This window comes from Arvicola amphibius, chromosome 3 (genome assembly GCF_903992535.2).
Source record: "Arvicola amphibius chromosome 3, mArvAmp1.2, whole genome shotgun sequence".
NCBI classification, from domain to species: Eukaryota; Metazoa; Chordata; class Mammalia; order Rodentia; family Cricetidae; genus Arvicola; species Arvicola amphibius.
In genome coordinates this window covers 120,206,376-120,328,271 of record NC_052049.1, presented here as the reverse complement: position 1 = coordinate 120,328,271, position 121,896 = coordinate 120,206,376, and the positions used below count along the sequence as shown (strand labels likewise).

Genomic DNA, 121,896 nt, shown 5'->3' with positions numbered 1-121,896 from the left:
GACAGCGGGCACCTGATGTGCTGTCTCCGCACAGGGGCTGGATGGACAGTGGGCGCCTGATGCGTCCTGTCTCCGCACAGGGGCTGGAGCGCCTGATGCGTCCTGTCTCCGCACAGGGGCCGGATGGACAGCGGGCGCCTGATGTGCTGTCTCCGCTCAGGGGCCGGATGGACAGCGGGCACCTGATGTGCTGTCTCCGCTCAGGGGCCGGATGGACAGCGGGCACCTGATGTGCTGTCTCCGCACAGGGGCCGGATGGACAGCGGGCGCCTGATGTGCTGTCTCCGCTCAGGGGCTGTACTTGATAAGCCCCAGCTTGTTTTAGCATCTGAACATAAACACTCTAAACCCTCCTCTCTGTGGCCCATCTGTGCCATCCAGTCTCCTTCTGTTTAGTATTAAAAGTAGGTGACTTCTTTCCCTTTTCCAAGACACATTACAAACAGAAAGTAAAAGTGGAAACGAGAGTGTGTAAGACTCATTCCTTTCTTTCAGTCACCCCATTTTACAACAGAGGAGTGAGAGGTCCCTGGACGGAGCAATTGGTCCAAGGTCCAGTCACTAATTCCCACTGACTGATAGCAGAGCACATGCTGCAGTCTCCGGTCTTACCACCCCGAGGAAACCCTGAGGCCGGCTCAGCGTCTGCTTCCAGGCAGTCTCTCGATGAGACTATCCCCATCCCACCACAGCCGTCTCTTTTCTAACGGCTTCTGCCTGAGCAAGTCACTAGTCCCAGCCCGAAGGGATCTGTTCAGAAGAGCGGAGAGCATCACAGCCTGACGATTCCCAGATGCTTCCAGTCTCCCCTTCCCCTTCTTAATACACAAAAAGTAGTAGCCTTTCAGGTGCTCCAACCCTCCCTGGCCCCAGTATGTTCCAGTCTGGGGCTCCATCATATCTATGTCTTCTGACTGGATGGTTGTATGTCAAGTTCTATTTATGACTAAGGAGAGGCCCACTGAGAAAATCAGCAAAGCAATTTGAAAAGATACCACAGCAAAGCACATGATTATCTTTTAAATTATTAAAAAATGCTGATAACGGAAGACCTTAAGTACACGAGAGGGCAGTATTAATAAACATGGCTTGGGAGTAGATAAACAGAGCTGTGTTTGATAGATAAAGGGCTGTCTGTTTATGGGCTCTCTGTATTGCCTTGGAACCTCTGCAAACCCACTAACCAATGAAAAACTTCTATTGTGGCATATTTTGTGTGGTTTTTATGAAAATCCTTAAAGTCTACCTTTGTGCCTGGCAAGTACCTGCCACGTTCACCACATCGTTGCGGCACAATATATTGTTAAGGTGACAGTTTGCAATGTGACTCAGTCTGTGAACAGTCACCTTAATGTCAGATGAGTGAGTCACACTGCAAACTGTCACCCAGTGCTTCAGTCCTTGCACATTCAAACCTCCCTCAGCCAGGACCGGCATGAATTACTGATGATGCACCACATCCCGGCTCTGCTACTGAACCCCGCTCATCCTTTCTCCGACGCTGGCTGGCTTCTTAGTAACACTCCCTTGCTGAAACTGGAGATGAAGAGCTCAGATGGATCAGGTGGTCAGCAGGTCACCGGTGGTCAGTAGGGCCTGGCAGTGAAAGTGTGACTGCCACTCCCTGCCACCGAGGTACGAAATGAGGTGGGGGATTCAGGCTCCAGATGTTGTTAGAATATATTTATTGCTACATTTATACACAATTATACAAACAGCCCAGACAGGAGGGGGTATGTCACATCGATTTCTGCAGATTCGACAGGAGTACACACAGGAGAGGTACGTCACCAAATTTGCTCTCAGATAAAAGCCAAAGATAAGTCACATACATTTTTTAAAAAGTGGAAAAGTCCTGATAATTCTCCCCTTAGATTCCATCTTATGAGCTAGTCATGCAGAAAAAAAAAAAAAGCGCGGGGGTGGAGTGTGCTGGGGAATTTCCAGAAGTTGGTGCCTTCCAGCATCTGTCTGAGAAAATGGTATCTTAAAGCCAAGCTCAGCAGGTGCTGGCTGGCTGAGGACCGCAGGGTCTGCCAACATCCCAAGTCCTGGTCCATCTCCTGAGGTCTGCTCCCAGGAAGACAGTGAAAGGTACAGGAAAGAGAAAACCAGCAAGAGGAAACCAAGAGCAAACAAGACCGGGGATTGGGGGAAAATGAGCAAGCGCTCTGGTTGATGAGAACTAGTCCATCCAGTTGTCCTGGAGATACCAGAGTTTGGGGGTGTATGCGTTCAAGACACGGGGCTGTCTTAGTACATCCTCAGTCTAAAGCTCATCATGGGTCAGCCGTCAGGGACCTGTACAGACAGATGATGGGAAAGTCAGGAGATGGAAGAAATTTCGACATATACATCACTAGGATGGGCTGCAAAGGGCCTGGCCCTGAAAACTCATGCTGAGCACTCTGGGAATGCTCCGGGGGCTGTTCAGGGGATGGAACGCTGTGGAGGAAATACCAAGAGGTGCAGGCTGCCCTCTGACCTCAGAGCAGCCAGAATTGTTTGGGGCCTCAAAAGAAATCAGAACGGCAGGTTTGGGAACATTCTGAGCCCTGAATCATGTTGTGAATGTAGAGTTGTTCTCAACACTGCTCATCATGTCAGTCGCTGATGTGGAGTTCTGGTGTGGAGAAGGAGGGGGTGGGGAGACGAGCCTGAGGAGTGAGCTCACCTCACTGACACTAGCTCCATGTGGCACAAGCCTCTGGGCACTTCATATTTCAGGGATCCCACACAGAGAAGCTTGAGGTCAAATCTGACCCCGGCCTTCTAAGCAAAAATTAGCCCAGAGCCTTGAAGAGAACCCAAGGCCTGAGTTTTGAGACCAGGAAGCCCGCAATCCACAGTGTGCCAGTTAATTAGTCATTTGGCTATATTCTGGTCCCAAGGCTGTAGGGGGCGCCACCACTCACCAAACCAGCCACCTAGTTCCTGTCTGTGGCTTTGGATGTCACCTCTAAATTTCTGACCAACAGAATCCCCCAGGTAGGCAGGATGACAGTTCTGGGGAGAAGCCCCAGACATGGAAGAACTAAGGCCTAAAGGACAGCTGAGTCCTTTTCCTGTGACAACTGGCTGTGGAAGCCGCGGTCCTTCCAAGGCTGACAGCTATATGACATTTCAGGCTGAAGGAGGCCGAGACTACCAGCTCCCCTGTTCCCTTCAGGAATTCGTCTCTGGATAATTTGAAATCTGTCATTTGAGCTTGGCTGCTCTGGTGAGTCACACAGGCACTTTCTTTTTCTGCTTCTGCCAACAATAGCTTGGAGTCAGCCTCTGTCAAAGGAGTCACTCTGAAGAGCACAGGTATTAGCAGGTGAAAATCACTGAGAAGCGGGTAGAACAGGCAGCCTACTTCAATCTGGGCTTTCTGCTAATCAAACAAAACAGGATAAATGAATTTGTGCTCTGGAAGTCAGGGTTTTGAGATGAAAAGCCATGGAGAATATTGTTTGCAGCAATCTGTGAATGTTTAGGATGTGTTTCCAGCAGAGAATTTTGTTTAAATACCAGGAATAGAAATCGTCGAATTCTATGGATTTACAGTTGGCCATGTCCCTTTCAAAATGAGTGCAGGCAGACACAGACGGGCGCAGGGCAGCCTTCAGGTTCACTTTCGAACTGTGACAGTTTCAGCGGTGTCAAGAGGTAGTATCCCACAGTCTGGCGTGACCTCCGCCTCACTTCAGAGAACCTCAAATCCAAGGCGAAAGGCCTTTTACACTGCCTCACCTTGCGAGCACACGCCGTCTGCTCCCTTCCACGGAAAGACATCTAAATGACAGATCGCTGGGACGCAGCCTGTGTCACTTCTCAAGCCTCACGGCATCACTGCCACTAACAGGCTAAAGCTTGGGAAACTCTCCCAGAAGGTTTGGGGGAACCTCACCCTGGATCCATTACAGTCTCTAAGATAAACCGCAGTGCTATGGCTTCATCTAGTCTTGGCCAAAGACATTAATTTTCTAACCTTCTGTCATCGTGATAAAATAATCTTTAAATATAGCCAGACCGAGGGAGGTGCACAATGCTTTATTAATAAGGCTGACGAACCAGTTCCTTGATCTTCTGACTCAACATGTGTGCATAATACTTCATTGTTACTTCCAGCTGAGGCCTTTGATACCCCAGCACATCCCAAGTGGTGGCAGACTCCAAGAGTCCTTTCTCCCTCACCCAGGGAGTTTCCACAACTGCAAGAGAATGCCCTACCTAAAGTAGCACTTACAATACAGTCAGTTGACCACAGTCACCGATAAAAAATGCATTTTCATAAACTTGAGCAAAGTGATTACAGTGGGGGCGGTGTCCTTGACTGGGGAGGAGCCTGGAAGATGTGGGCAGGACGGGGTGCCGCAGTGCACTCTGGAGAAGGCCTTGGCCAGCAGGTGAGCAGACATAGGAGGGTCCCCCAGGATCTGAGCAGGTCCTCTAGGAGCATGGGCTCACCCCAGCAGCTGCTGCCAGCTGTGCTTACCTCATGAGCAGGAAGGCCTTCATCCTGTTACATGTGCTTTATGCTGCTTTGGCACGAGCGCATCTGGAACAGGGCATACAGTTTGGGTCCCCACCTTTTGGAAGAGACATCAAGAGGTTAGAAACCGCGAATGGGGAGGAATGCAGGAGGTGGCAGGGGGAGGGGGCTCAGACAGCATGCTCAGCAGTTTAGAAGCCAGGAATATCTCTCTTAGCCTGCGCTGTCAGAGGGCCAACTGGGGCGCTCAACTGCTAGCCTGAACTCCTTTTTAACGATTCTTAAAATTCACCTTTCAAACTCTACTAGTTGACCATGGAGAGAAGAATACCTTGGGATCTCTTGGAGGCGGATGCCAGAGGGTTCTCTAAGAACCGAGGAATTCTCCACAGACTAATTAGTCTCACAATGGCCACGGCTCTAAAGCCATACATGCCAGATCTTCATCAGTGGGTATTCGTGGCTTACTGGGTAACTAAGGATAACCTTGAACTCCTGGTCTTCCTGCCTCTGCCTCTTAAGTGCTGGGGAAGATGCACACCACCCCCTGGTCTCATGTGGTGCTGGGGATGGAACCCAGGCTTTTTGGGAGCTAGTCAAGCACTCTTAACAACTGAGCTACGCCCCAGCCTGGATGTTCTATATAATGCTGCAGTCTCTCCTGTGTCCCTAGCGGGCCTAGAAGGTTTTGTGGTGCCTGCTTTGAAATGGAGAATTCTCACTGCTCTGTCCCCACAGCAGCCCTCTCCTTAGCTAGAGATCAGTTTGGAACATGATGTCTTCCATATTACACTCAACTGTCGCTCTCAGATACAGACCAAAAGCAAGGTGAAGCTAAACTCAAAAAGACACGACTGCATTGGCCGTGTCTACTCATCAGTCAGCCCCAAAGTGGTGCTCGTGGTATGTTCGGCACTAGGAAGCTAAGCAATTAGATACGGAAGTCTCTGTATCCTAAGTGAGCTGTGTACCAAAAGGGGGGCTGTCTCCCTATAAACTGCAGTACCAAAAGTCCCCTGGGGGGGGGGCTTCTCTTTATAAACTGCAGCACCAAAAGGCACCCCTAGGGGGGCGCTGTCTCTCTACCAATAAACTGCAATACCAAAAGGCACCCGTGGGTGGCTGTCTCTCTATAAGCTGCAGTGGATGGTCGTTCTGCAGCCAGGTTGTTGAACCTATAATAAAAAACTTTATAGTAAAATATAGAAGCAGCTATAAATTTGTCAAATCTGTTAATAAAAGGATAGAAATAATGAGAGTTACTAAGAGTTTAATAATTTTGATTGATTCTTGAGCTTGTTAAACTGGGCAGAATTAACTAAAAGTTATTAAAAATTGAAACTTGAGGACCTTTTAAGGAGAACTGAAGTATCTGGAGGATGTTACTGGGTAGCCAAGCGGAGCTAGCACCCCGTGGTACTGAATAGTCTTTCAAATGTATGCTTGGTTGTGCTCTTGTTCCCTTTGGTTGATATCATTACACACTGTTGAAGGAGGTTTAGACTGGTGAAGGCTGAGCCAAGAGGGAAGGAAAGCAAAGGAAGGAGAATGGCTTAATGTCTATGTTAATGTTTAGAAAAAGAAGAATGGGAGTGAAGAGAAAGGCAAGAGAAGACAAGAGCCAAGAAAGGAAGCCCAGTGCGAGAAAGCAGAAATTCCCAAGCTTGCCAGCAGGTGGCACTGGTAGATTACACTACTTTGAAGAACGCGTCCTCTGAAGGGGAGGAGAGGGTGGTACATACTGACCAGATGGGCAGGACAGTCACAGTGCAGGTGGCTCAGGACTTGTGGAGCACCGGCTATAGCTAGGACATATGTTATATCGAGTTATTTCAAACACATACATTTGCTTTAATGATATATATCTGTTCATCTAGTTTGGAAGATTAATCAAAAATTCTTGAACACAGTTATCTCAATATACAACAAATTACATGGAATAAGTTTGAAACCCTCTTTTGTATTTTGTAAACAAACCTCTTAGCAAAATATGAACAGCCTATAAAATGAATTTCCATTAATCTGGTAAAGGTCATGTCCCCAAACCCAGGACACTGAATGGTATCATATTAGACACATGGATCCGAGAGGAATGAGATGCCACCAGCGTTCTGCACTGGGCTGGAAGCTCCATTCAATGAGCAGAAGAGTAAAAGTTATAAAGCTGGGAGGATTAGAACTGTCAACACAAACCTAGAATGTCCCAAAGAATCTGCTAATTATTAAAAACACTAGGGATTCAGCGATGCTCTTAAGACCAGCAGGCAAAAACTAATTTCATTTCTCTGCCCTAGCCCTGAATATTTTCAGTCATAACCCTTAAAAGATTGTGAGATAAGACTGTTAATAAACCTAGCAAAGGACACATGATCTTGTTGTAACCGTTTAAACAGCTTTACCTACACACATGATGGAAGATTCCAATAAACTGAGATGAAGTCACCGTTATCAGGAGTCTCTAATATCATACAGATATAAACATTTCCTATCGAAAACTTTTTCATCATGAAAGTTAAACTACCTCTGAAATGTATACAGAAAAAGTGGGGTCCAATATAGGAACGCCTCATCAGGATAAAGAAACTGCAGAAGTAACCTCCATCGGGAATGAAGACTTAAATTAAGACAGGCTGGTACTGACCAGAGATAGACATGGTGCTTACTGGAGCAACACAGCGAGATGGGAAAGGAGCAGCAATGGCAACCAGCAGGGAGAGCATGAGGAGCCCAGACCGCACAGTCTCCTGCAGCAAGGATAGGGCCTGCTACCCTCTGCACAGGCTCATCCACCCTGCCTGGGAACCATGCACCAGGTGCCAGTCATGGCCTCCTCGACCAAGCTCACCTACAGCTCCCAGGAAGTTTGCCCCTGAAGCCCAGCGTGCACTGAGCAAGTAGGTGACTCTACTTCCCCTCCTCAGAGGCTGCCTAAACCACTCCAGGACTTCCCACACCAGTCCCAAGGGCAGGGCTGGGCCTCTCAACCCTCCTGTGTCTTATTCCTCTCCTGGGCATTGCAAACCACCTCCCCTGAAAGAAACAAGAGGGGAAACAGCCAACAAACTACTCCAGATGTGTAGAACAGGAGCAAATATGGACATCCAAGACTGTCTGCCTCCCAGTAAGTCCCTAATCCCATAATGACACCTAACAAGAGTGACCCGGAAGAACCACCACATGAAGAATTGAGAAGAATGACTCTAACGATACTCAGTTACTCAAGACATAAATATACAGGAGAGGAAAAAAGAAAGAGGGAAAAAGAGAGAAAGATAAATGAGTGCATCAATCTGAGATGTGAAAACAGGAGATACGAAGAGAATCACTGAAGAAAGCCCAACTGATTTAATGCTGGAAATACAAAATTCAGTAAGTCGAATAAAAACCTCAGCGGAAAGCCTCCATAAGAGAACAGGATCGTGCTGGAAACAGAATCCGGCAGGAAGATGAGGTGGATGAGTCAGATCAGCCAGGAAGGTCAGTGTCCTTCGGGTGACTCTGAAGGCATGTTGGTTTAAGTTGATGCTAAAAGGTTTTCAAAGGGCAGGACATGCCCTTTACTACAACAAAGTAAACCTCCACTGCGACCACATCCAAATTCCTGACAGCTGAGAACCCCACACCACTGGCCATTTGTGGCTCTGCCGTCTTCAGATGTGGGGTCTCACTGGGCAGCTTGGCCAGCCAGAGATTTATTATGTAAAACAGACGAGCCTCAAACACAAAGCGCTCAACGCGCTCTTACACCCTCCAACCTCCATCTCCCAAGTATGGGATAGGAGGTTTGTGTAATCTGCCTGTTATGATTCTGAAATCCAGCAAACAGCCTGGGGACTGAGTAAATCTATCTAGTCTGTCTTCCTACCAGTTTGGGGTTCTAACGGTGATTTAAGCTTTTTTTTTTTTCCCCTGTTGCTTATAAATCTAAAGTCTCCCTACCGATGAAAAGCACATGAAGTCTGGATGTAAATATAAATGCAGCCACGCTGGAACTCAGGCTTGCTTACACCACCCACGCTAGCTGGAGAGTCACAAGTGTGACTAATTGGTTCATGAAAGCAAATGCCTGATCTTCATATAAATAATCTGCCGACCCAGATACAGTTGCTCACCCCTGTAATCCCAGCACTCAGGAAAGCAAGGTAAGAGTGCCAAGAGTTCAAGGCCAACCACCCTAGCTATACAGAGAGCCCTTGTCTCAAACCAAAGACCATTTGCCAATCCTTGCTCTGATTTGATGGCTAATATCTACAAATCTAAACACATCTCTAGCAATTTTCTCTTAATAATGTAATTGTATTCATTTCAATTCCACAAGTAAAAATGTACTGTTTAATAGAAACATAAAGATAAATTAGATCTGTGTTCATCTGCAGACACAGGACATCTGTAAAATTTTGTGCTACTTTTTCTTTTCAAATATCCTAATAAGGTCGAAACTACTGACTCACCGAAATAATCACACTGAATCTGAATTCTGAGAGCGAAGTCATTGTTTTCCCCTTCCCCACTGACCTTTACTCCATAGCCACAGGGAACTACAGCCCTGCTTCAAGTCATCATTGGCCTCACTTCTCCCCACCCACTGGGCTGCCTTCCTCTTGATCTCTTCCCTCTTGCCCCAACCTCTTGATTTTCTCCAGCCTGCATTCAGTGGCCCCAGTTCCCCATTGAGTCCTGGAACGTGTTACTCAACGCCTTTGAGTAACATTGACTCAGCACACGCTTGCTGCTCTTCATGTCTCCAATTTTTTTCTATAGTTTTTTTTAACTTGATAAAGAACTTCATACAAAAGTGCTGTATTTCCGGCATTTCTACCGTCCCCCTGCCGGCTTCTTCTGGATCCTGTTCACTTCCTCTCACATTCATGACCTCTTCTTTAATTATTGCATATGTGTATATATGTGAACACACATGACCGGCTGAGTACAGTCAGTGTCACTTCCGTGCATGTGTGTTTAGGCCTGATCATCTACGATGATCACCAACCTATCGTGAGCTCGTCCTGGGAGCAGACTGATTCTCCCTCTCAACAGTCACTAATGGCCTATAGCTCTGCACCTAGACAAAAGGCACATCTTGGGGGCATGTGTTTCTTCTGATCTGAGGAGCTTTAACAGACAAGAAAACAATGGATTCTCTTCCCCACAAGGGCCAAGCACCTATCTCTTTTTGCATTGAAGCCAAGTTCACCTCATCTTGAAGATGAGGCGGCTGAATGGAACCCAGTCTTCCCTGATGGGTTTACTTTCCAATCCCCGCCACCCTACGCCATTTAACCTGAGAATTTAATGAGTTCAGCTTGGTTTCTATATTAATGGACATACTCACTCGGGGTGTGCAGACAAGGAAGGCCTACAATAGCATTCAAGCATATCTTGTCACTTTAGTATACAATGGTCCTGACAGGTAGATTTATATAGATGTGCACATATACAGTCTCCACTTCAATGCAAACCTAAGTCCAAATACAGACTGTCATGATGGTTGTCTTTGGACAAACTACTGCACTACTAAGTAGGATAGTTTACCATCTTCAAGGCCACTGTAGCCTTTCTGAGGTAATGCTATGGATTAGGGAGAGGTGTCCCTTCCTCCAGGCAGGTGTACCCCTGTGCATGGCCCATTAAGTACGGGACTAACACCCAGTGCATCTTCACCTTCTGTCCCTCAAACTTCTACTGAAACATTCGGGCCTACCTCTGGAAATAATGTGGTCTCCAAGGCCAAACTCCTCAGTGGACATGCGGCCTAAACCCCATGAACTAGGGGAGATGTGGCCTGGCCCCTTTCCAACTTCGGATAGCATTGGCCTGACTTGGTTCAGAATCAGGCATAACCCTTTCCTTCTTTTCCTGAAGCCAGTCCAGCCCTTTCTGCCCTAAAGGTCTGCCGTGTACTGTTCTCCCTTCCTGGAACACTTTCAGCAAAGACTGTAGACTGTGGTCCACTGGGCTCCTTCGGGCAGGCAGGTCTATCTTATTAGGCTTGATAAGCTTTTTCAAATACTTGTGAAATAAGGGGCAGATTTCAACAAAATCACATTTTACCTTCTACCTACTAATTATTTTGTTGAAATAATCACACCCCGTTCTGCAAATTTAGAATTCTTCTCCAGTCATGGTTAATTATCTGAAATGATTAGCCTGCCTTGAGTTATGTGTGACCTCATTTCTCGAGGGCCTCCCTCCCTCTGATCCTAGCCTCTCAAATGCTGTGTCTGGAAGCCTTTCTAACTTATTGGAAGATCAAAAGGTACAGCCATGCTGGGGCTCCTGTGTCTGAGGAACCATGTGTGCCTTAGAGACAGCACGAGAGCCCTGGACAGACAAGAGTCTGGCTAGGACCAGTGCACACACCTTCCTGATACAAGTGAAGGCAAGGAAGCGGGGTTTCTCTTCCTTACAGTGGCAATTTACACACTACCTCTTCGTGGGGATGCTTGTGACCTCTGAACCCTGATAATCACCCCTGAAGTTTTTCCTAACTCGGCCCTGTGCTTTCATAGGTCAAGTAGAAATGGAATTGCTTTCATGGGTCAAGGACGGCTAAATAGTGGCTAGTTCACAAACCTGACCTAGCACTGAAATGTGCAGCGTTTTAGTGCCGCTTACTCATGCCGAAAGCTTTTCCTACAGAAGTCAGCTCAGGGCAAGAGCGTATGTCACTGTGATGTCCTCAAGGGCGAGGACAGTGTCTGGAAGTTCTCAGCTGCCATTCTTTCCCCATCAAAGACCCTTAGGAGTTCCACAAAAGACCTATCTGGAGGCCTTTTGCAAACAGGCCACAGCTGACTTTACTAGCCATGACCCCAGACAGCCCTTCTACTACTCAGCACTGCCCTTTACCCGGTTCTGTCCCCAAACTCAATCCCTACTGACATGGCGGATCCCTGGGTTCCGGCAATGGGGAGTGTCACACTCTGAGGCCTCTGTACAAACCACCCTGGAGACCAGCTCTCCACATTCACCAGTGTCGCTTGGCCTCAGAACAGGGGGAGCATCCGTGGCCTAGCCCACAGCAGCAAGATACGGTCTCTATCTGCTGGATGCTCATCGTGACTCTCCCACTTCCTCCTCTGACTACGCTGTTTTAACTCATCAGTGAATCGCTAGGGCCTTGTTATTAGTGTTACCACACCAGATGGTGTGAAGCAACTCAATTAAGTGCCGCAAGGAACACATTTGCCCCAGAGGGTAATTATTTGCCACTTTACTAGAGGGAAGCCTGTGGACTTGGGCAGAAGTGCCCAGTGGGGTTCATGCCAGAGTGTCAGCTTTAGGCCCTTGGGGATGGTAGGACTCTGTTGAGGCTTGAGGATCACAAGCAGCAGTGGTTCCCAACCTTCCTACTACCGCAACCCTTTAATACAGCTCATGTTGTGATGACCCCAACTATAAATTATTGTTGCTACTACATAGCTAATTTTACAACTGTTATGAATCATAATGTAAATAGCTGATACACAGGATATCTGACACGCAACCCCTGTGAGAAGAACATTCAACCCCCAAAGGGTCGCAGCCACGTTGAGAACGGCTGACATGGAGGTTTGTGAGAAACACCTTCCAGAAGACACTGTACACTTCATCTAATCTAATGCTTTCTTCAGTGACTGTATCCCAAGCCAGTGTGTTCACAAGTGTCATGACAGCACCCCCTTTCTTATGGCTCTGGAGTTTCAGGGGAGTCAGCCCACTGTGCAAGGTCTGTGCTCTTCCTCCCCAACTGTCCCCAGCTTGGAAGCACTGTTGGCGCTCTCCACGGTTCTGGCTTAAGCCCACTTTCTCTTCTTAACATTTCCCCGGCCCCAATTCCATCAGGACCCAAACTGTACATCCACCCTACATCCCCTCCTGACTTTCCCGTGTCGTGGGCTGCCTTCTGAATCTCAGCCTTACATGCTTCCTTATGAATGGGCAGTTGCAGCACTTCAAGTCTTTCTGTGCCTTGATATAGTTGCATGTAAGTTATAACTATCTCTTGTGCTTATAGAAATTTCCGGAATAGACTGCCCAAAGATGCTGTACACAGTAAATAACTATAGCTGTGTGCTCTGAAATAATCACCATTGGGTCACATCTTGATGATTATGACCCTTCGCAATGACCTAAGAAGCTGGCTTCCTAGTCCCTAGAAACCTGTTTGCTAGACATCTTCTAGTCATGACATCATTAGGGTTGTCTGAAGGCACAAAATTACTGTTGTATGCACCATACTGAGGTAAGAGCTTTGCAACTACAAGAACTGAAAAGTACATGGCTATTAGCCAACATAAGACAGTAGTTTTTAAGGATACATCTGAAGTCCAAGTTATCCATATCTGATTCAGGAAAAATACTCTGACACAGGCAATCTGATTCAAGCCTATAAACTCAGAAATCAGAGTTGCAATACAACACTGTTAGACTTGGAATTAGAACCCAGGATCTTCAATCCTAGTTCCCCAGAAACCTTCCCACAAAAGGTCACCAACAAGGTCCCGAAAAATCCCCAAACAGGTCATTTAGAAAACAAGCAGAAGAAAAAGAGTATTGCTACTCTCAGCAAAGCTGAGAACAGACTACATCTGGGTATGCCTCTCCTCCATAGGGCAACAGCCTTCCTGCAGGCTAGCTACAGAATGCAACGCTGGACTTTCTTTAACCTCTGCACTTTTTAGTTATGTGTTACATTGCAGCATGAATTATCAAAGCCACAAGTTGTCCTTGAATCAGTGTACCCTGGCACACTGTCTCCCAGCTTGCACAGCATCCTTAAACTCTGCCTCCTATAGTTAGTGCAGTGACTCACACTTTCCATGTACTTTTTCCTGTCTGCAGACTAATCACTGAAAATGGTATTCTTCCATCCGGCCTTTCTTTTTAGCAATGTGTTCAGCAAAGCCTACTTTCGCTAAGTCGGACATAATGGCCTGTAACCCCAGCACTTGGGATTACAGCACTGAAGCAGGACTAATACAAGTTCAAGAGATTGAGAGCTGTTTTAAATAAAAATTCTAAAACTTTGTTCCAGAAAAACCAAAACCAAACAAACAAAAACCCAACCATCTTGCCAGGCAGTGGTGGTGCACACCTTTAATCCCAGCACTCAGGAGGCAGAGGTAGGCGGATCTCTGTGAGTTCGAGGCCAGCCTGATCTACAAGAGCTAGTTCCAGGACAGGCTCCAAAGCTACAGAGTAACCCTGTCTCAAAAAAAAAAAAAAAAAAAAAAAAAACCAACCACCTGGCATGGTGACAGCACACATGTATAGTACAAACCACCTAGGAGATTACAATCAAGGCAGGCTAGTTAATGCATTGGGGTCGGAAGCCAGCTTGGGTAACACATCAAGATCTTAAAATTAACAAAAGCATGGGTTGTTTTGGTTTTAAAAAAGGAAAAACCAAAAGCCCTAGGTTAATGGCACCAACAAATATACCAAACTTCACCAAAATCTTGTACACAGCCAAGGACATCAACAAAAGTGAGAGAGAAATTCACAGGATGGCAGAAAAATATTTGCTGCTCATATTTGCTACAGAATTAAAATCCTCTTACTGAATGTGGTGGCACACACCATTAATCCTAGCACTTGGGAAGTAGAAGCAGACAGACCTTTGGGAGTTTAAGACCAACCGGTCTGCACAGTGAGTTCCAGGACAGCCAGGGCTATGTAGAGAGACCCTGTCTAAGAAAAACCAAACTAAAATCCTGAGATAAAGGATAGCTTGAATTCTGAATATAAAGATCTCTTTTAAAAACATAATTCGACCAAAAATAAATTTAAAATGGACAAACTCAAATGAATAGTCCTCAAGGAAGACACACAAGTATCATAAGCAAAGAAAGAGGTTAAGTACTCAATATGCTTTTTCATTTAAAATTCAAAGAAATGTAAAACAGAACCACAGGGAGTTACTACTCCATTGTCAGAACAAATAAAAGGAGCTCTCCAGAAAATATCAATTGTCAGGGAGGGTATAGAGACCTGGGAGCCATGTGCATTTCGGTGGAAACACATAGTACAACTGTCACAGAAGATAATATGACAACTTTTCAAAATATTAACCATAGGATTAGCATGGGATCCAAGGAATCAATTTAGGGAGTCTGACATATATTCATACCAATGTTCACAGCATCATTAGTAAATGTGGAAATGGTAGAACAGTACAATGGTAAAAAATGTGCAAACAACCCTAATTCCAACTCATTAATAAATGGATAAAATGTGATATAAGCAATGGAGCACTTATTCAACCTCAACAAGAAATAAAACTTGTTGCTAAAACGAGATGACATTATGTGAAATGTATTAAGTATGCCAGACAGAAAAGGATGGATACTGTATGGTGTACTCTGATAAGGTGCCTAGAAATCCCACAGTTCAGAGACAGGAAGTACCAGGACCAGGACCAGGACCATGGACCAGGAAGAGAGCTGTCCTTCAATGGGTACAGCTTCCCCCATGGACAGGAAGAGAGCTGTCCTTCAATGGGTACAGCTTCAGTGTGGATGAATATGCTCTGGAGATGGATGCACAGCAATGACAATGTGGCGCTACCATGTTGTACCCTTGAAATGATTAACAAGCTCATCTTACACGTTTGTCACAAAACAAACCCATAAATATTCAGCCGAAAATGCCATCAAACTCCCACTTAACATACTGCTGCTGATGCTATTTGGGTAAAAAGTCAATCTTCTTACAGTTATAGACTAAAACCAGGAGCTTCCTCTCTTTGGGCATCTTTATTAATCAACATTAAAAGCTTGACCCATGAAATGGATACTGCTATGTACCAGAGAACCAGCTTCCCTGGGAACCACATCCAACACCCATTCTCTTGGCTGCTCTCTTTCCTGCTACTGCCCTTCCTTATATCTTGTTCTCATCATTGTACAACTGTCATCTTTTAGCCAATGCATTTAAAACTTAAACTATAAATGGAGTGATAGTATAAAAGACTCAAATGCTACACTTGAGTTTCATAGGTTTTTAGTATGAATAAAAGGAATCGGAAGAGGGAGATACTGTCTTAGGATTCTAGTAAGCGCATGTTTGTAGGTCTAATATGCAAACTAAGAAAATGAAAAGGTTATACACATTGTGAGTGTGAGAAGAATGTCACTAATCCCCATCTCATCAGAAAAGCTCCCAAGTCGCATGAGAATGTCCCCAGATTCTAAAAGCCTGCTTGCTATGCTTGATACTATGCATAAAACAGAAAGCTAAGGTCAGTACCACTAGCTTTTGGGAATAAATGATACAATGACAAGTGTAAAACCCCACATTTTAAAGTGATGAAATAAAAATGAACAATTAGGACAAGGAAATAAACTTCAAAGATGGGAATAACCAGTTAGCTACACATGGAGGAATCTAAGTAACAACATGGCACTGACGTTTTCAAAGTAAACTGATACCGTAACTGAGAAATGCAAATTGATGTAATAACTAGGATAAATTAGCATTTGAAGTCTCATATTCGAAGGGCCATGGTTCTTATCTTGCTTCAAGTCCTCGAATATAGCAGGCAATTCACAACAAACGTTTTTGACTGAAAGAAGGTTACTAAAGAAGAATGTGGAACCACTGAGTGTACAGGAGCTCCATGCAAAGACAAAGGTGACCCAGAAGTTCTACATGAGATAAAGTTAACTCTTCAGTGCTCAAGGCAGTGTGTATACAAGCACGAAGGAAACACGTCAACCCTTGGGTATGTGCGTAAGGAAAATGTCATGCTTACAGCAGTGTGGACAAGTTTGAGTCAAAACATTTGATTCGCAGAGCTAAAGGAGTCAAAGAGGAGACAGGACAGGAGTCACACAGCCTTTTCCATCAGGAAATGGCAGCTCTTAAATTCCTAAGAGATGGGCTCATTACTAAAAGAAAAGTCTAAGGAAAAACAGGAGTTAAAAGTATGGAACTGGAAAGCCAATGTTGAGAAAAAAAAAGCATACCCATGTTTGACTTATCTATGGTGCAGAGGCAGGGGTGCAACTAATGGTCTGTTTATTTATTTGGCATGGGGAGTAGACAGGGTGAAATTTAGCCTAGGCTGACTTTGAACTCACTGTGTACCCAAGGATGACAATGAACTCTTGATTCTCCTGCCTCCACCTTCTGAATTCTGAGATCACAGGTGTGGGCCAGCACACCTGGCTTTTGGACATTTTTATGATGTAATCAAAACACACAGAATCCACTCAACTCCCAAAATGTTTGAGCACATTAGTCACATCTGCCTCACCGGTTAGTAAATTAATGCAAACTTAATAATCACATATTTTAGTTAAAGTTTTAACTTTTAAAACAAGCTGAGTTTTCACTGGTCACATATACTTGCGAATTTATTGTTTATCCTTCTATTTCTTAAAACATCCCAAAATTTAAAGAAAAAAAAAGGAGGGTGGGAATTATTCCAGCCAACAGTAATGTCAAACCATTTTTCAATACATAATAAAGAAAAATTCCAATAATTTGTTAAGTTTAAAAGTAGTAATTCTAGTTCAAAAAAATAAAGCCTCTCTATATAAAATGTAAAACATTCTATAAAAAAAAATGTCTTTGCTTTTCAAGATCAGAGAAATGGCTGCCTGCTCTTACAGACAGGAAAAGTAACAACTCTTGGCTTTTAGAGTGTTCTGAAAGCTGTCACTCTTCTATTTAAGAATATTTGCTAAGGATTAGTGAGAGACTGAAGGCAATTCTACACTCACAGTTGACTGCTGTGACAGCTTTGGTAAGACTAAAGGTACTTAGCATAGAATATAAAGAACACCAGAATTGTAATAGTGAGAAGAATCATCAAGAGGAAGCCCTGTCTTCCTCGAGAAAGAGAAAAAGCAATGCCTGAACTCCCAAATCATCTTCAGATGTCAAGAATCTAAGAGTCACTGTGACCTCTACAGGATAAAAGGGTGATGAGAAAGGAAGTCTATATAAGGATCCTAAGGTATCATATAGTTCATGGCTCAAACTATAATTTCAAGAAATATATGAGAAAACCATGTTAAATAACAACAGTGGAACTCAAAGGCATGAGTTTTTGTCTCTTTATTGTTAACCAATGAATATTATCCAAAATTAGAGATGTATATGTAATTTACTTGTACAACATGAAATTATGCTAATGGGAAATTACCAAATACTCATTAGTGTGTTTTTACATTGCTATATGAACATGTGCTCTCAACTGCTAATGATAAACGTTATAATTGGTTTAATCTCTATGAAAACCCATATTGCAAATGGCTGTTCCTGTTTAGAAAAATCCATACAACTTTAAAAATGGATTAAACCCATTTAATCCTAATCTACAAATAGACTATTAACAGCAAATATAACTGGTAACCTCTCAACACTGTAACAACTGGTGTAGCAATGATCATGTACACAATGCAAAGAGAGGAAAATCAGTGAAAATTCACGAGAAGTCAACTCTTCTAGCAATAAGGACTATGGCTCTAGAGCTTTGAGAAAGAGAATGCTCATGTTTCCAGGTAGGCCAGTAAGTCCTACCATCTCTCCCTCATGTATGGAAAGCAGAAACATTCCCTCACAGATGATTCTGAAGCGTGTGCACAACCACTGTACAACCGTCACTTCAAGGTTAACCAGTCGTCTTTTGTCCTACAGAATCCAAAAAATATATTAAGCAAGGCCTTTCCTTTTCATAATGTCTGCCCAAATTACTCCTTTTAAAGTCAGCAAAATAAAAAAAAAGCATGAGATATTTTCAGACATAAGTGGAATCTACTGTGCATGAAAACTGCTTAATAAAATGGCAATTATAATAGATAAAGGTAAGTGTGAGTGCATAACACCGAATGGAACGTAGCTGAACCACACAGAGAAAACAAGGCTTTCTGTGTCTTCAAACTCGGGTGCTTCATGGTCAAAGAATGTCAGAGTATCTTTCTAGCCAGAAACTTCTTCAATAAGACATAATTGAAATGAGATTTGATTTTAGAGACTGCAAATAAAATAAGCAGTGATTTAGAAACCAAATATGCTAAAATGATGTACCTTTCCCACCACGAAAAAAGGACGAGAATCCTTCGCTGCAAAGGCAATGTCTTACTTCCTCAGACACAGACCACCCCTCAGCAAACAGCATACCAGTGAGAACAAACAATATCTGAGCACACATCAGAGCCCCACAGTTCAACAAAAAGGCAGTTAAAGCATCAGCACTGGAATCTCAAAAGTATATTCAATGAAGGGCACGACTGAGACTGTCTATGGATAGCAGACATGCAGCGCACACACACTGTGTGGGGACAGTGGCCACAGGTGTACAGTGAGGTAGTATTACTTCCTTGGAACTGATGCTTTCATCTGCTGCCCTTGAAGGGAAAGTCCAGGTTTGTTCTTTTTGACAATTAAATCAGTTATCATCAACACTATCTTCTATTAGACATCTGTTTCTACAGCAACCTAAGAACAAACCTTGAATTTTTTTTTCAGAGACCACTTATTCGCAGGCAGAGTTTTATCAATAAATTCTCCTAGGACTGATGTCTGCTGGCTCCATCTCTGACGCAGCAGGCAAGAAAAGCCATCAAAGGATTATAGGACATGTTACACCAATCACTTGAGCTGGCAATGATGACTGTGCTTAAGGAAATGAAACCACCCAATAATGTAATTAAGGGATTTCTGTAATAACTAACCACCTCTGCACACTGTACTGTTCAATGTTCTACTCGTCTCTGATGCAGTCTCCTACACAGTGGCTGCTGACTCATCGACCCTGTGTCTGTTTACCTCATCTTCAACACCTCCAGTAAGTGACGTGTATGACACCAACATTACGGCTCTGCCATGACAGGGCATGAGAAGGCCGCATTGAAAACACATGAGTGAACATGGAAATGTATGTAGGTCAAACATGGAAAGGGCAAAGAAAATTGAGTTCATTAACTAAGCATGCACTGAAATGTTCACCGTCATCCTAAGATATACACCGTGCTCAAAGCACACACATTTATCAGACATGGTCATTAGTGTCAATATTCAACTGAAAAAAAATCAAACAAAAAAATGAAAAATGTACAAAGAGATGACAGGGTAGCATTATCAATTCCCTGGCCAAAAGAAAAATGACCAAACATGACATCACACTGCCTTAATGCTGAAGCGCGCCCTTCAGACGTCTGCTAGTGAACACAGTCGCTGCTGTGAGTGCTTTGGCAAGGTGGATGCATGCCATCCATCTGCAAGGCCTGCTTCTCTCTGGTGGTGGTTCAGCTGAGGAAGGACATGGATCACAAGAACAGCTCTCACATTGCTTCAAACTCATCGATACGCTGCTTCGTATTGCCTTGTCGAATCTGTCGCAGAGTCTTGTACTTATCGCGACCTGCTTTGACATTCTCGGCATGAAGAACATCATTCTGTGTTTTCTTGGTTTCATCTCTGGCTTGAGCTAATTCTGAACTTAATGCCTGCATTAAAGAAAGCATTACTATTACATAGAGTTTAACAAATTATGAAAAAAGTTTAAAGATGCAAAAATACATGCACACCAAATCTGACTCTTTAATATATTCTTAATCTTTCCACTGTGGAGTGGGTTTTTTTGGTGTTTACCTGCATGTCTGTGTGTGGGAACTTAAAATTATGAATTGTCATAAGGGTGCTGGGAATTAAACCCGGGTCCTCTGATGGCCCAGCCAGACTGTTCTCTTAACTGCGGAGTCGCATCCAGTCCCACAAGCTTCTTTTGTTAGTAACTGTGATGGGGAGGAATGCCCATGGCCTTTCTTTTCTTTCGTCATCAGCCATAGTATTTTATCTATTCTGAACTGTTTTAACTTTCTTAATCCAACACATGAAAAAACTGATCAAGTTCAAGGTAGTCATTTTAAAGAAAAATTAGTGTAAGATAAAAATAAACATTTTCTCTAGAAATCAATACAATTATTAAATTTTCACTTTTTAAAATTAAGATTTCACCAACAAAAAAATTAAGTTACTTTTTAAACCGTTGAATTACGCTGAAATTTCCTATTCTGACCTAATATACATTTAATAAACTGATCTTTTAGTTTTAAAATATGAATAATTCTGATAAAACATTTTAGATGAAGGATGAAGGATCAAGCGTTGCACCACTGGTTTAAAGACTGACTTAATTTTACACAGAACCAGATACTTTCTCCCTTTGAAAATGAATCCATCTATAACTGAAAACTCAGAGTTAGCAAAGCCCTTGCTAATGGGTGTGTAATGGAAGCAACAAGAGACTTGCCACTTCAGGACAAATAAGAAGAGCCAATCACAAGGCTGGCCCGGACTGCACACACAGCTGCATCAGTACCTGGAGCTGCTTCTTCACACGCTCATTCTTCTGTGTCTCCGTCACCCGCTCCTCCTCGCTCCTGTGGTTCATCACGCCCTCGCTGGACAGCTCGGCACTGGCCTCGGCACTGCTCTCGTCCTGCTCGTCGTGCTCGTTTTCCGTGGGAGGAACAACTGGCGGAGGGGGAGGGGGAGGGGGCGCAGACATCACGGTTTTTAACTCTTCTTTGGTCTTTTCCAAGTCTTCTTGAGCTGCAAAAGCCTGAACATTGAAAATAAGTTTGTTAAACTGGGAATAAAAATACTTTATTCTGTCTTCATAACAAAAAATATATTTCAAGGTAATGATGATAAATCCTTTTAATAAAACCTCCATTTTATAGGATTCTAGCAGATAGGAGGCATAAACATTTTAAAAATATTTCATACTTAAAAATATTAATACAGGTTTATTCTTTGTTGCTGTAACTGTTTTGCAAATGCTTGGTGGGAAAAAACTTTTATCTGTACAATGCTGAGAAATGTCACATTTAACAGATTAAATATGAGGCACAGCAGAAAAATAAGTCAATGCAATAACCAGACTGTCATTACTCTGATACAGTGGTCAGTTAAAATCACTCACCTAACAACGGGTTAACAAGATAAGTCATCTCATATGATACAACATGAAATATCCAAATTACTGATGATCGGGGATCAGTACTTCCTGGGTTGCTTAGCAAAGTCTCACTTTCCAGTCTCGTCCTATGTCCTATTAGGAGTACTCTATTTTACTCTCAAAGGGCTCCTAAACTATGGAGGGCTTGAAGAGCTTAATGGTTAAATTTTAGAATCTAAATATAATCTAACATTACATGAGATAAAAATTCAATAAAATGGAATTATATAAACAAAGATTTCATTTCAAGTATATATAACTGTATACAAAAATATAAGAAATAGGAGAGAATATACACTGTTCTAAAATAATGTCCTAGCTTGTAGGACTGTAATTTTTTAAATTAATTTTTGTTGATTTCTATGCATTTTTCAATTGCTCATAGGACTTGTAGCTGTAATATATTTTAAAAGTTTGTGTGACTCTAAAGTTCATAAATCCATCTCTAAATAGGGTCTATAAAATTCTCCTGACAAAAGCAGTATAACAGGGAGACTAACCATTTTACCCCTTTCTACATGTATTTTGTATTTTTGCATATATACACATATAATATGTCAAAAATGTCCCAATTAAAAATTGAACTGAGTCGGGCGGTGGTGGCGCACGCCTTTAATCCCAGCACTCGGGAGGCAGAGGCAGGCGGATCTCTGTGAGTTCGAGACCAGCCTGGTCTACAAGAGCTAACTCCAGGACAGGCTCTAAAGCTGCAGAGAAACCCTGTCTCGAAAAAACAAAACTATTACATATTTCATGTACCTTCCTTGAATATAAACATCATAAGTTTATATTCCTTGAATATAAACATCATAAGTTGATGTTATTGAATTAGACTCACTGTCTTCTCTGTGCCATCCCTCCAATTCCAAGCTTGACTTCTGCACTTGTGAATTCTCATCAAAAACCTTAGCAGCATCCACTGTACCTTTAAGATTTACAAGCAGTTAAAAGGCTGCTGGGGAAGGAGCTTAGGAGACTACCTCTCCCTAAGGAGCAGGGAGTTAGTGGTTGCTGAGAGAGACATTTTCCTCAGTGGTGCAGCCACTGGCAAGCTCATCATGTTTCTGTAAATAAGATTTTACCCAAGCTCTGTAACCTTAACAGACTCACTGGTCCATTAAAAAGAAAGCAACCCAGGAAAGTAGAAGGGAGATGCTGCGTGGGAAGAACAAGCACTCAGTGGGAGCAGCAGTTGAACGAGAGGGAGTAATTGGGTGAATATGGCAGACTATATTATATGCACACATGGGAAAGTCATAGTGCCCATGTTTAATTAAAGCATGCTTGAAAAAAAAAAGAAATCCTAAAAGAAAACAAGAAGTCCGACTGGTAAACCACAGCCTAACTCAAGCTCGCCTGTGATTGGCTGCTGTGCTTCCGTCCACCACCGAGTGTCTAACTCCTCAACCTTTCCATCTCACCACGGCACCCTGCAGGCACTTATGAGCATCCAATATCCCAATCCATACTTCACACTGATTAGGTCTGGGGTTCGTTTTTGTTCTGTGTGTTTGTCTTTATAAAATCTTGCTCACTGTGTTAACTGTGCTCTGAAATCTTCTAAGCCTGGTATCGCATATCCCACCAATGTGCATCAGCAAATATTTGTTTCTATTATCCAACTGCCACCTAAATCTTCTAACTTTTTTGAGGTCACACTTGAATGTTGGTTATTCTTACTCTACTAACTCAATTCTTTTCTATATGGAAGTCAACAATGTGCTTCATCCCTTAATCATTTCCAATCTTAAAACTATTTCTCAAGACCCAACTTAAATGCTTATGACTTTCCTAGATATCTGTCTGGTTCCCCTAGATGATCACCTCTTATGTATCCCCCAGGGACTGAGCATGTACCAACCTCACATCACCTGTACAGAGCAAGCAAGCACATTCCTGGCTCACTAACAGAGCAGCTATTCAGTAGATGCTACCACACAACAAAACAGTGATTACTTTGTGTTGCCACTCAGTAGCTTCCTCTTCCTTTTTCTTCTTAGCTTCCTCTAAAAGTGCAATCTTGGCAGTGAATTCGGCAAGTTCTGCTGCCTAAAATTAAAATATTTATATATTATAAATACTGGAGACAATATTTTTTTAATGTTCTGTTATAATTCAGTCAAAAAATTTTCAGGTACATGCTTGGGCTGTTTTAAGTTTCTCTTGGTCTTCCGTTTTGGTTTTTTTTTTTAAAAAGGCAGATTTCCTGAAGATTTTAACTAACTTATTTGAATAGGTACTTAATATAATGAGACAGATAATACAAGGCAAAGTTAAAATACTTTTTTCTACAGATGAGCAGTTACTTATGTTTCATTAGTAAAAGCTTAAAATGTAAGAACGTGTTTAAAGTTTATCATTAAACAAATAAAAATCATAACGTTCTGTTATTGCAAAGGTACTCTGTAAACAGTCTCATCTGATTCCTCACCAGTTCCATTTTCAAAGAGAAAATTAGAAGTTCAGAAAGCAAAGGACAGGTGTGACATCAAAACACCTGAAATCCATGTTCTCTTGGTACTTAGGAAGTGGGAACAGATAATCAAGATCAAGAGTTCAAAGGTCGCCTGAGTTAGTAGCAAGACTGTCTACAAACAAACAAGATTCAAAGACATTCAGTAAATAAACACCTGAATTAATAAGATTTGGAATCTTCTGTGTCGTGCATATTCTCATTATTTGGAAGTACATCAAATAAACAAAACTTCAACCAGTCATGGCTTATAGATGCCACCCAGAAACCAAACATGCTATCTTGATTTATCAAAGTGCAAGGGGCCACATGTCTTACTGCAGAGCCAGTTCAAAGTCAAAGTCAGTGGTTGTCAACCTGTAGGTTACGGCCCGTTTTGGGGAAGTCTAACATCCCTTTCACAAGGGTCGCCCAAGACCATCAGAAAACAGTAATTACATTATGATTCCTAACATTAGCAAAATTACACTTACAGAAACAAAAATAATTTTTTGGCTGTAGGTCACCACAGCATGTGGAACTGTATTAAAGGTCACAGCATTAAAAAGGTTGAGTGAGAACCAGTGGTCTAAGTGAATGAAAATCCTTTTGTTGGCCACTAGCTCCACTTAAAAGGAAACTGTAAACAGAATATACTTTATGAAAGAAAATGTATTTTCAATCTTAAAAAAGGAAATATATGACTCAAAACACATGGACCCCATCATGCTGTTTGGGTTCCGGTTTGGTTTTTTAATTTTTTTAGACAGAAATAATGTTCAGTTCTGTCACTTGTTGCTATCCCTTCGGCATGCTTTCTAGAAAGTGTCATATACTTGGTTTGCCATCACACCATGTATTTGGTGAAGTTTATTTTTTTTTAAATATTTATTTATTTATTATGTATACAATATTCTGTCAGTGTGTGTGCCTGCAGGCCAGAAGAGGGCATCAGAACTCATTACAGATGGTTGTGAGCCACCATGTGGTTGCCGGGAATTGAACTCAGGACCTCTGGAAGAGCAGGCAGTGCTCTTAACCGCTGAGCCATTTCTCCAGCCCTATTTGGTGAAGTTTAGCTTTTTCCAAGAACAAGCAGGGCCTTACCAGCTGCTCCTGGTTCTTCATCTGGTCCGCAGCTTGCTTGGCTATGGCAGATTTGGCCTCCTCCGCAGCCCGGCGCTCCTTGTCTAGCCGCTCCGCCTCTTCTTTAGCTCTTTGGCGCTCCTGCTCCAGTTCCAGAGCCTTCCGCGTCTGTTCTTCTAGTTCTGTCAAAGGTTTCACCCAGCCCACAGACATGGGTTAATTTCAGTCATCCTCATTACAGCAAGATGCCAAAAACCTGCAGTTTCTAAAAATCAGTATGTGTCTAAATGCATAAACACTTCAAATTTAACCTTGTAAAGAGTAATTTTACAAATATGTGATTCAAAACTGTAAAGACATTGAAAGTCCCTTATAGTTCAAGTTGTATAGAAGCACATACTTAATTTTTTTAAAAAAAAATCTCTAATTTTAAGTTTTGATCTGGGGGAATTAGAAAAGCTGGGGCCTGGGTAGAATAACTCAGTAGGAGAGTGTCTGCTCAGATGTACAAGGCCCAAGGTGCAATTCCCAGTACTGTCCAAAAGTAAAGACTGAGTTTTCTTTTTTCCTTTTCTTTTTTTTTTTTTAATCTCAGTAGGCACCATATTTAGAGATCTATAAATTAATGCATTTAAGACCTATGGGGCTAGGGCTCAGTGGTACAATTCTTTTCTAACAATATTTATTTATTTATTTGTTTATTTATTATGCATACAATATTCTGTCTGTGTGTATGCCTGCAGGCCAGAAGAGGGCACCAGACCTCATTACAGATGGTTGTGAGCCACCATGTGGTTGCTGGGAATTGAACTCAGGACCCTTAGAAGAGCGGGCAGTGCTCTTAACCTCTGAGCCATCTCTCCAGCCCTCAGTGGTACAATTCTTGTCTAGCACACAAGATGTCCTAGGCTCAAACATCTTATAGGTGATTTTTCATATCCTTAAACCATATACTTCAAAACTGGTAGTTTTGTAGTATGCTAAATTTTTATGTCTGTCATAGAAAAAAAAATTACCTCATAACAAAATTCTTAGATGTTTGGAATACAAATTAAATTTGACATAAATAGAAAATGTTATTTTCTATCAGTTTTCTGCAGTATCAATTAAAAAAACAAAACAGGTACATTCAATAGCTTTTTGTAATAAAAATTTTAGAAGAATTTTTTAAAAAATTATACAAAAATCTATCTTTTAAAATGTTAAAATGAACATTATTCTAATCTCACCTACAAAGAAGTATTTGGGTAGTCATATGACCTTATGTAGAAATGCTCAGCTTTCACCAGCGCTCTGAAACAAGGGTTAACAAACAATGGCCCACGGACCAAACCCAATGTTATTTTACTAACATTTGTTGAATCATCACCCACACCCTCACTCAGAAGTTACATATGACTGCTTTCACACGACAGTCAAACCAGTAATTGAGACTGTGTAAATGCCTAAAATATTTAGTGAATTACCATATGAGTCAAATCTGGTGAAGGATTTGATAAGAATAATAAAGAATACAAACTGTCCCCTAGCTGGTTCATAAAAAAATCTAGAACTTTCCATCTTGGGGTATGCATGAAGGCAAAGGATACGGCTGGATTATTTAAAATATCAACTCTTTCAAGGCAAAGGTTGAAAAAACACAGTCAAACAGCTTATGCCCCTATTCATGCCCGAATGGAGTGCTTAGTCATAAAGTTTATTGGAGGCAACAGGCAAAGTTAATGTAAATTCAAACCAATAAAATTCCAGGAAGCTTCTCTTTCTCACTCATATTTGAACATCAGCATTAAACAATTTTGCAAGTCAAATAATTTCTCACCCCAAGAACCAAGTTTAGAAGCTACTACTAACATTGTAGTAACAACAACAACAACAAAAACCCTTATATGCTTTAATGATAACACAACCCAAAACTTTTAAGTTTTTTCTTTCTCTTTTCTAGGATAATGATTTATCAATAACACTACTGATTTCCTGGGGAAAACACATAATCTTAGAAGAAAAAAAAATAAGTGACAGTTCAATAATCACAATTTTTAGAAATCACAGAACACTGGGATTGTGCATTACTGGCAAAAAAAAAAAAAAAAAAAAAAAAAAAAAACATAGTATACCTAAGCAATGACAGAGTTATTATATGTCATTGCAAAAAAAAGTGAAAATTTCGATGAATAACATAATTATTAGGATACAGTAACTGAAAACAATAAGGCATAAACTCCCCCTCCCCATACAATGGTGTGCAGCTACAGTCCTGGGTTATTTTGGGAGGCTGAGGCAGAATGATCAGTTTACTCTAGTAGTTCAATGTCAGTCTGGTGAATAAACAAGATCTCTTAAAACACTCCAGAATATATGTCACACATGCCTTTTGTGTGACAAATGAGAACACATTTTCACATGTGCTGTGTATTTACTCTGTAAACAAAAAGGTATCTGGTTCCCCAAAAGTGGACAACAGCAAAGCCAAACAGTAGCCTGGGACTAGCATTCTACTGGGCCAGGAAGACCAAGGTGAAGATGTAGAGCTTGAGACTGAAAAAGTACTAGGAGGACAAGTGCCTGAAAAGGGGCAATCAAGGAGAAAAGTCTCATCAAATATGAATGCTATTTTCCTTCAATATATGTCCCCAAATATACACATAAATGAGACACTAGAAAACACACAGAAAGCATGTAGGAGACAACAGAAGCAGGGAGAGAAATCACACTCTTGTCAAATGACAGCATTTGAGGCTAACACAGACAAGTCTACCATCTCCTTTGGAGAAAATATTTGCAAATCATGTATTTGATAAAGATCTGTATCGCAGACATATAAGAACCCTCAGAACAACAAGAAATCCCACTGGCCAGTGGGGAGAAAATTTGAACACTTTCCCCCCAAAATAAAGCAATGGCACACGGAAAGACACTCAGCTTCATTAGGCACTGAGGTATCTAAGGAAAATCCTAACAGTTCTGAAAATCATTTAGGAAGATGATAACCCAAAAGATAAGCATTAACATATCCTAGAGAGGATACAAAGAAATCGCACATGGCTATAGAAACATAAAGCCATTTTCAAACCAATTAATTAGGCAGTTCCTCAAAAACTGTAAGTCAATATGGCCAGTAATACAAAAACATACAAACATGAAAATACTAAAATAAATCTGCACATGTACATGCATAAGTTAAACACAACACAGTGAACTATTAGAAACAATGCAAGTGCCCAAGAACGATGAATAAAAAATAAAATATAAAATATCAAAAAATATCATTCAGCAATTTAAAAAGAACGAAATATGGTTCAACACAGATGTTCAACACAGGCTAAGTAAGAAACCAGTTATGTGTACAGAAAACGTAAATCTGTAGATGAGGTGAATGGATTAATAGTTGCCCATGGCTGGCGGGGAGGATTACTGGAAGAAATTAGTTGACTGCTTAATGGGTATGGGATTTCTTCTTAGAGACAACAGATTTTCAAAATTGATTGAGGTAATAGCTGTATACCACTCTGAACATATTAAACATTAATGTAAACTGTGTAGTTTAAATGGGTAATTTTATGGCATATTAACTGTATTGTAACAAAGCTATCAGGGTAAAAAAGATAAGACTAAATCTAAGATCTCAAAAAAAATGACAAAATTTACATAGGGAATGGCAAAGGATTAAGAAAGAAGTAACAAAAGCATGCCATAATGATCATTGTCTTCTTATAGCTTGCCAGAACAAGAGTGTACAGTTCACATGAACTTAACAAATGACTGAGGTTACTCCTAACAGGTGTATTCAGACCTCTCTATCAGTACTTCACTAAGATAGTGGTTAAGTTTTCAGAAAATAAAACTAAAAACAATCTCAAATCCTAAGAAAATGAAGATGTTAAAATAACTCACTCATGGTCATATTCTAACTTAAAGCTTTGCTCTGTTACAAGCGGCACTAATACCACACCATCATGCTGACGGCCCTTCCACAGCACTACAAACTACATAAAATGATTTCTTTAGGTTATTGCTCCATCTTTCATCAATAAAGTGTATACTGCGTCAAAGCAGGGACCGCATCTATATAGTTTCGTGCCCCCAGTGCTTATTAAGTGCCAAGAATTAATGAAATCACTACGCCACAACTCCTTTCTACAGCTTGTCTTACGAAAGTCAAACTCACTTTGATTATTTGTTAGACCAGCAAATAAATGGCAGGTATGGTGACATTATCTTTTAGGTATCCCAATATATCTTCAAAATGTTCTAGGACAACTGCTCTACTCTTTTTGTTCTATTTAATGAGTTATTTGGAATTATAGCATAAATAAAAATTAAAACAAAATGACAATGAAATATAATTAATCTAAGCATCATGACATATGGTCATCTACTGATTTAAATTGAGAATTCAGCACAAATTACAAGACAATCATGTAGGTTTTAGGATCGCCTGGGAAAGCTTTATTTAAACAACAAATACAGTGGATGTCCTCTGTCTTAAGATGACTGATTTGCAACTGTCTTGACAAAGGTGCTCTACATTCTTTCTGGTCTATCTCCCTTATACTCTTCAGTGCTTCTTTGAGTAGTTTTGTAAATCATTAATACTTTTATTATACATCCTAAATGAATGAGATTAAAAGATTTAGTAATTATTCTCTCAAAGAGTTATATAAATTTAAAAATGTTATGAATCATTATTCCTTTACTATTAAATTTTTATTCTTTAGTATAATCACTCCTTCGGTATAATCCAGGAGGTCATGTGTGTGGTACTAAGAAAACTAACAGCTTCACATATGTAATCAAGTATCCCATCAATGTGCCCTAATGCCCCTTAATCCAAGTTTCTTTCCAGCATTCGTGAAAGGTTCAACTTATACTAGTCACGTGGTCCTTAGCACACATATACCACGTCACTCTATCAACGTTTTATATTTATATTTCTTTCATCTCCACAGTTTTACTGCCACGTAGGTTGTATGTCTGTACTCCTAGAAGATAAAAATGTACCTAAAGCAGAATGCACAGCATCAAATTTGGAATTCAAGAATAACATTCCAGCTCCACTTGTGGTCTATAAACAGATGCTTTACAACCTTAAATTATTCTAGGTATGAGAGATGAGGTTTAGCTATTAAGTCAGAATAAACTTATTTTAAAATCTGTGTTTGTTTAGTTTGTGATAATGGCTACACATGAAGGCCAGAAATCAACCAGAAGCTAGCTGTTCCTCTCTTTTTGAGACACAGTCTCTTGGGACCTGGGTGTCACTGATTTGGTAAGGCTGCCTAGCCAGTCAATCCCAGGCATCTGCTTATCTCAGCTTCCCCCAATGCTGGATCACAAGCTGGCGCCAGCATGCCCAACCTTTTCTATCAGTTCAGGAGATCAAACCCAGATCCTCATGCTTCCATAGCTAGTGTTTCACCAAATGAGCCGTATCTCCAGCTCAAAGCACACATCTGGTAGGATGGCATGTGCCAGTTGTCCTAGCATTTATGAGGAGGGAGCCTGAAAGATCAAAAGTTTGAGGCCAGCCTGCATTATAAATGTGAGTAAAAACATGCTCCTCCCCACTCAAAAGTCACAACAGTCTGCACTAAAAATTATTCCCAATAGTCCAGGAATTATGAACAGTCATTTATTTGACTACCTCCTCTGGACACACCTACTGGAAAATGATTCTGTTTCTAAAAAACATTGCCACATGGTAACATCGTATACAGAATCAAATTAAGCTTTAAATAACACTGTCATTACTAATAAAAATAAATGGCTAGTTCTACTAACTGTTAGGGAAAGGTGGTATAAAAAGAGTAAATTCACAATGCCTGCTGAATTTTTTTGGCTTGGGAAGAACAATTTAATTAATTAACTTTTTTCCTTCTGTTCTTTCCACTAATGCTTTGTTAAAGTAGTGTACCCCAGGTATTCAATGTAAACACTGTTCTTTCTATATACATCAATACTTTGACTACAAGCTGAATACAAAGTTCATCTAAACATGTCAAAAGCAAACAAGCAGAATGACATGTCTGTGCATGTTTTTGGAGCTGAAAATCAAGCCTTATATATATTAGTCAAGGGTTGTACACAAGAGAGCACACCCCACCTTCAGTGTTCTCTAACACACTGAAATCAAGTATTTCTTGGGGGCTTAGTTTTTACAGGAAGAACTGAAAAATGCTTTTAGTACTAAAATGTCCCAAAGCACTCCATTAATGTGTTGGCTTAGATGCCAGAAGACAGTAAATGTATGTTTTTAGTTACGGAATCCTGAAAAGGAAAAGCCATAAATTTACATATGAATTATAGAGATGAACACACACATCTGTATGGTTGAAAATGAAAGGGAACAAGAGTACAACAGAACTGTGTCTTAAACAGACTTCAATGTGATTCCACTAAACACGTCTGTGAATTAAACACACCTATCCTATACAACACAAACCAACAGTCCATATGGGCATAGAACACTGCTATCTATCATCACAGCAATCATCTTGAGTTCACTGTTCGAAACACTTTTACCTTTCTGGGCTTTCATTGTCTGCTCTTCAATTTGCCTTAGACGCTCCATTAGCTCTTCCTTCTCACGCTCTATTCTTTCCTTTTCCTTTTCTGCTATTTCTCTTTTCTTCTTTTCATTCTCTAATTGTGCCCTTAAAGAAATTACAAGTTACACGTTACACATAAACAGATAGAAACAAATTAACAAGTTATTTGTATTCATCCCAAATTAAATAAAAAAAAGAACTATTTAAAATTTTTTCAATATATTCACCACATACAGTTCAGTATGTACTACATTCTAGCCATACATGGCAGCATGTGTTACAACCCAGAGCTGGAGATGGTAGAAGCAGGCAGGACCCTGGAACCTTGTCTATCAAGTATCTTCCCCAGTTGATCTCAACTTTTGACCTCCAGGCTCACTTATGCATGTGTGTTTATATATACATATTACACACATTAACACACACACTATTTTGAAACTTAAAACAAGTGTTTAAAGCATGGTCTCAAAGCCAATTTAAATGGGAAAACTCAGTAGGTCTAGCATCTGCATACATAACAGATTATATGTAACATCTCAATATAGCTTGCTGCACCATTGCCATAACCCAAGGAAATTCATTTTTTGATTTAGTAGGAAGGAGCCCTCCAACTGGGAAAAAAAAACTAAAGGTTTAAAGAGAACACACAGGTACCTTTAACAGCTTATTATCTTGGAAGATCAATGATTTTCAATCATTAAAAATAACACAATATGCCAGGTGGTGGTGATGCACGCCGTTACTCCCAGCACTCAGGAGGCAGAGACAAGTGGATCTCTGTGATTGCAAGACCAGCCTGATCAACAGCCCAAGTTCCAGGACAGGCTCCAAAACTACAGAGAAGCCCCCCTTCAAAAAGTCAAAAAAATACAACAACAAAAAAACCCCAAACAAACAATACACACTTAACTTCTGGTAATAGCATTTATGCCTAAATATAAGATGACAAGTTACCACCTCTCACAACCCCATTAGGACGGCAGAAGATATTTAATGCCGGTAAAAGGGGAAACAATGCCATGAAGATTTAGTTGTGTCTATCAGCCCTGATAAAATCACTGGGAATATAAGAGTTAGGGAATTAATATAGTCAAAACCTGTCATCAGACAGCTAGCAAGAGCCTATCTTGAACAAACTCCATGTTGGTGACCAAAACCAAAAGGATGAAGACATTAAACCGTTTTACTTCGTATGTTTAATATTCAAATCACTACCTTCAATCACAGTATTTTTTCACTGAAGTGACTCCTCTAACATTCCCTTAATATTCACAAAACAGTACTGACTGCCACCTAGTGTCAATTCTGGAACTTAGATACATCACTCAGACACATCACAAACTACTCTACCAAAGCAATTTTTCTTACTACAAAGGCCTGAATTTGGAAATTCCTGCAGATCGTGTGCATCAGTCTGTTCCCAAGAAAGAAAGTGTGGAACCCTGAAGGAGAAATGTCATAAGTCAGGACAGGTTCCTGGCAGTGACTTTCTGATACACCAACACTGACACAGGAGGTTGAAGGGTCACTAAGCCTCCTGCTGATTAATGAACTTCATCCCAGTTAAGAATCAAAGACCTGGGGCTAGAGAGTTGGCCCAGTGGTTAAGAGCACTTGTTCTTGCAGAGGAATCAAGTTCAATTCCCAGCATCCACAGGGTAGGTCACAACCATCTGTAACTCCTACTCCAGGGCACATGACACCATCTTATGACCTCTGCAGTCACAAGCCACATATGTTGTGTGCGCATACACACATGCAGACAAAACAGTCAATACATATAAAAAAATCAAATCCTAGAAAAGTTATTTTTAAAGAACAAGGAATAAACAAACAAATCAAAGGTGAGGGTTGCTCCACTCTGGTTCTAGGTTCTCTATGATGTACTTCCTCAACACTCAGAACAAAGAGCCAACACCTATCTGCCCTTGGTCTCTGCAGCATTTGCCTCCTCATTTCAATTTATAAAGTATATTCAGGCAGAGACTTCAGAAGGTGGGAATTTCAACACCTCTAGAAAACCTAGATGAAGAGGCTTATTAAATGAAGAGGCTTATGGGCAAATGGGCATATCCCAGACTTTTTGGACAAAAGGGTCTAAGACGTGCCTTAACTTAAAAAGCCTGCTGTCCCCTCAGGCTGTTCATTGAAGCAGATGTACCAGTTTTCAAATAACTACTTTTCTACAGTATGTTGTCTCAACCCGGGGTGTTTGTTAGGCAACTCCATCGCTCACAGCCTCTATATAGTCATGTACAGTACTACCACAGGTCCACAAGACACGTCCTTCTCCTGCCAAGCCACAAGATCCTTAATTCTTGAGGACTCCGTACAAAACAAGTCTCAAGACTGCAGGCTATAATAATCTATCCAAATGCTCAAAACTTTTTGGGTTGCACTCTGGTACCAATGTCCCTTCTAGGAAAGGGTATTGGCTTCATTTAGCTTTTCCCTATCGGTATCTCACTCGCTCTTCTACAGGGATGGAGGTAAAGGAGACAGGTACACAAAAAAAGAAAGATTCAAAGGAATATGGCTATAAGCAAGCTGGGAACAAACACTATTTACTATTGAAAAGTGGAATGTATCTATAGGAGACAATTAACCCGGTTATGTGAAAACCCTCTGCAGCTGATACTGCAGCACTGCTGAGATACACGGCTCACATCTCCACAGGCTACACCCAACCACGCCGCACCCAGCTCTGCTCACCACACCTGACACCTGGGGTTGCTAGGTCTTTCTTATCTCCCACATAAAACTGGGAGATATTCTTTGCACAGTGCTCAAAAGAATTAACCTGGTCCACTTACCGGTTGGTCCCTAAGCAAACCCTGCATACTCTTATCTCTACACATTTGCTTATGCTAGCTAGCTTCCTCTTCTGAATATGTCTCCCACACCCTAACCAAATCAACCACATTTCCCCCAGGAAGCTTCTTGAGATTACTCATATTTCATATGTATGTATTTTCACTTAAGAGTTTGGGTTTCTTTTTTTAGTTTTTTTTTTGGGGGGGGGGTTGATTTTTGGTTTATTGAGACAGGATTTCTCTGTGTAGCTTTGGTGCCTGTCCTGAAACTAGCTCTTGTTGACCAGGCTAGCCTTGAACTCACAGAGATCTGCCTGACTCTGTCTCTCAAATGCTGGGATTAAAGGCATATGCCACCACTACCCAGCAAGAGTCTGAGTTTCTAAATACTCATTTTGACCTAGTTCTATTTTGAGGACATAAATAAAGGACAACAATAAAGTCTCTATACTGGCATGTAAAATTAAATTAAATTAAAATAATTAAATTAAATTATTTTAGAAATACCTTTCAGGCCCATCACCTAAACTGTACACAAAGTCTGACATTAAAGTACACCAATAAAACTGAGCAGCCTGTAACTTTTAGGTAGCCCGCCACAACAAGCAATTAAAAATAAAACAGGTACTCCAAAGCTACACAGTGAAAAAGAACAAAAAACAAAACAAAATTGACAGGTACACATACATACCTTTCCAACTGCTTCTGATGCTTTTCCTCCCGGGCCTGAGCCTTCATCTGTTGTACTTCAATAGTGTCAGGCTTTCTCCTTCGCATGTACAGTTCATGGTTTCCCATACATAAGGCCAAAATCCGCTTATTGATTCTCAGACGAGGAGCATAGAAAACAAAATCCTGAATAGAAAATATTCTTAATTTTAAAATCTTTTTGAATGATAGTGTCTTTCACAACTACTCAATGTCAACAAGAGTGGACTATGGTGTCCCTGCTCATGAACACAAGTTTAGGAACTCTGAAATTTCTTCCACCTTCCTCCCTCACATCTTTAACTCCGAAGAAACTACGAGCAGCTATCCTACACTCCAGACAAGAGTGTGTTCTGCCATTATTGTCAAAACTGGCCTTCCTCCATGGCTATGTTTTAGCCTAGAAAAGTTCTTCAGATATTTATCTTCCAGATAACAAAGAGAATACTCAAATATATGTGACACTAATTATTAAGAATCCATTTCAATAAAAGTCTCAAATATTAAAAACAAAGTTCAGAATACAAGAATACAGAATTAATTTTCAAAGGCCTTTTTTTTTTTTTTTTTTTTTTTTTGGTTTTTTTCGAGACAGGGTTTCTCTGCAGCTTTAGAGCCTGTCCTGGAACTAGCTCTTGTAGATAGACCAGGCTGGTCTCGAACTCACAGAGGTCCGCCTGCCTCTGCCTCCCGAGTGCTGGGATTAAAGGCGTGCGCCACCACCGCCCGGCACTCTATTACATTCTTGAAGTCAATAAATGCGGTTTAAACTATTTCTTACGAGTGATTGTTAATACCCTTCTAATACTATTACCAATTACGTCATTAAATCACAGTTAAAATTCTTATAGTTTATTAAGAAAAATGGAAAATTTTTTTGTTTTTTTAAGACAAAGTTTCTCTGGGTAGCCCTTTCTGTCCTGGAACTAGCTCTGTAGACCAGGCTGCCCTCGAACTCTGTAGACCACGCCGGTTTCGAACTGACGGAGATCGGCCCACCTCTGCCTACTGAGTGCTGAGATTAAAAGTGTGTGCCACCACAGCCCAGCCATAAACTTTGTATTTTTAATAGCATTTCATCACTGAGTAAAACTTCTCTATGGGAAGAGAATCCCCTCAAAAATAACACAGGGTTATCAGAGTCCTTGTCTCAGTTACTTCACAGAAAGCAGCAGCAGGAAATGTTAATAAACAAAGAATACTTACAGGTGCCTTTTTGTCAATTGGCTTTATAACAAATTTTTTGTCATTAAATGAAATATTTCGGATTTCACTCCAGGGAAAACCAATTTTAGGTGTTAACCTTAAAAAAAAAAAAAAGAATATTGCTTTAAATTTAAGTCAGGAAACTTAATAATGGAAAATACACAGCCCTCTGGGACAGGTTAAGGGAATGACCAGTCTTAAGAGCTTCTGGTGCTCAGAACATATAATCTTCCTCACACTACAAAGCTGATGCTAACTTTGAAAGAGAAATTAACTCACATAAATTAACAACCATTCAGGCTTTCATACATGTGTCATTTTCTTAAAATTACTCAGAAAAATCCAGTAAACAAGAGTATTGGACTGAGCCTCTTCAGCTTGAATTTCTTCATTTACCTTTTACTATGTCGAGTCTTAAGCTACAAGTATCAGCTTGGTAGGAAAAGTAATTTAAAAATGTCATGTGGAATACAGACATAAAGTACTGAATTTCAGTAAAGCTTGAAGACTTTATGATATGTGAACAAAAATATTTGTAAAAACAAGGAAAACTCCCATTTTCTTTCTGTTCCTTTCCCTGTCCCCCACCTCTGCCTGCTGTTTTCGTCATTATGTAGACCCGGCAGGTCCAGGATGTACACTCCTCCTGCCTCAGCACCCAAGTACTAGAATTTCGGGATGTGACCACTATGCCTACCAATGTCACTCCATCTGCCACCCTATCTATAAACATACTGGGAATCAGACTGGAATCATTTTTGTTCTTATAACAACAAAAGTAACCAACACATACACAGGTCATTTTAGTCAGGTTCCTGATAAGAGAACAAGATTTTCTACTGTTTATGCAACTTTTAAAGTCTAATAAGCACTAATCATAGCTACTTATTTAGATAACCACTCATAATCAATATGCATGTTATTCTGCTCACTAATGTCCAATGAGATAATCAGCATGACCTACTTTAATAAGGAGTTGTAAAATCATGCCTGGGGTGGGAAAGATTACTAACACAGACTTATTCTTTTAAAAAAAAATTATTATTATTAGTTATGTATGTACCTGTGCACATGACTACAAATAACCCTCAGAGACCAAATGAATCCATTCTCCCTAGACCTGGAGTTAAAAGTTGTGAGCCTTGAGACACGGGTATTAGCAATCAAGCTCACGTTCTCTTTAAGAGTGGCGTATGCTCTCAATTGCTGAGTTATCTCTCCAGCCCTTAGTTTTTATACCTGAGAAAGGATTGAGAGTGATATATTTAAACTGTATTACATATTTATATCATTCATTTATAGTATACATATATTTAGTATTAAAATACATTAATTATATATTTATATATTAATACTATAAGGTCATGATGTATCATATAATACAAACTGTGTATATATATATAAATTAATTTGATCATATTCAAAATAATATTATACAAGTTACTATGAACATAGGGATAATATATTAAATTGTTATTTAAAAGTATACAAAACAATTCCTATAAGAAAATGTTTAAACACATCTATCAATTTATTTGCTCTTGACTTATATGTATGTTATCTTATTTCAAGCTACTATCAACTACAGCAACATTTAGGGACTCTCTTAACTTACTAGGCAATAGATTTTACTTGTTACTACATTTCACTCAAGAGACAAAAGTGGTACATTTAAATACAGGTGACCCCTCTAATTTAATAAACTGACTCAGAAGTAAATTCAGAAACTACAAGGTACTAGGAAGTAGAGAGATGATACCTAAAACTCAATGTAGAATTAGCTAACCCTTCCTGTCAGGAAAGAAAGCAATAAGGACAATCAAGACAGCTTTTCCCAGCAGAGATGTTTGAAAGCCATTGGATCACAGTACGACCAGCTCACTAGACACCCATTTAACTTACTTGTCATCATGCTCATAAATATTCAGACCCAAAGCATCAACACCCAGCCACAACTCAGTGCCCTTCTTATTCTTGATTTCAAAGTAGTTGACACCATACATCTCTAGATCTTGCGCAATCTTCAAGTATTCCATCATCGAATCTTCCCTATTAAAATACAGCTGAATTTTAATACACTGAAGTAGACACATTGAAACATCAAACTAAAACTAATGGAGCTAATATTCAGTGCTTTTTATTTATTTATGTACACCTAGAGATGGGAAGCATAACCTGGGGTGGAGGTGGCAGGTGGGGTGTGTGTGTGTGTGTGTGTGTGTGTGTGTGTGTGTGTATGTGTGTGTGTGTGTGTGTGCAGGGCCCATGAACAACAGCATGTGTGCAGGCAGTGTCAGAGTCAGTATTCTGTTGAATATTGAAGTTGTAGATGTTACTAGGGAAGCTAAAACAGTTTTAGATAGCTTAAATTACTTTAAATAATTCATGCTCTAAAGTGAGTATTATAGTTTACAGGAGCCCAAGTGTTTCCAAAGAATCATACTTTGGACTGAAAAAAACAGCTATCTCATTAACAGAAAATTAAGGAATAGACAAGTAAATAGAATTCTTGAGTTCCGACTATCCCTTAATTCTCCTTAATTACTATTTTTTGACTAAATTTAACATTGTCATTTTATGTAGATAATACTATTCATTTACACAGACAGGGGAGGGGGGAAGAAACCCTCAGAAGATGGTTCTTTCCCATCATGTGGGTTCGAGATTCAACTCAGGTCATCAGGTGTGGCAGAGCCTTTAGGCATCTTGCCAGACCAAGAAGATTTTGAATGAGATAAAAATGCTTTAACTTGGAAAAAAATGTATAGAAAACCGTTACCCAGATACCTTAGCATTCCTCTGTGCTCCTCATGCCAGTTTTGTATTCTCTCCTCCCACTGTTCTTTTGTCAGTTTGTGTTGTTCCAAAACACTAAAAAGAAAAACAATGTAGTTAATGCCTTCGTGATTCAACAATCAAAGTCTTCTCAACGTCTACAGTCCTTTCGTAACTGCACTGTGACGACACTGTCACACGAGCCAATGCACAGGTTCAAACTGCAGAGAACCAAACAACTGAGGATATAAACATGGACCAGACAAGGATGGACTGCAGAGTCCGCATCCTGGCTCAATACTGGAGCCACAGAAGAGGTTACTAGGGAAAGCTAAGACAAAGTTTCAGACATGCTTTAGAATGGGTATTATATAGTTTACAACAACTCAAATGTTAAACAAATCATATCATAGACTGCAAAAAATGACTACCTCATTACTCACAGAAAATTAAGGACAGACAGTAAAACAGAATTCTTGGGTCCTGATTATCCTTTAAATCTCCATATCTACTATTTTTTTTTTTTTTGGTTTTTTTTGAGACAGGGTTTCCCTGTAGTTTCTAGAGCCTGTCCTGGAGCTAGCTCTTGTAGACCAGGCTGGCCTCGAACTCAGAGATCCGCCTGCCTCTGCCTCCCGAGTGCTGGGATTAAATGCGTGCGCTACCACCGCCCAGCTCATATCTACTATTTCTGTGACTAAATTTAACACTGTCATTTCATGCAGATAATACCTTTTTATTAAAAAAGAAAGAAAACATACATTAAGCTGAGCATGGTGGTAAACACCTACAATCCCAGTACTTAAGGAACTGAGGCAGGCCAATTCTGAATTTGAAGTCAGTGTGGGCTACACAATGTGCTCGAGACCATTTGTCCTCCACACTAAACCTTATGCCAGCACAAGAAAGAAGGCATACTTCACAGCACACGACCATGCCATCCACTTCTCTAGTGACTTTGTGTTTCATCTGTAGTCTGTCAATGTTCTTACTCACTGAAAACCAAAAGTTTTCAACAAAAAAATATACTAGAGACACCATAGACTCTGACTAGAATTCTCTTTAGACCACAGAATAATTAACAACTTTTGTTTATGATGGATTCTAAGAGATTACAAATCTAAAGTAGTATAACAAGCAAACACCAGATTAGATTCGGTTCCCAACCATCATTCTGCAATCATTTGTTTCCCACGCAGTGTTGCTTTGAATGTTGGACTACACCGCACACCAAACCAAAACTTCATTCTGTAGAAGAAACGGTTCTTGCCACTTACTATTCTCACAGTGTTTATTATGCATCTACCTATGTGTGTTTCAATGTAGAAACAACAACAAAAAAATTCATACCCTGTCATCAAGACCAAATAGTAGCCTCCTTTAGCTGCACATCCTACAGAAGAACAGTAGACAGTAGAACAGATAATACATCTGTGTGATGACTAAGTCAAGATCTTTAAAACCTATCTACGATCTTCTGGCAACTTAAAAGTTTTTTTAAGAAGCTGAGTGGTGGTGGTGCACTCCTTTAATCCCAACACTCGGGAGGCAGAGGCTGATTTTTTTAAGAAATTTCGCAAATGCTTCTGGAAAGTAACTTTAGAAAATATTTTTTAAAAGATATGGCTTACTTACCGCTGTGGTAGGAGTCTGTCATTAGCCAGGTATCCTGGTTTGTGAATCTCTTTATTATAATCTCCATATTTGGCTTGGACAGCATACGAAGCCAAAAGAACTGCGGTTTCTGGTGGGCAATAGATCTCATCATTTAAGATGGCTTCTTTAACTTGCAAGAAGAAAAGTCTCTGTGTTATTTCTTGAATCAATTCCTCAGAAACATCTTCAGGAAAGAATTTAGCTCTAAACTTGAACTGTAAAGGATTTTCTTTTTTAACATCTTGCTGTGTCACCTAAAATAGTAATTTCAAGTATAATCAACAAAACTTTTAAGTCACTGTAAATGAATATATTTACATCATATTCTTTTTTGACGAAGTAGATAGTAATGTTATATATAAGTCTGTAAACAAACACATGTGCTAAAGAGGCTTTTATGTGCAGTCCTGAGGCTGCCAGCAGCTCTGGAAGCTCAGTCAACAATCAGAACGAAAACTTTTGTGTGCCGGACCTTACCCTGAAGACGTTTTCAGCCGCCATGTTTGATTTTAAAGCATATTAACACCCGTCTCAAGGTTCTATTTCTCACAAGCTCAGTTCTCACAGAGTATGTTTAGTAATATTGATGGTGCTTCAATCAACTAAAAGGCGTAAGTAATAATCGATTAAGAGACAACTGCAAAAGGAGGCCTGGACTTAGTGAGACCCTGCTAATGCCTTTTCAGTACAGATTAATAAACACATCAAATTAATCAGTATACACAGCTTACCTTTTTATTCAGTTTAAGCCATGTAGAATATCCTTTGCTGTCTACATACTGCAGCCCAAAAAACCAGACCTCACGTAAACCAACTGTTTTTACAACCTGTAAAACAGATAAATTCAGTTCAACATTCACACTGTGATCAGATGACCCTCAACACTACAGATCACAAGGACAAAACTAAGTAGAAGTGCCACAGAAAAGGGCACTTTTCTTGTTCAAAGAACATTTCTGAAAACATCAATTCAAGTTCTTTATTCTCAATCCTGTTATGTCACTTCTATCTTCATCCTTGACTACGCATTTTCTATCTTCACTCTCTCAGCTCACATCACAGCCTCAATAACAAAAGAACAGTCTAAAGGCGAGAAGCACAGACGTGGTAAGCCTATAATCCTATCTGATTCCCTCCAAGTGTCCCACCAGTACCTAGGGCAAAAGCACATCACTCTGGTGACAGAGGCTGGTGTCTTCAATGTTCTACCTTCACTGAAACAATTCTTGGACCATTCTACATCATTGCTCATGCTTTCCCTTCTGCCTAGAATACTTCTGCATCTTTATCATCCACTGAATATTCTTTAAGTCCCAGATCAACTAGCAATTTTTTCTGTGAATCTCTTCCATCATAGAAATGAAATTAATCACCTGCTCCCTAATCAACTGGTGTATAGTGTGTCTTATGTGTCTTAACGCTTTGTCTTAGCACTCAAAGACAGAGTGATATCATTATTTTATTCATCTTGAAATCTATGTCTTCTGCTAGAATGACAAGTGTGAAGTTCCCAGGAAAAAGCCACACTATATTGAAGATTCCACAAGACAAAGCACGGAAATTCTACAAGACTAGCAGAGAGTTGAATGTTACAGGTGCATAAATTATCCTGTTCTCTTTAGTCTTTGTGACTGTCATTCATTGTGCACTTTATTTGACTTAACATCCTTTCAACTATCTAGTTTAAAAAACAAAAACAAAATAAACAAACACCTTTAGACTCCAGTGTAGCAGATCCCCAGCTTCCACTAACCCTAAGCTAAGACTGTCATCACATAACATCTGAAACATACAGCAGCCTTTCTCCCCATCTCTCTGCTGTCCCCACTAGTATGGTGAATGCCCTATGCTTCTTCCTGGTTCCGTGACTATTAACAGTCCATGGAACCACTTACACAGGGTCCAGTCACAGCAACCTGTTTCTAAAGGGCTCAAAATAAACTTATACCCTTTGAGGTGAGAGCTGTGTTGCATATGAACACTGATCTGTGATAAGCATTCAAGGACTGGAATAAAGTGGCAGAACTAGAATGCACACCAGAATACATTACAGTATTCTTTAAAAAAAAAAAAAGTCACCAGTATTTAAAATAAAATGAAGAGAGTTAGGAGGTGACATGAGATTTAAAACCCTTATAAAAGAATTAATTTCATTTAAGTGGTAAGCACTTTTGGCTAAACAATTAAATTAAAAAATTAAACAATTTTTTGATTTATTAATTTCATTTTACATGTGGGTGTTTTGCCTGCATCTGTCTTTACAACACAAGTGTGCTGATGCTACAGAGGTCAGAAGAAACCCTCCAACCCCCCGGAACTGGAATACAGATAGTTGTAAATGACCATGTGGGTGCTGGGAGTCAAACTTGGGTCCTCTGTTAGAGCAACAAGCTCTCTTAACCACTCTTCTTAAGCCATCTTTCCAGTTTGGCTAATTTTTTAAAGAAGACTTGTTTTCAAGACAGCAAACCAAACTCTTCAGCTTACTTCCCCTTACTTGAAAATTTTAACTTAAATAATACAAATAAAAAAATAAGAAAAAAATCACTAAGAAATATTTAAAAAGCAGAAACTTCTGGGGGCAGGGTGGGTAGAATACAAAATACAAAGACTCATACTAATAATGCAAAAACAAACCAGTACCAAGCAATGAAATGTTAACTGAACTCTGACAGAGAGAAGGTGATGGTAATACTGTCAATATGAGCGTCTACGATCGCCTTGGAGACAAACTTTGCCTGTGCCTACAAGAGATTATCTGGATTAGTTAACTTTAGTGCAAAGACCCACCCTGAATGTGAGCTCAAGGGCAATACCATGCCACAACCAGAGACATGAACTCAACAACAATGAAAAGATCTGAAACCAGGCATTCATCACTCCCTGCTTCCTAACTGGGGGTGCGATGTGACCTGCTGCCTCCAGTTCCAGCTGCCTTGCTTTCCTCGCTGGGATGGACTGGATCTAAACACTGAGCAACACTAAATCTTCTCCCTTAAGCTGCATTTGTAAAGTTATTTTCTCACAGCAACAAGACAAGTAACTGACTCAAAGTACAGAAAACATTCAATGCTGACTTAACAAAAAGGGCATGAGGTACCACCCAGAAGGTGCTACAGTGGACACAGGTAGGTAATTGTCACAACAAACACAATCATCCAGAGAGCTCAGCTGGGAAATTCTAAAATAGGCCTAAGCTCCCCAGTGGCTCCTCTATCAAGGCATGCTATCAGAAAGTTCTCATCTTCCTTTACAAATAAAAACTGACAAGAAACATAACTGCAGTACAAGTCTATTCACAAATATGCTAGTAAACAGAAAAACAAAAACATAAATATTTCACTATTTCTTGTACCCTAAGAAATCTTCTTGCATACTCATGAAGTACATGAATTCTATTCTTTGGTCCAACATGGAGAAGCTAGGAGAAACGGTTATTCAACAGTCAACCAAAAGGACTGCTATGCCTGACAGTAGTTGGCCTCAATCTAACATTACAATGAAAAGTAAGACACTGCCACCTTTTAAGGACCAAGGTCAGGGTAAAGACTGTAGGGAAGGGAAGTGACAAGGAAAATAGTAATGACACACTTTTACACTGTGGGGATACATGTTAATATCAGCTAAGATCCTAACCCATCCACACACTGTAGACACTGGAAAACCATAAAAGGATTATGCAGGTACTATGTACTTCGATGTAAAGACTCAATGTTCTACAAAAGTGACACTAATTCTAAACTGCCTATAATGGGATTTATTTTAAGATTCTTATTTAAATCAGCAAATTCTGGTTTTAAAAGAATGAGGCTCTGTTACATGCACACATATGAAGTTATGAGAGGGCCATATCTGCTCCTAGCCTTACCTGAACCTTTCCACTGGCCATCCTAGATACTCACTACAGTCAAGGTATTGCTTTCAGTTTGTGGTATTCGGGCTCAAGGACATTGTTAAGAAACAGAACAGTAACTTAAGGATTGCTGAAAGAACAACAGGTAGCAATTTCAATAACCTAGACCAACAAACAGAACATGGATGCATAGATGCAATCACCAACACCCATGATCCAAGTCATTTGTGGAATCTTATAAAAAGAAGTAGAAGCTGAGTATCAAAGCCAGGGAGAGCTGAGGCAACAATGTCTCACTATAAGTATACACTGCATGAAGTTTAAACTATATTAATGGTATCTATCTATTCATTTATCATGCCTTTATGGTAAAACCTTCTCTTGAGTCCAAATATAACATGCCTGTTGACAACAAAGAACAATGCTCAGGCACTAGTTCTCTCTTTCCACTACATGAGTTATGGGGGTTCAACTCAGGCTATTGGGCTTGACAGCATATCTGAGCATCTTGCCAGCCCCTTTTATGCTTTTGTGTGTTTTTGAAAACACACTAAAAGCCGGGCAGTGGTGGCGCACGCCTTTAATCCCAGCACTCAGGAGGCAGAGGCAGGCGGATCTCTGAGTTCGAGGCCAGCCTGGTCTACAAGAGCTAGTTCCAGGACAGGCTCTAGAAACTACAGGGAAACCCTGTCTCGGAAAAAAAAAAAAAAAAAGAAAAGAAAACACACTAAAGACTTATCCCATGAAAGTAGAAATGAAAATACATAGATATCCCTACAGTTATTCAAACAACCTGAATATATATGGTTAAAACTTCCAAGCACTACATTGTTGAATTACCAAGGATATTGGAAATATAAGATACATGCAATAGCAATACATGCACACAATAATTATCTAAGTTGCATCTTTTGGGATCAGAGAGATAGCTCACTGGTTAACAGTGCTTGCTGCTGAAGTATCAGAACCTGATAAGTTCAGGTTCTAGTCTCCATGTTAACAAGCTGGACTTGGCCATTCACACCTGTAACACCAGTACTGTGATGGGTAGAAACAGGACTGCTGTGGCTTATTGACCCACTAACCTGAGTCCGGATTCAGTGACAGATGTCTCAATAAAAATAGAGCAGAGGATAATTTGATCTTATCTGACCTCAGCATGTACACACCACCAAGGACATACATATATAAACCACACACAGAGAAGCACACAGAACTGCATGCTTTGTGGGATTAATGATACCTGGTCAAAAAGCTGTTTGCCAGTTGTATTGGGCTGAATAGCAAATTCTAGCTCAGCATCCATTGTAGTTACTCGTACATTGATCTGTAATAAAACCAAAAGATAGTGGTTAGTAAAGAGAATATATTCACAATGTAGTATGAGAAAATTCTTGGAGTTAATAGTATTTGTGTGGCTGGGAATCAAATCCAAGGCTTTGTGCATGCTATGCAAATCTCTACCACTAAGCAACATCCCTGGCCCTTGGGTTTTTGAGATTAAGTCTTGCTATAACTCAGACTTGGCCTACTTGCAGTGTTCATGCCTGCCCTGTCAGCCTCCTCGTTGATGGGATTAGAGGGATATGTGTGTATGATCAAAAAACCTGGGGTAGGAGGTACTGAAAAATGAAGCCTTCATGCATGATAGGCAAGTGCTCTGCAACTGATCTACATACATCCCATTATTAATATTTTACTAAAAGTGACACAGCTTGATTCTTACTACAGGAAATCCTAAAAACAGAAAGGAAGGAAGGGAAGGAAGGGAAGGAAGGGAAGGAAGGAAGGAAGGAAGGAAGGAAGGAAGGAAGGAAGGAAGGAAGAAAGAAAGATTGATTTACAAATACCTCATTCAAAGTAACTATAGAGTTACCAAGATGACCCTGTTGCCAGGCTTGATGACTTGATTAATCCCTGGAACCCACAGCACAGACAAAGAGAACGAAGGACACATGGGTATTAAACAGCAGAGCAAACTGAATGCAACTCTTGATTCTTTTAATGTCATCCACTATCCTATATTTCTTCATTTTAAAGTGTATGTATGAAAATGCCATAAAAACCTGTTTCTTTGCATAACACACGGTAAAATGAACAACCTGCTCCGAGAGTCCAGTGAAGACAGCAATCTTGAAGAAAATGACAAATGGGGAAAGAGGAACGAACCTCTTTCACTGCTGGTGAGGCCACAGTGGAAACCAGTATGGACATTCCTCAAAAAGCCAAAAATAGACTGTATGGTCCAGCTCTACCACTCTTGGGCCTACACAACTAAGATCCAAACTGACACATCAGAGACACTTGCACATCCATGTCGGTTGCTATACAACAGGCAGGAAATGGAATCCATTTCGGTATCTTTTAACAGATAAATGGAGACTCTCCAAAAATGTGGGAGCTATATACAATGGCATTTTATGCAGCCGTGAAGAAAAACGAAATAAGACAACTATAGGAAAATAGATATAATTGGAAATTATCATCACACTGAACAGTCAGTCTCAGAAATTCGCTAAAAGGAAAACAATGTAGTCAATGCCTTCGTGATTCAAAAATCAAAGTCTTCTCAACGTCTACAGTCCTTTCGTAACTGCACTGTGACGACACTGTCACACGAGCCAATGCACAGGTTCAAACTGCAGAGAACCAAACAACTGAGGATATAAACATGGACCAGACAAGGATGGACTGCATCAGAGTCCGCATCCTGGCTCAATACTGGAGCCACAGAAGAGGTTACTAGGGAAAGCTAAGACAAAGTTTCAGACATGCTTTAGAATGGGTATTATATAGTTTACAACAACTCAAATGTTAAACAAATCATATCATAGACTGCAAAAAATGACTACCTCATTACTCACAGAAAATTAAGGACAGACAGTAAAACAGAATTCTTGGGTCCCTTAATTCTCCACATCTACTATTTTTGTACAAAATGCAAAACCTAGATTTTAGGGGAGGGGGCCAGTGAGATAGGGAGGGAAGACAATGGCTGTGTGCGTGTTGAGCAAGAGAGATCAAACTAGAAAGCAGAAAATGAGAGGAGAAAAAGAGACCTTAGGTGGGGGTAGTAAGGGGACTACATATCCTAAGGAAGAAGAGGGACTGAGTGGGTAAGAGACAGGGAAAGGGCAGATGGGAAGGAGAGTCAAATACAACACCAATAATAAAGGTGTAATGAAGAGACCATTATCTTTTTAATGTCAACAGTCTAGCATGAAACAGGGTAAGGCTCGTGAGCCTCCATCCCTAACTCATGAGCTACTGACAATCAATAGCTTCTCTAGGAAGGGCCTGTTTTCTTAACGAGTGTGGCCCATGGGGAGTTGGCTATGATACAATGGTAGTCCTGGCACAAACTGGACTTGGTAGATTACTAAAAAAACTAAAAACAAGAGGGCAGGAAATTGGAAAGGGAAAAAGAAGGCAGGGTGATTCTGGAAAGAATTAGGAAGTTGAAATGGGGTGTGTGAATATGATCAAAATACACCGTATGAAAGTAAAGTGTATTTACAATAGAAAGATGCATATTGTGTTTCTGTGTGCTGGTGTATGCACTGTATGGTGCAGGTGACAACAGGGTCCAGAGAGTGTCAGATCCCCTGAAGCTGGAGTGTGAGGAGACTGTAAGCTGTCCAGCATGGATGCTGTGAACTACACTCAGGTGCAAGAGCAGTATGCATTCTTAACTATTGAGCCATCTGTCTAGCCCCAAGATATTTAATGTGCTGACAACACATAGAACTAATCTTCAACTAATATATAAAATTGAATTATAATTTTATTGTAATTTAAAAGGTCATCTAAAAAAGGTGTTTTTCAGTATACATAACAAAATAAACATAACAAAATAAACATAAATAAACAAAACATAATCTAAGTCATTCCCCACTACCTAAAAAACAAAATACTAATAAATTTCTCCCAGTTTACATTTTAATATAAAAGCTGCTTAAAAATAAGCACAAATAATTTTCAAAATATAAATTCAAAATTTCTTAAAAATCACTAAGACTCCGTTTTCATTTCCACACCTCCACTCTGACATTGATAAGTAACAGATTGGTATCAATTATAAGACAATCTACACTTTCCAAAGTAGTAATAAAGTTTCGTGTTCCTGCTAAAATTAGACTGCAGAGTAACAGATGTTTCTTGCTTGCTTTTAATCCAGCTAAGTTTTCCATGTTTCTTTTTAATTTCTTTAGCAATTTTTACCCACCCTGCCCAAGAAGAATGCTGGGATTCAAATGATTAGAACTGAATTAAATCTACTGATACATTCAGAGGACAGTGACATCTTAAGAATGTTTTATAATTAAGTCTCCATACATTGTATATTTCTCCATAGTTAGATTACACTAAGTTTTCAGTGCCACCTCTATATTTATCCCTAAGTATTTTGTTTCTGATGCTATTATCATTCATTTTAAACTCTGATTCCAATCTATGAAATTTTTCATGTTTTAAAACTGTAACTTTATATATAATAATATCACTTAGTTTCATTAATAGTAGTGGTAACTGCTTTGAGTTTATGAGGAATGGCTGAATAAATATCCTGTCACAAATAGAAATTTTTGCTCTGGGGTGGGAGATTGTTCAGCACTTACGAGTACTTGCTGTGCAGGAAGAAAGACCTGAGCTTAAATCCCCAGACACCATGTAGAGAAAGCTGAGTATGGCTAGCCTACACTCGCAACCCCAGAGCTACAGAGGAGAGGAGATGGCCTCTTTAAGATCTCAGGGACCTGCTGGCCACCAGTTAGGTCCCGCTTCAGTGAAAAACTGGCCTCTGAAGGTATGTGTGCATGCACACAGTTTTGCTTCTTTCTGATTTGTACACCTTATTCTTAACCTTCTTTTGCACCAAAGTCACTCCATGGTGATATTCATAATAGAAAATTCTAATTACCAACAATTTTCTTTGAAAATTTAATTGGCCAGTAGCGGTGCCACATTTGTTTTCCTTCAATTATGTATACGTGTACACATGGATTTATGCACATGAGCACTGCTTGGTTCCTATACAAGCCAGAGATATCAAATCCTCCTGCAGCCAGAGTTAGAGGAGGTTATGAGCCCCCGACATAGGTGCCGTAATAAAACACTGATCCTTTGTAATAACAAATGTTCTCTTAACCACTCTGAGCCATCTCTCCACTCCACCTGTATTATCTTAATCCCAAGACTCAGGACACTGAAGGAGGAGGATTATTAACTCAAGGCTACCTAGAGTTATACACAGACACACTGATATCTAAAAGTAACACTGAAGAAAATACCCTGTTTTATTTCCCTAAATCAAAGGAGTGGATCTTAGTCAAGAAACTTCCAATAGAAAGAAATTAACCTAGGTATACAAACCTAGGCTGTGGTTCAAGTTCTAAACAGAAGAAAGGCAAAAAGAATGGCTCCTTCACACTGCCACTGTTTTCTCAGGACAATGGGCTACATTTATTGAGCACTAAATGTATGCTAGATTCTTCTTATAATCATTGTCTCCTTCTTTGAGCAAATGAAATTATAGCCCTATTTTATAAAAAGGAAATCAAGAGCAAAATGGATTAAACAAAAGTCATACAGATTAACTATGAAAGCAAGGATAGAACTTGACAGCTTGGTTCCAAATTTCATTAAAGTTAACCTTAATAGTACTGTCTATCACCCATGATTGTCCTCACACCCACAGAATGCTAAGCATTATCAAGAGAAACAAACTTACTGGTTTCGGCATTTTCCTTCTCTTGTTGGTTACCTTCTTTAGGAACTCTTCAGTTCTATAAACTATTATCGCCTGTTAAAGAAAAAAAGCACACTTTGTGATCTTCCACATTAGGTTTCAGCTGCACTTTATACGAAAAGGAAAAGTAGACTAATTTAAAATCAGGTTGGTTCCCTTACGCTCATGTTCAGCATCTTCAGCTAGCATCTCACATTCCCTAAGAAGACTGGTATATGGTACAGGAAGCAGCGCATGTCTCAAATATCATAGCGTAAAGTATGTTGTCTATTAAAACAGCAAGAAAATGTGATTTCTAAGGACCAAAGACTGACTCTCATACATTTTCATCCACAAACCCAGCCTTGTGTGGAAAGGAACAGTAAAAAGGATGATGGGCAGACTCAAGTGCTAAGGAAAAATGAGTATTTTCCAACCTTTCTTCTGTATTGTCAGATATAAAAAATGCTGATCAAAATTGTCTTTTTAAAAAATTAGTTTTCTTTTTGAAATTCTAAAACCTGAGGAAAGTACACAATAGCTTATTCACCTAAGGCAGCCACAGTTTTGCAAACCAACACCTATGCCAGTCCCCAGCTAGCCAGTGGCCTCCTAAGCAAACGCTGATGTGTAAGTCCTCTAAGTAAGAAAGGACCATCACAGGGCAAACATTCTTAGTAAAACAACATCGGTGAGTTTGCCTTTCTGAGAAATCTGTCATTATCAGCTCTCTAGGAAAAGAGAGTCTAGCTCCAAATCTTCCTCTGACTAATGCTGTATCAGAGACACTGCAGATAAACTTATGTAGAGCCTACCACTGCCAAGATATATTACACATAGCTGAATTAACACACATTCAAATAAGGTCATTTCCCTGAATTTTATTCAAGCACATGCCAATAAATGTCTATATACAGAAACCTCCTTTAGAGGTTTGTGGGTTGTGTGGGTTTTTTTTTTTTTTTAAATATGAGTCACTGTGCAGTGACATTCAGGAGGAAACATAAACACCCACCCCTCAACTTTTTGTACCCTATTCCCTATCCCCCTCTCTCTCTCTCACACACACACATTCATAGTCTGCAGACCAAAATTTCTCCAACACTTCCATCCTTACTTCGCCTAGTTCAGGTATTATAAACAGGCCTTGATTCTAACAGCTTCCGTCGGTGGTGTGCACCTGTTACCCAGCACTGGAATCCCAAGCAGGGCAGTGTTCTGGGCCAAAGTGGAATACATAGTTAAGTTTGAGGCCAGCCTAGGTTACATTATACACAAAAATAAAATAAGTTTCAAAACTGGCTTGCTTTTACTGCTCAGAATCCTAAAAATCTCCACTTCCACAATCAACAGCCATAGGGTTCTCAACTATAAAATGGCCCAAAACTTAATCCCCTACACCACTGCCAAATTTGCTTTCCATCAAGCTTGGTTCAATTATGCATTTCCAGAAACATAGTCATTGTGCTTGCTTGTGATTATTTTTGTTAGATGTAAAACTATGACTCTCTTTAAATTCTTAAATACCGTGAGGTTTTGCCCCCCCTTCCCCCCCCCCCCCCGGATTAATCCTGGCAGTTCACTTATGTTACTGAACTTAAAAGAAAAAATATTACTTCTCAGTTTTAATTGTTCATCTTCCACTTTTGTTAACTTCTATTAGTTCCCAGTGTTTTCTTGTACTTTCTCTTACTCTGGACCATTTTGTGCACGCTAAAACAAAAAGTAATTTCCAGACTTTATTCCACCAATTCATGCCTTAAGGTCATAAACTAAATATATCCAAGTCTAAGGGCAACTCTAAAGTAATTTCACTAACAGACCACTGTGGATATAAAAATTTCTTTTATCACTTGGATATTAAACTTCATCTATAACATTTAGAGGCATTCATAAATGTTTAAAACACGATCTATAAAGTACTGATTCAGGAAGTTCGCTTACTTCACAGTTCACACAATTCACTGCTCTTACATGTATGCAAGAATGTCTATCAAAACTTTCATTTTGGATCAAAACAGTTTTTAAGATTATAATAACACCACTTTTTCATGTGTATTGTGATGTACATGTATAAGTATATATGTTCACATGTATGTGAGTACTTGTTTCAGCCAGTGGCTGATGTCAGGTGCCTTCCTTGGGTGCTCTCCGTTTTACATACTTAAGCAGGGTCTCTCACTTGGACTCAGAACTCACCCATTCAGCTAGTATAGTTGGCACAGCTTATCCTGAGGTCCCAGCTCCCATGCTGTGGGATTACAGGTGAATCAACACACCTGCCCAGAGTTTCCATGGACCTAGGGAGTCAAATTCTGGCCTTCACATTTGTGCAGCAAGTAACTTTACCCACAGCCACACCTCAGCTCAGCATTAGCAATGTAAGAAAATGTACTGTTCTAGCACTCAGATTTTGCTCCCAATCACAGCTAGGCATCAGGATACACACACCCCATCTGTACTACAGTGACAATAAATCTACACTGCAATTGCTGGAGGTTTTAAATTTTAAGGTTATTTTGGGTTCTTTTAATCAAATCTGTTCTGGATTTCTTTTTTTCTTTTTTCTTGGTTTTTGAAGACAGTTTCTCTTTGTATTGCTTGCTGTCCTGAAATTTGCTTTGTAGACCAGGCTGGCCGCGAACTCAGAGATCCACCTGCCTCTGCCTCCCAAAAGCTGGTATTATAAAGACGTGCAACACCACGCCCAACTTTTCTGCTCTGGGTTTCTTTACCTATTTCTTATAGTTAAGTCACTTATAGAAAAACCCTATGAGCATTCTAAGCACATCTGAATTAAAGGAGTTTCAAGTCAAATACAACTTTCACGTTCAAAATGAAGGCAGCATCTTGCAATGGAAGGTCCAAGGACACAATGTTTCTTTCCCCTTTTCTGATGATTATCCTGAGAGGGGAAAAACATTTCTCATGCACTTGAAGCTATACCAGTTTTATAGGCTGTAAGGTCATAGGGATTTTCATTTGCTGTGGGTGGTTTTGATTTTTAGATTTTTCAGACACGTTCTAACTCTTTGTCCACAATGGCCTGGAACTTACTATACTGCCCAGGCTGTTCTCAAAATTCTCAATCACCTTCCTGCCCCCATCATGCCTGGATGGCTTTGATTTTTGTATGTACTTCTCTCTTCCATTATTAAGGCTTAAACGTTCAGTTTCAAACCATGATTTCTAATCACTATTTAAAAATGATTTTTGTTATTATTTTTCCATTTTTAATTTTCAAATGCAAGAGTTTTATGTCTATAAGCAAAATGCTAATTATATTGTTTCTGTATTTGTTTCAATATTTAAACACTTTAGTGCAGGGTCAGGCAGTGACTTGTTCCAGATATAAACAAAAAAACCTATATGGTATGTGTTGGGTAACATGTTAGATCAAGCTAAGCCAGGTTTTTAATTTTTAAATCTTTCATTCTATTCATTTTAGTCTACTTAACCAATCTAACAAATACATTAAACTTTCCCAACTGACTTCTGATAAAACGTCAGTTTTTTACTTCCATGAATTTTTAGGTTGGTATCAGATAAGCAGTTCTGGAACGGTTAAACCTTCCAGCGAAGGGGGTCTCTCTCCACATAGTAACATACAGAGTCATGTGTGGACCGTGCCTGTTCAGCATTGGGAAGTTACTACTTCTCTTAATTCTGGCATTTGTTAGTCAGCTGTCACTCTAACTCATTCCTGTGTATCGATCTGACTGTCCTTTCTACTGCACCAACTCTTACTTCCCTTCAGTGTCAGGTTCCCTGCCACTGCTCTGGTAAGCTTCCTCGTTCTAAAGATTCAGCTTTCCTTGGATTCTAGGAATCTATCAGTCACTACCTCTTCTTTCATCCACATTTCACCAACTACTTCTTTTTGGACACTGAAATTTACCAACTAATCTTTGGTTACATTTTCAAATTTCCCATCCCTTTAACTGAGTGATATTCCTCTAGCCAGTGTGTCTTTACAGTTAGATATCTTTATGTGTGTGCATTTTGAGGCAAGGTCTCACACACACAGTAAGTAGCTCTGGCTGGCCTAGGACTCAAACTTGAGGCAGTCCTCCTATCTCAGCCTCCAAAGTGCTAAAATTATAGGTGTGAACCAAGAGACCCAGCTTCTCTAGTTTGATTTTTAAAGATTATTTATGTCAAGGCTGGAGAAAAGTGTCAGAGGTTAAGAGCACTGGCTGCTCTTCCAGAGGTCCTGAGTTCAATTCCCAGCAACGACACGGTGGATCACAACCATCTATAATTAGATCTAGTGCCCTCTGCTGGCCTGCAGGCATACCTGTAGACAGAACATTGTATATATTTTTAAAAAACACTTATTTATGTGTATGTGTGTTTGTGTGGATATACGCCACATGAGTGCAGGTGCCCAGAGGGACCAGAAGAGAACATCAGAGCCATGGCATTGGAGTTATGGGCAGCTGTTAGCTATCTGATGCATGTTCTGGGGACCAAACTCCAGTTCTCTTGAGAGCAAGAAATGCTCTTAACCACTAACCTCTCCAGCCCTATTCTTAGTTATTTTTAATCTATTTTTACCTGCCCATGACTTAAAATTTCAATGTTTATTTTTATTTCTAGAGATAATTGCTGTGGGACAATGGTTTGTAGCTTGTCAATTGTATTTTAATAAAACGCTGATTGGCCAGTAGCCAGGCAAGAAGTATAGGCAGGGAGACGAGAACAGGAGAATTCTGGGAAGAAAGCTCATTTCTGCAGCCACAGAAGTAGCAAGATGTTTCTCGCCGAAAAGGGTACTGAGCCACGTGGCTAACTCAGACAGGAATAATGGGCTAATATAAGTTACAAGAATTAGCTAACAAGAAGCCTGAGCTAATAGGCCAACCAGTTTATAAATAATATAGAACTCTGAGTGATTTCTTTGGGACTTAACGACTGCACGAACCAGGCAGGACAAAGACCGGGTGGGACAGAAAGTTCAGACAACAAATAACTTTAAGGATTTTTCTACTTTTTATTTTTATGTGTGTATGCAGGTGCCTGCTAGGTAAAAAAAGAGGGTGTCAAATGTCCCGGAGCAGGAGTTAGAGGGCCATAAGTGGTCCAATTTGAGTGCTAGGAACTTAGCTTGGGTTCTTTGGAAGAGAAGAAAATGCTCTTAACCACTATGTCATCCATTACATCCCTGGAAAGCCTTTTATGACTGAAAAAAAAAAAAAGCGTTTAAGACTTTTATGATATAACTTAAAATCTTTTTATTCTTGTATTTATCTCTCTTTAAAATTTTATTTTCAGGGGGATGGAGAGATGGCTCAGAGGTTAAGAGCATTGCCTGCTCTTCAAAAGGTCCTGAGTTAAATTCCCAGCAACCACATGGTGGCTCACAACCATCTGTAATGGGGTCTGGTGCCCTCTTCTGGCCTCCAGAAATACACACAGACAGAATATTGTATACATAATAAATAAATAAATATTTTTTTAAAAAAATTTATTTGCAGCTCATAGAGGCTTGTGTTTCAGTTAATTTAGAGAGCTCACATCCCTAATGAATCTTGCTAGCCCTGTACTGCATTGCATATCACCGTGGAGGTGTTCCTCAGGTTTACTCTCACCATAGTACTTAGAATATTTCTTTGTGGCTGTAGGTGTGTCTTCTATCTATCTGATGATTTCATTGGATAATTAATAAAGAAACTGCCTGGGCCATCTGATAGACCGGCCCTTAGGTGGGTGGAGTAGACAGAACAGGAAGAAGGAAGTGAGGTAGATGGCTCAGTCAGATGCCTCGCCTCTCTTAAGTTAGGCAGACTGCCGTGCCTCTCCTCAGAGAGATGCCAGACGCGATGAAGCTCCAGCCCAAGATGGACGTAAGCTAGGAACTTCCCGGTAAGACACCACTTCGTGGTGCTACACAGATTATTAGATATGGGTTAATCAAGAAGTGAGTAAGAGGCTGGAAATAATGGGCCAGGCAGTGTTTAAAAGAATACAGTTTCCATGTAATTATTTCGGGGTAAAGCTAGCCGGGTGGCTGGGAGCCGGGCGGTGGGAAGCCGCCCACAGCTCCATACTACATGTGGCGACCAGTTTTCAGTGCTTTGAGTTCGTGTTTTGTGCTATGACACACCAGACCCCATCACAGTACTCTCTGGAGCTGGGCAGAGATTCAATGAGTTTCTTCAGCACCCATCACACTATTTTCTGAACTATACGCCTGGTGTGCCCTCCAGTGCAATCTCACCCGTAAGGAAGAATTAAAAAAAAAAGCAAGCAAAAAAAAAAAAAAACCTTAATTATCCAACAGATTTTATAAACTTAAGTTACAGCACTCACATTTCAGAAAAGATATTTTTCTTAAAAGATGTATTTATTATGTATACAACATTCTGGCTCCATGTATGCCCACATGCCAGAGAAGGGCACCAGATCCCATTACAGATGGTTGTGAACCACCATGTGGTTGCTGGGAATTGAACTCAGGACCTCCGGAAGAGCAGCCAGTGCTCTTAATCACTGAGCCATCTCTCCAGCCCCAGAAAAGATATTTCTTAAACATAGGACCAGCCAGGCAGGTAACAGAAAGTTAAATAATTTGGCCAAGTTTTCAATTAGACTTATTTCAAGTTATATTACACCAAAAGTGTTTCAAGTAAAATAATCTGTATAAAGTTTAACCTTAATAAGAGATCTCTGAGCCGGGTGGTGGTGGCACACGCCTTTAATCCCAGCACTCGGGAGGCAGAGGCAGGTGAATCTCTGTGAGTTTGAGGCCAGCCTGGTCTACAGAGCCTAGTTCCAGGACAGACTCCAAAAGCCACAAAGAAACCCTGCCTCAAAAAAACAAAAAAATTAAATAAGTAAATAAAATTTTTAAAAGAGAGTGAGCGAGCTCCGTGGAAACCAAAGGATACGGCCTAGGTCAACCATGCACATATCATCACATTTCTTTAAATTATAAATGACCAAAAAAAGAGGTCAAAGTGGTTATTCTCCAAAATATGAAAGTCTCTACAAATCAGGATTTTCCTTTTGTTCTCAAAAGGAAAGGTTAAAAAAAAAGATAATTAGATTTTGGAGAAATAAGTACACAAACACTATGATAAAAAAAAATGAATGTACTTTTATTTTAAATCCCTAAATAGGTAGAAGTAAAAAAAAAAAAATCAAAGTTCATAAGAAAATATGCAATAGCTATAATAAAGTTGCTATGCAAAATACATTCTAGTAATCAAGTAAGCGAAAGTAAAGCCACAAAGCAAACTAACTCTCAGATACTACTCTGTGGTCATTACACAGTAGCCAGCTAAGACTTCTACATGTCAAGGCTGAGGAACCTACGTGGAAGAAGCAGACAAGTATCATAGCAGCATCATAAACTGGCTCTGTATTTCTAGAAACTGTGATGTCAACATATATATAAAAATAAGATGCACAACTTTCTAGAAAGAGAAATTCTGCTTCTAGAATAAAGCTGAAAGCAGTAACTATAAAAGAACTCTTTTCTAAGGTATTCTCTGCCACATTATTTGCTACAGTCGATGACTAAAATCACAGCAGTGTGGAACTATGTGACAGCACGATGGGCACACTCCAGGGCGCTGCTGTAGGAAGTCTGCTTCTATACATTTGGACAAACTGAGTCAACGTTCAGCAAAGGTTAAGCAGAGGTAGAACATGTTCACCAAACACTCATTCCAACTATGCAAAAACACAAATCTGCTACAAAATCTATTCCATCATTTAGTATTAATGGAGGCTTTACTTTTAAGTTTCTAATTTTAAAAATTAGATGCAAAACTTTCAAAAGCACATTTCTATTTCTCTATCAGTTTATTGCCTTACACAATGTGGTAGGTATAGGAATTTTATTTAAAAATTTCTAGGACGAACCTTTGGATAAATGGAATAAATCGAAGTTTCGGTCCATTTAATGATCAATGAACGGTGGTCCTATCAAGATGCTATTTATGAATGGTGCCTATCTAGTTCCTTTTTGGGTCTTATTTTAAATAAAACTAGTATCTCGCTAATAGCAACAGAAAATAAAAGATCACATGAGAAGCCAAATAACAGACACATGCATCTGGGATTCCATTTCCAGCTTGAAGCCAACTTTGTTTTCAGCACCTTTTCTTGCCTAACATACTTCGTGTACCAAAAACTGGTCAATTTCCCTCTTCTCTCGTGTTACTATTCAGAAAATAATGACTCTTACTTCTCTCCTTTCTTGATTTTTTTAAAATTTCACTTGCAGGTTTATTAATGTAATTATTTTCCCCAATCTAGTTTCTCCCACTTCTCTGTTACTTAAAGAGGCCTATGTCTTTTCCCCATCAACATCCTCAGAAAACACAACGGGAGCAACTACCCAGTCAGCAGTTTGTCTTCAGTCTTAGGAGATGCTGGCAGCAGCTGTCTCCCATCTCCAGCAAACTACCACAAGAGCAAACACAATGCTACACAATAAAGACAAAGCATTCATATACAGCATCCTCTGTCCTGCAGCTCTGAGCAAACCCTCTTCACACAACAGAGGCTGTCCTGCCTGTACCACAGTGGATCTCTGCTGCAGCAGCGGCACAACAGACCAACAAACAGGTTGGGTGCTGCAACAGGTGTTGCCAAGTGTAGTCTATTAGTGGTTTACACTGAAGCTTCAATAATTAACATCAAACTAATTTTACTTCACAAGTTATTCTTTTCTCAAGGCCTAATTACAATTGTTTTCAGTCTTTTGGGATTCAAACTATGAGAAAGCACAAGTTGTCTCTGCATAAAATTCCAAAAAAATAAAAACTCTTGTCCAATTTACTAAGAAACAAGAAGCAATATTACAAAGACAAATTTAAAATGCATTAATAAGGTCATTGGCAGGCAAATAAACACAGTTATAGCACTGACAAAAAACAACAAAATCCTTTTTTTCCCTGTTTGGGACATTCTGTCCTCTGAACCACATCTCAGGGGTGTATAAGCTCATAAAATAATGCATAAACTACAAAAAAATATAAGAAACCTACCATTCTTGAATGTTTAATTATCAAAATTTAAAATACACAAATCTATGTCAAAGTAACATATGTGCTTCTCTTCTAGCCCTTTAGTAACAGCAGTGCTGGACTGAATCGCCAGAGTTCTAAGTATAAAGACCATACTGAGAAAACCTGAACATATATGAAAACCCCTGAGATAAGTCCTCTGGAAATAAGTTTCTTTGATACTGCCACATTCATAACAGAGTATGTGAATAAGAATATAACTTTATCCATTCAAGTTCACATATCCTTTTGAGGTTTAAAACCTTAAAAATAGCAAGAAGTATTTATTATAAATTAGCAGAGTTTAATGGTATAATGCTTTCCTTTCTTTTCCCATGTGGTTCCCAGGTGAAGAGCAGAAGACTGCCTTAGCATCTGCAGAAGGCCTGCTTTAAAGACACTCAGACGTGGTCTAATCCTCACAAAGCTTACCTTTTCCTTCCCCACCATACTTGAGCACCCCTCCAAAAGAAAGGAAGACCCAGGTAAGTAAGTGACTTGCGCAAAGGCATGGAGGTCTCATGGGGTGAGGTCGGAGCCCTTCTAGCCCTGGTTCTGGGCACTGACCCGCTCTGGTTTCCCACAGTTCTAGGCAGGTCAGTCCCAGACACCGAACGGGCCTTTTAAGAAGAGGCTGACAAAGCTTTCTCCTCTACCATAATCAAACTGAAAATCAGCCTCTGATCATATCAAAACTGAAAATTAGCCAGAATGATCACCTCAGCAGCCGAATTTCCTACACAAGTGACAGGAAATTCTAAATCTGACACTTGCTCATATAGATGTAGTCTATGTTTTAAAGATGTTTTCAAGAAAATATTCATGAGTTTTGAGAAAATTCAAATTTCTAAACTTTCAATGTAAAAACTACAAAACAATGCGTTACTTTGAATTTCAATTCTGACATAAAAATTTTGGAAATACTTTGCATTGATTGTCCCAAGGTGCACAGATGGTAAATGACACATTATCACTTGTGAACATGTGCTGGAATGAAATGTAAGACAGCTATCTGCAGCCCAACTGCTTCATTTATACTTAAGAAAACTTCTTTAAACCATATAATAAACATTTAGAAATGCTCAGAGGAAGGCAGGTTCATGTAAGTCATGGTAAAGAACCAAAGACTCATGCTGAACTGAGAAAGCCTCGAAACTATATCTACATCTTATTTTGCAACATCAGACATTAAAAAGCAGTAGCTGGTTTTTTAACACTTAACGCAAAGTCTTAAGTATCTTTAAAATAAGATGCCGCATTTGGTCAATAAGGACACCAGGCAGGTCTGTTACCATAAAAACCATTCAGCTTCGAATGTCCTCCTCTCCCTTTAGAGAGATTAGGATGGCGCCAGTCTCACAAATGGTCCTCAGATGTTTGCTGCTTTGGATGAGCTGGGCTTACACATAATTCTCACTTTAGCTGTTGGCTATTGTCAAGGAAAACATTTTCTTCTTATTTTAATGTTATAAAATGGCCAAACTAGTAACAAACAATAAAAGCTAAACACAAACATGTGTCACATTTAACACTGATGGTAATTATTATGCTGTGTTCCCAGGTGTAAGTGGTAAACTTCTCAGTATATACACTTCTAAAAACCAAACTAAGTTTGTACAGCTTCTCTAAGTCCAGAACCTAAAAAAAAATTTAAGTATCAGAGTCCTCATGACATCTAATGAAGTTCAATCCATCCCCCGTACAATGAGTCCAACTTCTGACACTTCAACTTGGCGTTGTCATACGTGTTGGGATGCAGGTAGCTATCCTCGGAGGCAAATTGGCCCACAGAACACAGGCACAACACATTTGGAGAGACTATTCTCAATTAACTATGGCTAAGATGCTGTATGTCCTCATTGTCTCTTTTATGAAGAGAGATTCTTTTTAAAGACAAACACATCTACTATGGTTGTCTTATTCGAAGACTACTAATTTACAGAAACGACGGGGAAGATTTGAAATTTCTAAAAAAGAGAAAGCAGGAGATATTCAGAACTGATATAAGATTCTTAAAACTTTACACACTACTAATTCCAGCTGACATCCACCACCATCCCACTTACACACTTTCAAGACATTCAATATGGCATATGTGGTGTTGTCAATTCCTCGGGTCCCTGTCCATCTTCCAGGCCAAAATGCCAACAAATATTTACCAGATTGTAACAATTGCCTGGATGTATGACTGACATCTTAAAACAAAGTTCAGCAAACTCTCTGTAAAGGGTCAGGTAAATAAACATGTTAGGTTTCATAAGCCATACAGTCTATGTTGCAATTGTTCTTTGTAATTAAGTAAATGTGCTACAGTGTGTTCAAATAAAACCTTACTTGCAAAGAAGGCTGGATTTAGTTGTGTGTAACAATTCAATAAAGTACTTTACCAGCAATCAATGGTTTTCGTTTTTAATTTGCTTTGAAAAGAAATATATTAAATTACATATTCACATTAAATTAAGTATATTAATGTATGACAGGTCACTTTGGATCTGTTTTCATTTGGGTATAAGAAAGAATTCAATACATTTGGTATATGACTAAGGAAAATAATGGGAACAGAATTAAAGCAATTTGAATACAGTGCCAATGCTGGGAGATAAGGAACATGCCCCAATCCTGGCCAAGGAGCAGAAGATGGCTCGGGAGAAGCTTCTGTAAAAGAACCCTTCCTTATTTCCTTGGATACTTTGTATCTAGACAAGGTACTCAACTCATCCCTGCGGCTAACCAAAATAAAAACCAATCTTAGTCTAAACCAGGGTATTAAATCTTAGAACTCAGTCTAAACTAAGTAATTTTCTATTACTTACCGTGCATCTTAATGATGTAAAGGCTCAAAACTTTACAAATTCACTTGCAGCAAGTCTTAATTTCAACTTTTTACAAATTAAAGGAAACATTAAAGGTCCTGAAAGCTATTAAGAATTGACTAAAGTTTAAAAATACTCTGTATACTGCAGAGAAACCCTGTCTCGGAAAACCAAAAAAAGAAAAAAGAAAAAAAAAGAAAAAAAAATACTCTGTATTATATCAATCCTGATAGTGAGGCAACTTTACAAATGTTACTACCTTAGACAAAATAATAATGAAGTACTCCTTTCCTTGATACTGTATCTAAAAGCATGCCCAATCCCCCACCCAGTCAACAGGGATTGACTCCTATTAGGTATGCTACCAGTAAACTATATCTGCACTCCTTTTATTCTTTTTTATTTTGAGATGGGGGTGAAGTCTCACTAAGTTTTCCAGGATGGCCTTGAACTTGAAATCTCCTGCCTCATCCCAGGGCACTTAGGATCAGAAATCTGTAGCAAGAGGCCCAGTTTAAAACATTCTTTCAATATAGTAGAGGTTTTGTTCTTTTTCTTTTAAGCTAAGAGATGAGCAAATTCTCTCTGCAAAAAAAAAAAAAAAAAAAAAAGGCAAACAGTAACCGTTTTAGGTTTTTTTAGCCATATGGTTTGACATCATGGCTTAAAAGTAGCCATAGACAATATGTAAGCAATTGGCATGGACAAGTTCCAATAAAATTTTATTTACAAAAACATGAGCAGGCTGGATTTGGCCTATAGATTTTAACTGGTGGACTAATACACAAAAATTACTAAACAATCTTGCCGGGCGGCGGTGGCGCACGCCTTTAATCCCAGCACTCGGGAGGCAGAGGCAGGCGGATCTCTGTGAGTTCGAGACCAGCCTGGTCTACAAGAGCTAGTTCCAGGACAGGCTCCAAAGCCACAGAGAAACCCTGTCTCGAAAAACCAAAAAAAAAAAAAAAAAAAAAAAAAAAATTACTAAACAATCTTTCCAAATAAATTAACTTTACTACTTTATTATTTTCAACATATATAAATCATAAAGAAATGTAATAAACATAGATGTATAAAATTTAGTGACCTTGTTTGTATACATAAAACATATTACATGTAATTTAGAATTATCACAGCATGGTGGCATATACCTTTGATCTCAACATTCTGGAGGCAGAGGCAGATATCTGTGAGTTCCAGGCCAGTCTGGTCTACATAGGAAGTTACAGGACAGCCAGGGCTACAGAGACCCTGTCTCAATACAAACAAAACAAAAAACAAAAATTCTAGTTACTGGGGTAGGGGAGAAGGCTTAGTGGTTGAGAGCACTGGCTGCTCTTCCAGATGACCAGGGTTTGATTCCCAGCACCCACATGACAGCTCATGGCTGTCTGTAGCTCCAGTTCCAGGGTATCTGGTACCCTCATGTGGACATGCACATGAAATAAAAATCATTTTAAAAATTTTAGTTATTTTAAATTGATGAATTTGTGAGGCCTGCTATAAATAACTGTTATTCAATGTTGAGGAAGCTCTATATAACCTCCACCTTTTCTGAGAAACTGGTACTAGAGCCCACTATTAAAGATAGAAAAGGAATTAATCACATAGACAACTTTTCCTCTCTAAACAATTTCCAGGTAAAGATACATATTATATAGATACATTGCTATTCCAAATCACACACCTGTTTCAAAAGACATATTTTGTGCTTATGTGTGCAGTGTATGTATAAGTACATGTTTTTTATGTGTGCATCAACTTATTATGAATTTATGCTATACTTAAAGGTAAACCTTACCTCTAATCATTAACCAAAAAAAAATGGCATATGTGCTTACACAAATGCTTCTTAGAATAAGGATAGCAAATACCACTAATTTCAATTTATGAAAATTTGAAAAATACAATTACTTGATGTCTAATGTAAGTAATAAACACTGTGTCGAGGTTTGTTATAGCACCTTGCCCTAACAGGCTTGAGACCCACAGATCAGGAGCAAGGTGTGCTCATCCTTGCAGAAAAGGGTAACCACTTTCTATACACAAGACAATTACCTATGAAAAATGGGGCCAACGATAGGATTGCCAGGTTCTGGGGCAAGAAGACAAGTTTTTTATTCTGTGGCTTAATGTCTTTCTGGGTGTTACAACTTTACCATATAATGGATTACCTTTATAGTTTTTTTTTTAATGGTTTAAGATATACATCCAATATAAATACCAAGAAGCATACAGAAACTGAATGAACGGGCCAGATGGGATAGCTGTAACACACTAGAGAGGGAGTAGCTCCCAGGTCAGACTGCATACCTCTATCTCCAACGCCATGAGCTATTGAAGTCAGGGCTTTCCTGAAACACCCTCTAGTGACACCTATGGTCAAGAAACTTAAAATAGCCTTGTAGAGAGCAACTTAATTCACGTTCATATTCAGGGTATGATGAGTGCCCACCAGTTCCTTATCTGCAGGGGACTCAAGTCGTCCGAGAGGGACTTCCTTACTTCCCAGACTGCAGCAGTAAGAGGCACAAGCCATGCAAGAAAGACTTTCATCTCCCAGACTGCACCAATAACAGGAAACTATTACCTATGCCCTACAGATATGTTCCATCAGCACTGCTCAGGCTTCACGACCACAATGGGACAGTATTTCAAGGTTTTGGTCTTTGGGGGTAAAGTTAAAGTATTACTTCCCCATTTTGAAATGGGTTAACTTAAAATGCATTAAATTTAAAATGAATGAAAATCCAGGACTCTCATCATCGCTCAACATTTCAGAATCGACTACATCAGACTGTACATAACTTTTAAGATTGAGAAATGAAAACAAAATAAATCTGTAAATCTTCCAACTACTCGCCAGAGATTTAAAAACTGGCTAATAATCAATTCTGCTCTTGGGAATGGTGAAAAGCAATAAACAAAAACCAGCTCTTGCTCCTGCCACTACTGACAACTACTGAGAGGGAGAGCCAAGCCTGTTGTTTCAAACCCTCACACAAAAAAGCAGCAGTCATTTCCACCTGAGCAATCAGTTTCCACAAAATGAAGATTCAATCTGTTGTTCCCACAGTAAAATCTACTAATTCTATTCTACAAACATCTCTGAGCTCCTCCTACATTCTCTCTTGTCTGAAGCTACAGGAATGAACAATACATAGGACCCAGAGGCAAGGGCTTAACATTTCTTAAGTGTCACAAGCAAACTCCTTCTCATGTAAACAAAGCTAAAGACTCCTAGGGACTATTCGTTCCAAAGATTAACTGCTTATTAAATTCCAAAATACAGTTTCCAAAGGGGCTTTAAAAAAAGTCAGTAATTCTTTTCACAGCACACTGACAACTTGAAACGTCGTCTGCATTCTGTCATATTTGAAGAAATTATTCTGAAAGATAAACTGCACACCGGTGCAAGCACAGAAATTCTAAAGCATAAAAAAAATGCAAACATTATCCTAAAGATTAGCCTCTCTTTCCAGATCTAGTGCTGCTGTATTGGCACACGGATTAAGCCATTATTCATGCAGCAAAATGAACAGGGTAATTGTTTATTCTGTGCTCCGTCATGGTCCTGTAAGTATTCTACAAAAAAAAAAAAAAAAAAAAAAAAAAAAAAAAAAAAAGACAAAAAGACAAAAAGATGCTCGGTCAACAACAGACTGTAGTGTCCAAGTACTCCTTCACATAAGCCCTTATTATCGTGGGCTTTTACATTTACATCATGCAAATCTTGGTGCCTCCACACAGCCGACGGGGCTTCGCACTCGCACGTCTTCTACAAAATCTCAACTGTATTTTAATACATTTTTTTATTAAGTTGACCTCTTTAAACACATTCCCAACGAATGACCACTCTTTTAGGGCGAGGGGGGGAAAAAACCACCCAGAATCCTAGCAACGCTTAAACATCTGTGTAGGAACAGCCGTGCTATTTTCACCGAAATAACGCACTGCCCCCTTTCAAACTTAGCTCGGAGACAGAGTTCGGGAGCACGGAAAGGTAGGGATGCGAACTTTCCTGGTGGGGTCTGCTGACACTGCACAGGGCGACTCCGCGACCCGGGCCAGGTCGAGGGGCCGGGAGGGCGGCAGCAGCAGGTAAGGGCGGCCGGGAGTCGGGGCCTGGCCTCCTTCGCGGGCTCGCGCGGCGGGAGCGGCCGTGGCCCCAAGCCCGGCAACGCGACAGCCCTCCCGCTGCTAAGGCGTCCACGCTCTCTCTAGTAATCCAACACCCCGACTTTCAGACGGGAGGCCGGGGGAGAACTTCCAACCGTGCCTTCCCTCCCCGGGGGGCGAGCGAATACCCCCGACCAGCGCTCGCCACGGCCCTCGGGGGCGCGCCGGGCCGAGCTTGGGGCCCAGTCTCACGGCGGCGGGAACCCGCACCGCCCGACGCTCGGGGCGGCCAGGCCGACGGCGGACGGAGCGGAGAGGCAGGAGACGCCGGGGAAGCGGCCTGGCTCAGCCGTTAACGACCGCGGCGCCTCTCGGGCGGCCAGGCGCGAGCGAGCCCGTCTCGGAGACGCGCCAGGCCCGGGCCGCGGCGCCACACAGCCCGGCAACTTCTGGCCGCCACCTCAGCGCCTCGGCGGGGGAGAGCGGGCAACCGGGCCGGGGGCAGGGAGCGCGCCGAGCAGGGCTTACCCCGAAAATGAGCGGCTCCTTCCCTGCCCGCCGCCGACTGGCTGAGGCGCGGCTCGGCGGGGGCGTCGCGGCTGGCAGCGAGCGAACGGAGAGGCGGCGGTGCGAGTCCTGAGCCGCCTGAGAGGAGACGCGCCGCCGCCGCCGCAGACAGCTCGGCAATATGGCCGCCCGGCGCCTCCTCGGGGGGGAAGGCGGGGCCGCCCCGCGCCCCCTCCTCCCGCGGCCCGCCAGTGGCGGGCGAGGCCGGGGCCCGAGCGCCAACGCCGCGGCCGCAGCGACGGCGTGTCTCCCGGCCCTCCCGGGGGTGTGCTCGGCGCCACTGGTCGAGACGAACGGGCCTCAGCCGGGGGACGCGCAGCGGGGCCTTGGCGAAGGCTTCCCGAGGGACGAGGACGCCGCGGGCCGACGGGAGCCCGAGTCCGAAGCCCGCAGTGAAGGAAGCGGAGCCGCCCGCCCGCCGCCTGCCCCCGCCCCGCCAGTGGAAACTTGAAACTCCCGCTGGTGCCAGGGAACTCACGGAGGGCGTTTCCAGCGCCCCCGAGGTGGAGCTGTTCTCCGGAGGAGGGGGGGCCCCCGAGGAGCCGCTCCAGGGTGTAATTGGGTGCTGAGCATCAGGATCCCAGCCTAGGAGGGGGATCTAGGCCCAGCAGTTGCAACAAAAGAACATTAATTTTGTGCAGATTTTAACTAAATAGAAAAGCTGGGTGCTTTCAATTTTGCAGTGTTTTAAGTTCTCTCAAAAAGGCAGTGGGCATGACCCTATAATGTGATCGGGTCTTTTTGTTGTTTTTAGCAGGGATACTCCTTGGCAGATAGGAGTAGGTTAAGAAAAGGTTGGAAGTAAGGCCCAAAGACCAGCCAAACCTAAATTATGCTAGACCTGGAGAAAGTTCGCCCTCTGACCATAGTCTCATTGTAGTCCCCTCGCTAGACTAGAGAGAGCGGCTGGCTGCTTCTGGTAGGGTTCTCTCCGAGCTGCTGCCTTGGGTGTTTTCTGTTGGGATTCAGAGTAACACTTGGTGCGACTGTACAAACAACAACGACACAAACCTTACCATTCTGCCGCATTCCATTTAAGATGCTTTACTTAATGTAACTTTTCATAGACGAACTTTCAAAAAAAAACCAAAAAACTCTAGTTTACTTTTATAGAACAAATAATTCATCTTACCGGCTTTTGCTGAGAAAGTAGCTTTTCCGGGAACCCAGCACACACCTTCACCAAGCTTCCTCTTCAGTGAGTTACCGCCGTCGCCCTTAGAGACCTCACTAAACAATTAAAAAGCCTCCAGAGAGTCCAGGTTAATCTCAGAAGTCTTTAGATTGCAAATTCCTCAAGGATGGGAAGCAGGTGCGTGCTTTGTAACCAAACAGGTTCCTAAGGTTCTTGGAGACCACCGGAGGAATACTTGCTGGCCCTCCTTCCACGGTGCGACAAAGGAACAGTAAAAATGGTATGCAAGTCCCTACACAGTACACAAATCAAACTAAAGTCTTCTGGTGCACTTTGCAGCTGAAAGTGAAGCGGGCAGCCTTGGTCACGTGTACGGAACGGTGTGAAGCGCTTTCACATGACTGACTTGTCTAATGATTACAACATCCTGGGCTCAGGGTGAAAGCTCTTATTGACTTTAAAATAAGCTAATGAGTAAAGGGGAGCCTGTAAAGAGGTGTTTGTCAATGCAGCCTTCCTGGGAAATGGCAGAGCCAAGACTTAAACCCAAAAGCAATGCAAGTTTGACTCAAGAGCCTTTGATCCTATCCTATGCTCTGCAATAACAAATCCACGCCGTTGTAGCATTTCAGTTGGCTATCATAGTAGTAAATATTTAAGTAAAAGATTGTATTCAAGCTGGGAAGATAAAAAGAGTACTCTCAGACGTGAGAGGGAATGTAAACTGAAACAAATTCCAGCAAACAATTTGGTGTGGTGATTCAATCTTTAAGAGGGCTCGTAACTCTTAGAACACGTAATTCCACATTTTCCACATTTGGGGTTCTTTCTGAAGGAAATAATCTGAAACCGATCAAAAACTCCATCAAATATTACACATATTAAACAGAATCATGCCGTTTTAGTTTGTTTTTCACATCAAATATTAGCACTTTTAAATGAAATATTGAATATTCAATCTAAATATCCCAGAACTTCAATTTTGTGATGTTGGCATGTGTATCCGCCTGGTGCCTTTGCTGTGCTTGCTGAGCAGGTGCTCTCCCATGCGGCCAAGTGCTCACTCCTGAAAGTTCAGTGTCAGGGAAAGAGCCACACAGATTTCCTAAAACACCCCTGTTGTTCTGGAAAGATACTTAGTGTTAGTTAATAGTTACCAAGATACATTTTTAAATAGCAAATAAGATATTTTAAAATCATAGTTAGAAAAGTGACTAACACGTTTAATCCCAGCACGCAGGAGGTAGAAGCAGGCAGATCTCTGTGAGTTAGAGGCTAGCATGGTCTATAAAGTGAGTTCCAGGACAGCCAGAGCTACATAGTGATACCTTGTCACAAAAAAAAAAAAAAATTACCAAAATCTCTACACTACACTCCTATTGAACTTCACCACAGTGCGTTGGCTTATTCTAATTTTCTAATTTTTGGAACTCCACTGCTAGTTGTAAAAACATTGCTCTTACTAGCACACATAAAAGTACTTCCTGAAATGAAGAAAATTAATTTTACTAAAATAATTTATAGGTAATTTTTTGGGTTTTTTTTTTTTTTTAAGAAGCTAGGCTACAGGCCTTTGCTAGTTTATAAGGCTGGCCCTCTGTTTGGGTGAGGAAGAAAGCAAACAGTGCTGTGTGTTATGACGGTTATAAAGGTCCACACACAACAGCCAGGGAGACAGAAGAGAGCAATTAAGTTTGCCCAGAGAAGAGAACCCTGCAGGAGCAAGAGCTGAGAGGAAAGTGATGTGGAAAAGTTTCCTCAGAGAAGCCAGGAAAGGCAGCAGCTCTGGGTGCTGAGTATCAATGTGTGGTTGAAACCCAGGGGGCTCAGAAAGGTAAGTTGGGCAGTAAAGAGTTTTTCCCTGCTTAAGACTTAGGCATTGAAGAAAGGAGTGCCAGGTAGGATGACCAACCAATATCTGAATGGATTTAAGGCCCACACCATGAGATGGAACCTATCCCCAACTCTGCTTGGGTGGCAAGAACCAGACACCAAAAACTAGGGACCTAGGGGGGAAAACTAATACCACTGTTCTGCTAAGGGAACAAAAATAAAATGACTCCTAATACTTTGTGCTGCACTCATAGATCAGTGACCTGCTCAGCCATCAGCAGAGAAGGTTCCTCCTGCAGTAGACAGGAACAAATACAGAGACCCACACAGCAAGACGATGTGCAGACAGTGAGAGTCCTAAATAGGGTGTCTCCATCAAAGCCCTTCCCTCAGGGCTCAGGGAACCCTGTGGAGGGGATTGTAAGAGCCGGAGGACATGAAGGACACCAAGGAAACAAGGCCTTCTAGACATAACAGGATGGGCATACAGAGACTGCGGCAGTACGCCCAGGACCTGGACAGGTGTGCACCAGACAGGGTCCAGCACTGAGAGGAGAAGTAGTCACAAACCCCCATCCTTAACCCAGAGGCTGTCTTCAGCTGATAACCACCCACAAATGAAAAACTAGTTCTCTCCAACAGATCTCACTGAGAAGGCAAAGCACTCTTGAGGGCAGGCCCCATACCTGAAAGTAGATGGCAAACACAAACAAGGTCAACGGCATTGAGGTTCTTGGTCTCATGCTTTCTTGTTGCTGCGTAACCTTACAGATCCCCTTTGTATATATTATGGCTTTCAGGTCTGTGTTTTTATGGATGGGATTCCTGTGTATAAGAGTGTGTGTGTGTGTGTGTGTGTGTGTGTGTGTGTGTGTGTGTGTGTGTTTCCGTGACTATATGTGTTTCTTGTAGTTTTTTTTTCCAGGGCTCTTTTCTTCTTTTCACTTTGTCCTATTCCAGTTTGTTTTGTTTTATTTTATTTTAATATTATCCTCCAGATGCCTGTCTGTTTATTAATGAGACACAGGAAACGTGTGGATTTGTATGGGAGGTGCTGTGGAGCTCCTTCAGCCAATAGCCTTTAAGATACTGGCCCACTTTGGGCGTGGTCTCATGTACTATAAATGCCAACAGGAAGGGATTTAGAGAGGATGTCAGAGAAGTTATGGTGAGAAAACAGTAATCAGAATATATTGTATAAAAAACTATTTTCAATGAAATTAAAATAGAGAGGGAAAGAGGAATAATATGATTTAGTTTCTATTTTAGTAAGACACCTGACAACAATGCAGATTGCTTGGTTCTGTTACAGTGGGCAATGAATTTACAAGGAACACCTTAGATAATTTGGCTACAAAGCCTCCCCCCCCATAGGAAGGCAGGATGAGCTAAGCTTGGGAGGTGGTGGGGATGCAGAAGGGAGTCAGGATTTGTTAAGAGAGTTGGGGACAGACTGAAGAGAAGGACGAGATGCAGTAGTGCTTTCAGGATTTCTTCTGTGTTTCCAGAGGGCAAACAGGAATATAGAAAAAATGCTTTTGCCACTCCTCAGGGAGGGGCCTGTACTGACTAGTCTTTGTCAGCTTGACACAAACTAGGAAGAGGGACCCTCAACTGAGAAAATAGCTCTGTCATTTTGGCCCGTAGACACATTTTTGGGACATTTTCTTGGCTAATGACTGGTTGATGTGGAAGGCCCATCCCACTATATGTGTACCATTCCTGGGGAGAATGGAACAGGACCCATATGGCATCGTTCTTCATTTCTATCATAGTCTAAAGGAAAACACTCCTAGGATCCAGGGCCCTTTATGTCTTGTCATCAGTTCAGAAGGATGTCTCCGAATTCCTTGCAACTGGGACTCACTAAAATGCTGTGGTACTTAATATCCATTATCAGCTTGTTGTAGTGAACACATAGGACATTAGTGAGGTATGCCTCTGAGTTTAGTGCGAGAGCCTTGTCAGAAAGGCTTTTCCAAGAGGACAAGATCTTCCCTGAATGTGGGTGGCAATATCCCATGTGCTAGAGTCCTGAACTGGGTAAAGAGAAAGGGAGATGGCTGGGCAGTGGTGGTGCACACCTTTAATCCTAGCACTTGGGAGGCAGAGGTAGGAAAATCTCTGTTAGTTGGAGGTCAGCCTGGTCTATAGGATGAGCTCCAGGACTGTCAGGGCTACATAGAGAAACCCTGTCTCAAAAAACTTGGTAGATAGATAGATAGATAGATAGATAGATAGATAGATAGATAGATAGATAGATAGATAGAAGGATAGATAGATAATAGACAGATCTGTTATAAAACCCTATGATCCCTAAGACAAGGTCATACATAACCCATAGGTTGAGAACCACTGAGATGTGAGGGTGTGGTCTCGTGCTCTTGTTATTGTGCCTTCACTGTCATAACAGACTACGTCTTCACTTTATGAGCCAGAATATACCCTTCCTCCCTCCCTAGTGGCTTCTTGCAGGTTGAGAACAGGGACACAGGTGGGTGGCACTCAACTTTGATTCCAGATGGCAACAAGACAGGTAAAGCTGTCTACATTGTAACTCTGAAAAGGATCCTAGCAAAGCTTTTGCTTTCACCAGAAGCCCTGCTGGCATCAGTGTCATGTCTTATAGGAATCCTTGATGTGCTAAAGTTTGTCTCTGACACTCCTAACTCACTAACCAGATCTAGGAAGTCGATGGTCACCGACCCCAGAAATGACCACCAGCCTCCCCCAGCACCATATCAATCTGCCTACCATTGCTCTGTGTGGCACAGACTCCCTCTTGTGCTATATGGCCATTAACATCACTCTCTGTGCAGCACAAGGGGGCTCACTCACTCTCTAGGTGGGATGTGGCTGCCTGGGCTCTTGAAGCTCTATGCATATGCAGCACCATCTCCAGGATGGTATGTAGTCCCGCCTGCTCTCTCCTTCTATGGAAAAGAGCAGCAGGAACTTCAGCAAGGATGGATTATGCTGACTCCTGATTCACTGGTGCCTAGCTGTGCTGGCTAGTCTATAGGCACACCTGATTTCTGTGCCCACCAGCACATCTCCACTGAAAACTGGATCTCTGAAGAACGGTCTACAGCCCCCACTGCTGAGGCCACTGGATGGAAGGACCCAGCACCAAGAAGGCTCACGTTGCTCTCATGCTGACACTTAAGTGGAAAGAAGGGTGTCAGGAAATAAGCTGTTCCTGATAGGTAAACACTGAGTGATCAAAACAATCAGGCAGGTTGAGAATATGCTGGGTTTTAATATCTATGGAGAATCTAGGAATAATGTATATTCAATAACTGGACATAGATGAACTATACAAAACTGTGACAAATGAGGATAAAGTGGTGGGACAGCCAGGCATGGCATCACGGACCTGTAATCTCAGCACTCAAGAAGGACCTGGGTTCAAGGCCCGCGGGGACCGCATGAGAGTCTATTTTAAAAGACTAAATGACAATGAAAAACACAAATGAATAATGCTTGCTAAATAAATACACATAGATACACTAAAGCAGGTCTTTATTCCACTTATTTGGAAAATACAGTTTTGCCCAAGCCAAGAATTTTAACAAAAGTATTATATAGCTAGTAGGAGCATTTTTTATATGGAAAAACTTTAAAATGGTTTTTCATTAAAAATTATCCACCATTTTTTAAAAACTGTAACTGCAGAAATATTGCTAGTTTTAAAGTCTGCAAATAGAACACAGCTAGGAGAATTTGCATTGTGAGCAATAGCTCTCACTACTCACGTTATCAAGCATGTTTAAGCACACATATTCAATGTATTCAACATAATAGCCCTCAGTAAACTCAGACAAAGTAAAGAAAACTATCTTATCGCTGATGCTGTGTGCTGAGTAAGCTACACAAAGTTAATTGCTGATATGAGCTATAAAATTTCAGTACAGTCAATAGAAGTATGAGGGTTAATGTGCCTAAGGAAGAGTCAGGAAACCAGAGGTCTATTCCTACCTTCATTTTCTCCCTATCTTAGGATCAAATTACTTAAGTACATAATTCATGTGTTCACAGATATAAGCATATTAGATCAACAAAGACAAGGTAAAAGTTATGACTTAATCCTCTCCATGTATATAGTAAAGGCAATTTAGCTCGTGATAAATGGCAATAAAATTTCAGGAGTAAGTAATAAATGGAGTGGAAAGAGTCTAAAGGAGGGAACTACAAGCCTGGCTTTATTCCCAGTTCCTACCAACAAGTTACAAAGTGCCCTTGACAGAGTGTACGGACAGTTCTGTAACCTACTGGGAATGTTAGAGAAAGAAAGCGCTGGGCCTTTCCCACATAGTGTTTAAAGACACTGCAGAAGTCTCAGGGCTGAGAAAGGTGTCAAAGAGCACCGAGTCTCGTCTCCAGTAGTATTGGCCAATGGCCATCTCAGCAACTGTGAGAAGCGAGTGCTGCTGTGCCTCAAAGTGAGTGAGAACTCCGAGTAGGATTGTGTGTGCCTGTGTGTGCACTTAGATTCCCCGTTCACTGAGTGAGAACTCCGAGTGGGATGGTGTGTGCCCGTGTGTGCACTTAGATTCCCCGTTCACTGAGTGAGAACTCCGAGTAGGATTGTGTGTGCCCGTGTGTACTTAGATTTTCTGTTCACTGAGTGAGAACTCCGAGTAGGATTGTGTGTGCCCGTGTGTACTTAGATTTTCTGTTCACTGAGTGAGAACTCCGAGTGGGATGGTGTGTGCCCGTGTGTGTACTTAGATTTCCTGTTCACTGAGTGAGACAGCTGGACTGGAATAGCAGCAAACTCTCTTCGAGGTTTAGAATTCTCCAGCTCTCACTCAGACCCATATAAAATGGTTGGCTTTCATATAAACAGTGTAATTTACAGAATGCATTACATACTTTTATAAAATATGTAAACATGCGTATGTACAGAGCCTCCCTCCATAAAAATCTTGTAATTGGAGACCGAAATAGTGACTGGTTTGTAACTCAGTCAGCTTTGTGCTTTGTTACACTTTCCTTCCCTTATGGGAGGAGGGAGAAGAATGAGAGATTTAAGTGACGAAATAATCCCCCTGGTTGTTGACATGGAGTATTCGCAACAGCTACCGTTTTGGTTTCCTTTTATTTGTTTGATCCTATACAACAGCAAGGGTGCTCAACACTTTATAAAGTGCCAAGTATAGAAGATCAGAGCTTTAATGTGGTGTTTTAAACTATGGGGTAGAGAGAAGGAAGGTTCAGTGTAGGAGCACGTGCTGCTCTTCCAGAGGACCCGAGTTTGGTGTCCAGCACCCATGCTAGATATCCAACCACCTACTACTCCAGCTCCAGGGAGCCAACACTCTCTGCTGAGCTCCGCATTAGCAGACACGTGCATATACGCACATGGACACACACGGACGTAAAAATATAAAATCTATCCACATATTATTGGATGCTTTTATCTTTAGCGGATGGAGCCTCCCCCCAAGTGGGCTGTATTTGGTGACTTATGGTGACAAATGGACTGAAATCAAATCGACAGTGTGTGCCGTGACCTGACAGAGCTCTGTGGCCTCACTCATGTGGTAAAACGTGACTGCCAACATAACAGTATTAAGAAATGGAGCTTTATGCTGGCTGGTTGTGGCACATGCCTTTAATTCCAGCACTTGGCAGGCAGAGGCAGGCAGATCTCTGTGAGCTCAAGGTCAGCCTGGTGTGCAGAGGTAGTTCCAGGACAGCCAGGGCTACACAAAAGTGAAAACAAAAAAAAAAGAAAAAAGAAAACAAATAAAAAAACTAAAAAAGAAATGGAGCTTTAAGAAATGATTGGGCCATAAGTGAGCTGCTCCCTTGAACTGAATTAATATCCTTAGAAGAGAGCTTCTACGGTGTTTGTCCTTTTTCCCCTTCTACCCTCTGCCATGTGAGGGCACTTAGTTACAGGGCACCATCTTTGAAGCAGAGAGAGCCAGTTCTTCCCATACAGCAAATGTGCTGTTGTCCTGATGTAGGAATCTGTCCCCAGCCTCCAAAAATGGTGAGACATATATTAGTTATAAATTACCTACTAATTTTAATCAGCTTTCTGTCGGTGTGAGGAAGTGCCTGAGACAGTTAACTCACACAGAGAGGCTTTCTGTTGGCGCACAGCTTTGGAGGCTCCAGTAAAAATAAAGTGGCCTCAGTGGGGACCCAGGGCCTTGCATATGCAGCCATAGGAACAGGCTGTTCAGAAGAATGTCGATTGGTGTCAGCCAAGATGTCAGATGACTACAACCCCTGCTCCCAGCCTGAGCACCACCCCAAGAAAAACCTGAACCAGAACTGCCCAGCTGTCCTGCTCCTGAATTCCTGACCTAGAGAAATTGTGAGGTCTTCAGTCATTGTTTGGGGTCTATTTTTATGTAACAATAGATTACCAACACATTTACCTATAGGGAATTCTCACTCATTTTAGGCCACTCCTTAGTTTTGAAAAATGACTGAATTATATAAAGTACTCCAGAAGCAGATGAGACTTCAATGAAATTCATCCTCATCTTGCAGAAAAGGAAACTAAGACCCCCGGAGGGGGGCCTACTCAAGTCTACCTTTCCTCTCTAACTCAGTGCAGGCCTCAAGGTTTGTCCTTTATACCCCACCTACTCCTGGATGCCACAACCTAGTCCTCAGTCCTGGTGGCGTGAGGTCTTGTCTCTGTCTTTCTGTCTACATATCTCCCATCCGGACCTTTTCCGACTCCATTAATCACGGCCTGTTTTTACATGTCCGCTTGTGTCCCCTTCAGTTCTCATTACTGCCTCCACAGTTAATTTGTTAAAACACATTTATGATGATCTCACATCACTGCTCCCTCCAGACCCATTTGTAGACGTTGTCGTCTTTGATTTGTGTTTGTTCTCCTAGCTCAAGTCACCCTGGCCTTCTATAATTATTAGATTACATCTACTTCAGCTCCCAGTCGGCCAGGATCTTCCACCTCTCTCCGCCCCATTCACCTTACTGAATTTGTCCTCCAGATATGAATCATAACTCAGGCTGTGCTAAGTGCCCTTGTATGAACCCATGCACCTCTCCTTTATAATACTAAACAGCAGCTGCACTGTTCATAAAAAGCTAACTGGCTACTAGACTGTGAATGTGTAAGGTCAATGACACACAGTAAAGGCTGCTGCAGCTTGTAGCGTGTGTTCATTTGGGTTTAAAACATGTGGCTTAGGCTGACTGGCAAGGGTTGTGCTTGTTTTTGCTGTGCTAGTCTTTAAGAGATGAAGTTGATATGAAGACCAAAGCCTTGACTCTTAGACCTATGTTCCAAATCCACAGCTACCATATAAAATCCTACATAGTGCTATTTGTTTTGTCTTACATGACCCTCATTTTATTCATACAGAAAGCTGATTTCTTGTTTGAATAGAAACCAGCCTATGTTTTTTCTTTTCTCAGAATGATATCCAGGTATGGTGGCTTGAATAATGACTCCCATAAGCTCATATGTTATTATTAGTCATCAGGGAGTGACACTATTTGAGAAGGATTAGGAGATGTGGCCTTGTTCAGGGACATGTGTCAGTAGGGTGGACGTTGAGGTTTCAAAAGCCCATGCCAGGCCTGCCACTGTCCCCCAGCCTGTAGATCAGGATGTAATTCTCAACTTCTCTAGTGCCTACCAACATGCTGCCATGCTACCCACCATGATGGCCATGAGCTAAAGCTCTGAAACTGTAAACCAACCCCCAATTAAACACTTTCGTAGAAGTTGCTTGGTCATAATGTCTCTCCATAGCAGTAGATCAGTAATGGACTCTCGGTAAGCAGTCTACAGCTGGACCTACCTGCTCCATTATCAAAGCTATCAGTTTCACCACCTGTGCACTCTTCTGCCCTCAACGCAGGCCTTCCATCTGAAGGCTAAAGATAGTTGCTGCAGCTCCTGCCATTCTTAAAGCCAGCAACTGAGAGATATAGATAGTAGATAGATGATAGATAGATAGATAGATAGATAGATAGATAGATAGATAGATAGATAGATAGTCAGAGACTGAAACTCATTCTTTTCAGGATATTTCCTAGATTATTTCCCTATTGTAAATATAGTCTTTATTGGTTTTAACATTATAATGTAAATATATTATGTATCCATTTTAACTTAGTTCTAGGACGAAATGTAACTGCAAATCAGATTAGTATTGTATAAATATTTCTTCTTGTTTGTTTGCTTGTAGGTTTTTTGTTATCATTTGATCAATTGATTAATTGATTTGTTGTTGTTGTTGTTGTTGTTTTAGGTAGGGTCTTGATCACTGGCCTAGGCTGGCTCAAACTTTCAATCTTCTTGCTCCAATATCTGAATTCCTGGGATTATAGACATGTATTACCTTGTCTTATCTGAGAATGTGAATCTTCGCTCTGGATGGTCATGTACTTAGTTAGCTATTTGTTGTATATGGGGGCAGGGGATTTGCATATGCATGTGGAGGCCAGAGAAAAATCTTAGGTATCATTCTTCAGAAGCCATCTACTTTTTAAAAAACAAACAAACAAACAAAAAACAAAACAGGATCTCTCACTGTCCTGAAACTCACCAGTTAGACTAGCTAGGCTGGCTGGCCCACAAGCCCCAGAGAGCTCCTGTCTTCACCTCCCAAGCCCTGGAATTACAAGCATGCACAACCACCCCGGGGCTCTTCACCTGGGCTCTAGGCATAGAACTCATGCACTGTTCCAACTGAGACATCCTCCCAGCCGAAAAAGGCCATCTCTTATAGATGGTAGGGAAGTAGCTATGATAAATATATTAACCTGCAGACTCTGAAGTTTGCATACTGGTATTTATTTAGCAGGAAGTTAAAAGCCAGGGAAACAGGAATGAGTGAGGTAGGGGGTATTGAAACAGGGAAGGAAAGAGCCAATGCTCAGTTCTTTACTGAACTGGCTATCGTTTTAGCCAAGCAAAATTGGCAGCTTGACTTTAAAGGGCAGTTCTCAGTACTGTGAATGGTCATATCTTAGAAGAGTTTGTCCACATGAAGAACACGGAGAAAGTCTATCACTTCTCCCATCTGCTGTCACTTAAAGGTTACCCTCTCAGCTGTTCAGTCCTCGACATTCCAGTTGGGCAGACATGGACACTGAAAACATCCCCTGTCATCTCCCCAGGATCCACAGGGCAGCCTCAGAGAAGGAGTCAGTCAGTGTGTGGCATGCATAAGAGGAGGATCAGCATCATATGGCACCTCCATGAAGTCTACGTGTGGGCAGAACTGGTTCACTGCAGGGACAGCAGTGGAGGAGAAAACAAGAGGCTGAAGCCCCGAACTAGACAAGGCTAGAAGATACAAAGTGGCACCTCAGAGGCATTGGCAATGGGATATCCTACCATCTCTACCACACCACTCCAAATCCAGGTTCATCTCATTGACAAAGTCATTGTGTAAGACCTGCATCCTCTGACCTGGCCAACACCTAAGATATGTATACAATGAATTAATTAGTAACAAGAACCATAGTAGAATTTAGTATCCACCCGCTCTTACTCTGAGGGAGTAAGTCATCATAATTAGAGTGTGAAATGCCCCTCACACGCTCATGGATTTCCGGTTGACTGGGACTTGGCGGTCAGTTGATGGACTTTGGGGAAAGCAATTGAATCCTGAGGGTTTTAATCCATGGATTTATCTATTGGTGGGGTTATAATACAGTGACATTGTTTGGAGGTAAAAGGTAAGTGGTAGGGCCTAGTTGGAGAAAGGTCACTGAAGGAGTGCCTGAGAGAGAAGATATATCTTGTCGTTAATGCTGTCTCCTTCCTCTTGGCTTCCTGGCTACCATGAGACAAACAGCCTTCCCTCTCCTCACTCTGTCACCAAGATGTCTTCCTTTCCTAAGGCCCAAAGTAATGGAGCCAGCTGCTGATGGGCTGAAACCTCTGAAGCCACAAACAAAAACAAGTCTTGTCTCCTTTTCAGTCATTCTCTTAGGCATTTGTGGGGAAAGGAGGAAGCCCTGAGTGAGTGTGTGCTGTTGACATGGGCACGGCCATGTCAAATACCCCATAGCCTCAGGCTCGGGGGAAAGTGGCAAAGCCTTCCCCTCTGGTCCATGTGTGGGTAGTGTCCACCATAGCTTTGCCCCCGCCAGATATTTACTGTCTGAAGACTGCTGTCCTTCAGAGAAAGCTAACCCTGTCCCCTTTATCCAACTGTATACCATAAACTCTGCCCCCTGTTCGTCTGAAAGGAATAAGCCCATCTCCTTGTTCAGATGTATGCAGTAGCCTCTGCTCTGTTCAACTCTATATAATAAACAGTCTGAGCCTCATAGGTGCTGAGATTTCTCCATCCAAGAGCCCAGACCACATGATCCTAGCCTGTCCATGAATCTGTGTGCTTGTCTTTCCTTCATTCCTGTGCCACCTTGTTGTCTGAGATTTCTGTCCTGCCTGATCCTACAGCCATACAGCCCCAAAGATACACACAGAGGTCTACATTTATTATAAGCTGGTTGACCTGTTAGCTCAGGCTTCTTATTAACTCTTACATCTTAAAGTCGCCAGCTATAATTCTTGTCTGTGTTAGCCACGTGGCTTGGTACCTTTTATCAGCAAGGCAGTCTCATCTTGCTTCCTCTGTGTCTGGATGACAACTGCAGACTCAGCCTTTCCTCTTCCCAGAATTCTCCTATTCTGGTCACCCAACCTCTACTTCCAGCCTGGTGGCCCTACCTATACTTCCTGCCTGGCTACTGGCCAATCAGCATTTTATTAAATCAATACAACTGATAAATCTTTACAGGGTAAAAGATCATTGTCCCACAGCACCACCCCAGTCATCTCCATTCCTGGTGCTGAACAAAAGGCCAGGAGGTATTTGTCACAGAAATATTGAATCTAATATGTGCATTGCCTGACTCATAAGTGGCTTTTCATTTAATCTTCATGATAAACCCCATTGGGAAATACTATTCTGTTCCTCCTCTCTTCCTTCCTCCCTCTTTTTTTCTTTCCTTCATTTCTTCATTTATCTATTTGTTAGGAAACAGAGATACTACCATGGCTGGTATCCAGGAGCCCAGGATCTAAAATCAGGCAAATACCTATTTTAGAGCTTGCATCGTTGCTGAGATGAGGATTAATAATGAAAACGCTGTAAAATCTGTCTATGAGGATATGAAGATACTTGGGGGAAAGGAAATTGTCTTAGAGAACACATCAGGATCTGGTGGATATTCTCTGCAGAGTATGCCATTTGTTCCCATCTACAAATTAGCAATGCCTTCAGCAGAACCAGTCTCTTAATGGACTCCTGAAGACATCTTTTGTTTCTAAGCTTTTCCTACTAAAGGGTTCACATCTCACCCTGCTTTTCTTCTTATACTACCCTTGGCTCCACCCACGCACACACTTGGGAATAACAATATCATTATTTTCTTCTTCCTTCCCTTGTTCCTATGACAGAAAATGACCTTATTTAGGTATTGCTAGGGAATTTCAGAGATTACAAAACAGAAAAGTTATGGAGGACTTAAATAACAGACATTTCAAACATATACGTAGCTAAAAGGCTCAGGTGACTAGTCATGCATTTTCGTTTTCTTGGAATGTTGACTAGATCAGTCTTGCTGAGATTTCCATTTTTCTCTGGCCCATCATTTTGGTAAAAATGAGGTCTGGGCAATCTAGTTCATTGATCTCATAGTTTCTCTCTGACTGGAGCCTCTGACGTTTGCTTCACCTGGGAAGAAAGGTATCATTCTTCCATCCTACCAATGATGAAATGAAGCGGAAGCACAAAGGAAAGGGAATAGAGGAACTGGCTCACGTGCAGTTTGTTTAAATGTCGGGGAAACCTAGATTGCTCATCTTCACATTCGTTTCTTTGTGAGGAAGAACCCCATCAAAAGCTAATCTGAGAGTAGACTCTGAAACCAAATGCTTTCTCCCTTGCTGGAGTTCTTTTATTCTCTACTTTTTTTTTGTTTTCATTCTAAGGTAACCATTCATGCATGCATGCATACATACATCAAACTAAATAAACACAACGCCAAATACCATCAAAGATATTAGAGCGAAGTAAAATGCTTGCACTTATCCTTCATGCCGCTGTCGTTTCAATGTGTTTTTAACCTACTGCAATATCCAAGGTGTTTTACATCATTTTGTTCTAAATCACAACTGAGATCATTCCTCCCTGAGCGATTCCTGTTGACCTCGCCCATTCTATATTTACTTACTCTTTGGCCTCAAGCACTGTGACTTTCATCTGCGTCTTCTCTGTGTTCTTTCTAGAATGCTCGACTGAAATCTGGTCTCACACTGTGCTTACGAACCTTGACCCTCCCTGAATTGTCCCGAGAGCCCAAGGCCCTCCAACCTTCAGACTCCCTGAGACTGAATCATTCTTTGGGGTTAGACCAATGGGGACAAATCAATCATTTGACATGAGGTCAGAATTATCAAATAAAACCCAGAGGACTGAGAATTCTTTACACGCATGAAGATATATGTGACCTGTGTCTCAGTTTTGTCCCCAATAGGACACAATTTAAAACAAGAAAATCTAGATGGAAGACAGAGCGACTCTTACAGTTTTAACCATTCCTAGCACATGAGGTCATCCTTGACAACTGTGGCTGAGAAACGATCATTTCTTACCAGACAACAGTTTATAGTAGGGTCCGATATTAAAACATTAAGCTAAAAAAAAAAAATGCTCTGGTCATTCCACAAGCTGTCTTAATTTTTTTCACAAAAAGTTGACTTGTGTAACAACATCAGTGAGTGTTTATGGTAGAGAATCAATATATACCAAAAGAAAAAGACATGATTAACATGCTTGCAAGAATAACAAAGAAATGACATACAGTTTAATGTTAATGAATGTGGCACTACATGTCAAGTAAAGGTGATGCCCTGGGGGCTGAAGAGATAGCTCAGAGGATTCGAGTTCAGTTTCCAGTACCCGTGTTGGGTAACTCACAGTCCTCTGCAACTTCCAGGAATATGACTTCCTTTTCTGGTCTAAGCGGGTACCAGGCACACTAACGGGGGTACATGTGTACAAGCAGGCAAACACTCATAAACGTACATACACACAGACAAAACACTCATAGAATAAAAACAAATATTTTAAAAAGATGATGCATGGGTTATTTTTCTTTAAAACTAACTCATACCTTTTAAATAAAACATATCAAAATAATAATCTCGTTGAAAGAATTCCCTTGTTATATTGAACAGAGCAGAAAATGGTGTTAACATTTCAAAGCTCATTAGCAGGGTAGTAGTGGTGCACACTTTTAATTCCAGTACTCAGGAAGCTGAGGCAGGAGGATTTCAAGTTCCAGATTAGCCTAGGCTACATAGCCACACCTTATGTTAAATTAATTAACTAAAGGCTCCAATACTTAAATAGTTTGGAGAATGAAATGAGATACTCTCTCTCATATACTAAAATATTTTTAAGAAAACAAATTTGATATTATGCATCAGGAGTCCTAAATATATTCATAGTCTCTGATCATGTACCCATTTCTAACACTACCAAAAAATATGGACACAATTTGACATATATGCTAAAATATTCTACACTAATATGATAACGGTTTATTGAATCCCCAGAACAGCTTAAATATCCTCAATTCAGAAGTTCTTAATAAAGGCAGGTAGAAAGCTCAGTGAGTAAAAGTGCTTGCCTCCAAGATGGACTGCCTGAGTTCAATCCCCAGAGCGCATCTGGTAGAGACCAAGAAAACAGTTTCTAAACCTTGACCTCTGATCTCCACCCATGAAGCATGGCAAACATGCTCTCACGTGTATGAATACATGATGGCGGAGGGATCGGACGCTTAAAAAAAAGGAATCCCACACTAGCTCAAAACTAAGAAATAGACCAGTGTTTATTAAAAGGTAAAACTTACAAAGTCAGGATTCTCTTCTTGAGCGATGGATGAAGATCAGATCCAAAGCAAACAGAACAGCAAACGGGGCCCAGGGGGAAGCAGAGAGAAAGAGGGCTGACGTGCTTCCCTATCCGGGTAAATAGTCTATGAGGCCACGCCCCAGTGGGCGGGTAGTTGCTAGCTATACACCTTCTCGCAGCACCTCCCCCTTTTGTTTAAATAAGAGAGTTCTAAACCTACTACAAAATTATATACAATAAAAACAAGTATCCTATTCTAACTAGCTTAAGTCTTGTATAATAACTTGGTCAAGTCATGAGAGGAAAGTAACTACATTCATCTAGTCTTCAACCCCATCGAAGATCCGAGAAGGGAAATAATGTTACCTGAGTAATTAGGAAGTGCAATCAAACCACTTCCAAAACATGCAACAAATCATAGAGACAACTGGGCAATCACTCAAAGTCACGTTTGCAACGTTTAAGCAACCAACTTTGGCTAAGGCCTAGAATAACTGACAGATTATTTTTAAAGGCAAGAAAATGTTCAAAACCGGGGGCTGGAGAGATGGCTCAGCGGTTAAGAGCATTGACTGCTCTTCCAAAGGTCTTGAGCTCAATTCCCAGCAACCACATGGTGGCTCACAACCATCTGTAATGGGGTCTGGTGCCCTCTTCTGGCCTTCAGGCATACATGCAGAGAGAATATTGTATACATAATAATTAAATAAATATAAAATAAAAAAGAAAATGTTCAAAACCGTCTTACCCTGTCCTGGCAAGATTTGACAGTTCTGCTTATCCATTTCCGGATACTATGTATTTTGTCAGTAGTTGAGGTATGGGCAGTTCCTTGCCCAAAGGCCTGTTTTGCCAAAAAGAAGACAAGTTCCAACTTTTAATATGAAATGTTATTTTTTTAAAATATTTATTTATTATGTATACAATATTCTTTCTGTGTGTATGCCTGCAGGCCAGAAGAGGGCACCAAACCCCATTACAGATGGTTGTGAGCCACCATGTGGTTGCTGGGAATTGAACTCAGGACCTTTGGAAGAGCAGGCAATGCTCTTAACCTCTGAGCCATCTTTCCAGCCCATGAAATGTTATTAAATCACATTAGATGCTTTAAACATTATTTCAACTTAAGCACTTTATTTTTGAGATGTTTGCCCAAGTAAGTGCAAATGCTAATTGTTAACAGTTCATACTTCATGAACACAGGGGTTTGTCTTCCCTTGCTTAATTAAGCTATCCTTGCTCTGTCGTTGTATCATCAGACATATTTTATGCGTAAAATCTGATGAATTCTGACATATTTATGTAACACTTATGAAAATATCACCACAAAACATATAAATAATACGTCCACTAGCTAGAAAAGATTTTTTTGTCCTTTATAACACGTTGTCTTTCCTTCTTTGCACTCCAGATTCAGGCACAACTGACCTGGTATTGTTGGGGATTTTGAAGGCTTTCACTGTGGTCCAGGCGGATCTAGAACTCTAGGATCAAGTGATTCCCAAATGCTGGAGCCACAGACACAGATCAGCATGCTCAGCTCCAGTACATGCTTTATTTGTGATAGAGTATTGTGTGTGCGTGTGTGTGTGTGTGTGTGTGTGTGTGTGTGTGTGGTGTAGGCGTATGGGGGTGGGGTGGAGGGGTTGGAGAGTACGTGTGTGTGTGTGTGTGTATGTGTGAGCTGTAGGCGTGTGGGGGTGGGATGGAGGTGTTGGAGAGTACGTGTGTGTGTGTGTGTGTGTGTGTGTGGTGTAGGTGTGTGGGGGTGGGTGGAGGGGTTGGGGAGTATGAGTGTAGGTGTGTGTGTGTGGCGTGACTCATATGCTTGAGCCTCTAGGGACTGGGCCCAGGACCGTTCATTCACATACCAGGCTTGTACACATGCTTCTAGCCTGACCTGATCTCTTCTCTTCTCTTCTCTTCTCTTCTCTTCTCTTCTCTTCTCTTCTCTTCTCTTCTCTTCTCTTCTCTTCTCTTCTCTTCTCTTCTCTTCTCCCCTCCCCTCCCCTCCCCTCCCCTCCTCTTCCTTCCCCTCCCCTCCCCTCTTCTCTCTCTCTCTTTTTTTTTTTTTTGTCAGACAGGTCTGGCTATGTAGTACTCTACATGACTTTTAATCCCCCCCCACAACATTTGTTGAAAGACATTTCTTTCTTTCTTTTTTATTTTTTATAGTTTATTTAACTTTATTTTATGTGCATTGGTGTGAAGGTGTCAGATCCCCTGCAACTGGATCTTCAGACAGTTGTGAGCTGCCGTGTGGGTGCTGGGAATTGAACCCAGGTCCTGTGGAAGAGTAGCCAGTGCTCTGAACTGCTGAACCATCTCTCCAGCCACTAAATTTTTATTTTATTTTGAGACAGGGTCTCTCTCTGTGTAGACCAGGCTGGCCTGGAGCTCACAGAGATCTCCCTAGTACTGGGCTAAAAGAGTACACCACTGTACCTGGCAGTAATTTTTATTTATTTTAAAATGTTACTAAAAAAACATTTTTAATAAAAGAATATCACCTCCAAAATTAACCAGACTCAACAACTATACAATTTAATAACTTCTGCAGTTAGAATAGACATGGGGGTGGATGGGGAGATGGCTCAGCAGTTAAGAGCACTGTCTGCTCTTCCAGAGGACCTGAGTTTAATAGTCAGCAGCCACATGGCAGCTCACAACCATCTATAATGGGATCTGATTCCCTTCTTTGGCATGCAGACATACAGACAGACAGAGTTCTCTCTCTCTCTCTCTCTCTCTCTCTCTCTCTCTTTCTCTCTATATCTATCTATCTATCATCTCTCTTTCTCTCTATCTATATCTATCAATCTATCCTCTCTCTCTCTATATATATATATATATCATCTCTCTATATATATGTATATATATACATATATATACATAAATAAACTGGCATTGGTTGTGCACGCCTTTAATCCCAACTCTTGGGTGACAGAGGCAGGCAGATCTCTCTGAGGCTGGCCTCGAACTACAGAACAAATTCCAGGACAGCCTCCAAAGCTACACAGAGAAACCCTATCTCGAAAAACCAAAAACAAGCAAACAGAAATAAATAAATAAGTTTAAAAAGAAAATAGACATTCAGAACAGATGTTGTGTAGCTTTATGCAATATCTTTATTTTATTTTAATATATTCAATAACAAATGGACCTTAAATGATTTGAATTTAACATTCAACAATTTGTATCCAGATGTAAGGTATTCTGACACCTTGGGCAGTTAAAATTGGAAATGTGTAGCATGGTAACACATACGTGTAATGCCAGCACTACAGAGACTGAGGCAATAGCATCTCGAATTCAAGGACACCTTGAGCTACATAGTAAGACCCTATCTTTAAAAAGAGTGTGTGTGTGTGTGTGTGTGTGTGTGTGTGTGTTAAGCAGCAAGTGCTGGTCAGTATGCTAATAAATTCAGACACTCGATCACAAAGACATGAGTGGAACCGGAGCTGTGTGTTGTTTGTAGGTGTGTTTAGGGAGCCGGGATTGTTGGCTCTGATAATAAATTTGAATACTCGATTACAAAGACGTAAGTGGAACCCTGAGCTGTATGTTGTAGGCATTTTTAGGGAGCAGTGATTGTTGGCTCGGATCCTTTTTTCCCCTTAGAGAAATGGAGACCAGGCTGCTGCAAGAGCCGTGTGGTTCCTGCGTTATATAATAGTTCTCCAGCCTTTGTGTAGAATAACAAAGTCAAGGGAGCCACTGAAAATATTCTCCAAATCAAAGACCCGTAAAACAGATCCATTGTGTTTTTTTAACATAGGTACATAGCATACCATTTATTGAAAATATACAAAGATATTATCAAACCTTTTAGACAGAGTTCAGGAAATCCTCCCAGTTTAAAAAGAAAAAAAAAGAGCCACACCTAATTTACTATTATTTGGAAAAACCCTTTGGTTTGTGTGATAAAAACAAAAATAGGCTGATTATACATCTGGCGAAGTGCCAAGCCATTCTGTGAACACTAAGATAATGGACCGTCATTGTACTGTTTGTTATCTTGCCAATTCCTGTCAGACTAGTCCTCAGCAGTCATGTGGGCTGCCGCCATTTATCAAAAGCCTGCTGCTTAAAAATTTCCTTCTACTTGTCTAAAGCCAGAGCTCATTTGTTTGTTAAATACACAGTTGCTGAAAGTTCCAAGATTCCCGGTAAACTTCCACTATTTATAAATCCAGGAAAAGTGTGGAAGCATCTGCCTTAAGAAAATGAGACCGCGGTTGCTCCAGCCTTTCTCTGATGCTGTAGCCGTTTCATTTTCTTTTTATGGTTTTTCAAGACAGGGTTTCTCTGTAGCTTTGGAGCCTGTCCTGGAACTAGCTCTTGTAGACCAGGCTGGCCTCGAACTCACAAAGATCCACCTGCCTCTGCCTCCCAAGTGCTCAAATTAAAGGCATGCGCCAACAATGCTAGGTGATGTAGCCATTTCCTAAGCCTTTGATTAGCAATCTTTTTAGACGCTATTGAAATAAGAATTTTCTATTTCCTATGCTAAGGATCTTCAGCAGACAGAAATAGTCACATAGCACTGCAAAATTATATAACCTTAAAACAAAAAATTAATGATCCCATTTTAAGAATTCACCCTCCTAGAATTCCTATGTTAGTTTCATCCTTAGAGATGAAGAGTTCCTGGAGTCCTTTGGACTGTTCATTACATGATTTCAGCACTGGAGTGCAAGAAAATTCTTTTTGCAGATATTTGTTTCTTCCATTTTAGTAATAAAATCTTTTGTAAACTGGGGAATATCTTATCAACAGAGCTTTAAACCTGTTGAACACATTTTTTACAAACCTCCAAATATGAGTTCATGAGCCAGGTGTGGTAGCTCGCGTCTTTAGTCCCAGCACTCCTGTAGAGGTAGAGGGATCTCTATGAGTTCTAGGTCAGCCTGGTCTCTGTGAGTTCAAGGTCAGCCTGGTCTACAAAGAGAGTTCCTGAACAGCCAGGGCTACACAGAGAAAAACAAAAAACAAAGAAAAACAAATATGGGTTCATGAAGTAAAGAACACACCAATCAGACATTGTCTTGTAGCAATCCGAGAGTTTGTTTTCTTTTTGCATGGGTGTGTTGTAGAAGAGGCTCAGAAGGAGCCAGCAGGAGTTAAAGGCAGAAAGTGGTGCTCAGCTCCACAATCCATGGGATTGTGAAATAGCTCCTGAGACAGACAGTAACACACAGGGTGAATGCCACTCTGCGGAGATTCTGCAGAAGAGACCAAGAAAAGACAATGTCGAAACCTTAAAGAATAAAGTGAACTTAAAAATATTAGGAATGGATTTTTCAAAAATCTCTGGGATTCTGGGAAATCTCAGAATATGGGAGTAGCTGTGGCCTGTATGGACTCACAGTCATTTTGTGGCATAGAGACACAGTGAAGTCCAAGGCAGCCCTGGTAGCAGTAGCCTTCCCTAGCCCTCACGTATTAGAAATTCATAGGTAACTCAGCCTATGAGTGCTGTTTCTCAGCTCTGCTCCGTGGAAAGGGTGGAGAACAAAGACTAGAGAAGGAACTGGGGACGCAGCAGCTCAGAGAGTTGGTTTTCAAGGTCATCCTAATGCACAGCCATTGTGATAGTTGGCTTTGAGCCTAATACCATCTTTGCTGGGTCCCCACTGGCATGTTCCCTAGTGGTCCTGTGCTCTGTAGAAAGCAGTGGTGATTACTTATTTTGGGGCTAGTTCTAATATAAGATGGCAGGATTTCCTGTGAGACATGACACATGCTTTTCTTTAGGATAATAAACATTCCACAATCCCGCGGAGGCAATCCTTTATTTGTTCCCCCTGCTCTGACAATGGGAAGGCACAGAGCCTCAGTCACCTTTGGCCCAAGGCCACTGTGCAAGCAGGACTTCAAGGAAAAGCAGAAAGATAAGGCCCCAGTCCCTAGGAAGGAAGATGTTAGGGGGCCTGCAGTTCAGAGCCCTGCCTCTGCCTGCCACCTTTGCTCTTGGCCTCAGATCCTCTGGCTCCTCCCAACCTTATCTGCCTCTGGAGAAATTCCATTATTTATCCAGATTTAGGTGTGCAAAATCGGTTTCCTCCTGGTTCAGATGGGACTTAGTTGGAATTAAAAAAGAAAACGGGAGGAAAAGAAAGCAAATGAGGGCGAATACAAATGGATAAATTTACAAACCCCAGATTTTTTAAAAAAATTTCTAATCTCCCTGGTGTCTATCTTCAGCCTGGTTGGATTGGCAGGGCTTGAGGGTAGCCAGCTCCAATTCTTTGTCTTGGCCTCCACACTGTCTGGGCCGACGAAGTGGAGGCTAGACTCAGCGCCTCGGATTCCTGGCACCATGTTCCTGGGGAACGAATCATCTCTGGTGGAATCTTGGGAAGAATATTTGGTTACGTTCTAGAGTTTACTCTGTCTCTTCTCTGGAATTAGCCCTCCAGTTGCCAGTTCCTGCTCGGCTCAACCGGCTTCCCTTCCCACGGATCCCCAATTCTTTTGGCCCAAGCTTATTTTATCTTTGGAACAAGACATTCCTGTTCAAGGCTGTCACTCTAGAGGGTCTGTGGCTCTGCTCCCTGGAAAGGGGGAGGGCTTTGAGGGACTGGGGAGATGACTCAGGTGGTAAACTTCTCTCAATGTAAGCATGGTTACCCAAGTTTGAGACCCCAGAACCCATGTGGATTTTGTTGTTGTTTTGTAAATGGCAGGAATGGAGATGTACACTTGTAATTCCATAGGGAAGTCGAAATAACGGATTCCGAGAATCACCAGTCAGTCAACCTAATGTAGTGGGCCCGCTAAAGACAGTGAGGAACCTATCTAAAAAACAACAACAAACCAAGGGAGACAGCACCCGAAGAATGACGCCCAAGGTTAGCCTTTAGCTTTCACATGTGCACACATGTATATATGTGCTTGTAGACACACACACACATGCTCATGCACACACTCACATGCATGTACATACACATGCATACTGTATTATAGTTTTACTCAGGTTCATTTGCCTCCTGGCTCTATGGGATGAGTGCCTGGAATAGGTTATTAGAGTTGAGTTTACCATTTGTGTAAACAACAGTTTCTTTACTTTTAGACTGCATCTGGGCTTGTCTCTGGGAACTTGGGGTGCAATTAGCACCCAGAGCCTTGTCTCCCTTGAATTATGAGCGTCAGACAGCTCCTCATTTTTATCTAAAAGCGTTCATCCTGCACTGGGCAGTCTGATTTCTCATTTCAGGGTGAGTACCAGACAAGGACAATGTCCCAGTTCAGTTACCACGTCTACCATGGATAGAAACTCATCACTCAGGCTTCCGCCCCATTGCTGAGAGTGGGCTGGCTCAATGTGACTGTTTTAGTAGGCAGTTTAGAAACAAAAATTAAGCACACACGTTACTGTTCTTACTCCAGTCCCTAGTGTTCCAGACTCTAGGAAACTATTCCTTTACTTGGTAGTAACAAGCCCAAAGCCATTGACACCTTAAGCAAAGACGCTTCCTGAACACATCTACGGTAGGAAACCCTTCTGCAAAGACTTAAACTCTCCAACAAAGAAGCCCGAGACTCTGGTTACAATTTGCACTAAGTAACTAGAGACTGGAAGGGAGATCAAACACCTGGAAAATGCAGCGACTGCCTCTGTGACGTGGTAATGGTCCAGCACATGTGCCGAGCATGGGACAGGTCACTGTGAGCCCTCGCCTCATTATTACTATTCTGTGGATCTTTCCCATAAAGACATTTTAACAAGTTATGGATGCTGTATGGTGTTAGCAATAGAATGGTAACTGAACTTCAGAGATTGCTCATGGCAATGACAGTTGCATAAGGCCAATACACAAGATGGACTGACCCTGAGAGGAGGAGGTGTTGGAAAAGACTGTCCACTGAGCCAGACAGCTACCATCTTTGTGAGTTCCGCTGTGTCTGCTTGCAAAAGTTCATCACAGCTGTGCTTGTTGACTGTTGGCTGTCCCTCACAGAAGGGGTAAGGAAGGGAAGGTCTTGGGACCCTAGCTTGATTGTCCAACCACTCCTCCCTGCCAGCTATATAAAATTCATCCCTAATTGCATGTGGCCTCAGGGTCTCAGGGAAGGATTACCATATACAGACTGAAGAAGACTAGGGGAAGAGGGCTCCATCTTCACCATAGTGAGAATCACATCATCCATGCTGGGTACAAGTCCTAGGATGGCTGCTTCAGAGTCAACCTAGAACTCCTTCCTATAATTCCTCTCCAGTGTTCCCTAAGTAACCCTAATACATTCATTGGTTCCCCAGGTTAAACTTCGGTGAAATCAAACTTTGCTTTGGCATTTGGACATTAGAATAAAGCAGATAGAGTTTTTATACTGAACTTAGTTGATTGTGTTTTGATGTGGGAGAGTCTTCTGTTTGTGTTGATTTCATTCGTTAATAAAGAAAGTGCTTTGGCCCATTTAATAGGCCAGCCCTTAGGAGGGTGGAGTAGACAGAACAGGAAGAAGGAAGTGAGGTAGATGGCTCAAGCATTCGCTATGCATCTCCTTAGTGAGCCAGACGCGATGAAGCTCCGGCCCAAGATGGACATACGCTAGAATCTTCCCGGTAAGGCACCACTTCGTGGTGCTACACAGATTATTAGATATGGGTTAATCAAGATATGAGTAAGAGGCTGAAACTAATGGGCCAGGCAGTGTTTAAATGAATACAGATTGTGTGTTGTTATTTTGGGGCATAAGCTAGCCGTGCAGGAGAAAAGCAGGCCTGCCCGCCGCAGCTCTCACTACAGTGTTTTCTGTGTCTACCTCTCAAAGTACTTGCACGACTTTAGACCTTCGTCTATAAATATGAAATATCACTTCATTAAATTTTTAATGTTAAAGCTATTTTACATTCCTGGAATAAACCTGATTGAAATATATTTTCTACATGTTTCTGGATTCTGTTTGCTACTGTTGCATTAAGTTTTTTATGTTGATAAGTTCATAAGGAATTTTGGTCTGTTGTTTTCCTTGTGAGAAAGGTTTTGTATGAAGAGAACATTTATAATCAATACTATTCATAAAACTGTTGGAACAAGTATTCTCTCTTCTGCAAAGATTTCTATAGTATTATTTCAATTAAAATATTTGATAGAACTTGCTATTGTATCCCACTGGATCTGAGATTTTCTTTTGAAAATTTCATGTGTCTGTATGTACTTCAGGCAAAGAGTCCAGAGGCCTCTGATTTAAACTCTCCTTCCAGGGACTAGCTTTTATGGTACAGAATGCACTGTGCAAGCTTCCAAAGGAGGGAAGCAACCAATAGTCCTACTCATCTATGATGTCTATGAACCACAACAACAATTAGCACAGCACCTAATCCTAAGCATGTGGTAGTGGCATGTATTCCTTGCTGGTAACCTACAGCTCTAAGTGGACTTAAGACCTGCTTAACAAGAGGGAAATCACACCTGGTACTGGAAACCTAGCCAACCTCCCAGGGCTAGTGAAGCCATGAATCTTAGAGGAGATCCTATAGCCATCATGTCATTAAATAAGTATAATCCCTAATGACACTCTAAATATCTGCCATTATACCCACAGGTAAATATAATCCTCACCCCTCACCGAGGAAGCCTTGCTTTGCAATAAAGGAAGACTATTGTAGGAAACCACAGCCAATGCAGAGTGTGGAACCCAGTTTCAAGGGACACATTTACAAGACAACTCCTGTGCCCAAAGCTCAGAGATCATTGCAGAAAGGGGGCAAGAGATTACGAGCATCAGAGGATCAGGGAGATTGTCAGAGAGTGTCTCCTAGTAATGTCAAAAGCGACACCTATGAAGTCTGATCAGTATGATTGCCTAATCGTGAGCCAAATAAGGACAATAAAAACCAGCATGCCCAAGTGGGTGAGTGAAGGTCTGAAATCTTCAAATCTTACACAGGGGGCTACAGGCAACTAAAGAAAGCTGAGAACAGGAGAAACGGCTTTCCACGCATAGCACACCAATTGGTTACCTACTACTAATGAGTTGGCTCTGAATCCATCTATACAAGTAACATTATACAGACCACACAGGATATATTTATGTATTTAGGAATATATATATATATATATATATATGTATATTCATGTCTAACAATGAAAACAGAGGCCATGAATTTGAAAAAGCAAAGTGGAGTTATGAAGCAGACTTAGAGATAGGAAAGGGGAGGAGGAAACGATGTAATTATAATTTCAAAAAGTAGAAGAAATCATTTAAAAAATTTCATGTGTCCACCGAAAGCAGTCATTTTCTTTAGATGTGCAGGCACTGGTAGGTCCCCCCATGCCCCAAGGGATGACCTCACTAGTTAGACTCTCTGGACCTGGGCTTTAAAAAATGACTTTTCATTTTGGGTTTATTTATTTATTTATTTTGAGAAAGAGTTTCTCTGTATAGCTCTGGCTGGCCTGGAATGTACTATGTAGACCAGGCTGGCCTCAAACTCAGAGATTCACTTGCCTCATCCATGAAGCTGAGATTAAAGAAATTCATCATCACTGCCCAGGAAAAAAATTTTGAGAGGAAAATTTTTTTCTTTAAAGGAAAAAAACAAAACAAACAAAAAGCCATAGGTCCAAAATAAGCACAAGGAAAATGTTTTCTAATACATACATGGTGGCTTGAAACTAGTTCCTTAGATCAGGCCTGGTGGTGAATGCTGAACTCTCAGCACTCAGTGGCTGACACAAGAGGTTCTTGAGTTCGAGACCAGGCAGGGCTCCATAACGAATAAACAACACAGGTCCTTCCATGATCCACAGTTGCTCTTTTCAATCAGTAGACTCCTAGTCCGTCCCTTCCAATGTAGAGAATGGAGCAGCTGTCATGTTTCCTGAGCTCAGTGCCCCGGAGAGGAGACAGTAGATGCTAGTCCCAAACTAGCAGTTCCTTTGGGCCACTCCCATTGAGGGAGGCCAGCCATCTTGGTCACTCGGGGAGCCTGTGAGGAGGTCCATGTAAGAAGAACTAGGGCTTCCAACCAACAGCCAGCACCAGCTGGTCAGCAAGATAAGGGAATGAGGCACCCTGGGAGCAGAAGCTCTGGCTCCAGTCAAGCTTTGGGGTGACTGACTAAACCGTGACAAGTGTGCAAAATAACAGAGCACCCTAGCCCCAGCGCTGAGTAAACTAGTAAACCAGAGCACCCTAGCTCCAGTGCCCAATAAACCAACAAACCAGAGCACTCTGGCCCCAGTCCTGAGTAAACCAGTAAACCAGGTGTTGTGTGCATGCCTATAATCCCAGAATTTAGGAGCTGGAAACAGCAGGATCAGAAATTCCAAGTTTTCTTTGGCAATACAGAGAGTTTGAGGCTAGCCTGGCTTACATGAGATCCTCCTGCCTCTATAAATTTGCATTCTTAGTAGTTGACTACCATTTATTAGCCATTTTTTTTTTACCTCTTAACCATTTTTTTTTCTCATAAGTCTCCCCAGTGATTCCAGCTTTCTAAGTGGACCCTGACGACTGTGGTATTGGTATATGAAATTGTCCTGAGAGAGAGACCCTCAGGACAAGTTTGATGACTGAGTAAAGTGCTCAGCTTCTCTTCAGAAGTTAGATACTAGTGAGTTCTGCATGCAGCCACATTACTATTTTTAACCTGTGCTTAGTTGCAATTAGATACCAATTAAGTGTTGTGGAGTCTGTACAGCCGGTCCATGTGAGCACGACAGACTTCCCAGCATGCTGGAGCCCTTACGGGAAGGAAAGTCAGGCGGGGCCACCTGACCTTCCAGCTAAAAGCGTGGCCTTAGTATCATAGCTTCTAGGGCACTCTTGAAACAATCTCCTTCATTACAGTCACTTGTATTATAGAAAGGCAAGGCTAGACTAAAAAGAGAATGAGAATATGCTCTCTCCTAGAACTTACTTTAAATGGGGAGCTGTAAGCAGGTTTTAACACTGAAGTCTGCTCTACTTGCCTGTTTACCACCACAGACAAAGAGTAAAGGCCTCGTTGTTTCCCTGTTCCATGTGCGGAGAAGTCACATAGAGGATAAAGGCACACGGGTAGTAGAGGCCTTGTCCTTGTGTATATATTTACCAGAGGTCCACTTGGTCCTTCCGTTTCCCCACGATGCCATTTCTGAAATTGCTTCTCTAGATAAATTGCTACTCTGAATAAGAAAACAGAGGTTCTTGACAATGGCCTTCTCTTCTGACCACACTCACCTGTAGGAATTCTTCTGTATCTAAGGTTGTGGTATTTGATGGCAGAGGAAACACCTACCTTGAGCTCCTACTACTCAAGATCCAGCTATTTACAGATACTGATAGTTTTCCGTCCTTCGCAGAGTTCAGTTGTTCAACTTTAATTCTCTTCTTAGTCCTAATTTAAAGTAAGGAGCCTCAACATTTTGTTTATGGTGTTGTGACTTAACTTCTTTGAAGGGAGCCATGACCAGATAAGGAAGTGACTGGACAGAAATTAGACCTTCATTCACCTGCAAATGGCAAGAAAACCACTCGTGGCCACTTGGGGGAAAAAAAATCAAGATTGGTTTTCCTTAGTCAGAAGTCCATGTAGAATGTGCACCTTGCTCTCACAGTTGATGATGTCAGAGTTCCCATGCCTGTGCTTTCGATCTTTCTCCCGTGGACCGAGATAGCTTTGCAAATCAGCTGTCTATTCTGTGTTTGATCAGGGAGGAAGAAGATAGAGGGCAAAGAGACAACAGCAGCCTCCTCTGTTTTCATTTTCCAGGGACGGAGGAGCTTTTGCACACCTCTACTCCCTTGACCCAGGGTCTCGACTGTGTCTCCTGGGCCAGAGCCGGGTCCTAAGTCAACCCTAGAGGGCTTTGGGAGACTGAATAGTGGGAGGCATAAGTGACTGCAGGGCTTGGCAATGATTTTCTTTTAAGTGACTTTCCCATTATCTTCCCTAAGCCTTCATTCTCCCCTGATGAGCAGAAAGCAAGGGAGAGCTAATACCTGAGACACCGTATATTTGTATCACCGCAACTTGCATGTAAGTATAGTACCATAGGTAAGCACCATAGGACTTTCATAGGTTCCAGAATAGAAAGAGAGGGGCCTGTTATGAGTGAGATGCAGGGGAAATGGAGGCAGAGGTCAGTCAGTACTGTTGGGAACAAGATGGGGAGGAGTCACTGAGATGTGGGCACATTGAAGAGAACACAAATCAACAAGGGGCTGAAGGCCTCAACACACAGAAAGAGGGGGTATATTTAAAGGCCTGGGTGGTAGCCAGGGGCACCGCCTTTCTGGGAATAGCCAAAAACATCCCCTGCAGACATCGACCGGAGCTAAGAGGACCAGCTCAGACTCTCACTGCTTTCTTTCAGCTCTTTTACTCTTAACATGTGCCTCAGCTGGAGCAGGAAAACTTATGTCACACAGTCAATTAAATATATCAGTAATACTGCCCTTGGTATATAATGGTTTCTTTAATTGAGAAGAAAAACATACTTTACATAAATAGAGCTGCGAATAAAGCAGAGGTCAGGACAGAATGGGATAAAAAAGGGGGCAAATATGAGCAATGGTACATGTATGAAAATGTCATAATGAAACCCATTATTTTGTATGCTAACTAGAACATTATTTCAAAAATTTAAAAGTGGCTAGGGAATTGGCTCAGGGGTTAAAGTGCTTGCCTGAGGTTAGTATCTTCCCAAATTCCCAGTACTACAGAGACAAAAACAGGGGGTCCCTGAACAAGCTGGATAGCTAGACTAGTTAAGTCAGTGAGTTCTGGGTTCAAGTGGAGACCTTAATTCATTGTATAAAGTGTGGAAAGATACCCAGCATTCACTTCTGGCCACCACATACACAGCACACACATATGTGAACATGCACTCACAGATGCACACCACACACACACACCACAAAATAAATAAAAGTGAAGGGAAAATGCAGAAGCCCCTCCCCCCAAAAAAGAAATTCCCCACTAAATTTCATGTTCCATTCTGTAAACCTCAATTATTTTCATGCCATTAACTTAAATTCCTTTTTGTAAACATAGGCCCAACCAAATCATTATAGTTGTATCTGCATGCATCTGTAGAAGTATGCACACACACACTCCCCCCACTTTCCTTCTCCTTATATCTTAAGGGAGTTATGATCAGAATTAGAGACAGGGAGAATTTCGGGTTGAGGCGGTATGTAGAACACATATTCACTCTGCTATACAGACATCTACAGGAACTAAGAGGACCATTCATGTTGCCTCGCTCTCCCTCCCTGTCTCCCTCTCCCCCCCCCCTCTCTTTTCTCCCATCTCAGGTCCTGGAAGCAAGATCCTAAGCTAGGTATCAATTACACATCCAGCTGGGTTGTCACAGGACTTCTCTGTTTCGTTGCTTTTTAAATTAAGACAGAGCCAATACTCCTTCCTTTCATCTCTCTTGTCCAACTCCTAAACAGGTCTGTTACACAGATAATCAGATATTGCTGGTCACATTTCTCTGGGAAAGAGCAACACCAAACCGTGCTTGGTTTCTTTCTCAATAGAGCTTTTCGACCGCTTACCGTGGGTCAGGTCACGAGGAGCAGTGTGCTACTGTCCAGACAGTGTTACAGAGCCCCAGCCTCGGCCATTGTGTAGCTGCCCTTTAAACCCGTGAACATTTACTGAGGGCTATTGGCTTCCTTCACTACTATAATGAGACCAATTTAACATACGATGCCTTATTTTAACTTTCCTTTTCTTACCACACTCACGTAGCCTAGATTTAAGAAGTATCTACTTTGTACTGGGCACTCGTTAGTTTAGGTCTTAGAGAGAGAAGGAGGGAGAGAGTAGGGGGAAGAAGAGGCAGTAAGAAAAAATAAAGCCATGAAGGAAGGAGGTAGAGAGGAATGCTGTTTTGGAGTCGTCTCTGAATAGCTGTTTTTGTACAGACTCGTGTAAGAACTGAAGAGAGCCACAGGGATATCTGGGTGAATCATGTTCTGGGTAAAGGGATGCAGATGCCAGAGTGAGGTTACATAAAGAAAATTCAAATATTGGGCAGCAGAAAAGATGAACCAAGAAGCAGGCAGGGACTGTAAATATGGATCTAGGAATCATAAGCAGAAAACTCTGGGCAGGTTTCTGTAATGAAGGAAGTCACTGGAAAGATGCACGAGGAAGTGACAGCTTAGAAGGCTCTGTCCGCTCTAGAGAGAAAAGAGCAAGGACTGGAGGCAGAGGGGTCAGCTGAGAATGTGCCTGGAAGATCCAGGTGTAGCAAACGGTGTCTTAAGCGGAGCTACTGGTGGTGAGTGGTAGAAGATGCGGATGTTGTGATATGGGTTCAAATAAACCCAGAAGGATTTCCTGGCAAACCGAATATAAGAAAGATAAAGAAGACTCCAAGATCTTGGAGGGTCTCATCAAGTATGTTAACAGGGATCCTGTTTGGACCTCTGCCAGGGGATTGGATTTACAAAGAATGGAGATTCAGGACTCACTTTGGGACGTATTCAGTTTAGGTGTCTGTTATCTATCCCAGAGGAGGTACTCAGGGACACAATACAGAAACTGAAAATACAAATCTAGGAATCCTAAGCATTTAAAATACAGAACTGGAAGTCAAGTGAAGAAGTGTTTGGAAGTGTGGGGTGCTGTTAACTAGCTAGTGTTTGGAGAAACCTCATAGAGTTAACTGAAAATTGCCATTGGGTTCGCTCATATGGTAAGCTCAGTGAGACCTTGGCAAGAATGGATTGAGCACAGTGCTGAGCTCCGGCTCCTCCTGTGTGTGAGGACCTGTTGTAGCCATCTCTTCGGCTGCGCTGTAAATCTGATGAAAGAAAGATGATGTCGTTTTTAGTTACCTGTTCTCTCGGTATGCAGCACATAGTGAGTTTTCAAACATGTATTTGTAGGCTATTGCAGTCTATTTAGATTGTTGACGGTGAGGGGTTTCCCCTGAGGTTGGAGAGCGCTGGGGCCCTACTGGTGATTTTCATAGCAGTAAGAAAGGAGTCTGTAAATCCATTAAAGGCCACTATTTTATTTTTTGAGGCAGGCTCTCTATTGAGTCTTCACTGTCCCGGAACTCACTATGCAGACCAGGCTGGGCTCCAACTCACAGAGATCCTCCAGCCTCTACTTCCCAATTGCTAGGATTAAAGGCGTGCGCCACCACACCCAGCCCTCATTCTGATAAATACTGAGTACTGACCTGGAAGTTTCAGTTAGCACGTGTTTGCGGACTGTGTTGTGAACAGGACAGGAAGTGTCCTGTGAGCTGCCATCTAGACGCTGGCGTGTTACAATTGTTTCTCCACATAAAGAGTGTGAACTTTGAGAGCCATCGTAAAGGGAAAATAGAATGAATATCCCTGTACATCCTGTATGTATTATTTTGTTTGTATTTTGAGATTGTCTTTCTATGTAGCCCATAATGGCCTAGAGTTGGCAATCCTCCTGCCTCTGCTTCCTGAATACCAGGATCAGAGGCATGAGCTACCATGCCTGGCCATGTGGTTCTGCCCCTGACAGGAAAATGAAACACTTTAGTGTCTAGAAAACTGGACTTGTACCTTTGAGGACATTTCCTGTGTTCACTCAGCTAGGCAATGGTATCGATTTTAGGAAAGAAAGGGTCTACAATTGTCTATTTATATTCACTAAGGCTTTTTTTTTTTGCCTAATCTCGTAGAATCAAATTAAACACTGCTAATAAGTAGCCTTCCCCACTCCCACCCCTATGCCTGCCGCAGATCTCAAAGGTCTATTTGGTAAATTGCTTTAGTATACCAAATAGCTCCTACTACCCCAGACGCTTTCATGTAACTTCCCAATGGTACCTACATTGCTTTGAATGTGTATTAAAAACCTGGCACAATCAGCAACTAGATAGAACACAACAGTGAATGCGCACAGCCCCGTACCCAGTTAAATCATAATGACCTTCAGATAGGCCAGCCATGTACAAGGAGGGACACTGAAATAGATTCAAGAGGGAATAGTGAGAGTCTGAGATAGCGGCCTGCCCTGGAGCTGTTTGAGGTGGACTCAACTCTCGTTTCCACCAAGCCATGATGACAATGGTAACTAAACACTGGCCTCCTGGTGCAGGGTTGGGGGAGGCACCTCTGAGGAATGAGAAATTTCCAGAGCTTTCCATTTTCACTATATGTGTGCTCACTAAGCAAATGGTCATCCTAGGGACACAGGGGTTTGATCTCTGAATAACTAAAATTTGCAGCAAAAACGGAAACCTGAAACACAGTTGGAAAACCAAGTTCCCCCAAGCCTTAATTATCACTGGAGCTGCAGGTTCTGAACAATGAGACAGATTCCTGCTCTGTGCTCAGAGACCTTCCTCTGCCCTTTTGGTCAGGAAAAGGAGAGTCACATGGACCAGGGCCAAAGGTAAAAAAGCACAAATTGATTGTTATTCTGATCCTTTTGGATCACGGGCCTGGATGCTGATTTCACCTTTCAGCTCCCCCAAAAATACTGTAGCTGAAAAGTAGCAATAATGTGCATGTTCTAGACCTCAGGGTTGGCTCTGGCTCCCTCAGAGCCTTGTGGACACAAGTTTCGTGTTTTAAAGTAGTTTCAGAGACAACCTTGAGGCCAAATAGCACGTGGCAGCAGGTGAGCATATGCGAAGGTGTAGGAAGAAGGGCTCAGGTGAAAGCGGCTGGAGGTGGAAACACCTGAAGGACCGAAGGATCATGGGTCAGAGAGGAGGAAAAAAACCAGGAGTGAGGCTCTCAGCACCAGGAGGCATTGCCTGGGGGAGCTACAAGACTGCTCGCTGCTTCAGTCTGGAACTCAAAAGCTAGAACCCTTAGACGCAGGCTCGGCAATAACAAAATGAGGCCTTGCTCTCAGTGTGCTGGTACTGGTCAGTGTTCTTGCTGTAGTGGCCTAAGCTTTCGTCTCCAAGGGGTCTGAGTCTCTCCCTTGCCTATCTTCTGTCACTAGGGCCGGTTACTACTCACCCCAGTGTGGAGTAGGAAGTTATGTGCATACCTGGGATTACTGCCTCCCTGCCCACTGTCTTGCTTGCAGTAGCTCTCTCCCTGTTTCTGGTCCCCGTTCATCATCTAGTCCATGCATGAACTTTGACTTCTGTTTGCCAAGAAATGGCAGAGTCTGAGTTTTATTTTGCCACCCAGGGGCTATTCCGTGTCTCCCCTTCCCATTGGCTCCCAAGTCTTAAGGTGATTTTTCATCCCAGGAAGGGAATGGGGATCTACACAGAGGTCTGTCTGCTTCCAGGAGGCTGCTTTTTCTCACTCATCCTCCAAGGTCGTCTCAAGGGAGCAGATCCTGCAACAGCAGGGCTAGTAATGGCAGCATCGTTGCAGAGGAAGACTCTCCTGAAACCAACTGTAACATTTTCTTCTTCTTTTTCCTCCTCTTACCTTTGTTATTATTGTTGTTGTTGTCTCCATTTTTTAGATTGGGGCTCACCCTCTCGTTTACTATGTAATCCAACTCGTCTTGAACTCACTGTAATCCTCCTGCCTCAGCCTCTGGAGTATCAAAGGTACACATACTTGTACAAACCTTTCCTTCTTGAATGTGAAAATCACATGGGGAGTTTCCCATAAGGCCATGCATGAGTGTATGCTGAGAGATGAGCTCCTGCAGCTCCCACCTAGAAGCCACTGGCTAACCCTAGGGCCCCCACAGTGGGAATTCATCCCATGGGGATGGTGAAGCCAAGAGCCAGGCCTCATGTCCTCCTTCACAGGGGAATACTCAGCTCCAAGGTTGTACTCCTTTTTGACACTTTTGTCATCCGGAAGCTCACGGTGGGTACCCAGCGTTATTCTTTTTCCAGTGACTAGCCAGTTGTCTGAATGGCACATTTATTTCTGTCACCTTGTTACATAGTCCAGTCATAGTCTTATTTGGATTCACTTCTGTTCCCGCAACAGACCATGAGCAGTAAACACTGGAGCTGAACTGACGGCAGTGTCTTCCCTAATGCTCCTTTCCTAATGAAACCCTTTCTTGTTGTTTGGCAGATTGTTGTATTCACCCAGACAAATTGTTGTGGTTGTTTTGTTTTGCCAAGTTCCAAAAGAATTCTGCTCATATTGTTGTTGTTGGACTGTGATAAACATCTTTGGTTTGTTTCAGGGAAAATGGGCCTATTAACAATGGGTACCTCCCAGGTCAAGAACACAACATGCTTCTCTTCATTTGTTTTTAATCTTTAACTTTTTATTCTTATTTTATGCGTATGGGTGTTTGGCCTGCAAATATGTCTGCACCACTTGCTTGCTTGGTACCCAAGGAGACCAGAAGAGGTTCTTATATCCCTTGGAATGGAGTTACAGACAGTTGTGAGAGGCCATGTGGGTGCTAGAGATCAACCCTGGTCCTCTGGAAGAGTCGCCAGTGCTCACAACTGCTGAGCCATCTTCCTAGCTTCTATACCTCTCCTTATTTATGCAGTCTTTATTGATGGGTTCTGACTCAGTGATAAGCATTATTATCAGACACATTTTTGGTACTAATCCTACTGTGATAAGCAGGTCCAGAAAAGCACAATAACTTCATGTTGGGTCACTGAAGCCTCTTGACAGCTAGCCTAAAACTTTGGGTCTATTTCTGAGTATTGTGTTGTGGTCATTAATGCTTAAGATCCTATGTCAAGAATTGTTTTGAACTGCCAATTTAGAAGTGATGAGTTGGGAGAAATAGCTGCTTAAACCATTTTAAAAACCCAGGGTCTCTTAGTGAGTGAAACCTGCCTATCAGGATAGGATGACATTTATTTTAAAACTGTGCCATTATTACTAAACAGAAAGGGAAGGGTGGTGCTGGGACTGTAATAATCTCTTGGTTACATATTCTCAGTCCATCTGAAAATGTCATACGTAAAGGTACTGGCTGTAGCAAGTTCTAAGCAGGTGCTTGCCTCTGTGCTTGGCCTTTTAGGTGATGCCGGGGAGCGGAATTCAGGTTCTCGTGACTCTGCACCAAGTGCTTTTCTGACTTGAGATTTCCCAGCCCTGAAATATTTCTTTTCTCCAGGTAATCAAAGTCTGTAGCAGACAGGTATTAAGAACTGGAATAGAAAGCTAAGGGATTGGAGACCAGAGAACACTAACTATAGCCAAGACAGTTGCAGCCAGAGACTGAGCTTTTAAGTACCCTCCTAGGTAAATGGTCTGGACAGGCTGAACTCATTTCAGTATCCCAGGATGCAATGGACATAATTGAGAATGATGAGCTAAAAAGGCAGACATCAGCTTTGGGAGCTATTGCACCTAACTGAGAAGTATTAACAGAGTAGGAGTCACAGAGAACAGAGAGGCCAGGAACACATACAAGAGCTGTTTCAGAAATAGAATTAATGGGAGTGAATGGCCGGATAGTCCCGCGCCATGAACCCTAGAGGTATTAGGAAAGGTGAGGAGGAAACGAGAGAAGCAAACAGGAGAGAAGGTGGTCCTCAGAGATCATGAGAATTCAGACAGTACATGATGACTTCTGGGAATCCTAGGAAAAGTTGGCAATTTAAAATTGCATTGCAATTATTGGCATGGCAACTTGGTAAGAATGTCATTTTTTTTAGGATTACCCTCATTTTAAACAACACTGAGAAATGTATATCCCTGAATCACACAGCAGCTTTGGTATAGCTGATAGGAATTTAGGACTTTAAAGCTCCAGATGCATCAGAGACACCCAGAGAAACAGCTCAGACAGGATTGTATTCACCCCTCTGTACCCATCGGCTCAACTGCACATGGAAAATATTTGGAAAAGAATCATATATATATACATATATATATATATATATATATGTATATATATATCATATTCAGATTTTCTTTCGTTATTATGTCAGCAGTATAATATCATATTATACCATTTGTATTCTATTAAAGTGTAAGTGTTCATAGATGATTTAAAGTATACAAGAAGATGTAAATAAAAGGCTGGAGAGATGACTCAGTGAGTAAGGACATCTGCCACCAAACCTGATGACCTGAGCTCAGTCCCCAGGACCTAAATGGTATAATGAGAGCCAACTATCTCCAAGTTGTCCTGTGACTTCTACATTTGTGCTATAACCCACAACACACACATAAATATGTCATTTTATATAAGGGACTTTGAATTCAAGAAGGGTCCTGTAGCTAATCCTTCACCAAAGGATGACTGTACACAGAAATGTGAAATTTATCCTGGGGATTTGTTTTAGTGGTTTTCAGAGGCTGAGAAGCCTCATGATATACCGCCTGCTTAGTTGGGGAACCCAGAGAGCCAGCCATGTAATTTCCGTCTGAGTCTGAAGGCGTAGAACTGTCCTGGGGTAACAGAAGATGAATGGCTCAGCTCAAGCCCAGAGAGCAAATTTAAGCTCTTTCTCTTTTTGTATTCTCTCCTGGCCCTTGGGGAATGAGTGGTACTTGCCCACACTGCTGAACGTGACCTTCCCTACTCAGCTCTGATTCAGAACCTGAGCTCAACCAGAAAGACCCCGAAAGACCCCCTCAGAAGCAAGTGTTTCATCAGCAGCTGGGCACTCCTTAACTCAGCCAAGCTGACACATGAATTTAGCTATCACACTTATCTATCCCGTATTGAAGTCAGGTTTTCAATTCTACTTTCATGGCTTAAGCACCCCTTCCCATACACACATATACAGCCATCCCAAAATGTAAGTATTTGTGATACTAAAACAAAATATTTTTCAATTGTAAATCCTTTCAGATTCAGGCAGGTAGAAAATAGATAAGGAAATGTATAAATTTTGCTCAAAAGCTTAGTGAACCGACTTCCTTACATTCTAGCACACGGAATGACAATACCACCAATCAATTTCTCATTTTTTCTCTCCTCCTTTTTTTTCTTCCTTTCCTTTCTCTTCTCTGCCACTCTATGGTAGCTTGAATGAGAAGTGTCCCTACTAGGTTCATGTGTTTGAACACTTGGGTCCTTTGTTGGTAGTTCTGCCTGGGTTATGGAACCTTAGGAGGTGGAGAGTTGCAGGAGGAAGCAGTCACTAGGCAGGGCGGGGGGGAGGGTGGGGGGGCTCAGATCAGATCATTTAGTCTTACACTCTCTCCCTCCCTCCCTCCGTCCCTCCCTCCGTCCCTCCCTCCGTCCTTCCCTCCCCCTCCCTCTCTCTCTTTCTCTCTCTCCCCAACCATTTACCATTTAGTCTTACATAGTCTCCTGCTCTTTCTCTCTCTCCTTGTCTGTCTGTCTGTCTGCTTCCTTCTCTTATTGCCATGTTTCCCGGTGCCTTTCCCATACCTATAGATTCCTTACCTCTGGAATAGTAAGTTAAAAGGAACCCTTCCTTCCTTCCTTTTTTTTTTTTTGAGAGGGTCTCGCTAGTCTCTCTGTGTAGCTCTGGCTGTGGTGTTTATCACAGCCACAGAAAAGTAACTAGTACACCTTTCATTCCCTCTCTTCCCCTCCCTCCCTTCCTTCTTTCCATCTTTCTTTTCAACCCCTCAACCCCATCCCACCTTACCCCTGCCAAGCAAACATTTCTGGGGAACTAATGATATATCCACTCACTCTTGGCTCCCAGAGCTTAGAAAAGCCCGAGGTTCCCCAGTAGTAAGAATGGGGCAATCTAATCTGGTTGGAGCTCTTTAGAGAAAAGCTGGCATTGAAAGTGTTTGAGTCCTGTAGGGCCAGGACTGAGACATCAGGATGAAAAGGATGAAGACCTTCCCAGTCCAGGCAGAAGCATGCTGGGGCAGGGTGGGGGTTGGGAGAGTACGGGCATGTGCCCCCTCATGAGATGAGGTCAGGACAGCAAGGAGGATAGCGGCACAATAGACGGTTGTGTGACCAAGACAGGCCACCGCCCCTCCACATGGGTCTAGCAAATGGGGTCTGTGAACCTGAGAGTCATGTGACAACCTTTGGCAGGCTGAAAAAGACACCACTTTCAGAGGTCATATTATCTGGAATTGGCTGAAAAAGCTGTCCTAGTTAGAAAGGAGGAGATCTCCCCTTTGATGATGGACAGATATGGAGCCTTGGGTAAAGCTGTGCAGAGGGAGGAAGAGATGTGTATTCCCCTAGTATTTTAACTGCTTCTGTAGTCTCCCTACACCTCAAATTATAGACTTTTTCAATTCCATTCATTTTCCTGGAAACTTCATAATTTTATTTTTATTTATTATTGAATAAAATCCCATTGTGCATACGTACCTCCTTGTCTCAATCCCACTCATCTGTTGATGGACCTCTAGCCTGGCTGTTGTGATTCGAACAGTAATAAACAGGAATGTTGACTTAGAGGTGTTTGGTATAGGCCCCAAAATTGTATAACTTGGTTATATAGCAGTTCCTCTTATTTTATTTTATGTGTATTTTATATTTACGTTTGTCTGCATGTATGGCTATGCACCACTTGCATGCCTACTGCCAGGTGAGGCCAGAAGAGGGCATCGAATCCCCGGAAACTGGAGTTCCAGGTGGTTGTGAGCTGCCATGTGGGTGCTGAGAATCAAACCTGGATCCTCTGCAAGAGCAGCAGGTACTCCTAACCACTGAGTCATCTGTCCAGCCCCTCACATGATAATTTTATTTTTAGCTTTTTTTGTAAGACCTCCACATGGGTTTTCTGATGGCTGTGCCAGCATTGACTCCACCAGCAGCGGATGAGGATTCCTCTGCCCTCACATCTTTGCTAGTGATTTTTGGTTTTGTTTTGTTTTTTGTTTTTGATTACAGACATTTTGCCTGGGATGAGAGACTCTCGAGTAGTTTTTTTATGTAGAGTTTCCTGATGACTAAGGATATTGAACCCTTTAAAAAAATATTTATTGGCCATTTGTATTCCTTCTTTTGACAAGTATTCTGTTCAATAATTCTTTAATTAAATTGTTCTTTGTACATTCTGTTAATCCTCTGTCAGACGGATAGCTGGGAAGACTTCCTTCTGTCCTGTCAATTGTACTTGACTATCTTTTCCTTTGCTGTATAGAAGCTTTTTAATTTCACAAGCTCGTGTTTGGTGATTGTTAACCTTGTTCCATGAGCTGCTGGGGTCCTGCTCAGAAAGTCCTCCCCGATGATCTGTCTTGAAGTGTTTCCTCTACTTTTACCTTTAGCAGTTTCAGAGGTTTATGTCCAGTATTAAGATCTTTGATGTATTTGAAGTTGATTTGTGTGCAGGGTGAGAGTCAAGGATCTAGTTCCATTCGTTTACATGTGGACATTTATAATTTGTTAAGAAAGCTGTCTTTCTTTTCTCCAATGTCGATTTTTAGTATCTTTGTAAAACATCTAGTGGGTATAGCTCTGTGCGTTTACATACGGATCTTCTATTCGGTTCCTTTGATTTAGAGGTCTCTTTTTGTGCCAATGCCATACTTGTTTTGATGTTATGGCTCTGTAACATAACTTGAAATTGCATGTGATGATACCTCCAGTGTTATTCTTTATGTTTAGAATTGCTTATTATCTGATGTTCCAAATGAATTTTACGATTTGTTTTTTAATTTCTTTGAAGATGGCGTAAGAATTTTTATGGGGATTTCATTGAATCTATAGATGGCTTATGGTGAAACAGTCATGTTTATAATATTGATTCTTCAAATCCACAGTTACATAAAACTCATTATTCTTTCTTTTTATTTCCTTTAATTGTATTTAGTTATTTATTTTTGGGACAGGATCTCACTATGTATCCCTGTCAGTCTGTTTTTCTGCCTAAGTGCTGAGATTAGAAGTGTGCCTCACCACACTAGGCTAAAACCAAATATTTTGAACCACTTAGACTCTCCAGCCTCTCTTCAGAGGGTCCTGTTAAGGACTCAACAATGTCAAGTTTTACTAAAGTGTTGGCTAGTTAATTTGACAGAGTGCCCAATTATGATACAATATGATTTGCAAAATAGATTTGAGTGTTTTTTACCTTATTTTTTTCCATATTTTCATATTTTTGTTGTTTGTTTAATCTTGTGTGATTACTTTGTGAGTAAAGGAACAAAACCTTTGAATTACAGAAATGTTTGGAGTAACTCATCTCATTTTATTAGGATGGTGTGTCCCTTTATTAAGCATGCCTATTCAAAGTCTCTTCTTGCTTATTTCAGCAATGACAGGAGAGAAGACTGGGTTTCTAAGGACCGGGAATCCAGCTTCTAACCCAAGTTCTGTGTTCATTGTCCTGTATTTACTTTAGTACACTCATCCCCTTGGACGGCTGTTGCTTCATGTTTCAAACAACGGCTTTAGATGTAACGACTGGCAAAGTCCTCTGTGGCACCAGCGGCCTGTGTTTCCATGTAATTTTGGAAGGGGAAATAGTTCTGAGAATATAATTTTAAATCAATGTCTACTTGAGATTAGCACTGCTGATATAGGAAATAGCTGAACAATGATGGACGAGGAAAGAGGAACTGAATTAGGGAAACACAGCCAGCTAGTTACTAAGTTCTTTCCAACGGAGAAGTCTGTGATTCAGAAAGCGTTGTGCTGTAATCCCATAGTCCTTTGCCATATTTCAAAGGGTTTGTTTGTTTCGTCATTTTGATCCTCACAGGAACAGCATGACATAGTGAACAGTTATTTATTTATTAGTTTTTTCCATGCTCCACAAATGGAGGAACTAAGGATTAAGCGTGTGGCCTTGGGTCACTCTGGAGCTGCTGTCAGAGCTGGACCAGAAGGCTTTCTGACCCTCGCTCAGGGCTCCAGTGCTCCCAAGCTCAATAAATATTAAGTGCTGAAGAAGGTGAGCTAACACAAAGCCGCACTTTATCACAGCCTGACAGATGAGTAATCCTCGGTGATAAATTCTTTTTCGACAAGGTCCAAAGTGTTCGGGCGAGCAGTTTGGGGTCATTTGTAAAGTCAAAAATGGTTAGGGGACATGGTGTTTACAACTCTTTTCAAATCCGAAGTCAGAAAAGCTGGAGAGAATATTTTACTTTTTAAATTTACATTTGCTTTTTTAAAATGTGAAATACCTAATACAATAAATTCTCTTTGACCTAAGATGCGTTTCCTAAAAGTCTGGAACTTTTGGCCAGTACTAAAGCTGGCTTATAATTACACATATAAATATATATACATGCGTGAAATGTTATTCACATGCTTATGGAAAAGATCGCTGGGCATGCATAACTCTTCTTTAATAACACATAATTGTATGTAACTATTTACTATAGAAATAAATTTAAATTGCTTATTTATAGAAGTTTTGAAAGGCACAGAAGAGTTCTAGTCCAGAAGGGTCCCGGCCACTCGGGAGACCTGCAAACCTGCAGCTGTTGGCTGCTGTTGTTGATCTCACAGGCATCACCATTTCTAATGTGTCTGTAGCTGTTTCCCACGTATCTACTCTAGGAAGTATTCCTGGAAATCTGTCCATGAAAGATGGCCCATCTTTTGAGTTTGTTTTTCTCTCAATTTCTCTTTTCTCCTCCATCTTCTAATTTGTGCTAATGATGTTAATTATATTTCTTAATAAAAACTATTCTTAGCTGGGCAGAGTGGCTTGCCTGTAATCCCAGTATTGGGGAAACTGAGGCAAGAGGCAAGGCAAGAAACTTGTTTCAAGTTTGAGGTCAGCCTGTGAGCTACAGAGTAAAACTCTTGTGTCTAAATACATTAATAAATGAATACATTGATAAATAAATACATAAATATTAAAAAACCAAAAGACTAAACTAAAACCAAAAATGATACCCCACATTGACATCTTCTTCTTCTTCTTCTTCTTCTTCTTATTCTTATTCTTCGAATCTTTAAGTATTTTCCCAGAACAAAGTTTCTATTTATTTTGGGTTTTCTTTTGGAGATAAGTTATCCCTTTGTAGCTCAGGCTGACCTCAAATTTGTCATCCTTCTGTCTCCTCTCAAGGACTAGGATTAAAAGCATGAGCCATCATCATGCTCCCTTGGGTGGAAGCTTTGATTTTCTTTTCTAAGAGGACCCACCTCTCAGCTATGTACCTGTGTGTATATTTTTGTGTATACTCATGTTTGCATATTTGCATTCTTCTGTAGTTAAAAATGGCTCTGTGAGGGTTGCTGAAGCTATTCCACATGAAGCACTGAGCAGAGGGTTGGGAAAGGGCTTCTGTAGCCACAGTCTGGAATTATCAGTAAATGCTATGGAAAATCCATCTGGAAGACGATGTCTCATAAATGGAAACGCTGCAACTCAAATGAGATTCTCCTAAACCTGGAAGTCTAGTGTCCTTCCTTCCTCCCTTTGATACCTACCCCCTTCCTCTCCAGAGCCTTGCCTCCTTCCTCCCCCTGATACCTGCCTCCTTCCTCCCTCTGACTCCTGCCTTCCTCCTTTCTATATCACTCCTTGCTATCCTCCCTCTCTTTTCTGGAGTTTTCTCCCTCTGGGCCATGCTGACATGGCCTTGCCTTTTGTTCGCTTCACAAGTCGCTTTTGTAAATTATTTAATCTTGTATTCAGCTGCTAGTCTGGCCAGACACATATTCCAATATATATTAATTTTCCTTCAGAACTTTGAAGACATTTGATCAATACAATAAAAGATCTATGAGGCAAGTTCTTTGCTGATTCACTGATATGTTCCAAAGTCCTCAGAAAATACACAACACACAATGTACACTCATTACATATTAACTCTATATTAACTCTATTTTTAGTTACTATAGTATGTGTGTGTGTATTTCCCCTTACTCTGTTTAGTAACTAGTGGGATTATTTTTAATCTAAAGTATTTATCATAGAAGAGTTTATCTCATTTCTTCTAGATTATTTTTCTCTTTGGTCCTTTAAATTATCTAAAACCACATTTTCATAACATTAGATTTCTCAAAATTTATTTCCCTATGTTAATTTTCTCTCATACATATTACTTGTTCACTTTCTTTTTAAGGCAGGCTCACTATGTAGCCCAGGCTGGCCTCAAACTCACAGTCCTTCTGCCTCAGCCGCTGGCGTGCTGGAATTAAAGGCAGGAGTCACCTCCCCAGGCTGACTAAAACTTTTCACAGCAGACTATAATCGTTTAAGACTACAACTGGTCATAAATCCCTCCTCGGGTCCTAATTAGAATTTTTCTAGTATTAATTCCCACATCCATTCCTTTAATGAGCTAATACATGTATTGAGAATGCGATTATCATTTGTGAGTTGATTGGTTTTTGAAAAAAAAAACTTAATTTTCTTCCTTGCTTGAATTATCTCTTCCCTTCAAGCTGAGATGCTGTATTCGAAGCTTTCGCTGCTGTTATTATTTTTTTTTCAAAAGTCTGTGTCCCTTGTTTATTCTTTTTTAATATTTATTTTTATTATGTATACAATATTCTGTCTGTGTGTGTGCCTGCAGGCCAGAAGAGGGCACCATACCCCATTACAGATGGTTGTGAGCCACCATGTGGTTGCTGGGAATTGAACTCAGGACCTTTGGAAGAGCAGGCAATGCTCTTAACCTCTGAGCCATCTCTCCAACCCCCCTTGTTTATTCTTATGAATGAAATCCAACAGACAGTTTGGTACAAATAGCTTTGTGGATTCTTTACCGATTGTTTAGCTCTATTTCCTTGAATAGAATTACTGATAGGAATCCTATCCAAGATGGTGGGACTTAGGTACCGAATGTCTGTAAAGCACCTCATGTGGACACAAACGGTCATCTCAATGAAGAACAGAGTAGACTAGCAACCAGGAAGGGCAGGGTGAGGACAGCATGCTTCAAGGCGATCAGATAGTAGGCACAAGCCTTAGTCCTAGTTTCTAACAGCCTGACATAAATAATACAGCTATTCCCACTGTGTGTGTGTGTGTGTGTGTGTGTGTGTGTGTGTGTGTGTGTGTGTGGACAGTGCTTTCCTTTATGCTCTTTCAGAGGAGCCAGCCCCTGGGAGCTTCCTGTCCCCACCTCTGAGTGCTGGGATTACAAGTGTGTGTGCTACACTTGGCTCTTCACGTGGGAGCAGAGGATTGGAACTCACACCCTCACGCGGGCACAACACGAACTGTACAGATCGAGACATTTCCCTAGGCCTGTTGTGAAGGCTCCAAATAAAAAGCAATGATAAAAACATGGAAATGACTCCACTTTGTACATGTGCGGAGTCACCACACTGCTCCCAATAAAAATGTCCAGTTGCTACCTGGCAATTAAAAAAGAGCCCACAAGCAGGCAGCCGAGGCTTTTGTGTGGAGGAGGTGGATCGGCAGGTGCGGCTTGTTTGCCGTGTCCCTGAGTTCATCGTGGAGATTTAGGAGTTTCTTCCTGTCTTCTCTCAGGTCACAAGACCCCTGAAAGAACCTTCTCTAAGCTGACTGCTGCTTTCTAAGGACAGTGGCCTGGCTTCTATCCTGGGCCAAAGTCTCCTCTGTCACGCTGTGTTTACATAGGTCTCAGGAAAGGGGCCCGGATGTCCCAGGGCACAGCATCCAGCTCAGTAATGAGGCTCCTGATAATTGCCCCACAGTCCGTCCCAGCACTGTTGACAGAGTGGAGCCTTGCTGGGGTCCCCAAGGAAGGCACATGCTCATTCTTGTTCCCGGGCCTGCAGCTTCCCTTGTGCTTGCTCATCCATCTGTCTATGTATCCCCCCCCACTTTGAATTGCTCAGAAATTTCTCAGATTTCCTCTGTACCGGCATTGCTCTCTCTTCTTCCTGGTTGGTGCTATCTTTTTGTTTTCTTTATGAATATCTTTTGGGTAAGTGAGATGGCTCAGCAGGTATAGGTGCTTGCTGCCAAGCCTAATCATCTGAGTTTGATTCCCAGATCCAACTTCTGAAAGTTGTCCTCTGACCTCCACATGCATTTGGTGAAAATGTGTGTGTGTATACATAATACACACTTCCACATAGATTTGCAAAGTAAATCAATCACACATCCAGCTGATTCTCTTTGGAGAAGTTACCAGCAAATCTCTGGGTTGCGTGGTTGACTGTGTTCCACTGTTTATAATTATTAAGAAAAAATGTTGAATAATGTCAGGATTTACGATTATAAAGTTCAAAACTAAAGAATTTAAGGTGACAATAAAATTATTTTACAGAATTACCTATTTGTGGTGACTAGCACTTTTTCTGTGCCTTTTCCTTGGTGTCATGTGTGACATACTTTTGAGTACTCACTTGCTAAGACTTTGTCTTTAACACAGTTCTCTAACAAGAGCCAATCAACCCTCAGATCTGGAAACACCTAGAGGTCTTATTTTTCTGCGGTTCTGGGGATTGAACTCATGACCTTCCTATTCCTAAATCTGAGCCTCACCTCAAGCCCATATAATTTAGAGTCCTTGGAGACGTCTGTCTTTCAGAAAAAAAAGTCTTGAAGTGCTCATCTGAAGACAAGGACAACCACAAAGTGTCTGCTTGCACAGAGCAGAGCCATACTCATAATGAGCCGTGTGCCAGAATCAATAAGGCAAGATAAGCATGGGCTCTGGTCTCAGCAGTAGACTGCATGCGTGGGAACCCAGGGTCAGCTCCTGGTTAGCAAACAAAGCTGGGCTCTGTCACTCATGAACCTTGAGCAAATATTTATGGTTTCTAAACTTTGGTTTTCGGAACTTGAAAATGACCATAATAGGACCTATCACACAAAACGACTTTTGATATTTAAAATTATATATACATATATATGTATATACATATATATAATTTTCAAAGCCTCATCAAGTGAGTACTCCTTCATATCTAGCTGTGGAATTGGGGTGTTACACCTACTCCCCAGGAAAAGGGGCAGCATAATCACAAACAGAATTATGCAAAAGAATTTTAATGTCGCTTTAAACCCTTTATTTTCAAACTTTTTAATAGTAAATATTGTTCAATATTATTTTTAATAATTATAAACAATAAAACACAATAAACCATGCAACCCAGAGATTTACTGATATATTTACATGTATGTATATATATACACACACATATACATATACACACATACATACATACATACATACATACTGGTATATATTTACATATATATATATACACACACACACACACACACAATCAAATAGTAAGGTCCTTGTTAGATGTCAACGTTCATTATTGACATCTGCACATGATTACAGAACAGGGGGCTGGAGAGATGGTTCAGCAGTTAAGAGCACTGGCTATTCTTCCAGAGGACCTGGGTTCAAGTCCCAGCACCACACAGCAGCTCACAACTGTCTATAACTCCAGTTCTAAGGGATATGATGCCCTCCTCTGGCCTCCATGTGCATTGCCTGCACATGGCACAGATATACATGTAGATAAATTATTCATACATATAAAATAAAACCTAAAGGAGAAAAGTCTTAATGACAGAAATGTTGTAATCTGCTGGCCTGGCCTGTCACCTGAGTACCCTAGCCCATTAAGTGACAAGCCCCGCCCACTCCTGATATCCCCCCCCCCACCCAGTTCCTCTGAGGCAAGCAGAGGCTGCCTCCTCTCCAGCCTGCTCTCTCTCTCTCTCCCTGTCTGCCCTTCTTCTGGAGAGGCAGCTTCTACCTTTCTTTCTTCTCCCCCTCCCCTTCCCACCCCCTCTCCTTCTCCCCATCATAGCCCACTAAATAAACATTTCTGGGCCGTGTGTTTCTTTAATGAATACTTAGTATTTACAGTTTTTTTTTCTTTTCTTTTTTCTGTCTTTGTTAAAGGGACAAGTTGGCTGGACTGTGCACACAAAGAATGCAGCTGCTGCCCCCTAAAGGGAAAACGCCGAAAATATTGAGATGACTGACACACTGAGCTGAGCTAGTAGGAGAGTTAACTTTGAACAATACTCTTAGAATTCATTCTTTGGTCATATATATTTTGATCATATTCACTCCTCGCTCCTTCCCCTAACTTCTCCCAGCTCCTTCCCCAACTTCATGCCTACCCCCCTTTTTTAGATAACTCACTGAGTCCTATTAGTGATGCCCGTATAGACACAGGTGTGGGACCAACCACAGGAGTGTGGTCAACCACCGGAGGCCACACCTCTAAAGAAAACTGACTGTTCCATCAGCAGCTCCTCAGCCAGGGCTGGGGACTTGTGTGCCCCTCCCCCATCCATGCCGGAATGTTGACTGACTTGTGCAAGCATGAGGACCAAGGTCCTGTCAGGGTCAGGAGACATTTGTTTTGATTTGATTGTTTTTCTTTTACCAAGGTTCTTTTTTTTTTTTTTTTTTAAATCCTTTAAAATTTCTATATGAATAAGTGGCTAATATATTCTCTAACATAAACTTTTAAATGACAAGCTAGCCTGTGGTGAAATACAGATACCATGCCTTTCCTGCTTTCCCTCTGCAGCTTGCTTCTCAGGGCCATTTTCCCTTAGCAGTTCCCTGGGTGCCTTTCCACAAGCAGTCTATGCAGACGTGAAACTCAGTGTGCCTGTCAGCATTCTTTCTCCATGGGCGTGGTAGGATGCACGAATCACATGTTTGAGTGTGAAATGCACACCCTGCCCCCACCCCACCCACAGTGTTTGAATGCCTCCCACAGGCTCATGCGTATGTGGCCCCCTGCTGGTGGCACTGTTTTGTAACTCTGTGGACCCTTTGACCATGAATGAGCCTAGCTGGTTGACCTAGGTCATTCCTTGGTGGCAGGCTCTAGAAACTGATACTAACTTTGGGTTTCTGCTGGAACTCTCTTGACTTCCTGTCTGCTGAGGTGGCCAGTGTGACCAGCTACCACCAGCTTCCACAGCCACAGATGGACCTGCTCCTCCTGCCGTGCATTCCCCACCATGATGGACTGATGTCTCTTGAGACCATGAGCAAAAACACAACTTTCCTCCCTTAAGTTGATCTGTCAAGAGTTTTTCGCAGCCATGGGGGAAGCACTGATGCATTGAGTGTGTTGTGCTTGTCTGTATTTCTTGGTTTCCTTATCTGGGCATACACCATGCCAGCATACCGAGAGGATTCCTTTGAAGAAGGCTTACATTATATTCTGTTTAACCAAGGTGTGGTGAACCTGTCTCTAACAAACAGATTCCTTTTAGGTATTGTTGTCTGTCTGTCTGTTTGTTTTGAGGCATAGGCTCACCATGTAGCCCAGGTTGACCTAAAACTTGTGATTCTCTTATTTTCAGCCTCCTTGAGTGCTGGAATTTCAAATAATAGCATTGTTTCTCATTCAGAGATTTATACTATCTCCATTTTTCCAGTTTATTCTTCGGTGATATGAAGACTTTGTACATAGTCTTTGCACACATATAAAGACACATTTGTGGGCTGTGACTCTAGATGGAAATTATTGAGATTTTTTAAAATTTCTTTTCCGACTCCAACTCTTCCCCATCTTCCCTTCCCCCCACTTTTCCCAGAACAGTTATTGATGGAGGACTCCCATTGACTAATAAAGAAACTGCCTGGCCCATTTGATTGGCCAGCCTTTAGGTGGGCGGAGTAGACAGAACAGGAAGAAGGAAGTGAGGTAGATGGCTCAGTCAGATGCCACACCTCTCCTAAGTGAGACAGACCACTGTGCCTCTCCTGAGAGAGGAGCCAGATGCGATGAAGCCAGCCATCAGGTCAGACATGCTGAATCTTTCCCGGTAAGACACCATTCATGGTGTTACAAAGATTATTAGATATGGGTTAGTCAAGATGTGAGTAAGAGGCTGAAAATAATGGGCCTGGCAGTTTCTTTATTAGCCAATGGGAGTCCTCCATCAAGTTATAAAATGTTCAGTCAAAAACCAGTGTTGGGCCGGGCGGTGGTGGCGCACGCCTTTAATCCCAGCACTCGGGAGGCAGAGGCAAGCGGATCTCTGAGTTCGAGGCCAGCCTGGTCTACAAGAGCTAGCTCCAGGACAGGCTCTAGAAACTACAGGGAAACCCTGTCTCGAAAAAAACAAAAAACAAAACAAACAAACAAACAAAAAAAACCAGTGTTGCTGGGCAGTGGTGGTGCACGCCTTTGATTCTAGTACTTGGAAAACAGAGGCAGGCTGATCCGGTGAATTCAAGTTCCACACAAAGCAAGTTGCAGCCAGGAGAGTCACACAGAGAAACCCTGTCTCAAAAAACCAACCAACCAACCAACCAACCAACCAACCAACCAACCAAACAAGCAAACCAAACAAACCAAACAAACAAAAAACCAAACCCAAAATATCCAGTGTTTAGGGGATGGAGAGATGGTTCATTCAGCAGTTAAGAGCACTTGCTGCTCTTCCAGAGGACCAGAATTCAGTTCTCAGTACCCATATCAGGTGGCTCATAACTGTCCACAATTCTAACATCTGGGGATCTGACCCTTCTGGCCTCTGGGGACTTCATCCCTCACATGCACACACCTGTATACACATACTCACATGGAGATACATACTTACATATAATTAAAAAGAAATTCTAAGAAATTCTAATGGTGTCTATCAATTGTTACTTCTACGACATATGGTGTGTTGCAATCCTATCTTCCTCATTACAGAGACTCTATTTAACCTGACATCAGTAATTGTTAATCTTCTAATCTAGGATAAGGGAAATATGAAGATGATGGTCAGGGAGTATAAAGCCACAGTTAGACAGCAGGAGTAAGGTTTTACTTTTCAAACTCTGAGATGTTACACAACCTGGCAAATACAGAAATAATGAGTAAGTGTTAAATGCTCTTACCACAGGAAATGAAGCACTCAGGATGCTAACCGTGAGGGGTTTAATGGTTCCCTTATCGTGTTTTTAAGTCATAACATCACTTGAATTTGTTGTTATTACTGATGTGTCTTGTATGTGTGGCATGTGAATGCAGGTGCCCACTGAGGCCGGAAGAGGGCATTGGCTCCTCTTCAGATCTGGACTCCCAGGTCTTAAGGCTCACACTGAATTCTCATAACTAAATGTGGATCCTCTCAAGAGCAGCAAATGCTTTTAAGTTCCCAGCCATCTTTCCAGCCCCGTAGAACACCACTCTGCACCCTGTAAATAATGCAACTATAACTTAGCAAGTTACAATGACAGAAACAGGAAGATTAAAATGAATTATTTCTGCTTCCTTCACCATTGGGCAGTGACTTGGGTTTTATATATTGCTGTACAATTACCTCTTCCCTATAAGAAATCCAACAGATTTGACAAACTCTTCACTGTAATTTTCCCTCAAATTTTACAGCACGTGAAATAAATATCCATTCTATTTTTCTTCCTAAACATCTTCATCTCACACTTCCACGGTCTCTGGTGACTTTTGCTCGCTAGATATGATAGACATTTCAGTTGCAAGATGAGTTTCTCTCAGAACTTTGAGACTGCTCCATGTGTAATTTGGTACTGTGCTTGAAGATTTGAAGCCAGTAAGAGGGCTTACCCTCAAGCCGCATGTGATCTGGTTATTTTCTTCTGGAACTTTTGAGGCTCTTCGGAGACCTGGCGTGTTAGAATGATGTGCTTTGGAGCATGCAGCAGAAGGTGGAATTGTGGCTTGCTTTGGGAAGCTCCCCTTCCTCCCACAGCAGGGAGCTATTGGGCAGAAGCCTGGGTGTTCTGTGGTGGCACTTCTTAGCCACCTTGCTCCAGGAAGAAACTTGTGACTAGCTCTTTCCAATAGTGTGAACATGGACAGAACTAAGGGATGTAAGTTCAAGTGGTAGGGCAAAGATTGGTCTAGAAGTAAGGACCAGGGATGCCCCTAGCTCTTGGCACACCACCGACTCAGGAGCATCTAGGCCCATGTCTATACATCCATCCTATCTTCTGTTTCAGACCCACACCTCATTCCTCACCCACTTAGTGACACCATATCTGGCCTCTGGGGACAACTGACCCATGTCTTCACATCCCTTTATTATCTCTGAAAATTGCTTCTCATCTATTAAGTTTCCATCTAAATATTTATCAAAATCCTCTTCTATTGTTCTCTCTGGATTTATGAATCTTCCCTCTCTTAACTGTTGCTTGGAGGAGCTTAGGTGACTAAGAAGCTTGTTAATTGGCTTGAGCTGTTGCGGCAAATAGCTATAATAGTAGTGGCTTAAAGCAATAGAAATTTGGGGCTGGAGAGATGGGTCGGGGTGAAGAACACAGTGGTAGGTTGACAGATGGCTTGTGTAGGTTTGTAGATGTGAATACTTGGTCCCCAGTTGGTGGAAGTGTTTGGAAAGCAGAGGAGCTGTAGTCTTGGAGGAGATATGTCCCTGGGGTGTGGGCATTCCCAGTGAGTACTTGATTTGCCTCCTGGTTATGGATCAGTTGTAAGCTCTCAGCTACTGCTCCAGCCCCATGCCTGCCTGCCTGCCTGCTGCCGTGTTCCCCGTCATGATGGTCATGGACTCACCCTCTGAAACTGTAAGCAGACATTAAATGTTTTCTTCTGCCTCAGCCAGCATAGAAAAAGCTAAAACTTGGAGTTTTTGGAAGAGAAGACCCATGGCCAAATGCAGAGAGACAGACAGACTCTCTGGTTCCTTTTCCTGATAAAAGAGAGCAACTTTATTTTTCATTTTGGTTTATTTAAAGGGCAGAGCAGGCTTACAGGCTTACAGGTCACTAGGAGCATCTGACCTCATCTAGAGCTGTAGGGGCCATGGGGCTCAGAGATACATCACGAACGTACTTCCGCAGAAAGTCCACCAAAAGGCATTTTTCCTTTTGGCTATCAGATGGCCCTGGAGTATTCCGCAGAGAAATGAAGGCAAGGGGAAGGTTAACTCACAGAGAAATGAAGGCAAGGGGAAGGTTAACTGAGACATAGGTTGCCCTTGAATTCAGGTTTGCCCTTGATGAAAGATCTTTTATAGACATTTGGATAGCAACATTTTTCTCTAAGTTGCCTTGATCGTGGTGTTGTATCCATCAATAGCAATGTAATCAAAGTTACTACTGCTCTGGAAAGGGACCTGTGCGCTCATGTCGGAGGCTCACAAACACCTATTACTTCCACTGCAGGGGATCCGACACCCTCTTCTGGACTCATCACGCATGTCACACAAGAGACACACACACATGTACACAGACTTAAAAAGAAAATAATCCTTCCCTTTTATTTTCAGTAACGAAAGCTTGTTTTTGTATAGTTCAAGAAGACAAGTGTAAAATCGGTTTTACTGGTCCAAAATTGAGGCTCTGACAGGGCCGCCCTCCCTCTGAATCAGCAAGCACATGTCTGACAAGAAGAGATTTGGGAGGACCTGTTTTACCTCACGGTTTAAGGATACCATCCATCTTGGCAGGGAGAACATGGTGGCATGGGAAGCTCAAGACATAGAAGCAGGAATTCGGAGCTGCTTGCTCAGTGGAGCAGAACCCAGGAGGAACAGAGCCAGAAGCAGTGTGGTTGTTGGCCTCCAAGCCTGCCCTTAAGAATCCCTTTCCCTTGCATTAGCTCCTTCTTCAAGGTTTAAGAACCTCTCAGAGCAGCGCCACTGCCTGGCACCAAACACACTACGCTGTAGGATACATTTTATATCCAACCAATAACACCATTTGAGGCTTCAGGGCACAGCCCTGCCTGTGTCTTCCAGTTTCTGGGAGCCACTGGTATTCCTTGCATTGTGGTCACATCTCTTTAATGTATTCCTACACGATGACATTGCTTCCTCTTCTTTTGTCTAGACAAGGTCTTCTCCTGCCTCCCTTCTAGAAGAACACTTGTGGTTTTGCGCTTCAAATGCACCCAGATAATCTGCAGTCTCCTCACTCAGACCTTCAGCTTCATCACATCTATGAAGGCCGGGTTAAACAGGGTCCTCAGATTCTGTAGATGACGATTGGCACACGCCTTAGGGCACTTGGTGATGGGCACACGCCTTCGGGTACTTGATGATGGGCACACGCCTTCGGGCTCTGCTTCACAGCTTACAGCGAGAGCGTGGAAAGCATGTGGCCAGCGTGCTTTTTAACTTTTTTCTCTTTTTAGACATGATCTCACTCTGTAGCATTGGTTGACCTTGAATTTGCCATCCTTCTGCCTCAGACTCACGAGTGCTAGGCATACAAGCGAGTACCACCACACCCTGCTTTCCATCATATTAAGTGGGTGTCAAATCCAGGTTTGCTTCTAGTACCACTGAAATTTTTACTTTCTTTCTTTTTTGTTTTTCTCCCATTGAAAACTCTCATAGGCATAGCTGAGTTTTATTTTGGAACGAGACCTCTCTTTTATCCCAACCTCCAATTATTAAGTATTTTATCTTTTTTCCCATCAAGATAAAGAAAGTGGTTATCTGAAAATAAAACATCAAAAAGCACCCTCTATATTTTCCTATAAAAAGTACAAAAAATGAAAGTAAGGAGTCTCTTTGTTTTTATGTTTATTGTTGGTGGTGTTGTTTTTTAAATCGATATAATTTTAAGAAACTGCCCTTGCTCACTTTGGGTGGTGAGTGACCTGCTTCTGCCAGGAGAATGGAAAGCCCCTTGGGCGCACCACTCTCATCTGGTGACAGCTCCCCAGCAGCAGGCTGGCTTTGATAGGC

At 41.5% G+C, this 121,896-nt stretch overlaps 1 protein-coding gene across 3 annotated transcripts; it reads right to left on the bottom strand.

Annotated features, from left to right (window-relative positions):
• Positions 1–1,666: 1,666 nt before the first annotated feature.
• On the bottom strand, positions 1,667–68,267 carry Rdx (radixin). 3 transcript variants are annotated; one of them, XM_042054796.1, is made up of 16 exons: positions 67,899–68,267; positions 50,254–50,325; positions 45,769–45,852; positions 41,404–41,499; positions 40,652–40,926; positions 39,029–39,112; positions 38,144–38,290; positions 36,242–36,338; positions 35,019–35,182; positions 31,489–31,619; positions 24,991–25,151; positions 23,388–23,480; positions 20,790–21,032; positions 19,754–19,914; positions 4,481–4,574; positions 1,667–2,301 (listed from the first exon to the last, which is right to left on the bottom strand). In XM_042054796.1, exons 2-15 carry the CDS (start codon positions 50,263–50,265, stop codon positions 4,508–4,510), a joined length of 1,815 nt encoding a protein of 604 aa, XP_041910730.1. In that variant the 5' UTR covers positions 50,266–50,325; positions 67,899–68,267; the 3' UTR covers positions 1,667–2,301; positions 4,481–4,507. The 3 variants fall into 3 exon arrangements, with proteins under 3 accessions (XP_041910730.1, XP_038179818.1, XP_038179819.1); XM_038323890.1 differs by lacking the exons at positions 1,667–2,301; positions 4,481–4,574 and having other exon boundaries at positions 17,507–19,914; positions 67,899–68,265; XM_038323891.1 differs by lacking the exons at positions 1,667–2,301; positions 4,481–4,574; positions 67,899–68,267 and adding an exon at positions 66,728–66,891 and having other exon boundaries at positions 17,507–19,914.
• Positions 68,268–121,896: the final 53,629 nt, after the last annotated feature.

Excerpts from the sequence above, each read along its gene's own strand:
- Rdx (XM_042054796.1), bottom strand. Across the intron at positions 31,620-35,018 it reads CATCAGAAGCAGTTGGAAAG|GGCACAATTAGAGAATGAAA; the intron begins GTATGTATGTGT and ends AATTTCTTTAAG. Across the intron at positions 4,575-19,753 it reads ATCGATGAGTTTGAAGCAAT|GTGGGGACCCAAACTGTATG; the intron begins GTGAGAGCTGTT and ends CTCTTCCAAAAG.